This window comes from Pteronotus mesoamericanus, unplaced genomic scaffold (genome assembly GCF_021234165.1).
Source record: "Pteronotus mesoamericanus isolate MK-2021 breed Mesoamerican mustached bat unplaced genomic scaffold, CSHL_Meso_final contig_116, whole genome shotgun sequence".
NCBI lineage: Eukaryota > Metazoa > Chordata > Mammalia > Chiroptera > Mormoopidae > Pteronotus > Pteronotus mesoamericanus.
The window spans coordinates 5,694,252-5,836,831 of record NW_026555027.1 but is presented as its reverse complement, the minus strand read 5'-3'; the positions used below and the strand labels follow the sequence as shown (position 1 = coordinate 5,836,831).

At 50.5% G+C, this 142,580-nt stretch overlaps 1 protein-coding gene across 2 annotated transcripts; it reads left to right on the top strand.

The window, feature by feature from the left end:
* The first annotated feature begins 22,974 nt into the window (after positions 1-22,974).
* ERG (ETS transcription factor ERG) lies at positions 22,975-119,283 on the top strand. 2 transcript variants are annotated; one of them, XM_054578354.1, is made up of 10 exons: positions 22,975-23,163; positions 68,074-68,291; positions 80,866-81,017; positions 99,560-99,763; positions 100,598-100,678; positions 102,618-102,689; positions 108,590-108,658; positions 109,865-109,921; positions 110,623-110,670; positions 117,339-119,283. In XM_054578354.1, the coding sequence occupies exons 1-10, from the start codon at positions 23,146-23,148 to the stop codon at positions 117,857-117,859; spliced, it is 1,440 nt and encodes a 479-aa protein (XP_054434329.1). In that variant the 5' UTR covers positions 22,975-23,145; the 3' UTR covers positions 117,860-119,283. The 2 variants fall into 2 exon arrangements, with proteins under 2 accessions (XP_054434329.1, XP_054434338.1); XM_054578363.1 differs by lacking the exon at positions 102,618-102,689.
* The last annotated feature ends 23,297 nt before the right edge of the window (positions 119,284-142,580 follow it).

Sequence of the window (142,580 nt, the reverse complement as noted above, 5' to 3'; positions counted from 1 at the left end):
GTAGGTTGGGGTGTTGTCCTGTAACCGAAAGGTCGCAAGTTCGACTCACCATCAGGGCTCATGCCTAGATTTTGAGTTCAGTCCCCAGTCTGAGCACTTACGGGAGGCAACCAATGGATGCTTCTCTTTCACATCGATGTTTCTCTGTCTTCCTGTCTCTGTAAAAATAATGGGGAAATAAAAGTCCTGGGGTGAAGAGAAAAAGAAAATGCAAAAGTTTTAAAAGATGCTGTCATTTCATTCTGTGCGGGTCAGACTACAACTGAAAGTAAACGCGGTATTTCAGACAGGCTTGAGGCAAGCGATGGAGGGGAGGGTTTCTCACGCCGTCGGGGGAGCTGATCTCTGAGGCCCAGTGTCCGACAAGAGCCCAGAGCTCCCTGTCCTGACTTTACTCTTTTTTTCCCCCCTATGAGAAGAGCTTTCCCAGAGAATCTCTCTCTCGTCTATGTGTGGTTATCTAAATAACAATTTGCTCACTTAAGAAGTGTCAGTGATTCACAAAAATACAAGAAATAAAGTAGCCCCAAAACCAGTCTGGGACCCTACTCTCCAGACATAAGACTGAGAGAATATGCCACTCAGAATCAAAACAGCATGTATAATATGGGATCCATAGCTGTAAAATTGTATGTATGTTTATTTTTATGTTTAGAGAGTGTTATAAAAGGATGGGTACCAAAATGCTGACGATGATCTGACTTTATAAAGAGAATGCGATACGTCTATATTCTGTGACTCTGAATGTCTGTGTCTAGTATCAAGACTGTCACAGAGGACCCCGCCAGCACCGAATCTGGAGATGTGTGTCTTGGCAGGGGGAATAAAGATACACACCAGTACATTAGATACTGATTCCAACTTGACGTTCTGTTCAGATTCATACGGCTAACCCTCCTTCTCTGGTATTACCCGTCTTAGTAATGGGATAACCGTTCACCCAGGTGTTTAGGCCCCACGCCTTGGTAACGTTGTTTACCCCTCTTCAAGCCACCAGGTCGTTCTCTTGAGTGATGAAATGAGCACCCTCCACTCAGGGCCCCTTGAGACCCCTCTCCACACAGAAGGCAGAGTGTTTTCCTCAAAGTGCAGGTCAGTTGATGTCACCGCCCTGCTAAACATCATCACATACATCTTGACAATTTGAGTGAAATCCACACTCTTCCTCAGATTCCTGTGGTCCTACCCGATCAGGCCTGCCTCCCAGTGCCGCCAGCTCTCTCTGCCGCAGGCACACGGGTTCTTGCTGGTTCTAGAATATTCCGAGCTCATCTGCACCTCGGGGCCTGTGGCCACTGCTCCCCCAGCCCAGAACACTTCCCCTAAGTTGCGATGGCTTTCCCCTTCAGAGTCGTCACTCTCTGCCCAGGAGTCCCCCCAGAGAGCCTGGCCCTGACCACACTCCCCAAAAGGAGCTGTTTCTCACCTCTGGACGTTTTTACTTCTTTCAGAATACCTCCATCTGACCTGAGTAGCCTGTTGATCTTAACTCGGTTGCGTCTTCGTCTGTGACATTACTATGATATGTGGTGATCATTTCTCCCCTAAGTCCCCTCGGGGGGCAACATTATGGACTTGGTGTCTGAGTTTGTCCCCAGTGCAGCTGGTGAGTGACAAGCGGAAGGGGCAGGAGCCACTCAGGCACCATAAGCAACTTTCCGTGGTTGGAGAACTTTCCTTTTTGTCCTTGTCTCCTGATGTGCACGCCTTGCCCTCCGGTGGTAGTCACAGTGGAGACACGCCGTGTTCTGGTCCCGGGAGTGAAGAGAGTGGCAGGTGCCTTCCTGGTTTGGTCCATCCTGTCAGGAATGCGAGAACGCCTGGCAAGACCAGCGATCCCACTAATGGAGCTCTGAGGAACTGTGTCATCTAAGTCATGCTGGGGTGACAGATTAACTCCAAATCCCAGTGGCTTAACAGGGGTTGGTTTCATGCACTGGCCGACCACACGGCCACTCAGGCTGACAGACGAGCCCCTGTCTTAGGACCTTGTTGGAGCAACACACGGCTTCTGGGGCCAACTCAGTGAGGGAAGGAGGAGCACGTGGAGCTCCCCTGTTGTATGTCCTACCGGGGACTTGAGGACGTCTTTCACCTCCCCCCCCCCCCGCCACAGGCGTGTCACGTGATTTCCCATAATTGCAAGGGCTGGGAATCTTCAGTGTCCAGGAGGTTACTGAGAAATTCATGAAGCTTAAAAACTTTTTTAAAAGGTAGTAGGAACAGCCCTGGCCAGGTGGCTCATTTGGTTGGAGCATCGTCTGGCACAGCAAAGTGTCGTGGGTAAGATCCGAGGTCAGGGCACACGCCTGGGTTGCGGGTTCAGCCCCAGGTTCGGTGCGTGCAGGAGGCAACCGAGGGATGTCTCCCTCTCACATCAGTGTTTCTCTCTGTCTCTGTCTCCCTGTCTCTCTCTTCCCCACCTTCTGTCTCTCTAAAATCAATAAACATATTCTCAGTGAGGATTTAAAAAAAGTAGTAGCAATAAACAGTTAAAAAGTTTACTAAGAAACTCATTGAGCTTAAAATGCTTTTAAACTAACAAATAAATAGATAAAAGTTTACTTGGAAATTCATTAAAAATTTTAAGCATAGTGAATTTCTCAGTAACTTCTTACAAGTGGCTTCTTTCCTCAGTAGACATGTGTTTGCACCGACTGTACTTTCTTTCTCTCTTTTTGGTCCACGTGCACACGGGAGAGAATGAAGATTTTACTGTGACTCCCCTCACCGAGATCGATGAAGGCCAGGTTCCCCACACGGGTCTGCTTACAGCAGCCGATGAACAAAGTGCCCCTAACCACAGGATTCTAACTGTGACCCAGTCACACCTCCGTATGACGCGCCATTAATTGTATTGAGCCAGGAAAGAGCCCTGGAAACTTTTTTTTCAATTCAGAATTTTTAAGCCATATTTTAATTGGTTGCACCTAAATCTTGTGAGAGTGTTTAACTCCTTGGCAACCACCCCCCCATTCCTGTGACCTTAACGTCCCACCAGAGGAGGGGGTCTTCTGAACCTTATAAGGTTGTCTCTACACATTTTCTTGGATGATCTGAAATAAATTTCCTTTTCAGCTTTTAAAATTAATTTTCTGATCTCTTTCTATAGTTCCAAGTGCTATTAATTCCACATCAACCCCCTCTCCTTCCACGGTGGTGACTGTCAGGAGCAGCATGCCTGCTTTCCGTGGTGGGCTCCGAACCTGTGAGGGAGGGGCTCCTGCGTGGAACAAGTGTGGGTGCTTGTGTTTACACAGACTGTACTTTCTTTCTCTCTTTTTGATCCAATGCAGGTTTAAAAAAAAATTTTTTTTTTGACTTTGTACTTTCTTGAGGAAGAATTTCATACAGAGGAGGCTGGAGAAGTCTCTTGCAGGAGCATTCCAAAATTTATTTTCAGAAGTGCTCAGGTTGAACTGGGACATCGCTGCTTACAAACTTTTTTTTTTTTTTAAATGTTTCCAAAATAAAGGACACTTCATTCTTTGCTTTTTGGGACTTCCACAGTCAGGCGGTTTCTACCTTCTCCCCCTCCCTGAAGACGACCTAACCTGTTACCGCCTCTCCCGTCTGTTGGAGTTTCTGTTGATTATCAAGGATCTTCTTGCCTGGTATGTTTTAAACACGGCATCATGTTTCTAAAAGTACGCTGAAATGGAGCGGGAAGGTCAGCGCCAGCTTCATTCAGGCTCTGCGGTGTGAGCGGGGCCAAGGCCAGGGACTTTGGGGCTGGGAGGGCATTAGCTCGGGGCCGGTGCTGTAGACTAACCATCTGAAATGATCCACAGAGCCTTGCACAGGAAGACACCGACTCTCGTCCCAGCGAGGAGAAGTGGCACAACTCCTAGCCCAGCGGTCAACGCGTTGCCGCCACTTTGTGACATATTTGAATTTATTCTGTGTTTATAGAAATTCAAGCCAGAAAGACTCATAGTTTTGGCCGTTGATTAAAGCCATTTAAGTTAGCTGTTTGACACTGTAATTAAATGTGAGCACATTCCATATTCCTTCCAGGGGAGAGGGCTCAGGCCTGGTAGGGTGTCACGGTCTAGCTTGGGTTAGGTCCCCAGGATTCCAAAGAAAGCTTTGATTTGTAAATGGTTGGGTTGAACGGTGCCTTCCAAAATATATCTTTTAGAGGTATGAGCTAACAAAATAAATGAAAGAAAATTGGATTAATTTTAATAATTCTGCTGCTTTGATTCCAAATCCTTGAACACCTACACAAACAAAGTGCCTCTTAAAAGCGCGGCCCTGCCTTTGGACACTGGGTCTCTCTGTGTCTGTTTGTGAGCGGGAGCAGCCAGACGTGTATTTTTAGATGGAAGGAGGCACCCGGAGGAGCGTGGAGGTGGCTGAGAAGCCCTTCCAGGGGGCTGGTCGGAGATCGCTGAGCTGCTTGCTGCTTTCAGAGTGAATTCCTTTCAAATTATGTTTTTCGAAACCAGATCCAGGCCCTTTCTGTTATTGATTGTTTTCATATGAAATAACACCGAAACCCAGTAGCAAATCGGGCTAGACGTAGATGACTATTCCACATGGGTAGCTGGGATTTGAGTGAGAATCACAACAATGAATGGAGTGAGAGTCAGTCACAGAGCATCCGCTGGGGCGGAAGCTCAGAGACGACGTTCTGGACAGCCACCTGCCTCATGGTCAGGGAGAGCTTTGTGGCCACGCAGGCCTTGCCTCTTTCTTTCTCATCTTGAGTAAAGGACTCAAAGCCTGTCTGAGCCTCAGTCTGTTTACCCAGCAAATGGGAAGAATTGCATGCATTTCATAGAGTTGTGGAAAGCATGAGCTCAGATGATTCATGGACATAAAGCATCTTCTGTGAGTCGTGGAGTGTGATGAACGAGCAGGGGATATTGTCACGGCCCTAACCAACACCACTCTCTAGATGAAGTGGAAAAGAGAAGGGGTTTCCTTGGGAATGTTTTTCTGAGTATTTTCAGAGGCGGTATCAGGGACAGCAGTCCTCTAGAATGCTTACTGTAAATACAGACTTGCTGTACTATAAGCTGTAGCACCTATGACACTACTCCCTGCATCCTATGAAAAGGCACTAATACTAACAATGGGCTCATAATGGCTTGTTGGTCTGCAACAGACAATCGGCTGTCTGATAGCACATTAAAAAAATGCCGACTGCTCGAGTCGGAGCTACCACAGACAGGATACGAACACTCAGCCACGATATTTTTAGCGTGCCCTCTCCGCCACCTCTGACAGTTTACTGAGACCTGCAGGCCATATTTCAGGGAGGGGACCTGGAAGCGTGCGCTGCAGTGGAATTCAGCGAAATGATTTGAGTGGAAAACTGGTCTCACCCAGACACAAAGCCTCCTTTGAGAAACCATGTTGCAGAGCCAGAGTTGCTCCCACATAAGAAATAACTACCGCAGCTCATATGGAACAACTCAGTTCTTCCCCAAACATGGACTTAATGTCCAAGGAGAAATAGTTTAATAGAGCTTATACTTTTTTTTTGTTTTGTTTTATTGCCATCGCATCATATCTAAACAGATTGTCAGAGCAAGATTGCTCAGATTTCTACTGAAAATTCACATGAGAATAACAGCTTTGTCTTTGGGATTGGCTTGGAAAATACTGAAATAAACAAGAACTTGCTTATTCCTTTTGTCTAGTCTAAAACTGATTTATGAGACAGGACCTGTATTGAACTTTGATAAATACCTTGGAAATAATTTGATCGAACTTTCACATTGTAATATGAAGCCACATATAGATAATTGCTTGATTAAAATTAAATATTTTGACCTGCTGGATCTGTGCTATAAACTGATAATTAAAAATAGGTGGGAGTGTCTTCACAGGGCTAGTCGAGCCGTTGTGGCCAAGTCCATTTTATAACTTTCAAACAGCTTTTATTGATTGTGACTTTACACAATCATTTGTCATAGTGCAAATAAGAGAATACAGTTTATATATGGATTTTTAATTTATAATATCCCTTTCTTGCAATACCAATATAATCCATCATTTCAAATGCTAGTAAATCAAGACAGAATATTTTATTAGTAAATTTACGGATGCAATAAGAAAAAGGAAACCAAAAACGCATATTCTGTAAAGACCATTCCTTCACAAGTAAATCTTACCTTACATTGGAAAAAAAAGTACAAATCTTATTTTATATATTTTAATTTAATTGTATTTTGCCAATATTTACATATGGAACAGCCGTGCTTATACTACTTCTTAAAAAGCAAACCTTGTTTTTTCTCTCAGTTTATACATAGAGAGGGAGGGGACCACATATCATGACTCACTGTAACTGCTACTCTAGGTTTAGATTTAAGCAATTCTGTAATAGAAAACTTTCCATTTTCATCTGGTACTATTGGTACTATCACATGAATTACCACCCTGCGCACTGAGAACTTTGGCTGACAACAGGGCTAATGATCACGTTTACCCACAGATAGCTCAGTTTCTTTCACATCATATTTTTAATAGTCAAACCACAAACTGCAGATAGGTCAAGAATTTTACACACAAGGGCCTCTGGATCTGCATGTGTACCCTGGGGCCTCTTTAAGGCCCATCTGATCAAACTTCCCTGATCCTAACGGCCAAGTGAAGTCTGTGCACTTGGGACTTGCAAGATTCTGACTCTTCCCTGTCCAGAGGAGTTTTGTCATTGTTTTGTCTAATTTTGACTGCAAATTCCTAAAACATTCCTTAAGTTGTTTACAATTTTATTTTAGTTTCCAAATTTCAAAACTTCAATTACAGTTTCTTGCAAACACTCCATGATCTTTTTTTTGTTTGTTTGTTTAAGATTTTATTTATTTATTCTTAGAGGGAAGAGAGGGAAAAAGAGAAGGAGAGAAACATCGATGCACGAGAGAAACATCAATCGGTTGCCTCTCACACGCCCCCTACTGGGGACTTGGCCTGCAACTGAGGCAAGTGCCGGGACTGGGGATCGAACCAGTGACTTTTTGGTTCACAAGCCAGCAGTCAGCCCATTGAGCCACACCAGTCAGGGCTCTATGATCTTTATTTCTATCCTTCTTGTCTCATTTTATTCATCACTCTGGAGTGAACCATATCATATTTATATGGAGGATACCTATCCCCACAACCCTGTCATTGTTTTTCATTTAAGTTCCATTGTCTATTTTTGTAAGTTCCCTTTTTATGAGCTTCTAGGTTCCCAGGGTTCCTTTGTTTTCCCACTTTGGAGGTAGCATCACAGTAGCTTTTAAGGATGTGAAATACGGAGGTAGAAATGCTTTGCTTCTAAGTCAGTAATTCCCATTCTTACCTCCCTGGTTATGCTGTCTCCTGATTGGTATCACAGCTTGCTGTGACTGTGGGCAAGTTACTTCGCTTCTCTGTGCCTCTGTCCTTCAGCTATAAAGTTTGGCTAATAATAAACATACCTAGTAAGTATTTGTAATGATTGGCCCAGGGCTTCAATCCATATATAGTAGCTGCACTTTGAGGTGCTGAATGTTGCCTGAAAAAACATGCCAGACCCGGCTGGCCTGTCTCCCTCTAAGTTTGTGACCACAAATCTCCGATGGGCACTCAACACTGCACTACCTGAGTCATAGGCTGGCTCTTCCTTCTCTTCTCAGCTTCTAAGTGATGGACAGTGTTAAGGCTCAGTTTTAATTGCCTTTTCTTTGTTATCTACACTCACCCCGCTCCCCCGCCCACCAAATAGCATGGCCTAAAATCCATGCAAATTTCAATGGTTCTCAATCTTACCTCCCTGTTTATAACCAACTCTGAATTGATATCTGGAAGCCCCTTCGACTTTAAGTACAAACCCGGACCTAGTCCCTCAAACTTGTATTCTCCAAGTCTCCCCCGTCTCTGTGAAGTAGAAACGCTATCTCCCCTGTTGCTAAGGCCAGACAACAAAGCCAAACAACAGCCAGAAACCACAAAACCACAAACCACCCCCGAGTCTCTTCTCTTTACTTGCCAGTGCATCAGCCAGGCTTGTCAGCTCTTCCTCCGGGAGCTCCTGGTCCATCATCCCTCACCTGGAGCGACGCAGTAGCACCTAAGCTGGGTTCTCCCAGCCTCCCTTCTCCCAGCAGCTGGAGCGCCCTGAGAGCGCGTCCGTAGGACCCTGCGCACTCTATCTGATCTCAAGCCCAGTGGCTTCCCGCCGCCTTGGGAGTAACAGTCCACACGCCCCAGATGGTGCAGGCCTTGCCCGCCGTGCAGACGCTGGGTGAAATTACACAGCCCCGGCACTCGGAGCGCCGGTGTTGTCTGGTTCCCTGGTGCGCCTGGCTGGCGCCTGGCTCGGGAATGTTGAACTAGCCGGTCCCTCACCTGAAGGGCTGCTTGTCACTGAGGATCACTCCCTCCGGTTCCCGCCCCTCACCAGAGAGGTGACCCTCACTGAGGAGTATTGAGGGTCATGATGAGTATTTGTGATGCTTCCTATTATTGCTCTCTACTTCCTCCCACCTGGAAAAAGTGGACTTGATATATATTCCATGAAGCAGAATTACCCCTCCTGCATCACTGCGTTTCCACTGGGCTGTGTGTGTCTTCTTATTGATTTATGAGGGTCCTTTACCTATTCTGGATATGAATAGTAGGTTAGATGTGTTAAAAATACCATCTTCCATTCCATGGCTTATATTTTTATCCTCTTAATAGTGTCTTTGGATGCAAGGAAGTTCTTAAATTTTTTCCTAAGTTATAATGTGGTTCCATTTATCAGGCTTTCTGTTTATGGTTCATGTTTTGTCTTATTTTCAAATTCGTCTTCATCCCCAAGTTTTGAAGATACTCTTCTGTATTACGTTCCAGAAATGTTATTGTTGGGCCTCTCACATTTTTATCTGTAGTTTCCGGGACCTGATTTTTGCTCTGGATTGAGTTCGTCGTCAAGTTTGTATTTTCCATGTAGACGCCCCATTTCCCCAGCGCCGTTTTTCTAAGGTGTCTTCTCTTCGTTGCTTTTTCTGTGCGACCTTGGCCAAAAGTCATGTGTGCCCACATATGGGCGGGGTCTTTTGTCCGTCCCATTGTTTGGTTTGTTTTCCTGTGCGTGAATCCACTCTGACCTACCCACGGCGCATTTGTGACAGTGTTTGGCAAAGCAGGTCCCCTCCCTCACTCTCCTGTAAGAGCATCCTGACTCTATCTATTTTGACCCTGTGCACTTCTGTATGAACTTTAGAATCAATTTGTTAAGTTGTACAAAAATCTTGTTGTAATTTTGATAGGATCTACATTGAATCTGTTGATCAGTTCAAAGAGGATCGATATCCCTACAATATTAAGTCTTTCAATTCGTGAATATGGTAGAGCCATTCATTTATTTAGGTCTTCTTTTGGTAATATTTTGTAATTTTCTATGTAAAGGTCCTGCACATTTGGTATTACATGTAGCCCCATATTTTGAGATATTTTTGATATTACTGAAAATAGTATTTTAAAATTTCATTTTCTACAGATGCCAATTGATAGAAATAAAAGTGAATTTTCTATATTGACCCATAGCTAGGAGGCTTCTTAAACCCATTGATCTAAGGATTCATTTCTAAATTTTCTTGGATTTTCTATCTACAAAACCCTGTGCCGTCTGCTAACAAGGTTTTGTCTATTTTCCCCCCAATCTTTGGCATTTTACTGCATTTTCGTGCCTTCCGTGCTGACGAGGACCTCCAGCACAGCGCGAGACAGGTGCCGGGTGGGACACCCCGCTTTCCTCTCCGGCTTTCCTCCTGGCCTGCAAGGGCTGGGCTCGGTGTCTCTCCGTCAGAGCGTGTGGCTGACCGCAGGGCTCGGTGGACGCGCTCGATGAGGTCAAGCCAGTTCTCCTCCATTTCTAATTGACTAACAGCGTTCATCGCGAATTGTCACTGAATTTGCCAAATGCTTTTCCCTCCTTTATGTGAGATTATCAACTTAATAATTTATATTGATTGAAATAACTTTGCATTCTTAGAATAAACCCAGCTTGATGACATATGGATCCTTCTGTTTTATACGCTGTTGGGTTTGGCTTTCAGGGGTTTTGCTCAGGATTTTTGCATCTGCGTTTATGGGAGAGGCCAGCCTGCAGTCCTGTTCTCTCATGAGGTATGAGTGTTAATCTGACACCAAGCTTTTCCTTTTTGTGTATTATCTGGAAAGATTCGTGTAAGGCTGACACAATCCTTCTTTAAATGTGTTAGAATTTGCTGGTGAATCACTTTGGGCCTGGATTGTTTCTTCTTCATTTTTCTGGAGTTTTCTTTTAAGAGCATTTAGAATGACTTAATCAATGTCCTTTATAGTTATAGATTATTTATGGAAGAGAGACTGCTGATAAGGCATTAATCTGTGTTCCTAATGGGCATGAATGAGAGAGCTCTTGCTCCACATTCTTGCCAATGCTGCAAAAATTAAACTTTTCATTTTTGTTCTGTGACTAGGCCCAAAATAATGGGGTTTAGCTTCCTTACTTTGATTTTCTTTAATATTTTTCATATTTATTGGGACAGTTTATAAATTGTGAAATATTGTGATAGCAACTTGCTCTCATCCAACTTCTTTATGTATTTATTTTTATTGAGACAGTGGACATGTACTGATGTTTTGGTTTAAGTGTACAACCTAATGATTTGACATACATCTATAGTATGAAATGACCACCACAATAAATTTAGTTAAAATCCACCACCACCACCAATAGTCATGTATTTTATTTCTTATGATGAGAACTTTTACAGTTTACTCTGTGAGCAACTTTCAGATATACAGCACAGTACTGTTAACTGTAGTCACCTTGCCGTACATTACATCCCCGGACTTACTTATAACCGGAAGTTTTGCCCTTTGACCCCCTGTACCCATTTTGCCCTCTACTCTCCTCCCTCTGGCAACCACCAGTCTGTTCTCCATACCTCTGAGTTTTTTAATCCTCATTGGAGGATATTTTTTCATTGCTTTTTAGAAAGAGAGGAAGGGAGAGAGAGAAACATCGATGCAAGAGAGAAACATCGATTGGTTGTCTCCTGTACGCGCTCAGACCGGGGATCACACACGCCCTGGACCCGGGATTGTACGTGCCCAGATCTGGGACCAAACCCGCAGCATAGATATAGGTATGGGCCCTGACAGGGAATCAAACCTGCAACCTTCTGGTTACAGGGCGATGCTCCAACCAGCCAATCCACACTGGCCAGAGCTATTTTTCTTTAGATTCTACATGTCAGTGAAATCATAACAATGTTCATCTTTCACTGTGTGACTTATTTCACTTATGACAATGTCCTCAAGGTCCATCCATTCTGCCACAAATGGCAGGATTTCCTTCTTTTCTGGCTAATGAATATTCCATGGTACATACCTACCACATTTTCTCTGTCTACTCATCTGTCAGTGGACACTTAGGTCATTTCCATGTCTGGGCTCTTGTGAATAATGCTGTGATGAGCACCGGAGTGCGGACACCTTTCAAGATAGCCAGGTTGTTTCCTTGGAGCAAATACCCAGAAGTGGACTAAACACATGGTGGTTCTATGATTGTTGGAGGAACCTCTGTACCCTTTTCCATGGCGGCTGCACAGATTTCCGTTCCTGCCAGTAGAACACAAGGGTTCCCCTCCTCCACACCCTCACCAACCCTTGTTACTTCTTTTTTCTGAAAGTAGCCATTCTGACAGGTGTGATATCTCATTGTGGGTTTGACTTGCATTTGCTCGCTGATGAGTGGTGTGAAACCCCTTCACATCCTGTTGGTTGGGAAGGCCAACACGTACTCTTGTATGTGCACTGGCTTTTGTTGATGCCGTGGTTTTAGGTCAGTGTGTCGTGCCCAGGGGTGCAGTCTCCAGGTGGCTCACAGCCCGTCATTTACTAACAGACTAAGTTAGACGACGACGCTGATCACATTGAACTGCTCTGCTGCTGTGTTTCTCAACTGGGCCGTTTTTCATTCTACCCTTAGGAACATTTGCCAATGTCTGAGGACAGTTTTGATTGTCATAACTGGGGGTGAGGGAGGTGCTACTTGCATGTAGAAGCCAACGGTGTTAGCAAACAACCTACAGGGCACAGGACAGACCCCCAACCCCCGCCCCCCAAAAAGAACTATCCAGCCCAAGGTGTTCATAGTGCCAGGGTTGAGAGGAACTGAAGCCTAGTCCCAGTGACATTGCAGGGCAGCCCGGGTCTGCTCTTTCCTAAGGATACCCCATTGCCTGTTTTCAAAGATTCAGTGTGCCTCATGGCTGATGAAGAAGCATGCGCTGCGGCTGCCTTTGTTTGGCAGAATTATTTTTCCTTTCCTAGTGATACACGAAATCACGGTGTGCTTCGCGCCTTGCCCTGCGCAGTCTGACCGTGAGGAGGTAGGGGGACATGGGGGTTCTCGTCCTTCCTCGCACCTGCGCACATGCATCCGTCTAATTTCTGTGCAGGACTAGGAGGTCCTACGTCACGTGACGGTGTCATTGCCGTATTTGTAAGTGCCAAGAATCAGTCATTGTCTAGCCTTGCCTCCGCAGTCATTCCACCCTGTGCCGGCCTTCAGGTAAAAAACAATATTCAATGTCTGAAACAACTTTCTATTTGATTTTATGTTAAAATAGTTCCTCTCGGATCTAGTAAATAGACATACTATTGAGAGAATGTTCAAATTTAGGGCAGAACGATGGATTTCTTCATTTGGGAGGTTATGAATCATCCCCACATCTATTGATTTTTCTCCTTTACTTATATTCATTACTTTAAACTCAGGAAAATGAAAAAGGTTTCCACGATAGGGCAATGTTTTGGGATGCTAGGTTCTTCACCCTAAACCTCTAGGTTTTCTTCCATGTACGAGCACCTTGGGGCAAGGTACCAAGAGGAATTTCTAATTTCCAGGATAATCGCTCCCATTCCCGGTCTTGCTTTGTTAAAGCCAACGATCACCTAAACAAAACATAGATGACAGCCATACAGCTCAGTGGAGAAAGCTCCCATTCCTGGGTCTCATCGGTGAAAACCTATCTGTGTTCAGAGGGAAATGGATTTTAATGTGTTCTGTCAAGTCTCTTTTGCATTTGTAAGTGAGAAAAAAATTAGATAGTTACGTGGTGGCAGTTCTGAGTTATTAGGAATGATCTGGATTAGCCACAGCTTCCACGGGTCAGTCCGAGGTAGCCGCTGATATTTCACATCTGTTTCTGGTTTGCAGCCGCTAACAAAGAGGCGCAAGGTATGTGTAGCCCCATTGTTGGCGGCCTCCCCGCCCGTTACAGACAAAGAGCTCCTGCTCCAAAGGTACTGGAATACTTTTAACTCCAATTTACAGATTAGGCAAAACCTGTTAAGTTAAGGGTCACTTCAGGCAGCTGAAAAATGTCTTTGTGAACTTCCCCGTTTTCTGGCTGTTAAAGAAAATAATAAAATAAAAAAGAGCCCCTCCCGGTGCCAGAATTCCATAAAACAGAGAGTGGCGCGTGAGACGCACGGAGGGCCTCCACGCCTGAGCCCGAAGCTGCTTCAGAGAACACGGGCTCATACGGCACAGACCCCGCTGGGCCCGGGAGGCGAGCCGGGCGCCCAGGCCCTCTGGGGCTGGAGCAGCAGGGCCGCTTCGGCTGGGATTCAGCACGTGAGCCACAAAGCCCGATACCTCACCACCTTCTCAGGAGCCTTGTGGACGTTTGGAGAGAATGCCCCCCGGGGACGGCTGCTCAGTGTCTGTCTTGTGGGGGGTGGGCGGTGCATAGGACAGTGGTCCTTGGAAACAGAGACCCCCGTGGGTCCCCACGCCCGTGGGACTGCGCTGGTCCAGCGGCCGGCCAGGCCCACCGCTGCAGCCTTCCAGATGGCTCTCGTTACCGGCACAGTGCGCTGATGGAAGCCCCCGCCCGCCCTGGCATCCTGGAACCCTTGGAGACCACGCTGGGGACGGAGCCCTTGAATTCTGGGAGCTAGTGTTTCAGGGGAAATAATAATGCCGCTTTCTAAACACTAGGGCTTTCTTTTTAGTAACTCGGGGTAAAGGAGCCTCTTCGCCTGCTTCGCATCCACCAGCCCTGATTCAGTGGGAGTCCCAAGGGGGAAAGGGACGTGTTCCCATGTCTGCTTGGGAAAGTAATCTGGGGTGGATGGGCAGAGGTGTGTCTGGAAAATGGGCATGGGGAGCCAGCAATATGAATGCCAGGGTGGGGCGCGCTGAGGAAGTGTGTCCAGAGCAGGGGCAGGGGGGCGGGGGGGGGCGTTTCCCCTGGGACTCTGTCAAGGGACCCTGAGGCACATGCGCATTCGGTGAGGGAGAGGGGAGAGCTGTGGATGGGCGTGACTTTTGCCCGTTCTCCTGGGTAGAATGCTGTGGGGATTTGGGCCTGTTTTTGTTTCTCCAGCTAATACATGAGGTTGCTGTTGGTTTGGCTGAAGGCTGCTACCTCCTTTCCTGCATCCCCCGTACCTGACACAGCTGTGCATACATTTGGTGCCGGTGAAGGTCCGATGGGGGATGGATCGTCACACAGGGAGACTAGTGTCTACTGGAACCACGTCGCAAAAATCGCCTTTTGAACGAGGCGCCCTCTGATGGTGTTCTGGTCGCCTTTCACTGCAGGACCCAGCACTCGATTGAAAATCACAGTGACAGTGTTTTTCTCCTTATTCCTTCTGGTTCCAGGGGCCGACTGGGCTGCCCTAGGCATTTTTCACTCAGGGTCTCAGGCAGTTGTGATCGAGTGGCGGCTGCGGCTGGACAGACTAACGGCGGGAATTCTGGGACGGCTTGGGCCCCTCCAGGACGGCAGGTGGGGTGGGCGTGTGCCATCTGTAGGAGCACAGGGTGGGAGCTGCGTCACCTTCCTGGGCAGCCTTGGACGTCCTGTGGCTGAACTCCTGCGGGAGCCACAGGCCCCCTGGCTCCGAGGAGTGGGGACCTGGGCCCCGCCCTCTGGGGGAGGCAGTGCGCGCGCCCCCTCGTGAGGAGGGAATGTGTGATGGGAAGTCCGATGGGGCCTCACTGGCAACTGCGTGCCCCACGGGTGGTGTGGCCGGTGTCTAGAAACACAGTGAGCTGCCACCCACAGGGAGCCTGATAAGTACCTGTGAAATCAACCCATTTGCTGAAATAGTGTTGCTGGAAATAATTTTAGACGGTGTTAACTTTGGAACATTGTAAGTAAGGGCTATTTGTATAAGGTAATACACAAATGAGAGCTATTGTATTTTGAGATTCTGGTAAGTTTGCTACAAATGCATCATGATGCGGGCAAAATAGAGGGCACATATTCATTCATTCATTCATTCATCCATGCATGTGTTCATCCATTCAGCTTCCTGACCCCCACGTGTCTGGGTCTTTCACTTGCTGACATAGGAGTTAGCTCTGTACCTCCATCCTCAGCGTCCACCTAAGCCAGCCAGTGGCTGTGGGTGCCGGGTGCGTTGAGCCTGGCGTAGCCTTTCTCTTGTGCCGACATCCTCAGTCGGGAGCTGCTGCGTGCTAGGGAGGCCAGCGGAACCCACAGCGCCTGGTCCCGTCTACTCTGTGCCATTTGCGTGCGAAAGTAAAGTTGGTTTCCCTTTAAAAATCGCAGACCAACAGATGGAACAGAGCCTTCATTATCCTTCTGCGGGGCTCGCTGAAAGTAGAACCTCTGCTCCGCTGGCAGCCCCAGAGGAAAACACGGCTGGGGCCTCTTTGCAGGGTAGTGGGAGCCTTGCCCCCACCCCCGCCAGCCAGGAACACAAACAAACAACTGTCACCCGTTGACCCCGCTCTTCCTTGGTGCATGAGCCAGAGTGCAGGGCGAGCAAAGGGAATACTACAGATATTTTGAAGCACAAGTGAGGACACATAGAGAAAAGTTGCAAAATCAGTTACCTTTTTTTGTTTTGCAAATATTTCCAAGGCACTGTATTTTGCTTTAAGTGTTTAATGCGTTGATGATGGAAAGTCAGTGTAACTGCAGAATTATTGCCAGAGAGCCCTCCTTTTTAGTCCCCAAGCTTATTTTACTTCCTGTGTATGTATATAATTTGTGAGGCACTATAAGCCTATCCTGAAATACCACACTTTTTTTTTTAAAGAAGGGAGGGCACTGCGAAGGCCCTGTCACATGCCGTGGGTCGTGTCCTCTGCGATGTCCCACGGGCCCATTGGGAGAAAGGATCCACGAATGGCCTGAGTCCCAGGCAAGAAGGGACCCTGAAACCCCCTGAAACCCCCGTCACCTGCAGAGAAAACAAACACACTCAGAACACACCCGTCTGCTTGGGGGAGCTTGCGCTGGGGCCCTCGCACACCACGAAGGATTGTTGTGAAGTGGGACGTCTGGCGGGCTTTGGGGTCGCCCGCGGTGGTGGAGACCCACAGTTTCTGCGGCCCCACCTCGCCCAGAGTGGCGGCGCCTTCAGCCCCGTGTGCCGACCGCTGGGTCGACAGTGCCTTTGTGCACACACATATTCCCTTCTGCTCGTCGGGATGGTGGGCAGTTGGCATTTTCCAAAAACAACGGCTGTGTTAAGAATGTTGCGCTTTCATGTCAGTGGATGAAAATGAGACAGCTTCGCAGAATGATGATAAATTCCAGAAATGCAAAATCAGGCACGGGGTGCACCAGCAGTCCCTCTCAGGGCCTTTTAGAGGGACGTCGAGCACCCTCTAGTGACAGCAGTTCTCGCAGTTCAAAGGCGAGTGCCCGCCCGCTGGCTTGGGGCGTCTCGCTGGCTGGCGGAGACCCCAGCAGTGCTCTTCCGTGGCCCAGAGGTGGCTGTTTCCTGAAACGCAAGGGCCAGGCTGATCTCCGTCGAGAAATAAAGGATAAAATTGTACACACTAGGCAGACTGCAGCTTGTCCCCTGGCCTCTTGCCCCGGGGGGCTGCAGGGTTCCCACAGCGAGTGCTGAGAGTTGTACTGGGATTAGAAGAAAACTATGAATTAATCTGCATCAGAGTTTCAGTTCCATTCAGTGCATTTGCAAGAAATTAAATACATTTTTGAAAGGGTGAACAGGAAGACGACGAGTCAGCCTGTATTTGAACTGTACTTCACACCCCAAGAGGGAAGGGACCTTGCCTCACCGTGCAGTCGGAAAGGATCCATTAGAGAGAGGGGGCGGTGCAGGGAGAGGGCAGTGCAGGGAGGGAGAGGGGCAGTGCAGGAAGGGGGCAGGGGAGGGGGAGGGGACAGTGCAGGAAGGGGGCAGTGCAGGGAGGGGGCAGGGGACAGTGCAGGGAGAGGGCAGTACAGGGAGGGGGCAGAGGGCAGTGCAGGGAGGGGGCAGGGGGCAGTGCAGGGAGGGGGCAGGGGCGGGGGGGCAGTCAGGGCGGTGCAGAGCTGCGACCGTGCGTGGGGGCCCACCCCAGCAGCGCCCCCAGCGAGGCAGTCTCCAGCACGGACCAGGGACCAGGTCAGTCGGTCAGTGCCTGGCAACACTCGTGCAAATGTAAGTGCGTTTATGACCAACATTTTGTTCCTGGTCCTCCTTTCTGGTTTTATTTGTGATATAAACAAGTTGGCAAACAGATGAACAAATGCGGTGATGTCTGAGGAGAGGCACATCCGTCTCAGACTGCGAGCAGCCTTTATAAAGCTGGGAGCAACTCTTCAGGCCAGGCTGCTCTGCAGAGTTCTAGCAATTGCTGACGACGCAGTGCAATTTTATTATCTTTCTCTAAGAAGTTGTATGTACATATTTAAAAACAAATTTACAAGATATTTACAGACCAAGACAAATAAATGCTCATATCTAATATCTTATAAATGAGATCAGTACACTTAACAAAAACATAAAAAGCCTGCCTAGTTGATCAAACTGTAAGTTAATTTTAACAACCTCTGGTGACTTCTCAGGGTGGCAGGGATGATGGCTGGGCACAGTGCCTGGACATAATATTGCCGATCCGAGTAGGGGACCGAGTTGCAGGACACCCTGCAGGCAGGATGGCCGCGTGCCCTGGTGCCCCCTCAAATGATGTGGCGCGGGTGCCGAGCAGCCTGGTGGAGACACACCCGTGGCAGTCCAATGGCAGCTTCTGCCCGACCGTGTGCCCAGGTACCCAGGAAAAGCCCTGCCCAGGCATTTAACGGCTCACATGTTGTATGGGATGGGCGAGCCAGTTGTTTGTATGGAAAATCATAGAATAATTAGTAAACAATGCAAGAATAAACTGTGTTGCACACTCCCAACTGTAACTCTGCTTCTGCCCACCCCATTAAGTATCATAGAAACAGGATACTTGAAACAGGAAATTTATAAGTTCCTTTAAACTAATTTATTGTGTCAAAGTAATTACTCTGTTCTTAGGGTTATTTTTTTTTAAAGCCTTGAGTAACAAATTGACATATTTAGAATCCCTGGTACTGGTTTTAATACGCCTGCATGTTTGCAGGCATATGGAATTGGGTAAGAGCAGAGTTGGCAAAATTCGAGCGTATGTGCGAGGCTTATGAAACTATGTTCATTGAAATCATTGCTCCACGGGAGCCTCTGGAGCTGAACCGACACGTGCTTCACAATTAAGGAAATTGCATCTGGGTGTTGAGAAGTTGAGAATTTACTATGTGATAATTTCCTTGGTTTAGATGAGTTCAAATCAGCCAAGACGCTGAAGGATATTAACCACCTAAAGAAAGTGTTGAAACAATAGTTCTTTAAATTGTAATGGGATTATGTCTTAATGTGGTGCTGGAGGCTATGCCACACGCGCCTGCACACAGAGGCACTCACACACATGCATGTATACACACATATGCTCACACACTCATGCACACGCGCACATGCACATGCATGGCCTTGCCCAATGGCGGGAAACTGCCCTTGAAGTCTGCTTGGAACAGAGAGACCATCCATAACCAGTGTGAAGTGGGGGCCTTGGGGGATGAGTATGGCCTCAGGCAAATCCTCCAGTGACAGGAATGGAAAAGTTCCAGGGAACGGGTGGAGTTTTCCATTGTGGGAGCAGGTCCCGATGCTTGATCCTTATCTGCAGCCTCAGGCGTGTCCCTGGCAAAAATCCTGGGGACATCCTCCTTGCAGGAATCTCATGAATAATCCACACAGTATACATTTTAAGATTCATGTGTCATTTTAAGAACAATGTACAGCATTTCTGTCCTATTGTTTTGCCCTTGAAAAGCCCGGGTTTCGCGGGTTGGTCCCCGGCGGTATAGTTGTACACGCATGGAATTTAAGTTGAATAACAGACTTCCTGAATGCCAAGACACCCAGCGGCTGGACCACACCCTGTCACCCTGGTTTCCTAGCGGCCGGCCACAGCGCTTGGCATGGAAAAAGGCCCTTCATCACTATTGACTGGGTGGGTTGGTGTTGGATAGATGACCGCCACGGGATATGTGTGTCTCCTTACACAATTAATAAAAATGAGCTACTCTGTTCTTGTCGTGGACAGTTACAAAGGAATGTGCATTTTGATGTGCAAATGTACTGAGGTTGACAACTACAGGGGTCATATGCTATGTGTAACGCAGATATTTACAAAAAACATAGAATATTGTATATTACTTATTTAACGTTTACATTAAGCTGTAATGTGCATTGATTGTAAATGTTTTCCGGGGTGTCCAACCTTTTGGTGTCTCTGGGCCACACTGGAAGAAGAAGAATTGTCTTGGGCCACACGATAAATACCTTGTGACATATAATCACAAAAAAAAGGTCATAATGTTTTAAGTAAATCCATGATTTTGTGTTGGGCCGCATGCGGCCTGTGGGCTACAGGCTGGACGCGCCTGATACAGGTGAACCAAAGGAGGCAGAATGGGGGGCGAAGAAAATGCAGGTTTTTCTCCCATCCGTGTTGGAGGACATAGCCTGCAACATTTTTTCAGAAATTACTTTTAACATGTGGGTCTGTGATACAATTCTCCCTTATAACCTGACTTTTTACTTCGTAGGCATCGTATATACCAGCTCTCCATATCCCTAAGTCTTCCTCTACTACCTCCTTTTGCTGCAGTAGTTTCGACGGTGGGAGCGGTTCATTGTGCGGAAGTCCCACGCAGAGACCAGGCTGCGGTGTCCCAAGGACGCTGCTGGCCGCCGACCTCCCGGCTGTGCTCACACGTCATCGCCAGAACTCGCCACCCCTGCCCAGTGTGCTCGTCTCTGATCTTCTGCCGTAGATCCTGAGCGGGGAAGGTAGACAGAGAACCAGGGGGACCGTGTGTGACGTCTTTAGAAATGGGGGAGACGGGCTTTTAGACAGGTCAGTGACAGTGCCCCTCTTACACTTAAAGTGAGAGTGTGGGCTCTCTCGCGTGATTCCCTTCTTTTTATCTGGAGTAAGACATGACCAGGCTTACGAAGGGCTTTGGTGAATCCACAGTAATGAGCCCACAATGGGCAAGTCCCGCGTGGAAATGGGCAGTCCATTCTCGCCGATGCTGGGAGGGCCGCCTGGCCCAGCGTGGTGTTTGCTGTGTCCCGAGGAGGCTGGAGGAGAGCCCCGTCCCGGCAGATCACTGAGGTCAGGATGCACCAGGTCTGCCTGGTGACCTGGAGGGCGGCCTCCAAGGACGGGAGGTGTCGGCTTGGCAGGGAAGCCGGATCCTCTTGCGCTGAGTGGCCTGGCATGGAGGCCGTCTGGTAGCAGGGGCCTGGGATCGGGGTGGGTGAGGACGACGGGGTGTCGGTGTCTTCAGGTGGTTTTCTCCTAATCGTGTACAGGACTGTATCTGAATTAACAAATACACTTTCTGTCAATAGCCAATGAAGGTTTGTTGTTTTTAAAAAAACAAAAAAACTTGGCATTGAATGTTCAGAGGACACAGGTCGGTGCCCTTGGCCGCTCCAGGCATGGGGCATTGTTCTCTTTGGAGGCGGCAGCCTCAGTCAAACGTTTTGTCATTAGAACTGAAAATGTGCTGGGTGTTTTTTTTTGTTTGTTTTTTTTACAATTCATTATCTCAAAATTAGTTTTTTATTCACTTTTTCCATTTAGATACATTTTTAAAATCGGACATAATGAAATTTATGGGTGGACGCTTCAGGAAATATATCAAATAGCAGTATCTGGTTTTATGTTTTCTCTTTATTCTTATTAAAGAATAAAACACATACGTATAGGCACATATACATGCATTTTCCAGAATGAGAGCGAGGAAAAGCAGAGCAAGCAGATGTAAATCTCCAGCAGTTAGAGTAACGGGGTGAAGGATGTTAGTTCTTCGTGTTACGGTGTCGCTCTTCTGTAAGTTTGAAATTGTGTCCCAATAGAGAGTCACATGTCAGCGTTCACTGACTCAAATCCAGCAGGAAGCGACGCGTGAAGGGCAGGCCCTGAACGGAGAATTAGTTCTCCCCAAGAACTGGGCAGTGGGTCAGGTGGACTTTGCAGAATTTTCCTCCATGGCAACTTGGTTAGCATAGGGCTCACTAGAGGCCATCCCACTTAAGGAAGGCTGCTTTTTGGGGAGCTCCACAATGGGGCCCTGCTTTTTGGGGTGCCACAGTTACCATTTTAAATGGATGCTTGTTAGGAGGGCAAAAAACAAGGACTCTTTAGGGAGCAGACAGCAGTTTTCTCAGCGCTCCTGAAGCCTAGTGGAAGCTGCCCAGATAAAACAGCTCAGTGCTTTGAAATTTTAGGGGAAACAAAATTTTAATCAGCCCTCTGCCATCTCCTTCATTGTTCGGAGATGAAAAGAGTGGAAATCAACATCCCTGCAAACTGTGGGTGCTGAGAATTGGTCAGGTTCTGCTTTTCACACAGTGAGATTTTTTTTATTTTCTCTCTTTCTCTTTTGCCTCTTTCTGTCCTTCGGCCCTCCCCCCTTCTCTTTCCTTCCTTCTTCCTTTCTCCCTCCCTCTCTCTCTCCTTTTCCCTCTTTCCTCCTCTCCCTCTTCTCCCTCCTCTTCATCGGTCTCTTCCTCTCCTCCTCCCATCCATAACTCGAGTGGGGAAATCATGGGACAGTAAAGGACGTGCAGACTCGGGCCACTTTCTGGCCCTGTGACTCGCGCAGCCCGAAGCCTGAGGGCGACCATCCCCCCGGGCATGCAGCCCTGGGACCGCAGTGGCCCGGTGACTCAGGACTCGGTCCATTGTGTTCGGCGGGGCCCCTGTTGAGACCACACCTCTTTTCTGGTCCAACTTTCATGTGGCTGGATTCAAAGCAGAATGTTGTTTCTTCCAGAGAACAAGTAATTTCCTGAAAATGAGTAATTAAAGGCTGAAACCCTCTAAGGAATGTTCAGGCCTACGAGCTGTACTTCCTTCGGGTGAAAAACAGACATGTGGCCATGAACTTACAGTTCAGATTCAAAGCGCTTGATGAGGCATTCGTTCCGTGGCATGTCCCTGTGCCCAGGAGTCCTGTCAGGTCTGCTGTCTGATGTTTGTCACAGTGAGACCAGCTCGCTGACATTTTAAAGCATGCGTTGTAATTTTAGTTACTTAGATTTTAAACACGTATTTGAGAGCAAGGATTTGACACGTTTACTTTCCTCTTTATTTTTCTGGCTTACTTTAATTCTTGAGACATTGTGTTTGACACGGGTTTATCGCGAGCAAATAAAAATGACGTGTTTGGAGGGAAAACAATGAAACCCCCCTGGGACACCCCCTGGAGATATTGAATCAACGGAGGTGGTTCAAAACCAGCAAGCCAGTGGCTGTTAGGAAACATCGTCTTGAAATAAGTTCTACCTGTGAAGCCCCCTTTCGGGAGCAAGGGGCAGAGGGTGGGCCCCGGGGCGGCAGGTCCAGTGACGGGGGCCGGCACCCTGGCCACAGGCGCGCTCGGCGCGTGGGTCCCGCGGCGCAGGCGGCCCGTGCGAAGCCGTCGGGGCCCCGCCACATCTGCATCCTGCCTCAGCGCCGCGTGTCCCGCGGCGCACACCGGGTCACACCTGCTGTGGCAGTCCCGGGCGCAGGCAGTGCATGCCTTTTTTTTTTTTTTTAATTAAAAAAAAAAATCTCCTGGCTGCATATCATCAAGAAAAACAACATTGTTTTCGGGGTCTCTTATCTCTCCACTCCCAAATATCCTGTTTCTTCGGGCTGGGCGGCCAGGACCAATAGAAACCTCTTCCTGCCATTGGCTGACTTCATTTCCCAGACTTAGCACAATCTCATCCGCTCTAAACAACCTCATCAAAACTACTTTCTGGTCAGAGAGAAGCAATAATTATTATTAACATTTATTAACGATCAATAAACTTGATTGCATTATGGCCAGCACTATTAAGGTAAGGAGAGGGTTTTTGTTCGTTTGACAAAATCTTGTGCTTGTTACTCTTTCCTTCGGTTTCCTTTATCAAGACAGATAAGTTCGGATTGGGCAACACCCCCACTACCACAATAGAGGACAACAAGATTTCCTTTGCGCTGCCTAGTAAATTTCCTTTTTCCTACTCCAACCATCCGCAAGGCTTAAAAACTTCAAACTCAGGAAAAAATTGGGGTTTCTAAATTCACTGTTGAGCGCCGTGGACGCCTTTTGCAAAGGCTTTTCGGAGCGAGGGTGCCTTTTCGTTTTCTTTAACGGTCCCCGCCGGTCTGGGGGCGGCCCCGCTGGCCGGCAGGGCCCTTGGAGAGGCCGGCAGGGCAGGGCCGCGGCCAAGGACGGGCTTGTAACTGCCGCTCCCTCGGGTGCTCTGGGGTGACCCTTGGCGTCAGGGACGCCCGCCAGTCCCAGTGGAAGTGGCAGCGGTGCCTGGCGAGTGGCTGTTGGTTGTGGGACATGCAAGTGTTGGCTTGATTTTTGGATCCTTCGTGCTGAGAACGGAGCGTTCTCGTAACCCAGACGGTGGTAATTCGGCGTGTCGGGTCATGTGTTTGTCTAATAAAATGGCTACTTTTCTGTGCGCCGTGAGTAAGCCTTCTTCCCCGTGACGCGTGGGCGGTGGGCCTCGGGCAGCAGCGGCCCCTCGGTTCTCTGTGCTCGGCGGGCGTGAGGTCTGGTGTATTTTTCTTGCCAGTGTGTCTCGTGTATTGTATGCAGAGAGGTGAACGTGGATGTAAATCTGTAAAGGTGGAGACCTACATGCGGCCTCATTTCTGGAAGTGAAACCGATGGAACTGTCTGTGTGAGCCAGCGGCGTGGAGTCTGTGAAGTGCTGGTCTGGTAAAATATTTTCAGGGCCACCGTGCCTTGGTGACATTTGTAGAGATGGAAAAAGTCAGCAGCAAATATGAAAAGGAGGAAAAAGATAGTTTTACTAGCTGCGTGCCTTTTGTCTGCCAGCAGAGAGGTGAGGAGCATTTGGTTGTGTTTTCATCAACAGTTTTAGTTAATTTGAAATCTCGGGAAAAATGGAAGTTTGCCCAGAATTGGGCCCCAGGCATTTTCAAAAATCCTCCCTGGTTTGGTCTTTTTGTTAATCTGAAATATTTGCGTTGGAGGATTTGATTAACACCCACCATGTAAACTGTTTCAGAAGTGCTATTCAGGTTTTCTTCTCAAGGTGTGTTTTACTTTTCAAGGCATGTTTGATAGTACATTAAAAATTCATACATCAAAGACTTCCACCTTACAGGGATTTTTCCTTCTTTGGCTTCAAGGATCGGAGTCTGCTGAAATGTCAATTCTTATAGAAAGGAATTGTGAAATTGGGGGTTTGATGTGCTCCATTCCAGCTATGTGAGCAGAAATTATTTGATTTTATAACCCCAAATTCTACCCTTTTCATTCTTATTTTCACACCTAATTACGTTCGTATTTCATAGCAGTTAAATCAGATATTCTTTGTAAATCTTGAATAGCCTGAGTACAGTCTTATGTGTCTTTCAAAAAAGCAGTATATTAAAGGACATTAAAATAAAAGTCCATCCTTCAGAATGTGGGGTATGTTTTGCAAAACGTACAGGTTTTACATTTCTGAAGATCTGAAGATATTCTTTCTTCAAGCTTGAACGTTTTGTGACTTTCAGAATAAATTCTGGGAACTAGTTTATGCTTGTCTAGGATACTATGCTTGCTTCCACATTTTATTGCATGCGTTATCTGTAGGTTGTCTGTTTCTCAAGTGAACCGTTAAAATGACATCAAGTAAATTATTTTTAATCCTCTGTTAAAACAAAATAGTCCCTCTTTATAGGTAACTTCCTTTAATACATGTCTCTGTTAGCCTTCCTGGGTAAAGTCATGAGATGATTTTATAGACTTGTTTATAGAAACAACTGTCGACTACAGATTTAATTATGTGAGTGCAAAGCTCAAATTAGCAGAGGGGAAAGCTAAGGCTTTTCATTGGAATTAGGAAACAGTCAGTCTTTCCTACAGGCGATTTCCAGTCTCAAACACACTCTGTTTTTTTCTTTCAGTAAATAAACCAATTAGTAGATTAAGTATCAGATGCACTGAATTGTTAAGTTGATGTTCCACAGCTGAGTGGGAATTTTTTTTTTTTGCATTAATACAAGACCCTCTGAGGAACTAGGAAAAGCTAAATGTTTTTATCCTCTTGTGTGTGTGTGTGTGTGTGTGTGTGTGAGAGATCCTCACCGTTATTTTACCTTGGTTTTTGGAATTGAGAACCAAACATCAGCACTGGAAGAGGTAAAGGGATTTTAAGAACTTATGTGAGAGTGCCCATGTATCTGTAAGTGCCCCTGGATTTGAAGATCAAATTATGAGTTTTAATAGAACACATACGCATCCCCGGATGCGATTCACAGATCAGTTTGGGTTCTGTGCCCAGGCACAGCACTGAGCGGTGCCTAACACCCCTCCCCCGCTCCCCCGGAAAACAGCACCTTGTTTTCCCACAGGGACTCCCGGGAGCCCTGGAACTTGATTGTGCTTCTGTTAGGATTTTAAATCCAAACCCCCAAGACTTCCTTGATCCTTTTGTTAAGCAACGGGACACTTGGGAAGCCTAAGGAAGCCTAGGATCCCATCTCAGAATAATGCTTTTCAGTGCCAAATGCCAACAATGCATTGTGATGCCTAGAGGGACAAGAGAAGCTAATTAGAGTGAAAGTCAGTGTCCCCCCCACCCCGGGACTCTGTGGGTGGTCCGAGAGCCCCAGCAGCCCCTGAGCCTACAGCGTAATGGTCTTACTCTTTAAAAAAAGAAAAGGGCATGCGGGCATCTTCCTTCATCCCAGAGAGGTCTGATGCTGGAGGAGGTGCAGAGAGCAAGCCAGGCACAGAGCCTTGCAGGACTCACAGGGTATGGAAAGTTACTACCAAGTAGCTCCATGAGGAAGCAGCTATTACTGTTTCCATTAGTTGTTTAAACAAGTTACTTTCTCTGATTTAACAGAGGGTACAGGGTTCCATGGTAGTTGAAATTTGAGGTGTTCCCTTAAAAACATATAGCCCGTTTTATATAGCTCTTGCCTTGCACCTAGCAGACACTCACTGGATATTTGCCATTATGTGTGAACACAGAAACTTATGAAAACACCAAAGGTTATATAAAGAAAGTTCATCTTGTTGTACTTTGATGGACGTGATGAATGAATTTAGCATGTGATTTTCATCAGCCCCATCGGCTTACGTGGAATAAGAATTGTTTATGCCCTGTCACTTGGGGGCGGGGGTGGGGCTCAGTGACAATGGAAGGGATGTAAAATGTAAAATGTTGCGATCTGCAAATATCACATCCCCAGAGCAAGCCCTGGTCTTCTGTCCTTGCCTGAAAGTGGGATTTCAGGCCACGGGTTGAAAACGGCCAGCTGCTCGCACTCCTGGGGGCTCTGGGGCACGGTCCGGTTTCTGGGGGAGCTGTGCCCCCGCCGCAGCTCTCTGGGCCAGTGTGCGCCTTGCCCCTGGGCAGCCCGGCTCAGTGACCCCGGCGAGCCACGCTGGGAACCGCTGAACGTGTGGGCCTTCTTTCCCATTAAAGGCCCATTAAATACTTAACGTAGGACTGCCAAGCTCTCAGAGAATGTTCGGAAAGTCTGAACCCTCTGTTAATTACATTTTCTTTAAGGTGATGAATCTATTTGTTTGTTTGTTTGTTTGTTTATTTTGCAGAACAGACTTTTATTCTAACCCCCCCCCCCACACGCACACACTCATGCATATATCTCTTGAAAAAACACACGTCAAAATAAATTAAGGGAGCAGCCATTCCTGACGCCTCCAGGGAGACGTTGCTCCGGGGTTTAGAACTTCAGAATAAGCGTCCCTCGGTGGGTGTGCAGGCCCACAGCAGAAGGCGCCCCCGTAGCCCCCAGGGACCTGGCAGATGTGCTGACTGGACGGCGGGCGCCCAGGGGACACGGGTCCTAGAGCCATGGGAAAGCTGGGACTAGAGCCCCCCTGTGCGGTGTGAGATCTGAGAGAGGGGTGGCGGTGACAGCTTCCAGGCTTGTCCAGGGCTGGTGGCCCCCTCTCCTGGGGCAGGATCTTGGCTCTAGGCCTAGGGGACACCTCAGATGCTCCAGGGGACCCATCCCCTCCTGTCGTTAGGACAGGCTGGAGGAAGGTTGTTCCAGACCCCTGAGATTTCTGATCTTCCGTGGCCACGTACACACTTGCATTTGAATTCCTACAAGCACCTGGCGCTGGACCAGGGGCCTCACCTGTCTGACCTCCATTGCCTCACCTGTGAAACGGGATTATAATGGCTCTCCTGTCTTGTGTTGATGGAGGTTGGCAGAGCCTCTGGCAGGGGCTCAGCAACTGGCAGCTGCCCTCAGAAACGGCACTGTCCCTGGCCCCGCCATGAGCTCTGTCTTCGGTCACCCGGCTTCAGCTGTGAAGCCCAGAGCCGCACGGATTTTGTTCTAATGCTTCTGAAGAGGCAGAATAACAGGGTCGCTTGTCCATGTCAGGACTGCTGACCCCCCCCCGCCCCGCCCACCGCCGCCAGGGCAGGCTCGGCGGCCCGGGAGGCCGCGGCAGGGCAGGTCCGGAGCGGGGAGCCCGCAGGGGCCTTGAATAGGGGGGTATGAAGTCAGGCGGCGGGCACAGGGGCCGGCGGCGGGCTCTGTGCAGCCGCGGGGCGGGGGCCTGTGAGCCCCTGGGCTCTCTGTGGGCCGGGGACACCTCCACCTTTCCAGTGTATGTTCTCATTGACTTTAAAGATGCGTTTTGTTGTCTCGTACAAATTGTACTAATAAAACATTCCCATTGTAGAGAAAATGAAAACAACGTTACAAAGTCAATACAAATTGCTGCTAATCCCAACCAGCCAGAGAAAATTAACTAACACTTGGGTGGCCTCCCTCTGTGTGTTTCTGTCTGTCTTGCTATCTCCCTGGCGATCTGGCTTTTCTCGGTTAACATTGTTTTACAAACACTTCCACATGTCACTCAAAATATTTGATAAGCAGAATTTTTATGCGTAATTATATCCCATCTAGAATAATGTTACAATTGATATAACCAAATTGTGTTGTAGGAAATAATACTGCTTTCAGTTTTTCATTTTTTGAAAAATACTTTATCTATTTTTAGGGAGGGGGAAGGGAGGGAGAAGGGGGGGAGAAGCATTGATGTGTGAGAGACACATCGATTGGTTGGCACCCGCACACGCCCTGACCGTGGACCGAACCCGAAACCCAGGCGAGCGCCCGACCGGGAACCCGACCGGCGACCTGTCACTTCGCAGGACACCGCCCAAGCGCCGGAGCCACACTGGTCAGGGTGCTTTCAGTTTTTCACTAACTGCGTTGCAATACGCCCCCTGTCTAATTTTTTAAAATTCTCTTTATTAGCACCGGTGTTTAGGAAAGGAATTACTGGACCCAAGGGTATATATATTTCTAAAGTCCGTGCCAAATTTAAATATTTGCCAATTAAAAAAAAATTGGCCCATTTACTCCCCAGAAGGGCTGTGTCCATTCCCACTTCTCTTCGCCTTGGGGGAGGCTAGTTTCTCTGCACATGTAACAACTCTGGACATTTTACTCTTTGAATTCTTGCCATTCTGACAGGAAAAGATGGAATCTCATTTTTATTTGTATTTCCTTAATGACAGCATTTCATTACATTTTTCGTCTGGGAACCTGTTTCAGCCAGTGGCCACTGCGGCCTCGGATCTTTTTCTTGTTCACCCTCGCATTCCTTGTTTGATCGAACGCACTTGCTGCGTATTTCCCCTGTTCGCCTTGGCTGGGGCCTGCTTCCCAACGTTTAGGGTCGTTCTCAGTCTGTCCACCCGCTCCCACCTCGTTTTCTTTGCTGACAGCACCTTCTCCTGGCTTTGCTTGCGTTTGTGGGCGCTCTACAAAGACATTATGTTGACCTGCCTACGGCATAGAACCTGTTTTTAGCGGTAGTCCCTCCATCTCTTTTGTGTTCTCAGCAGTGCTGGCAAACTGAGGGGCGCAATAAAAATCTGTTGAAAAATGAAATTTTAATTAAACTCCTTTGAAGCCCTGAAGAGAAAAATGAAGAGACTCCCACAAAGAGGGGAACTAATTTTGAAGTTCTAAATGCAGAGTAATATAATCATGCTTGTAGATTTTTAAGTAGAAGTTGTATTTCTTTAGAGATAGTCCTCCCACTTAAGGGAAAATGAATTAAATAGAATTACGTTGATGTTTCAAAGAACACAGAAAAAATACTTTTCAAAGGTAGCAGCTGTCATATCTTGAATTCACGATCCCAGTTACCATCGTCCTCAGAACTGCTGGCCACCGGGCAGGCCCCGCGGGCCCTCACCTCATCGCAGGTGTCGCTCACGAGCCTGGACGCTGCTGCAGTTCAGACCAATAAAGACAGAGATTAGAGAGGCTGAGGATGGGGCTCAAGTCGCGCTAATCTCTTCGTTTCCCTTCAGTTTATCAGCACAGGAGCTTTTTACCTGCTGTTTGCCCGAGTGTCAAATCTTACGTTACTGTGCAGAAAAAATGGTGTATTTAGTGATACAGTGATACATTTAATAGGATAATGAGAATCATTATAACTGGCTTATTTATGCTACTGCTTTTTTGTGTGAAAAACCCCACAGGCAACAATTATTATACTCTAGGTGGCTAATCAAGAAGAAGTGCAAAAGGGGCGACCATGGAGGAATCTGTAATAGTGTCAACAATAAAATTAAAAAAAAAAAAAATAAACGTTTAAGGAAAATGAAAGAAAGAAAAAGTGCCAGGAATTCAAGAGCGAAAGTTCTAGCACCCGTTGCTACCTCTGCCTGGGGACCAGAATTCTTTCCATATTTGGCAATTTCCAAGGGGCAGTGGTTCTAGATTCCAGGTCAGCTGCTGATTTAGGTTTCCTCATTCCAAGTGTCAACTTCCTTGCTCTCATCTTGGCATCAGACATGAAAATGCAGTTCAGAGTTTTCCATTGGTGGCTCACCAAGCCTTTTAGGGGTGTTCATGGAATTTAGTCTGGGGAGAATGGTGATCTGCTGTCATGCATAGATAAATGCTGAGACCTTCGGCGGGGGGAGGGGGGGGCGGGAAGGCCAAAGGCCAAGGCAAATTGTATTTATTTTTAAAGCCACATCATAGTCCAATCATAACATTAACCTCAGGGCTGCTGCTTCAAAGGCGTTTGTTCAGGACGATGCATGTCAAGCTCTGGAAAATATAATAAAGAACATTTAGGACATACGCACAGAACCTGTGCTCCTGAATTGAACACAGTCATCTTTCTCTCATTCTACCTTGATGATTTAACATCCCCTCCCCACCTCCATTTATTCTCCCCCAAGGCCATTCAGATCATCAGCCAATAGCATGGGTATCGCCCATTCCCTTTGGGTCTCATTGGGTCTGGCTTGAGTTTTATTTTTTAAAGCTAACGGTATGCATGTGATGCTCACCTTGGAGGAAGAGGAAACTGTTGAAACCACACTGCAGAATTTGTCAACACAATTAGTTTGTGTCTCAATTTGAGGCAGATTTCCCAAGATGTTGCTCCAAGCTTTAAAAAAAAAAAAAATCTCTGTGGTTTTATATTGCGAAGTCCTTTTGGGATTGAAGTCTGTGTGTGTTACCTGATGGGGCTGAGCCTCAGAAGGGTGAAGGTTAAGCACAGCCGAATTTATCTCTGGGGAGGCACTTGATACTCTGTTTCTTCAAGGCATCCTTAAAATAGCCTCTGCGGGGAAGGGCTTGGTCTTATCTTGCCCACAAGGAAAGGGAGGCCTGGGTGCAGAGTGGGGCGGGGGTGAGGCAGGGGGCGGGGGAGGGGGCGTTGGCAGTAGGAAGAGGCCTCAGGCCTGGGAGCGTCAGCTGGACACAGTGGGACCTGCGCGGGTGAATTTGCCTGCTCTGGCCTCGCCTCAGTTCCTTCTCGGGGGCCAAAAGGGAAAGGGTCGCCGTTGACAAGTCACTTAGCTCACAGGATCTGGGCCCTTCCATCTGTAACAACAGCTTCTACCTCACAGGGTGAATGTTGAGATTAATCGGGGTGGCTCCCAAGGGAAGTCCTGAGTCCATGTTCGCTGATGTTGTTATTCATGCCAGACAAATACATGTTCCTTCTGGGACTAAGATCAGGAGATCCATAAAGGCTTTATTTTTCTCTTTCTTTCTTTCCTTTCATTTCTACAACAGTTTGTGGATTGAAAAAAATTTTCTTTCCAGGTAGCTAATGTTCCTCTGACTAACACGTTCTTTTCCCTTTATTACAAAATAGAAACTCTTACAGAACACTGAGCGCTCGTCATTTAGAGCACTTTTTATGCATTGGAAATGACTTAACACAGGGCGAGGAAACGCTTGCTGCTGAGTTCGCCGGGCCGCGCCTCACGTCTGTGTCGCCCTCTGCTTCTCTCTGTAGTTGTCACACCCCTTCCCTCCTCTTTCTCCTGCTTTGTAGGGGTTATCAAGCCAGCAGGAGATGTTTGCAACATCAAGGCCAAGGTGATGCTGAGCAGGGCCTTCTAGAACAGCTTGAATGCTCAGGGGTTCCCTCCCGGACCTGCTTTCACCCACCTTACGCTGCCTCTCACAGGCACTGGGTCACCTCTCTTGCCTCAGGAGATCTAGGAGTAGTTAGGGGCAAGCCTTTGATCTGGAGCGAAGAAACAAAGAGATTGACCAGAAGGCGTGTGAGGTCCGCGTCATCGGCGGCGGCGGCTACACCTCTACGTTTGTGTTCCGTCTCTTCACTTCCTCTTGCCTGAAGTCCTAGAATTAGACAGCGTATTTCTGTTCACGTAGAAAATAAGGATATTGTCCAAGCTCAGCTACAAGCAACATGGCAGACCCTCTGACTTCTGAATTATCCGTTCCACTGATAGGCGCTAACATGGATAGTCTCGTTGACTTTATTAAGTCAAAGACTGGGAAGTTGGTGACATCTGTGTTAAACACAGAAGAGAAATACCCTTTTCTTTGCGAGGGTAACATCCTGATAAAGAAGCCGCCCTTGGTTTCTTGGGCATCCGAGAGAGGACCTTCTGTCCTACCCCGAAAGCTGGCTGCACTGACTCACTCACTGTTGGAAGCACAATCAGCTTGCAAACAGCTCTGATAAGAGGCTGGTTATGAACTAAGTGCATGTGCATTTTTTTAAGCCCTGTTCTCTGCAGATGGAAAACATCTTTTTTTAGATCACATGTTTACTGCTTTGGTAAACAGTAAAATGCTGCTGTAGCAATTACCTTGAGGATAAAGGGCTTGTAGACAGATACTTCCTGTGTTCACTTCCTACACAGATAGCCAACCCAACCAGAGACACGGGGATGCGGGAAGGGCCCCCCAGTGGAAACTTCCTCTGCCAGAGCAGGCTTGGTTCCTCACTGACTCCCCTCCAGGGGGATGGCCTATTGCTAGAGATGTCCAGGCAGAACTCTCTGCCTTGCAGTAGGTAAAAATCTGAGGTTTCTGGTGAGTGTAGCCAACTAGGTGTACCTGTGAATCGGGTGTCCCGTCGTCCCCTCGGCCTCCTTTTTGTGCTAGAGAACAGTGTCTGAGTCTGCTTTTGTACTTGTTGGGAAATAAGCCACTTTGAGATTCAGGTGAAGGTTTGTTTTTTTCTTTCCATGTTTATTTAGTGTAGTGGTCATTTTCGATTTTGTTCTCTTTAGTCATCAGAGATCACCAGGTCTGGGCACAGAAATCTCAGTGCACAGATTGTTCTCTGTGCTGATGTTACACGAGCTATGAAATTCCAACGGGCGCATTGTTTAGGTCCTTTGAACCACAGCAAATAAAACCACAACACACACAAACGCTGAACAATAGGGAGTCATCAATTATCCATCCACAGGATGTGTCCTTACTGACTGGCCCCTTTGTAGGGGGAAAAAAAATACATCAAGTCAACAAACAGCAACACTGAACAATAAACTAAATAAAATAAATAGCACCTGAAAGCCCCGCAGCTGACGTACTGGCAAACGCCCAAGAGTGCTGTTTATCTCCTCGGAGCAAGAAAACCTGGGGCTCCACCCAGATGGCCCAAGGGTCCCTGAAATCATCAGAAAACTGAGCAGCCGTTGGCTCGGGTCTTGGTAAAACACCTCCTTGAGGAGGGGAGAGTGCCTGTGAGCTTTGCATTGCAAGGGACAGAAGGACTGTCCAGTGGAGATTCTCCGCTGGGCACGCCGTCCGTAGGTGTCGATGACCGACAGGAGGGGAGGCACAAGAGAGATGGTGCTCGACCCTGAGAAGCTGCCCGACGTGGTGTGATGCAGTCCTGTCGTAGGGAGGTGCCGGGTCATGAATGCTCCCCAATAATTGATTTTATCTACACGTTCAAGGTGCATATTTTGGTTGAATGGACATGAAATTACCCAGAGAGATACTTCCTTTGTGGGACTCGTTTGTTTCTATGCCTTGGCTCGCTGTCAGACCTCAGGGTCCCCCTGCTTGAAGGAAGACTGACATCTTTCTCTGCTTTTGTTGCCCCCTCTCTACCTCGACTGTGCAGCTTCCTTAGCGGTCAGTGAGGGTCTGGGCGGCGCCCCCCGAGCCTGCCGGTGTGCTTCCGGGGGCCGCCTCGCTCCTGCCGTGCCGAGCCCCTGGAATCACGGCCGTGCGAAGCAGGGCCGTCTAGCCGAGACTCGCCTTCGATGCCAGAGGGAGTGGCCCCCCGTGGGCCTTCTCCCTGAAAAGTCACCACCGTCCGCCTGAGGATTGCGGTTATTTTGTTTGGTTGGTTTTCTTGAGCCTGAAGTGAATATAGATCCAGTATATCATCCATTGAATAACATACTGTTCAAACGACAACAATCAAACTGTGTTCTTTTCCCCCATTTCAAAAGTAGTTTTTGGAGGCGATGAGAACATAAAAATTTCGTAATGGAAATTAAAATAATTGATATTGCCCCATCAAGAGTCTTTTAAGACTTTATTTCTTTCGACGGGGTGGGGGCGGGGGGTAGGACTTTGTTTTCCCACACACACAGACCTATTCTTTAAAATGAATAATAAAAGGTGAGAAATTACTCATTTTGAATAGTCCTTTTCTACTCACTGCCTTTTTTTCTAGGATAGTGAAGGAAAGAGGAGTTAAGGGCTGAATTGGACGTGGCCTCCTTTAGCGACGAAGGCCTGTACCTCTTCCTACGGACCCAGGTTCTTGTCATGGAGCAGAACCGGCCTGCCTGGGGGTGGGCCTGTGTCCCACGGCCGTGCCGGGGTGACTGCCCCCTTCTGGGCCTCAGTTTCCTCATCTGTAGAATAGGCTCCGCGCTGAGAGTTACACTGCTTGCTGCGGGTTGTGCCAGGATAAATCAGCTTAGCACATGCGTGTGCTCTGAACAGCAATGAGCTTTCTTAGTGAGCAAGAGGTGCTCACTGTTACATGGTTTTGGTTACTGATCCTAGTTTCATCCCTATTACTTACCTTACTCTCTTACTTGCTTTTCCTGGAGTGGCCCATTCGTGACTGTGTGTGTTCCCCACGCCTGTCTTTTGAAAGGGCTCCTCCAGTGCACTTTGGATATTTACAGCTTCTTCTAGAGAGATGGAAGCACTTCCCTATACTTACTTGTCTCTGTCTCACGTTATTCTTTCGAGGCTGGCAGAGAAAACACAGTAAGTAGAGTCAGCATCAGGAGTCCGTTTACTGCTTCAAGCAGCATGACAGCCAGACATCCAGTGGCTGAGCTCAGCTGCATTTGCATGAGGTCAAGAAACCAGGAGTTTGGGGGCTCCAACGAAAAGCCAGGACGCAGGGCTGTGAGGTGTCCATTGTCTCTGCCTGGGCATTTTCTCTGTCCTGGGCCTGCAAGCGGCATACCCTGTAGAGTCGGGGAGCAGGCAGGTACTGAACTATCACATTGCCGGCTCCCATCCGTCTTTGAGAATCTCTGGAGCCTTACAGGACACTGGGAGCTCCCGGACACTGGGTGTCAAACTCCCGTACTCGGTACCTTAACTTAGACACTGCTGTTGTGTGATGTTGCGTCTTATCCTGCCTGGAGAGAATGTCTGTTCGCTACATGTTCTAGAAGTGAATGACTCTCTGACTGGATGATAAATGCATGCGTGAGTGCATTAATTAGGGAGGTGGCACCTGATAACCTGTCCTAGAGAATGAATTCATTTAATCCAGTGAGCAATTATTGACTTCTTCTATGCAAAGCATTGCGTCAGGGGCCCAGAGAAGTTAGGAGACAAGCGGTGCTTCTTGACCAGGGGAGCAGCTGTGCCTCGGGACCAGTGTGCAGTGCGCGCAATGGGAGCCGTACGTGGGTGTGTGACCGACAGCGCCGGCCTGTGTTTGGGAAGGTGGGACGAGGGGGCCGCTGCCCAGAACCGAACTGGATTTCAGACACGTGTGCAGCGTGACTGCGGAGGTCACGCTCTCTGTGCCCGGCCTTCGTTGGAGGTGCTTCCCACTAGACACCTAGCAGCAGGGAAGCCGTTCTCGGAGCCTGTGTTTTGCTGCATGACAGCCGTCTGGACGAGGCAAGCAAGCAAGCAGGCAGGCTTTCTGCTCTTCCTGACTGGCAGCGCTTGCCCAGCATGTACATGTCCGGGGTTTGCAGCTGTTCCAAACCCCTTCAGGAACGAAAAGCTGTGTTCCCTGGACTCTGATGGGCGCTGTTTGTTCTTCTTCCGCTTCGCCCCTTCGCAATTTCAGTGAGGCCGTAACTTAATCCCCACACGTGTGCCGGTAGCCAGTGTGGTCCACAGAGGGGCTTCCACGTTCACGGGTGAATCCAGCAGCTCCTACAGCACTGTCATTATTGTATCAGTGGCATCGGCAGTGGATACGATGTGCCCAAGGTGGAGACCGTTTTCGTAAACAGCTACCTTGTCTGTTGTATTTCACTGCAAGGTAACCTGCTTTATAATAATGGTCAACTTTAATAGCTGTGAACCGTCCAGTTAGCTAAGCCAAGTCAAATGGGATTCCCTCCGGAAACTTTTAAGTTTAGCAAACATTTAACTCAACGAGCCTTACTCGTCAAAGTATACTGTATATATAAGCCAAAGAAGATGTGATGTTTCATAAAACCATAAAACCTCTTATCTTGGTGAGACTTTTTTTCAGTGAACGGTTTTTCAGTCTAGTAACTTGAGAACGCCACCGTTTCTCCAATGGCCAGCGCAGTACGTGGCGTAAGAGGTGCTTCTCCATAGATATTTGCTGAATGAATGAGCACGTGAACAATGACCAAACGGGTAGCAAAATCTTTCCCTGAGCGAAGTGTGTCTTAGGCGGGACATGGGATTAAAAGAAATCTGACTTTGTCCCTCTCCTGGCAAAACTGTAATCTAGTTGGTAAGGAGCTGAAGAAAAGGAAGCAGTGTTTATCTGGGAGTCAAAAAGTTGGAAGAAACCCCATTGGCCATCTAGGAGTCCAGCGTTTTCCAACCCAATTATCCTTTGGATCACCACACTCTTAAATTGTTTTTAGGATAAATAAAAGGAATGAAGAGAACTAAGATTTTGTTGGGGAGTACACATGAAGCAATCTAAATCTGCCTAATTTGCCCACAAATGTTGGTTGGAAAAACATGCTAAAGAAATTATGTTTTAATTTCCATTTTTTAAAACTTCTAACGTTATTTTCAAACAAAACTTTTGAGAGATTTAAAGATACTTGTCAAGCCACATCCCCACATAACTTTCATTCGAATGCGAACGAGACATTTTCCACCCAGTGGAACAGCCACGCCTTCTGAAGCAGAGAAATCAGGGCCTGGTCAGACAGAGGCGTTTACATGAAAAGGTTTTACAAAACTAGTATTATTCTGAAAAATTAAGGCTATCTGGTCGCTGTAACCAGGAAGTTACCTAATTCTTGGCATAGTCTGGAGCCCTTTGGAAAGCAGGACTAATTCTATAAATCAAATAGTGGGCCCTAAAATGCCCTAAAATGGCAAGATTTTTGTTAAAAACTCTATCTCCAGTAGTATATTAGTTTCCTAGAGCCGCCATAATTCGTTGCCACAGCTGGGTGGCTTAAAACCGCAGGATTTATTCTCCTGCTGCTTCGGAGGTCGGCAGTCCAAATCCAGGCGCCAGCAGGCCCGCACCTTCCGGAGGACCTCTGAGGGGGACGGTCCGGGCTGTCTCCCAGCTTCTGGTGGCTCCCTGGCCCTTGCACTCCTTGGACTGTAGGTGTGCCACTCGGTCTGCCCTCTCATTGCCGCCTTCTCTGAGTCTTTGTCCTTTTGGGTCCCTTATAAGGGTGCTCTTGTTGGCTTTAGGGACCACCGTCATCTAGTGTGATCTCATCTCAATTCGTAACCTTAATTACATCTGCGAAGACCTCATGTTCAAATGATGTCACATTCTGAGGGTCCAGGTAGACGTGGTGGAGGGGACACTATTTAACCTGCTCTGGGTGGGTTTCAGGGGTGGCAAAAAGTTGGAAGAAACCCCATTGGCCATCTAGGAGTCCAGCGTTTTCCAACCCAGCCTCTCTCCTGGACAGCGCTTTCCAGCCAGAAGAACAGGACCCTCCTCGCCGGTGGTGCCTAACAACTGAAGTGCCGATGCTGGGGTTCCCCCCTCCCTGCTTGTGCAGAAACCACTTACGTGTAGCTGCCATTCGGGAATGTGAACGTGCAGTGTGTTTCATTGAAAAAATACACAACTTCATAGCACGAGCGTCAACCATTTCATCGTCAAATCCAAGTACGGTGATCAAAATAAAAATCACTGTCCGACGACTTGTTTACTCTGCAACTGTTTCAGTTTCACAAGATACCGAGTTGGATGCTGCGGTTTCCCTTATCTCATCGTTTTACTTGGTCAAAGTCAAGACGTGCAACAAGGTTAGGACGGCCCACAGCAGCGCATCAGATCACGTGGGCAGGTTGCCTCTCAGGCAGCCAGTTGCCCTCCTGCTGCCTGCCCAGTCCAGACTAATGGGTGAACGTGCTGTTTACACCTTAAAAAGATCATTCGTGTGCCTTTCTTCACTAATGTCTTCAAGCTGAACGCATGCTTCTAAGACTAAATGCATAAAATGTCATTGTGCGCTGTGTTCCTGTCCAGGCGCTCTGATTTCGTGTTTGTCCTCTGTCTCTGACAGTGGCTGATGTTAGGGACACAGGGGCTTGAACACGAACCGCCCCCAAACATCCTGGCGTGAGGCGCTGTGAAATGCATCTGACTCCAAGCCAGTGAAGGGTCTGCACGTTTCCCTTGGGAAAGACATGCACATCCAAATGTAAGAGCCAGATCGGGGGCTCTGCTTGACTCCGGGAACGTCTGATGGTCCCTTGGGGACGCGGGTTGGCCAGCTCAGGTGCCTGGAGAGCATCCCCAGTTCACCTCTGGTGAAGGCACTGGGAAGCTCCCGGTGTGACTGGCACAGCGGGGCCTTGGCACCCTCTGCTCGCCTGTCTCTGGCTGCCCACGTGGAGGCTTATAAACCCTTGTGAGGCAGGGTCCGGTCCCGCCTGCTCTCTTTTCACTCCTCCTGTTGTGGAGGCTGGGGGCTGCCTTGCCTGCTAATGGCAGGAAGAGGCACAGGGACGCGTGCATACGAAGCCAGCCAAGGTCCTGTGGCCCGGGCTTCTTGTCCCAGGTTGCAGGGAAACCCCTGTCTTGTCACTCTGGGACTCTTAGCCGAGGCCAGTCTGGGGACCAGCAGGAGGGAAAGAGCTAGGCCGTGGAAACTCAGCCTTTTGTGTGCCAACGCCCCGAGGCCTTGACCATCGCGACCGGCTGCTGCGAAAGCAGAACGGGGCTGCAGGGAGGCAGAGGAGCTAATGCTCGGACTGGCTCTTTTGAGAAGTGTCCTGGGCCATGCTGATGACTGGATTAAAGCCTTGGGGGAGAGAAATTGGTTTAGAGTACGCTAAGGAATGTTTCCACTTTTTTTCATTTATCATTTTATTGGTTTTTAAAAAATCTGGGTGGTCATCCAACAGACAGGCCGGTGGCACAGAGGGTCTGCCCCCCATGTTACTTTGTGTCTGTCCTTAAACGTTCCTGTGGTTTCCAGGCTCCGTGTGGTTTGTACCCACCTCTAAGACCCAGAAGGCAGTGCAGTGGCTCAGGATAAACTAGCGCTAAAGCCAGCGGTTGCCCAAGTACTAAGTGAAATGACCTCAGAGATTTCTCTCTAGTGTTGGAAAAGCTGTTTGTAACCGTGGGGCTCCTGGTGGACTCCCCCGCCACTCCGTAGTTCCCATGGGCCAACTCCGTCAGCTCTGTCGGGCGCAGCCTCCACAGATAAGGTGAGATCACAGGTTTGCTCCCTGTGAAGGCGAGTACTTCTTAGAGATTAAAAAAAAAAAAATCTCCTTTCTGTGACCACACGCTGCATCATGCCTGCCGTGCCCGCTGCACTTGGAAGAGGAGTCAAGCGAGGAGCCGGCTCAGCGCAAATGTTCCTACTGTTGGGCAAACAGAAAAAGAAATGGGAAAAACACGCCACCTCCGGTGTGTTCCCATTGGCAGACACGGGCTCCCCCGCGAAACCAACTCCGTGCTGCACCCCTAAAGCCGGTGACTTTACTTCAGCACACCCTGAGCCATGTTTTCCTGCCATCACCTCAGCTTGCGCCAGCGGGGCCCCCGCCCCCTGCGTTCCACCTTTCCCCTGGACTTTGTCATCTGTGCACATCTGCAGCGAGAGGCCGTTGACGTGGAATTCAAATCTGGTTGTTTAGTCTGCAAGGAGTGGGGAAGGATTCTGTCTCTTTAATGTTTATAACGGTTGGACAGAGCTTGTCGGGTGAAGGTTAATTGCTCTCCAGTTTAAGCAGTTGTGCGCCCAGATGGGTTATCAGGGCTGAACACTCGTTACAAGATTAATCTCATTTCCGACAAGACTTCCCTTTCCTTCAACTGATTTTCGCCCAGCTCTTGGAGCTGTCATCGGCCGTTAAAAGAAGGGTGGATCGCTCCGGGATGTGAGTGCTGGTGTGCGGCGAAACAATGCCAGGCCGGCTCCTATCTCAGGGAACATCTTCAGGAGAGCGCAGCTCAGGGGTGTCGTGAAGGCTGGGGCTCCTGAGCCGCGGGGACCATGGGGCCGCCCAGGCCAGCGCTCCCCGAAACCGTGCGAGGCAAATGCAGCCGCCTGCTCCCTGCGGGACCCGCTCACACAGAGTGACACGCGGGCCCGCACTCGCTTCTGGAGATTTCAAAACAGCTGTGCTCTGGTCAGCTCTTCCCTCCTGAGCTGCCCCCGCCCCCCACCCCCATGGTGAGGAGCTTTGATCAGCGGCCATGCTGAGTTCTGTGGCAGAAGGCTCCTCTCCCGACACCCGTCCGTTGAATTCCTGTGCCCAGGCCAGGCCTCTGCTTCACGCCAGGGGTTTCTGGGATGCCTCCATCACCTATGGGCCCAGAAACAGTGGCCACGTTTCTTTCTTTGGTAGCTGGTAGCTTCATGTCTCTGCTTTGTCTCAAGACATTCTTCCACGGTCATGGCCAAGGGGCTTTTCATCCCTTTGGGCTTTGGCGTGCATGAACCAGCCCATTTATGTATTCACTCTTGATCTTTTGGGCACCCACTGTGGCCGTGGGCCTGGGGCCCCCGGGGCACTTTCAGCTCTGTGGGGACAGGGAGGGTGTGACAAACAGCACACAGTGGAGCAGTGACGGTAGACTATGGCCGGAGGTGGGCAGCGAGCATGACCGCGTGGTGGCAGGGAGCGGGGCCCCTGTGCAGACCAGGTGATGGGGGAAGGAGACCCCTAAGGAGACGTGAGAACAGGCTTGGATATCCCGGGAACAGGGCTGAGGGCTGGGGGCCGGGGCGCCTGAGAACAGCAGCGGTACTTGGGCAGCAGGAGGGTGGGGGTGCTCTGTCCAGGTGGTGGGCACCACGGCGGCTCGGAGCCTGACTTCTCAGAGGAGGCCCTGAGAAGGGCCGTCCCCCTCTCACACGGGGTCCTCTGCTGTAGTCTCGGGCGGACCTGGGCCAGCTGCGATGGGACGGGACGGCAGCCTGGCCTTGGGGAGCTGCTCGGGTGAGGCGCGCTTTTCAGGGGCCCTGAGTAAAAGACATGGAGGGACACTTAAATGATCTCGGTTACCTTCCCTCCTCCTTCCCTCCTGCCCCCTCACGTTTCCGTCTTTCAGGGACCGGGCTGGCTCTCCATAGTCTCCAGTTTCCTCTGTGTCAAAGTGCCTGGCTGTCATTTGGGCCGTGGGTCATTCGGAGCAGGCGTCCTGTGGAATGAGGCGTCTGGGTTAGGATTCGGATGCTTGCTGGCATTATGCTCCAGGCAGCTTATATTTAACTTGCCGAGCCTCAGTTTCCACATCTTGAAAATGGGCATAGTGGCGGCTCCTGCTTTAAATGGCTAACTGGATGAACCCGCACCGGCAGCACAGAGCCCGCCACGCTGTCATTGTGTCATCGAGGTTAGCTGTTACTGTCACGAAGATCCTGTATTGTCTGTGTTTCCCTTACTTCCAGCCATTGATTTCCCCGAGAAAAGGAAGGATAAGTTATCATTAAGCCCAGAGACATTTTAGTTGGTTAGAGACTTATCAAAGTGTTTTCTCAAAAACAGGAAAAAGAAGATGGAGCTAAGCCTTTCGTTTTGTCCTGTGTCTGTGTTCTCAAGAACCTCCTTCCAGCCAGGCAGGACTCTTGTGTTTCTCTGGGGCTTCATAGGGCCCAGTGTTTGATCTGGCCCACCAGCCGTCACGTGGCTTAAAGAGATTCTTAAACTCACAGGAAGAGCGTGGTTCTCAGGGCAAAAAGCCGAGGAAGAAAAGGGAGGCAGAGTGGAGTTTGGTGCCGGGACAGGGTCTCTTCTGGGCCCCTGACAGATGGTGCCACTGAGGGCAGGGGACAGGCCCCCCGGGGTCCAATCCGTACCCTGCCACCTGAGGTCACCTGCGCTGAAGAAGATGCTCGACCGCCACACAGTCTCTGCGTTGTCTCTAAACACCGTAGAGACTGCACGGGGTGGGAGCCCATCTGCACGTGCCCTCCCACTTCCCCGTGTTCCTCCGGAGGAACCGCCACCTGCTTCCCACGTCCCTTAGGTCCCCTAAGGACCGTACCGCCGGACAGCAGGGGACGCTGAGGTGGCGGCAGGGTGGGGCGGAGGGTGGAGAGAAGGGACAGGAAATCCTCAGGCATGGCCATGTTTGTCAGTGGGCGCTGGGCCTAGGGGTGGGCCTTACCTCTTACAGTCGCTCGGGGATGACTCAGGCGAGGCCAAGGACCGCCCCTCCCAGCCCCACTGCTGCTGGGGGAGGAAACACTCCCGAAGAGACAGGCCCACTCGCCAGTAGGCCCTTAGCCATTCTTCGTTGGCTTGTGCCATCTGAGGGGGGAAAAACATCTTTAGCTTGTTTTTTCAGCTTCCTCTTTTGATATTATAGATATGTGTCTATTACTTACTATGTAGTTATTTACGTATTTATTATATAGTCTTACATGCTATTTATTATACATAAAATATTTTTTAAAGTGTATTTATACCTGTTGAGATCCAAATTCATCCATTTTACATAGGTGGAACTAAAGTGAGCTTTAAGGTAGTATCTGCTCCGTACATTTAAACGCAACTTCACTTTACAAAATAACAGTATCGCCAGACTGCCTTCCTTCCTTCCCCCCATCTCGACTATTTTTTTCTTGGCCACAAAGTGAAGGATATTTTCTTCTAGGCATTGGTAAATGCTGCTTAATTTTTCACACTCCCAGAGTTGAGTCAATTTCCCATATGTCAGAGTAGGATTAAGTTTGAATCATTGCTATATTTCATCACTTTCTGGAAGCTAAAGTGATTGTTGTCTTCCTTAAAAAGGATTTGTCACACACACACACAAAAGAGAACAGTTTCATAGATGGAATTAAATGTAGGATCATGTGAATATTTAAAAAATGGGCTCAGTGTCCCACAGAAAAGCCAAAAGGGGAGCAAGATAGAGGGCGGGGCCCCCTGAGGCCCCAAGACTTCGTCGGACGCCCGCCCAGCGGAGTGTGTGTGACCTCACAGTGGGGCTGAAATGATGGGAAATCTAATCCGGGAAATGGCTTGATGTGGCTTGGTCAGTACAGGGTGTACTTGGCTATACCTCTGACTTACGAAATGAGTCATAAATTTACATTTTAGAGGTAATTAGCGCCTCCTTAACTCAACCTGAGCAGCGGAGGGTGCACCCCAAGGAAAGAATGTCGCTTCGGGAGGAGTGAGACCTGGGGCTCAGAGCCTCACTGAAATGGCTGCAGCCTAAGCGCTGGGGTCAAGACCTTGGTCTCCCCACTAGGAAGGTTCAGGACCTGCACTGTCCTCGCTGGCTGCGCAGGCAAGAGCGGCATCTTCCTGGCCTGGCTTCTGGCGTCTCGGGCTGGGGCTCTGGACCCCAGCGGCCCAGCCAGCTCTCCTTCTGGGCTTTCAGGCACGTTAACCTCTCTCCAGGGGCCCACCCCGACTTTTGGTGTCCTCGTTGCAAAACACGAACCTGGCCATGCCGCTCCCTTGTGGAAAACCCTTTGCCAGCTCCCACGGGGTAGACCCAGCTGCTCAGCACAGCAGGCACGTCCACTCAAGCCTCAGGCCAAAGACCCTCCGCACCCCACCGCCTGCAGCCCCGGGGCCACAGTTAGGGTCCCCCAGCATGGTGGGGACCTTTGGGCTGTGTTTGGATGCTGGCAAAGCCCTGCTCACACACCAAGGCCCAGCCACAGTGTCCCTCCTGCCTGCGGCTGCTTGCTTCATACACTGCACTCCCGCCTAGGACCACGCTTGGGGACAGGGCTCCATAATGGTGGATGGTTTCAATACCATCGTTACCAAAGGACGAGAGCCCCGAAGCGTGGATGCTAGTTCCGGTCACCCTAGGCCTTCTCTGTGGGAAAGCAGTTCTCGACTTTATCAGGCAGGGTTGCAGAAGGTGGAGAGCGCTTCTGGTGTGGCTATTCTGGGTTTTGGCAAATGGCGCCGTGAGGTGGGCTTCACCAGGATCTGCCCAGCCATTTTTATGAGCAGAGGTGCTGTGGGGCTACTGCTGTTCCAAGTCACCCCTTCTGGGAATCCATTCTGAGGGCTTAAACCCCCTCATTTTCAGGAAGTGTGCCCAGCTATAGCTTTCAGCACTCGCGGATGTAGTGTGCCTGCTACCTCTTACTTCTCTGCAGAAAAGACACAGAAAACAAGGGCACGGGATTGGCCACGCTTGCAGGATGTGTTCCAATATGTAGAGTCACCAGCGGGAAGAGGGTGCAGCGTGGCAGTGACCAAGACCATCCAGAAATGGCCCATGATCCCCAAATGGTTTCTGCTTCACCTAAGCAACTTTTTTTTCCGATTTACAGAAGAGTTGTAAAGGTAGCACAGAGAGTTCCCTGCCCCCTGTTTGCGCGTCCTCTTGAGTTACCATCTTGCAGAACCAGGTACAGTGATCAAAACGACGAGATTAACATTGGTCCAATATTACCGTCCGCGAGTCAGGAATCCCCGCTCCCAGGCCAAAGCCAGCCCGCTGCCTGTTTTTGTATATAAGATTTCATTGGAATACAGCACCACCCCCCCCGCCGCCCCCTGCCAATTCATTGACATGTTTGTCTTTGTTTTCGAGCTACAATGACAGGCTTAAGTCATCTCAACAGGGACCACATGGCTTACAAAGCCAAAAATTTTTCTATGAAATACTGGCTTTTGATGGAAAAAAGATCGCCGCCTCCTTTGAAGGAAACCACGCTATTCAGGTTCTCCCGGTTTCCCCGCCATGTCTTTTCGCTGGCCCAGGACACCGCCTTGCACTAGCCTCCAGCTGGGCTGGCCTCGCGTTCTTCCCTGTCTTTCATGCCATGGCACCTTTGAGGAGCACCGCTCAAGTATCTGGTGGGGCGCCCCTCATGTGGGGTTTGTCTCGTCTAAGCAGAGGCCACAGGTGCTTAGAAGAGGGCCCCCGGACGTGATGTGTCCATCAGTCTGTCTTCTTGCTGGCGGTGCTGACCTGGACGGCATGGCCAGGGTGGTGTCTGCCCGTTTGCTCCACCCCACAGTGACTGCTTCTCCCTTTCCATACCGTACGCCTTAGAGGCAAGGCACTAAGGGCAGCCCCTGCTCAGGCGGAGCGGCCTTCGGCGCCATCGCCTGGAGGGGCAATTATCTGCGATTCTGTGGGTGTATGTTAGCCTCGCAACGGTAATGGATCGATCTTTTAAGGGAGATACTTTGAAGGTGTTCCGATATCCTGTTTTTCCTTAAAGTGTCGCCCACTGATCTGAGCATCCTTCCGACGGCAGTTAGGACCCTGGAGTTCTGGTGGGGATTTCATTACTACATCAGCCTCATTCCTTCTATGTTTATTATTTGGGACCTTCGGTAAGGAAGAGTCCCCCCTCCCCCATTTATTGGTTTAATTTCATCATTTTATCTCTATCAGTGTGGGCATCTGGATGTTTATCTTACTCTCTGGGTTAGAACCCAGTGCTCTCATGATTTACTTTGTCGCTCATGTGGTCCCAATTTTGGTCATCGGGAGCGCCCTCTCTTTTAGGTTGGTTCCTGTGTCCTTTTGGCACGTCTCTGCCTCTTTTTCTCTTTTGAGCACTTCTTCCATTTCCCTTGGAAGCACTTTTTGCAGACTGCGCTGTGTTCTGAAAACAGGCTAGGCTTCGAAATCCCAGCTCAAGGGGAAGTAGGCAGGTCTCTGGGTCAGTGGCAGCCCCGCCCTGCCGTGGCCTGCCCCCTGCTGGGTCTGCAGGCGGAGCTGAGGTCAGCTGCAGGAACCAAGTTCAAGGGTGGCGATGGGGCTACAGAGCTCATTTTCTTGGGCCCTATGGGGGCTCCTTGAAGTGGAGAACAGGGAACACCGAGACGTGGCAGACAGACTTCGACAGTGCTGTCATTTCCTTGTACCAAGGCAGCGGTTTTCAGCCATTTATCCTCTCATGGCACACATAAACTAATTACTAAACTTCCGTGACCCACCAAAACATTTATATTTTTTGCCAATTAGACAGAAAATCGGCGTAATTTTGATTGATTCACACTGGATGGCTATTGTTGTGTTGGCTGCTGCCATTTTTTTAAATTTGACAGTCTAAGGGGAAAGAGGTCAGTGCCCCGGACCAAACAGTCAGGTATTGCATATTTTAAAAATTCTTGTAGCACCCTGGTCGAAAAATCACTGTTCTAAGGTCATGAAAAAGAAATAACTTAGTAGCTGTGACTTCTTTCTTCCCCCTGACACTGTGATTTAGGGATACCTTTTTTCAAGATGTTCATTTCTTCCCTTTCCCTCCTGACTCGCCGAGCTCCATCTCCCGCATCCCAGGACGAAGGCCCGCCGGGGAGCCCCGCACGGTCCGCTGAGTCGTGGGGTGGAGGGGCAGATGTGGGGCTTGCTGGAGGGGGCTCACCACCTGCGCCACGCATGCCACGTGTGTGTGTGGGAGTCAGAGCACAAGAAGCCACGGAAGGCAGACTCGCAAGCAAACTTTTCAAACACAGTCCATGTCTTCGTCTGTAAACTGGGGATCATGAAACTTACCCTGGGTCTATGTGGAGTGGTTGGAAGGATCACATGAGATAAGGGTGAAAGGTGTTTCTTCAACTGTAAAATGCTCAACATATAACCTAGTAAATGACTTTGCACCATGGCCAGTCTAACATCCATTTCTTAAAGCTCTAGGATAGAATATATGAGCACTTCAGGTAGCACGTCAATAGGGTGTCATTTCATTCATCGTTTTACAAATAACCCCTTTCCTAGCGCGCCAGGGGTTGTGCAGGTCCTGGGGAGCAGTCTCTGCCCTCACGGGGTTTACGGCCTGGTCTTTCTAGTGCTCCAGATAATGACCAAGTAAGCACACATGCATACCCATTAGCCACACATGCTATCACTAACATGTATGTACAGTCATGAGACTAGACTGTGGGCCAGAGAAGGTCAAGGTCACTCCGTGCTGCGGGCAGCCTGCAGACACTGTTGCTGGGTTTGCCTGCGTTCCAGGTACTCTCTGCTATGTCAGCTCTCCGGTGTGTATGTTCATGATAACTTCTATATTTATCATAGTGGATGCCAGCGAATGATAGATGAACATTAGATTTTTAAACAGAAATGTTAAGTTGTATGAAGACGAAAATTAGATTATGGAGGTCAGCGATGAGTGGGTAAATAGTTCTGTTGCTTGATTTAACTATTAAAGTAAGGAAAGACAAGGAACGCTCTAAGCGGCAAGGACTGCATCTGGGTTCTCAGTGGGGTGCACGTGCCTTGTGCCCCCACGCAGGAGGGTGTTTGGGAATGTGTAGGCCTTTTGGGTTGGCAGGATCATCGGGGAGCACGCTGGCCATCAGTGGGCACAGCCAAGGACACCTTCAAAATGTGGTCTAGTGCCACGTAACTAAGGAAGATGATCTGCCCAAAATTCCAACAGTGCCTCCTATTGGGAAGGGCGATGCCTACAAGGAGTGTCAAATTGCCAGAACAATTAAGAGACCAGAGTCTGATTCTTTCTACACATAATCCAACTTCATTAAACATTTATGCTTTATCCCATCTCTACATCTCCAGGTATATCTGCCACACAGTCATAATGAGTATCAAACCTAATTAAAGATCCTAATCAAATGATAAAATTGCTCAAAGATCAAACTATAATTAGCTTTCTAAAAGTGAAAAAAAAAGTTTAGATCATTTCATTTTGTTTAATTTCCCTCTTCCCTTAACTTGAACATTAAGATTACAAGTCTGAGAATTCAGACTTGTAAAGAAAGTGAATGTGATTCAAAACCTCGTCTAATCGGTTAATAATGAAAACAATTCTAATTGCACTTGGGAATATTAGTACTCAATAAACATGTTGCGAACACGAGGGATTGGGTGAGGAAGGTGAACTCCTTTCGGACTTCTCATTGCGGAAAAGGACCTCAACTGAATGGGCTCCTCCTCGCCCATCACTTACTCCTCCCTCCAAACCCAGCCGCGTCCCTTGTCTTCCATGTTGGCCTTTCTTTGTATTTAAATTTTTTGATTTAATTTTTATTTTTTAAAATTTTTAAAAAAATTTAAATTTACTTTTAATTACAGCTGACCTACAACACAATATTAGTTTCAGGTGTATAACCTAGTGATTAGACATTTATATCATTGATAAAGCGATCCCCTTGATGAATCTAGTACCTATCTGACACCATACACGGCTATTACAATGTTAGTAACTCAATTCCCTATGGTGCACTTTACATCCCTGTGACTATTCTATAGCTGCCAATTTGTACTTCGTAATCCCTTCCCCCTTTTGACGCATCCCCTCCAAACCCAACCCCCTTCCTCTCTGGCAGCCAACAGTCTGTTCTCTGTATCTATGAATCTGTTTCCGTTTTGTTTGTCCATTCATTTTGTTTCTTAGACTCCGCATATAAGCAGAATTGTATTTGTCTTCCTCTGGCGTTTCTTGTTAGTGCTTGCTGTGGACTCAACAAGCACATTACTTTAAATCTTCTCTTACCGTACGACAATTTAAATAGGCTCTTGGAAAAGGAAGTAAAGAGACTGTGATGCTGATGCTGATGATTGTACATGCAGTTTCCCTCCTTATGTCTGAGAGCTGGTCAGCTTCACCCAGCTCCCAGGACTGGGTTTTGCTTATGAAGCAGCCTGACCGTTGGAATCATGACGTGGGGAAGAGAAGAGACCCCACCACCCAGTGCGGGCGGGTTCTCTGTTCCTGCGCCCCCCCCCCCCGCCCCCCCAGTGCATACATGTCCCATATGCTTCTGATAAGGTAAATGGAATTAGGACAGGAAAAGCAGCACACCTAATTCTTACAAATCAGTGATTTTTTTTTTGTTATTTATTATTTCCATTATGTTGATGGAAATGATTTTGACAAAACGGTCCTACAATTTTGGTCAATTAGACAAGCCTATGGGCCAGGATATAGAATCCTTGGTAGCCCTTTCTCTCTGCCAGTTTTTTGTCCCATTCACTTGTCTATGTGAGCTCACTTTCAGAACCTTTAAGTGAATCACGTAACACAACAGCAGTATCAATAATAACAGAGCACGCGTTTGGGGTGCGTGCTACATGCCAGATACTGTGTTGTGTGGTCCAGGTCAGAGCAGGTAAGACAGACATGCAGCGATTACCCCATTTCACAGGTAAGGACACACAGCTGCATGGAAGCGAAGCCGTGGGGTAGGGCTGCAAACGTCCCCCAGTTGCGTGGTCGGCGCGGAGACACGGGCAGGAATCCCTGCCTCCCTGCCTTCAGGCGCTTACAGTGTAGTGGTCCGAGACAGACAGACAAACCGTGAGGGCGCAGGAACGCCTGCTCAGGTTGTAAACATCTACGTGCAATGCAAATGATTAAAAAAGCCAAATTACAGGGGAACTCATGTAACCAAATGGCAAGTGTTAATACCAGTAATACATAAAAATTATATTGGATCCAAATGAGATTGTTAAGTCTATGGGAGGGAATGTGAGGGGTTATAATTCCTACTCCGACATCATGTCGTCAGCAGATACTAAGCCTGTACTGTACCTTCCTTTACCAAGTATTAGCAAGACTTGCTTACAAGCTGCCTTGAAGTTCTGTTTTTGACTCCTCAGTTAATTTGCACATAAAAATGGAAAGTAATTTATTCTGTCATAAAATGTGTTTCTTACAAATCAGTTTTGCCTAACAGGAAATGTTTCATAATATTTCCTGAAAGAAAAGACAGAGAGTAACCCAAAGCAATAAATAAAATGATTCCAGGGAAAAACATAATGCAGCTAATTATACCCATAGGTCCTCAGTAATTTCTCTAAGAAAGGAGGATCTTCCGAAGCGTTGGAGTCCAGCTCGTGTAGATGGTGCTTATGAGCATTTGTGGCTGAATTACTCTGAAATTCCCATCCAGAGAGATGAGAATTCTTCTTGAGATGATGGCATACAAATGGCAGGTGACTAGGACCCCAGGTCGTCGTCTTATGAGAAGTGTTGAAATTGTGTTGCAGTACACAGCACAGAGTAGTGAGTCAATAAATATTTGATACATCAATTAATGTGTTCAGAATTCATAGCTATACTATTAAAAACAAGAATATCCACAATCTGAAGAAGAGATTTGAACTTCAGCCCAAGTGGCCTGGATTCTCTGACCAGAACCGGTTTCTTAGACACATTGCTGCACTGGACGCTGACTCCATAACCCCAAAGGCATTTTCCGTTCCCCCAGGGCTCGGGAGCTGGACGGGGGCTTGGCAGCTGGTCTTCCAGTCACTCGTCTTCATGGCGAGTGTGTACTGGGGTGGATCAGTGGGGTGTGGGGTGCCCTGAAGACCCTCCAGGTATCCCTTTGGATAGCAGGTGCCAAAGGGGAATTTCAAATGTCCCATTCTTGCTTCTGCTGTGACGTGTTTCAGTATCACTGACTGTGCTCACCGGGACAGCCAGACCCTCCAAGTCATGCTGTTGTTCTTCTCAAAGGGAAGAATCTTTAGGAACCTGAGGCCAGTGCTTTGGGCATTTTGAAAATCTTTGAGTCTCTCAAGTTTAATCTGTGCCTTTAGGAAACAGTCGAGTTCACAATATCCAGTCCATGCTAACCCCAAAGGCCCCCGAGCCTGTCCCCAGGGGCAGAGAGGCACGCGCTCTTTCCACTGCACAGTTTCAAGCCAGCGGGAGAGATTCAGCAGCCAGGCAGGCATATGCCAGTTAGGTCGGGAGATCAGCCCCGCCGATGGACGGACGAGCAGGCTTGCTGGGGGAAGGGATGGTGCCCAGCGCCATCAACTACCCGCTGGGGGCTTCCCTGGCTCTCCGCCAGGGGCCTTTCCCCTGACGCGCTGATGAGTCACCGTGCACACTCAGAGGAGTGCCCCCTTCCTCCCTTTCTGTACCAGTTCTCAGTCCCTGGCTGATGGCCTGTGAAATGTTTTAAGGAGGCAGGAAGCTGAAGGAGAAAGACAAAGGCTCAAGGAACTCCCGGAGGGGGAAACAGGCCGCGGCATCAATGGTCATGGCCTGGGCGCACATGGAACCTTGTAGGTGGGTGATGTACCTGTACACTCACTGCGTATGTGCTTGCGTGTTTCACGAATTAGGCCGATATCCACGCCACATGCCCTAAGTGGATCCTTCGTTTCTTCGGGTATGCGGACTTGACTTAGAATTAACCGATCGATTGCGTCACTTGAATACGTGTTGTTCTTCTGCCGCTCAGGCCCTGCAGCATAACCGCTGACTCATTCTTGGGAGCTCCAAAGTCAAGGTGCAGATCACTCCATTTCTATCTGGCCTCAGATCCAGATCCTTTGAAACTGGCGATTGGAGGAGAGCACTTTTACAGTTACAGAACCTTCTTGGTGCGTCTGTTGAGGTTATTTCTCAGTTTCCTGTTTCAGACCCTGACACATCCCCCTGAGCTCCTCTCTCTCCTTCCCTCCAGCGCCCCAGGCACAGCTGCCCCCGCCACCCCTAACTTGGTAGGGTGCTGCATTTTACTGGGTTTTTGAAAAGGTGTGTTTCCGATTTCACACTTTGGTGTCTGACTGTGTCTTGGGCCCTGTGTGGCGTACAGAAGACGTGGGGCCAGCTAGGAGGAGAGAGGTTTGTTTGGGGCAGCTGCACCCTTTGGAATTGGCATGTTTCCTTGGATGCCCTTGCAGCACAAGAGTTTTACACTGACGTGCCTTTTGCTTTTGGTCTCTGTGGCATGTGGTTTCTGCTTTCATTTGGTGGCTCTTTCTCCGGAAGACAAGGTAGGACGTCATCCAGGTAAAGAACAAGCTCCTTAACTCAGCGACCAGATTCCCGACATTGGACCCTGATTCTTAGCCGCACATCCAGATGTTTCTTGAATTAGTCAAACAGGAGGGCCTTCCAGCAGTGCCCACGTCACGCAGGCCATTGTCAAGCGCACCTGCCTCTCCTGGTTGGCCGGAGGCTGTCTTCATTGTCTGGGTCCTGAACAAGTCACTGCAAGAGTAGATAACAAGAATCACAAGCTCCAGACCCCTCTTGGCAGAACCCGAGTGTCTCTGGGGGACAGAACACGTAGGGAAGTTGCATTTTATTTGGGGGCAGAAGGGTGACACGGTGGGGCTACATTCCTATAGAAAAGCCCCGCTTTTTGGGTTACATGTGACCTCACATGACCTCACAGTTTGTTGTAATTTGTCCCACATCCGGAAGATGCCATAGTCCCGACCCCCTGGGATCAGCTGTCTGTGAGGTTGGTTAGTACAGATCACGGCCCATATCCGTGGGACTTGGTTCCCCCGCAGACGCTGTGCCTGTTGGGGTGGTCCGCACCATTTTATCAGCTGGCCTTGGCCATTGCAGACAGAATTCCTCAAATCTGACTTCTTGCAAACTGCTGGCTTTTATTTTTGCTTCCAAAATACAGCCTCTTCCACTGGCCGGTGGGTCTTCCAGGAGGAGCGTGAGCTCCTGAGAGACCAAAACCACCTTAGGCACACAGAATGGGAAATGAAACCGCTCCTGCTAATGGAAAACAAATTTATTGTTAAGCTAATGTAAGTCATATTCAGGTGTGTGCCTTCATACCTAATTAGGAGCGATACCATCCTAAACCAGATGAGATACGACTGTCACAGAGAGGGTGAGACAATGGAGACCAGGAATGAGAAGAAATAGAAAAACGGAAATCACAAGCCCATATTTTGTGCGGCATGAAAGACAAACCCTGGATAGGCCTCAGAAACCAGGACCAGGCCAAGCCTCCAGCCTGAGCCTCCACAGCCTGCCCGCCCTGCTCTGGGCCTTTCCCAACTCACTCAGGACGGTCCGCCTCTGGGGCTTTCCCTCTCGGGTTCCTTGTCTGAAAATGCTTATCACCACATCGACTTGCCCAGTTTGTCTTGTTCTTCAAGGGTCGTGTACAGCAAGGTCTTTTTCCTCCCTCCCACCTTTCCTCTACTATCTCATCAGTTGACAAACTGCACGCCACAGTAAGCACCTATATAGCACCAGTTCATGCAGCAGGTGTTTCCCGTGTGTGCCCCGTGTGTGGCAGCTTCTCTAGGCTCTGGTAAAACCTCACCGAACTAACCCTCCCTGCCCTCACGCAGCCTGCATCCCCCCGCCCTGACGCATCTCCTTTATTCCCCATGTATTTTGTCCCCCTAGTGAAATAACGACAGCCTTTCTAGAATAATAGATCTTGAGAACAACCTTGCTTTATATCCCCACTGCCGGTGCCCACCGCTGCTGCTTTGCACAGGGCGGGTGCCCAAGTCCTTTTTATTTGAATCAAAAACCTTTGAGACTTGCCTTAAAATGAGGCACCTTTTTTGTGATACTTAGCTACTGAAAATACGTCCTTTATAAAACCTCTTACCGCTCTAAGGCTATGGGTTACATCAGAGAAGACAGACCGCCTTAGCCACTTCACCACGGCAGTGGTCCTTGAACGTTGATCTCAGGACCCTTTACACTCTGAGAAATTAGCGAGGATGCTGAAGAGCCTTTGCTCAGATGGGTCATATCGATTGAGATTCACTGAATTAGAAATAAAAACTGAGATGTTATTGAAACGTTTATTTATGAATTAATTTAAGCATACCAAGAATAAACCCATTGTGTGTTAACTTTAAGTAATATATATGTTATGGAAAATAACTACATTTTCCAAAAAGACATTGAGTGAAAAAAGTCCCAGTCTTTCACATTTTGCTGATTTGGCTGAACACGGTTCTGCTGGACTCTCAGACCTGCCGCTGTGTCGCCGGCTGTGCTGCCGAGTGTCATGTGGCCTCTGGAGCCCCTCCCCCTCACCTGTGACAGGGTGACAGCAGAAAAGGCAGGTGGCAGTTTATCACGGAAACAGGGCTGAGCAGCAGGCTCCCAGGAAGGGCCCTGGGAGCCCAGGGGGTTCCCGGGACGCACTTTGAGAACTGCTGACCCCCAGTGCTTGGTCTGGTGGCCGACACTGTGCTGGGCACGGGGGTCCCGCAGTGAACACCGCGGGCTCACCCTCTGGCTCCTGGAGCTTACAGACTGTGGTGGGGTGAATGGTGTCCCCGCTACGTTCTTGTGTTGGAGTCCTAACCCCAAAGCCTCAGAATGGGACCTTCCTTGGAGATCGGGTTTGTACAGAGGTGGTTGCGACGAGGTCATTGGGGTGGGCCCTAATCCAACGTGACTGGCGTCCTTCCGTAAGGGGGAAGGGAGACACAGATGCGCACGGGGGAAATCGTGTGAGACAGCGGGAGAAGGCGGCCGTCTACAAGCCAGGGAGAGCGGCCTGCAGCCCGGCCTCCCTCATGGCCCTGCGGGGGACCGGCCCTGGCCACACCTTGACCTCCGGCCTCCAGAGCTCTGAGACAGTGCACTTCTGTGGCTCGAGTGCGCCAGCGGTGGTTCTTCGTTTCGAAGCCCTAGAAAACGCCTGCGCAGACCATGGACTGACCGTGGACCCTGGATTCAAAGCAACTGCGAGGCCTAGGTTGACTCAAGGAAAATTCAGTAGAAAAGGGGAACTGCCTTTTCGTAATGGGGAGGCGTGTTCTACCAGGTGGAGCTCTGAGAATTGGGGGTGTCCATAGGCAAGCAGGGCAGTAAACCGTTCTTCTAAACAAAAACAGGCTCCTAGAAATAGAGACCCAGCTGATGGGTGCCAGAGGGGCGGGGGTGGGGGATGGGTGAAAACTGAAGGGGAAGAGAGGGGATAAAACTGAGCAGGCCGCCCGGCCACAGACGGTTTGTTACTGCTGCGTGCGGTGATCATGTCGTGAGGTGGATCGGTAACCAGTCACTGCCGCGTACACCCGAAACTAATATGATATTGTATGCCAGCTAGGCTTAAATTGAAAACATAAAACCAGTGCTGCCTTCCTGAAGCAAGTTTATCCTTTTGTTTAGAGAGGAAATGGCTGGTTGTTGGCCTTACAGCTCAAGCTGCGAGACTTGCACTCCCGTGAGGAGAGCAGAAAGAAAGACATGCCACTGGCTGCCATTTGTCCCCAAGCTCCTTAAAATGCACCGGCCTCAGGCCCAGGGCCGCTGCCCCGGTCAAGGCAGGGACTGAGGGCAGAGGGACACTCCGGTGCTACGGCTCCTCTTGCGGCCGGTTTCCCGGAGGGCCACCCTGTGCGAGGCTGGGGGAAGCCTCCCCAAGGTATTTCCTCTCTGTGCAAAACCCTTTGAAACCGGTCACGGACATTAACGGCCTCTCTGAATGCAAAGCCCACATTCCCCAAGTTTCTGTGTGTGATGAATGGCTGGAAGTTCCCCTGTATGGGGGGTGGGGAGCCGAGGATGGCGCTGACATGCCCGTAGGCGTGGCCTTCGGCGTAAGCCTGGCACGCAGCACACAGGCATTCTGATCCCTTGTAGCTTTGCAAATAGGACAGTTTAAAAGAATTTTTTTTTTGCAGAGCCCTCACAAGGTGGAGGATATCAGTGCATCTCAGGAAAGATGGCAGTCCCTGGGCTTTTCCCCTGCAATACCTAGCAAGGTGCCCATGTCACTCCCAGTGCAGCCCCGCCCCCGCCAGGGGCGTGCCAGCTCTGCGCACCCCCGTCCACCGCAGCCTCGCCTGGCTCCCTCCTCATCCACGCCGCACGCCTGCTCTCCCTCCTGTCTAGTGGCCGCACTCCCTCCCTGGCAGTCCCCGAACCCAGTGTCCCACGCCCAAACCCCGGTGTCCGCTTCTGGCCTTGTTCCGGCGGCTGCTGTTGCCCGGAAGGCCCACTCCCCAGGAACCCTCTGGGCTCATTCCCTGGGAGCCTGTGCAGGCAGCCCTCCTCCGCGAGGGCCTCCCTGACCGCCCTCCAGGGAAAGCATCCGTCTGCCCCTCTCCCCCGGCCCTCCTCGTTCAGCTCCGCCTCTTCTGCCTCTTCAGAGCGCTCACCACCTTCCAGCCCAGTTCTTACACCTTAACACGCACGTAGTTCACCTTGTTCATCTGTCGCACCTGGGTTCCGACTCGGGTGGGGCCTGGGATTCTACGCATCCGACGGGGTCCCTGGTGCTGCTGGTGCTACAGGTCCAAACACCAGACGCTGAAAAGCCAGGTTCTAATTCACTCTAGAAATTACGTACTTATTTTGAATTTTAAAATTTTCCTGTTGCCTGCACCCGGGTGGACAACGAAGGGCACGCCTGGGCTGGGAGTGTAGGTTTGGTGGTATTACAGAGGGCGCCCCGCCGACCTTGGCAGGGCAGCATCGGACCGCACTGCAAGGCTCCCGGTGCGGGCACGATCAGCCCCGGGCCTCGCCAGCCGCCACCCCCGCCCGCTGACCGCGAGGTGACCACACACGCTCTGTTGCTTGAAAGCAAAGTATGGAGGTTGGAGACATGGCTCTGAGTGAAAAGGAAGCGACCGTTAGCCATCTGCGTGGGTGGGTACACGTGCGGAAGCCCCCGGGAGTGCAGGAAGACTGGACCAGCGTTCAGTGTAGTAAGGAAACTCCGCCCTCGCTGTCGGGGCCCCTGGAACCCCTCGGACCCCCACTGACCAGGACTTTAGTTGGAGGGCTCCCGCCTGCTTGTTGTCAGGTGAGGAGCTCACAGCTGAAGATTCGGTGGTGGCAGCTGCGGCTTCCGGACCTGCAGTTGCTCCGTCCGCTACACTTGTGGTAACTGTTAACTTAAAGTGCACCTCGCTTGCAATGGTGGTCAGTGCCGGTGCCCTAGGCAGGACGACAGGGAAAACAGATCATCTTTTGTTCTAAATGAGTTGCCCTGTTAAGGACACACGGCCTCATGGGCCATCCTCATAAAGGCCGCCCTTTAAATGAGATGGGAGGGTGACTCAGAAAGCCCCGCCCTCTGAATGGAGGGAGCTCGGCCCAGGCCACAGGCCTGGCGGGCAGGTGCCCGCCCCTTACCTGTCCTGTGAGTGTCTTTGTGCAGCCCAGGGCTGTTCAGTGGTGCTCATAGCCCATCATCCCGGAAACTGCCCCTTTCTCAGGGAAAAGAGGGGTAGATACGGACACCCCTGGCCCTGCCCCCTCTGGAGAATTTGGTGTAACAAGTACAGACGTCCCGAATAAGGGGGCAACCCAGGAACCAAGCAGTGGCTCACGGTTAGCACCCTGAGGCCACCGAGCCGATCTGCAGGTTAGGGTAGATTGGTTGTGGTATGAATGGCTCTGCAGATGCTCAGGGGGATGGTGATGTCCCAGGTAGACCAATGTGCAGAGGGGCTCCAGCCTCATGCCCGGGCAGTGCCGCTGGGCTGGCTCTACATATGTGTCGTCTGAAATTGCTGGACCCCTTCACAATGCGTGATTCAGATCAACACCCCCACCATCATAAAAGCAATCAAGTCTCGCCAGCTCGTTGGAGCAGGAGAGGGTTCTGATGACGGGGAGTTCCCGAGCCCCACGCCGCATCGTGGGAGAGAGATGAGCTCAGCGCAGCGCGTGGACAGAGGGCCTGATACCCTGGCTCCTTGGTCCCCTTCCCGTGATGCAACCGGGGCAGATTGATGTGCTGGAAAGTCTGCACTGCGCAGCCTTAGCCTCGCCACCCCGGGGAGGGAGGCGTCCTCACTCACAGAGCCGAGACCAGAGCTTGGCAGGAACGCGACCCTCACAGTGGGTGAGCACTTGGCTCCTTCCACAGTGGGAGTTGCCGTCCAAGGAAAAGAAAACGTCCTTGTTCCTGTCTGCTTTATACAGTGTGTGCCCTGTGCCAACAAATATTTGGGGGCCACGAGCATGGAAAGGAAAAGAAGGGGTCCCTGGAGCTCCTTGAGAATAGCAGGGGCTCCATGCGAGGCTCCTGTCCTGGCCTGAGAGCCCCGGTTTCTGTAAGACCTTCGGCTACTCGCACTGTGTTTTGCTAGAACCGTGGGTGTTGTGCGCAGAACAGCCCCAGGGTCCGCATGCAGATGAGCCCCAGCCACACCTGAAGACGTGGATGCGCTCTCAGGGACCCGACCTCCTTCCACCAGGGCTGGGGAGGGTACCCAGAGGACATGGGGAGTTAACCTTCCTGGCCACTCCTCAGGCGATCGCCTGCCACCTCGGCCACACACCTGCTCTGAGACAGGGAAGGTAGAGTTTGCAGTGTGGCACGGCAGGAAGAGATTGTCCCTAGCTAAGTAAATTGTATTTCGTTTTGGTACAAGAAGGGACCTTAGAAAGCGCTGGTAGACCAGACCCCCACTTCACAGGTGGGAGGTCAAGGCCTCTGGGCATGCGTGGCGCTGAGTGGCGGGGCGGAGCGGAGTGAACAGCTAGATATCGAACAGCTGTGTTCCTGCCGTCCTGGGACATTCACGTGTGCCCAGCCCGACGCTCGTGTGTCAGATCTGGCGAGACACGCCCATTTGGTTTGGTGGAAACTGCATCCAGTTTTTCTAAATGAAGGCCGTAATAATGGCCCCTTTGAGGGGAAATTCTGGACTGGAAGTAGGAAGGCACGGCATACACACCTGACGAAACTGAGCGGAACCTGCCGCAGGGTTTGGGCGAGGCCGGGACATGTGCCCCTGCTCACCAGGGGACGCCATGGGGCCAGAGTTTCCTCATGAATAAAATTCTTGGAATTTTATTGAGAACAGTGGGTCCATGTGTCAGGGATTCACAGAGGAGACACATTCCAGATGTGCAGCGCCCTGTTTTCAGCAGATGGGTGTGTGGCTGAAAAGGCCGCGCAGGGAGCTGAAGAGGACAGTGGCGATATGCCCCCCGCCCCGGCCTTCCCAGAAAGGCTGTGCCATTACAGGGAGAATGCCGGTGACCTTGTCACCCTGTGGGCCAGGGGGCCCCGTTCGGGGGATCCTGCGTGCCGCTTGAAGCCAAAGTCACCCGCACCTCAACCTGGGCAAGTACGCTTCAAAAATCGGGAAGGCAGTGTAGTCCCATGTACTGCTTAGCAAGGCTGCCGTACAAAGACATCCCCGTACGAGTTTACTAAAAACCCCGTTATGTTTTAGGGGAAATTTAAAATAAAAAGCATCATGGATCCCACATCCTGGAAAAGACTTTTTGGGGGGAGTTTGAGGAGTAGCTGTTGCGAGCCATGCACTATGCTAGGGGTAGAAACGGGGATTCTATGATGAAAACCCCTTCCTCCCTTCATTCCCTCCTTCCCCCGCCTCCCTCCGCCCTCCGTTCATTCCCTTGTTACGAGAACACCAACAGCATTGGGGAATGGAGCTGCTGTTAAGGCCACACTTTTGAGCTGAGGATCCAGAGTCCTTCCCCCAGAAACCTCATATTTAATTTGCATCAAATAAACTAGTACAGAATTACAACCAAAAGCCCCTGATAGAACTGGACCAGGGACCAAAACAGCTGTATCACATGAGGCTCAGGTGTCAAACGCACCCATAACAATAGAAGATGCTTGTTCACCCCTCTCCCCCCGTTAGATAAAGATACGTGAATTTTAAACCTAGTGCTTACAAACAGCAAGTGACTCATAGCATGTGAGAGACTGTACTTTTTCCTGGCACCTAGTTCGTTAGAATAATATGACTCGAAATGGATGGTCCAAACCACTACCTTGACCCACGTGGAGAACTGGGGGCGGTCACGTTGCCTTTCCATAATGTGATCCTAATTAAAATGCAAGCGCAAGGTTGCTAAAAGCCTTTTATGCTTTTATGCTTTTAAAGGGTGCTTTAAAAGCCATGCACCAGCTCATTCGGTCCATGTAACAAGCCTTGCTGGTGTCTGGGCACCTGTAACCAGCGCCTCCTTTATCACTGGGGAAACGGAGACTCAAACCAGAACGAGGCGGCTCTACTTCAGCTGGAATATGCAGGTGTGTGCTAGCCTGTTCCCTTCCCCGGGGATGTTGGTATAAGGCGGATTTAGAGGTAACAGGAGGTCCCCAGGAGATACAGAGAGCAAGGGCAGACTCGAGCGTCACACTCAGGTCTTCTGATCCCAAATTTAGGGCCACTGTGTTCAACCGCGCTGTCACCTGCATTTGGGTGAATCTCCATGTTTATCCTAAATTTAGTTATAAAAAGGGAAATGAAAATGATCTTTGCCTATCAAATGATTTACAGTTATAACTTGGTACTCGTTAGCTTCAAAATACGTCCAACCCTGTCCTTGGTGCGTTTTGATGAGAACAGAACTTTTCAGCACTTGGAGCTTGCGCGGGACTCACCACACTTGCTCGAACTCGAATGAGTCACGGCACCACCCAACTCAAGAGAAAATGCTTCATCCTTTAGTACTTGTCAGTGTGCAGCTCTCATTGTGCGTTCTGGAATGAATTAATGACGTGTACCGAGGTGCCCCTGTATTTAAAACTAGGTATAAATAAGATGAAGGTTCTGATGAATATGCTCTGAGGGGTATGGGCTGAATATGATTAGGAAAACAAGAGCAAGCCTGGATGGCCAGCCCCACGCAGGCCTGGGGGGCACAGAGGGACCCACAGGCGCAGCGGCTCACCCTCGGCGCGCACTCAGCTTCCAACCTGCAAGCAGAGTGTGTCCACACGTGTCCACGTGTTCTGTTCATCACTAGAGGAGGAAAGAAGCCCGTGGGAAAGAAAAAAGCGTGTTCCTTTGCAGAGGAACAAAGAAGCTATTAACATCACTTACACAATGTTTCTTTTGTTGTTTTTAAGCCACTGTACGTATTGAATGTATACAATTCAAGGAGTTTGGGGATTAAGTCTTCACCCACGAAACCGTCACCACAATCGATGCCACAAACACATCCTCTGAAAGTTTACTTCCTCTTTCTTTATTTACTTTATTTACTTTATTTTTGTGATAAGAGCACATAAGGACCGATTTACCCTCTTGGCAGATTTGTGGGTGTACAATACAGCATTGTTCACTGCACACTCTGCTGAGCTGCAGGCTCCAGGACGTTTTCCTCTGGCGCATCTGGAACCGTGAACCCTTGAAGGCCAGGCTGAATAGTCCCTTCTCATTCTTTCGAATGTCCCCAAGGGCATCCTGCAAAGTCCTGAGAAAGTAAACAAGGGTTGTTTGAAAATCAGGTTGTTGGGCTTCTGATACCTCAAGGCTCACTTAAACCTCGTTTGCATTGTGTGGGACGTAAACCTTATTTTTTTTCTGTGTGTTCCCTGGCTGTGCAGAGTCCTGAGCCCCAGCCCCGGCAGATGGCAGGTCCCTCCTGCAGGACCCTGCTCCACAACACTGTCACTGCAGACACAATGCCGGCGGGCCAGAGCCTCCGGTCCCGGTCACTGGCTGCACACCCCACGCATCTCCCAGGCGCGTGGCCCCCTTGACTTAGTTCGTGCCTGATGTGAGGATCAACACCCATGGGGTGTTAATAATCTGGACGCTAGGAACACATTCACAAGGGATCCTGCCCTGAAAATTGCTTCTATTTGAATAAAGGCGCAGGTGTGGGGGAAGCACGTGTGGAGGAGGATTCCGCAGGGGCCACGCCGCCCGGAGCCAAGCAGAGACCCAGGGAGTTCGGAGCAGGGCTCCTCGGCCCGGGGTCGCCAGGGGACCGTCTCCAGCTCATTCTCTTCTGAAGGGATGTGCTGAGGGGAGGGAAGGCACCTTCTTGGACAGGAAAGGAGCAAGTAAGGGCAAAAGGGGAGGAATTCAGGTTCTGTCCATCAGTTAGGCAGCTTCTGCCCCGGGGCTATGTTAAAAGGCAGGCCTGTGGGAAGGCCCTCTAGGTGCTGGATTAATAGATGATAAGGGTAGATAGGTGTGGGTGTGTGCACATATGTGCATGGACGTGTGTATATGCACACATATGTATGTCTGCAAGTGTGTGCATGTATGTACTGTCGCCCCAGTCCTGGGTCCCATTCTCCTAGCGCCCGGCTGCTATTGTGAGTTGTAAGCTTGTTTGATGCTGAAGTGATACCACATTGGAGAAACACGCTCCTTAGACAGACTTCATTTGCCTATGTACATTTTTCCTTTGAGGTTAATCCAAGATTTTTTATATTTTTGAAGGACTAAAATAGCAGCGTGTTAAATGAGAAAAACGTGAGCACAAAGCTAGATGCTGCATTTAATATATGGTTTTAATGTCTCTTCCACCGAAGAAAAGAAAATAATGTCAATAAGAGGCGAAATGATTCACATCCAGCTCGACAAGGCATCTGTAACATATCGTGTTCGGCTTTTTGGTGTTACAATTAAAAGACACACCGGTCAGATGAAGTCTCTCGTCACGTGAGATGTCGGCTCTGACTGTTTAGAATAAAAACGCCTGAGGGATTGATAGGCGTGTGGGTGTTGGGTGAATGGTGACAGAGGGGACGGCTTCCCCGGGTGTGTTGTCTGCTGTGTTCGTGTTGCTTCTTTCTCCTCCAAACGTGATTAGGGGTAGACCTTCCAGAAGCATCTCCCGCATGCGCTCTGCCTGGACGAGCAGCTGTACACACTTGGGCCTGACACAGCCTCGTAAACAGCTTTCCAGTGCCGTTCGGTCTGCAGACGCCCACTCGGGGCCTCCCAGCCGCCGCGGCCGTTCACAAACTGTGATCCTGCCCGCCCGATTTTTCCTGCGTGTTATTTGCTAAGGGAAGTCAGGCATCCACCCACAATGAATGCACCCCAATTGCTGGTTTGGGTCTGAATCATCTGATTAACCGAAGAAAAGAACGGGTTTGTTGACTTCAACCCTTAAGTGGGAAATCACGAGACCTATCTGGGACCCAGTGCCGTAATGCTTTTAGGCTCAGAGGGGAGCAGCTTGTATTTAGAAGGTGACGTGCTGGTTTCCAAAGGACTTCCCACTTACTTGCCTGCCCCTTCAATCCCATCTGACACCCTGGGAGTCTGGGCGTTTATCCCCTTACATTCTCCCACCTCTTCCCGCTGCCAGCCTTTCTACCTTTCTAGCTGGTTCCTTTTCTGCTACCAACCTTTCTACCTTTCTAGGTGGTTCCGTTTCTCACCTGCGATACCAGCTTTGCTCTTTCTACAGCCATTGCGAGACAGGGCAGAGACTCACTCTGCCCACGACCTCCAGTGGCCCTGCCTTTTCTTTCATGAACACCCAGGCAAGGGGTGTGCAGAGCTCAGGGAGTGATCCACTCAGCGACACAGAGTCTGCTTCTGCCTCGTCCTCCCTCGCTGCTGATTTACCCCCCTGCCCCAGTCCTGCATCCTCATCCACGGGCAGGGTGACAACTGACCTCACAGGACTGTTGTCAGGACTGAACGACCGCGGTTGTCCACCAAATGTGAGGTGCTGTTGGTTATGAAATGAACCATCCTTTTATCTGCCATGAATGCACCCACATTCCAGAGCTGGGAAAACGTGAGAAATGGGGGTTAGCCTCAAGTCAGTGAAGTAGACGTTAAAAAGGTATTGCACGCCCCGCGCTTACTGAGGTAGCCTGGTTTATTATGTGCTGGGTCAAGCACTGTTTACGAGTCAAGAGAAAGTGGCTAAACTACTTCACGTTGCAGTGAAGGAGCTGCGTGACGTTCCAGCTTCTTCCTGGTTCTGTGTGAGAGGAAGTTCAGGAAGAGTTTTTGCGTCGGGTTTCCCTGAGGCGAGGACTCTAAGGAGAGGTGGGCTGTGGGTTTCAGATGACATCGGCGTCCCAAAGCGGACACCGCACTGTGACAGCAAGGGCTCTGACTGGGATTGTTTTCTGAGGCACAACCGCAGACTGGACGCGCTCTTTGCACTTCGCTTTCCTGTTTGTTCTTGGTGACCGTGTGAGGCACGTAGGCGTGAGGGAACCGGAGCACGATTTGGGAAGCCAGTACCCTGCGCGGCCGGGCCGGGCCGGGCCGGGCCGTCTTCTGAGTTTTCGAAAACACGTCGGGATCGCTTCCCTCCGTGCACTTCAGACGCTCCCGCTGTGGAAGAGGGTTCATCATTCTTTCAGATGTTCTCACTTTCAACACTCGACCACACCCAGCTTGTCATGAAAATGTAAGCATGCTGGATTCTGTGGATTAGCATCATAGTGTTTTTATGAGCCGTGGGGGCGCATGCTAAAGGCAAATGCGAGCCCAGACCCTTATTTTCAAATTCTTTTACTTGAAATAAAGGAGCCTCTCAAAATACCCATCTGTTATGGAAAGGCATCAGGGCCTTGGGCTGGAAATGGTAGTTTGCATATAAAGCGCATTCGACTTTCTGTTTATTTATTTCTTTTTTAGTTTTTAATCTAAGCATTTTGGATCTTCTGTTGTACTCAAATCTAGTTACTTAAAAATAAAAGCCTAGTTTAGTCCTACAGTATTACATGCAATCTAGTTGAATCCTCTCCACTTTCTGGAACTATCGGTCAACTGTTATCCCGTGACGGAAATCCAGAGGCATAGTTTTCACATGGTATTGGTGGATTCAGTATTCAAATCAAATTGTAAACACTGTGCACTAACACAGCGGGCCCTTTTGTTTGGGGGCAATTTGCTTAGAATTTATGTGTTTCTCCTAAGTTCATAAAAAATGGCATTGGTCGTCTGCCACTTGCCACATCAGAATATCCCAACTTTCCTGGAGCTGCCGAGAAAACACCCCCACACGCTCACACACCAATCTAAAGTTCAGGTCTTTTTATAGTAACACAGGCAGGCATATTAAGTTATTATGCCACGTTTCTGCCAGGTTTCGGCTTTTCTGAATCCTCTGTGATAAAGCAAGCAGAGCAGTCCCCTTGTCCCGCGGCTGGCCGAGCGTCCTGGGAGAATGAACGCCCTGTTAACCAAGGCGACGCCTTGGGCGGGTGGGCAGGCAGGTAGGTGAGGTGGCGCTGGAGAGGAGGGCAGCCAGGCGGCAGGCAGGGAGATGGGGCAGCGTGGCAGTCGAGGCCCGGGAACGTCCCTCCCAGAGCTGGAGGTGGGGGACTCATGTGTTCCTGGTTACGAGCCTGGGTTCAGAGCGCTGTTCGTTCTGCTTTTAATCCCACGGGGCGAGAGCCTCTCTCAGCTTTGAAGTCCCAGGGCTGCCGAGCAGGAGAATCCTCTGCATCAGCTTTTGTCATTCAGACCTGACCCGAAGGGATGGCGAAGCCCGCGTGTAGCCGAGCGAAGTCTAGTGCGTGAACAAAGAGATGCTGTTGGCGTGCACGTGTGTTGTCTGTAGGGGTCCCGCTGGTTGGAGTGGGTCCCTGGCACTCCCCTGCAGCCTCTCATTGCTCCCTGCTGCTAAAACGTGCTACGCGGGCATGGGTACACGTGCGTGTGTGCGTGTGATTTTGTTTGTTTCATTTCCTGACCTGTACTTAAATTCAAGTCTTTGGCATTCTTGGTTTCCTTAGAATCACTTTGGGGCAGCTCTTTGATTGCTCGTCTTTCCAGGGTGTGGACTGGGTTTCACTCCTTTTGAAATGTTTATCCTGAAGCGACATTTCTTGAGACTGTTTCTCCTCCAGTGAACACAATCAGCTTTTGCTCTTCTGCACCTTATCGCTGTTCTCATTCTTAGGCAATATTGAGTTTGAGGAGAGCTTTAAGATACAAAGAAAAAATGTGTGTCTCCCTTATCTTTAGCTTTCGTAAATATTTTTTTCTAAATCGATCTCAATTAACTTTGATTCCTTTCTTTCAAAAACCATGTGCTGAAATAATGCTTTGCCAGATGTGAGAGTAGACTCCTCCCCCTCTGAGCACAGACTGTAGCCTTGTCTTCTGATATTTCAGTCCATTTTCAAAATCTCACGCTACATTTATTTGGTCATTAGGTGTATTTGTGAGAACTTCCTAATTTCTCTCGGGGGGGGGGGCTACTGATACTGTAACATTGTTACTCTTTTGGTTGTGGAAGCCACTTTTTTGTTTGTAATTTTGAAATGAATCTGTTTCTTATATCTAACCCACGTCTGCTAATTTCTGATACAAATCACACATCTGTTCGTGTTTCCCTTCACGGGTGAGCCAAGGCCAACATTACCTGGTACATCTCTCCGCCCTGAGCCCCAGTGGAGCCTGCAGCCCCGGCCTCGATCCTGTTCTGACTATGTAAAACTATTTTGCAAAAATTACTTAAGAAGCTATCATTTTTGTCTTGACTACTCAGCACAACTCCCCAAGTCCGTGGTGCCCATCTGACTTTGAAACCCTCATCTGTGAGTTTAGATTCCTTAGACTCATTCACTCAATTTGTGGATAGACGAGAGAACCTTGCAGCTCAGCTGCCCCGATGCCAACCTGCCCGTTTCTGCGCCCGCAGCCGGGCTGCTGCCTCCTGCTGTTGCTGCCTGTCAGTTGGTGTCCTCGGTGCTGCTCTGTGTCCGACGTGCCTGCCTTATCCCCTCCCCCCGCACCCCTGCCCCGACCCTGGTTCTGGCTCTCTGTCTGGCACAACCTATCCTTCTGTAGATTTGGTGTTACTGTTTAAACCCTTGGCTTACCCTTCCCTACAGTATCACAGGGCTATGATTTCTAGGGGTTTTAAAGGAGTCGGAGGCGGTGGGTGGTACCTATACACGGGCCCCTGGCCCTCAGTCTGAGAGCCAAAGCCTTGAGCTTGTTTTTTGTCATTTTCCCCACTCACTGATCCACAGCATGAAGTTCAGGCGCGTGGGAAGCTATGAAAGAGGTTGGTCCTTGGGTAGGTGGGGGATTGCATGGCGGAGTGCACGCTGGGTTGGATTTGTGAAGTTGCCGTGTTCTGTAAAGATTCCAGTACTTCTGAGTAGAGAGGGGGAGGTCTCTATCTTACAAGCTACTTCATGGGGCTCTATTACTAACGGGGAGCATCCTTATCTGTTTAAATACCACCTCGAAGAATAAGAAGGGAACGCGATGTAATAAACACATACCCCAAACCAGGAAATGTACGAAGGGCACCTTGGGTTGTGGGGCAGGAGACATAGATGATCAAACACAAGGCGACGTCCTCACTGATGCCCCGTTCACCTTGGGCAGCTCCCATCAAGGTCTGGGTCTTTCTAGATCTCAGATTTCCTCATTTGGAGATGAGAAGTTCAGACAAGGCAGTCTCTACAGTCCCCTTCCTACCGCCCCCACCCCCACCCCTGGCTCCAAAGTTTCCACTTTTAAAAAAGGTGAGACCCAACCAGCATTCATATCTCACTAGTTGAGAGCAACGCTGAGTTTGCCAACGGACTGAAATAAAAATGAGCTATCACATGAATTTCTGTGTGTGTGATGGAAGCCAACATTGGATCATCCCACAGTTATTTTGCGTGATTGCTGTGTGGTGTATCATTGATGTAGCTGAAGTTTCTAAGTCAAATTTCTTTGCTGAATTGGTGGTAGACTATTAGCCCAGCCACAGGCTGGCCACTTGTTTGACTTAAAACCACGAACAAATGATCCACCACCACCAAATTTCTCTCTCTTCTCACCAAATCATGCACAAGAGCAAAGATGTCAATAGGGAGGAAGGAATTAAAAAAAGAGTTCGTTGGTGATCCAGATATTTTAAACATCCTGGTATTTGAAGGCATCTGGATAATTCACAGCTTTTTTTTTTTTTTTTTTTTTTTTGGTTCATTTATCATCCAGATGTTCGCCATCATGGAAGCACCACTTGCAAGCCTATTGCAGCTAATAACTTCGAAGTGGAAAAATTCATATCTTTGTGTGCTTGTCCTTTGGTGCTCTGTTTCCCCCTCACTCTCCTGCTAAGTACCTCTTCCTTAAACTCTCCTGGGAATGTGGCAATTTCGCCAGATGCTTAGGTGTGAGCCGTCACTTTTCTTTTTTTAATCTTCACGGCCATCCTGTATCCTGTCTGCTTGAATTATAGATTGCATTTGTCAAATAATGACACATGCAATTGGATGTCTTCTAAGATCTTTGAAATTCAACTTCCTTGAGTTGAGATTAAAGTGGGTCCTCTCTGCGCCGCTGCACTCAATCCCGGGCTGTTCGGAGACCTGCATACGAGTTTTCCCAGGCCGGACGGTTCCAGCTCCTAGGGTCTGGGAGGAAGAAAACCAGCTACTTTTTCCTTCTGAAAGGTAGACCATAAAGCTGGCTCAAATGTGGTCCCAGTTAGAAGTGCCTCTGAAGGCAGCAGCTCTGTGAGCCACGCCTCTCCTTCCGTGCGTCCTGACTGTGTGTCTCTTTGGGCATACAGGAAGCACTATCAGTCGTGAGCGAGGACCAGTCGTTGTTTGAGTGTGCGTACGGAACGCCACACCTGGCAAAGACGGACATGACCGCGTCCTCCTCCGGCGACTATGGACAGACATCCAAGATGAGCCCGCGCGTCCCCCAGCAGGACTGGCTGTCGCAACCCCCAGCCAGGGTCACCATCAAGATGGAATGTAACCCTAACCAGGTGAACGGCTCAAGGTAAGGAGACCCCTGATTCTTGTGCTCCCTGTTTCCCTGCCCCTTGTCAAGGCCCAGTGGAAATCAGCCATGAGCCTGCATAGAGTGAGGCCACTGAGCAGTAACATTGGCCGATGTTGAGAAAATGTTCTCCCATGGTTTTGCGTTGAGGACGGAGATTATAAAGCTGGTAGTGTATGTACCAAGAACTCGCTTTGAAGATGTGGTGTTCAATTTTCCAGGCGTGAGGGCGCGGGGGCGGGGGGGTGGGAGGGGGGCGTGAACACATGTGGCAGAATTCATCTCGGAGGTTTTTATTATCTGGGAAGTAATGCTGTGTTATGTTTTTATGGAGGGAGAGTGTCAGCTAGTGGCCAGGCAGCGTAGCATGTGTCCAAGCCGTACGCCGTGGCTCATGGCTCCTCTTAGTCACGTGTCCTTCACCCCCACCCTCCCGCCCCTCGTCCCTCCTCTGTCCCCCGCTCTGCGCACGCTGCTTCTGCTCACCTTTGTTACATGTAACGCTGAGCCTCCCCTACCGCCCAACCCCTGTGCTGTCAGGTAGAATGTATTGTCAAATGCAGAACGGTCCTTGGCCTTCAAAAGCATTTCATCGGGTGTAGTTTTATAAAGTAAAGTTGGTTTCAATTATGGTATCGTACCCCCTATATATTCAGGAAGAAGAATGTAAGAATCTCAGGGCAAAGGAAGGATTATTTTTAAAAACGTCGCATGATCCGACTTAGAGTTGTAAGAACAGCTCGTACTTCCTAGGGCTTCCCTGTGCGCACAGCTCTTTTATCTCCAGTAGCCCCGTTCCTCCGCCAAGCAGCCCGGCCAGGGGCGCTTGACCCCATTTGGTGGATGAAGAGACCGAGGCTCAGGCTTTGTCTGGCTAACTCAAGACCGCCACTTACAGGGACCGCAGGACTTGGATTCAAACCCAGGGCCCTTTCCCTTCGGGTACAGCTATAATAGGCCCTTTTTGATATGTATTTTAATGCTAAATACATTTTTATAAGTGCTGAAAACCATTTTGTCAGCTTCTAATGTGTCTTCGATGAAGGTACCAAGTCACAGTGCCTTAGAGGGACCGTCCACAGTGACACTGAACACGGCAAAGAGGGAGACAGATGCCATGACTCCCCTGGGCTCTGAGGAGTTGGCTCGTGCTGTGCCGCTGGTTTCTTCTTGAAACTGGGGACGTCACTCTGACGCTGAGCGTTCCCATGGTGTGGGTACTCCATGTGGAGCTCGGGCCCACCTTGGACCCCATCAAGAGATTAATTCCCAGGCTTCAGAAAGGTCCCTGGTAGAAAATGCCATCCCAGGGTCTAGGATACCAGCGTCCTGCGTAATTATTTGTTATGTGCAAATGTCTTACAGGTCAGTCCTGTCCATTCGATAGAGTATTTCCGCCAGCCATTCACTAGATGTAGTGTGGGCAAAAGGAGGTAAAGCTGTCAGTACGGGAAACAGAGTTTGTCTTGTATTATTTATTAGTTGTGTTAATTTTCCATATGGACAACTGTAAACCCGCTTTTGCCCCGCCCTGTGTGTCTGAGACTCAGGAGAACGGGGCGGGACTGCGTTGTGAAGAAGCCGCCCAGTGTGTGGAGAAGAGGTGCCCTGGGGTGAGGCCCGCGGTCGTGAACGGGATGTTTTTGATGGCGCCTCTGATTCCGTGCTCACCGGGAGAGTCATGGTGGGAACAGGACAGCAAGATGCATTTCCAAAGCTTTCTCCTTGGAATGCGAGTTTCTCCCTGCAGAAAACATACGGGTGTGTGCTGTGCGGGGGGCGGGGGGCAGGGAGCACACCTCGGGCCCAGGGCGCCGCAGCTCTCTGCTGGCGAGCACAGCGAGTGCGCGCTGCTCTCGCTTCCAGAGTCTGGGCCAGGGCCAGCTCCAGCACGCCGGCCTGGGCTAAGCAAGCCTCAGAGAGGAGAGGCAGAGAGGAGGGGAGCGCAACGCTGCAACACCAAACTTTCTCTTGTTCTCACTGTGCTGTTTCCGAGTTAATGGGGGGTGGGGGTGTAGAAGCCCGCTGCGAGCCAAGTGCAAATACTGTTGCCTTTGATGTGGGCCTGTGCCTGCCTTCAGTAGCCCATGCCCGCTGCCCACCTGCCCTATGGGACCTCCCTCCCAGCCTGAGGGGTCTGCACAGGGATCAGGACAGGGGTTATGGGCAACCCTGTGCCAGCCCAAGGGGCTTCCGCCCCCGAGACCTGTAGGGCCGAGTGGCAGGCTGGAAACCCCAGCAGGAGTCCATGCTGAAGCCTTGGGCAGAATTCCGTCTTCTTCAGGGGAGTCTCAGGTTGGCTCCTTAGGCCTTCCCCTGATGAGACGCGGCTCACCCATGTTGAGGCCAGTCCCCTTTACTGAACATCAGTGGGTCCTGGGTGTGGCTCACAGCAATACCTCGATTAGCATCGGATTCGGTCTCTGGGTGCAGTGGCCTAGCCAAGTGGACACAGGAAGGAACCTGATCATGCCTGGTGCGCTTGGCCTCTGTGCTGGTCAGCAGTGGGTGGGACCATTCCAGCAGACCTCTAAGCAGTGCCTCCTGGGGTGGCTGGGTTCCTGTAACAGAAGGGGCTCAGAACAGGAGAGGGGTCGCACCTCAGATGAGTGGTTCAGTGGATCGTTCAGTCTTTGGCCTTGCAGAGTACTGAAAGCTGGGTGCTGAGGCAAGTCTGCTCTTCACACCCTGCAGTCAGCCTGAGGAGCCAGGAGGCAGGGAGCACTCAGAACCATTGATGGCAGATTGTGGGGCCACTGAGGGGGTATGGCCTTCAGCTGAGTGAGCTGGGAGAACCCTGGGGGAATTGATGTTGCTCAGATCTAAGCAGGGTCTCTGTGGCCCCTGCACTGAAGCCAGGGCCTCTAGGGACCCCTCAGAAATTCGAGTAAGGGATGGTGCAGACTTAGGGAAGATGGTGGTGATAGAGGAGTTGCGGGGAGGGGGGTGGGGAGGAGAAAGAGATAGACATTGATTTGCTGCTCCACTTAATGATGCTCTCATTGGTTGATTCTTTATGTGCCCTGACAGGGGATGGAACCTGCAACCTTGGCGCATGGGGATGACGCTCTAACCAACTGAGCTACCCGGCCAGGGCCATTGTGGATATATTTTCAAGGTAGAACTGTGTGGTTCGCCAATGGGTTGGATCGCTGGAATGAGGAAGGAGGAGGTGAGGATGAGACCAAGGTTTGGGGCGTATGCTGCAAATGAGGCATGGACACCCACAGCTGGGAATCTTCCTGAGACTGGAGCCCAGGCCCCTCTGAGCATGGCCTCGGCTCAGAGCCCGGGAACGTGCACTCTGCTCTAGTCAACGCCAAGCGCATGGGAGTGGCTCTTGCCTCCTTGCCTGAGTTCAGAGGATCTTAGTTCATGAACTCGGTGGTTGTCAGCCACAGTGACGAGTGACTGCAGACATTTGGCGATGTCTGCAGATGTTTGTATTGTCATAGCTTGGCGGCGGGGGGGCGGGGAGGGCGGTGTTCCTGGCACCTTGTGGGTGGATGCCAGGGATGATGCTCAACATCCTAAACACAGGACGGCATCTCCCCTCCCAAGAAACGACCCGTCTCCAGATATCAGTAGTGTCCAAGTTGAGAAGACCCATGTCAAACCCGCACGCGTTTGGATTCCCTCTGCATTGTATGCTGGGTTAGCGGCTGTGAGATTGGGTTAAGAGAGGCTTGTGGTCCAGCAAAGGTGAAAAAGATTCTGTGAGGTCACATGACAAGCACAAGGACGGAGGGCCCAGCCATAGCAGGGAGGAAGGTGTGGCTCCCACCACCTGGGCACGCAAGAAAGAGTCTGGGAGACGTAATCCTGAACATTGTTTCTACAGCACCTCATGATTTATTATGTGCAATGTATCATCCCGTTTCTTCATGAAGTCTACGAGACGGCATTGTGACTATCCCCATTTTCCAGATGAAGACCATTGAGTTTTCCAAAGCTTTGGTACCTTGCTCAAGCACAGCTGCCGGAGGCCATTTGACTGCAGGCCTGTGCCCCTCCTTGCCCCCTGGGGGCTCTCCTGTAAGGCTGGGCATCTTCTCTGTGCCGCCCGGGACAACAGCGGTTTCTCCAGGTGACCGGTGAGCGCTGTGCTCTACCACTTACCTTCCAAGAGGCGTGAAATCCAAACACTAAATTTCTCGTGTGTATTACATGTAGGAAAATTTCGTTCTGAAAGGAAATGTTATTTTACGGCAGCAGGCCGCTTTGCCTGCTCTCACCGTGCGTTGTCTTCGGGCGGCCGCCCCAAACAAAACCACCTCTTGAAAATAGTTCAGTGTGAGGAACAGACCTGCAGTCTGAGCACATGAGTGGCTCATTCAGTATGTGTTGGGCTGAAATTAAAAATGAAAATTCTCAGCTTCGGGACGGTGGCTTTTCACGCACCCTCTCCGTCGTGTTGGGAGAGGCTCTGCGCATCCACCACCAGCAGAATGGGATCTTGGCTGAAGGCCTTTTCCTATCAGTTTCCCTCGTCTTATCTGCAACACGGGGACCAGTCTCCCTCCGCGCCTTTCTGCTCTGACTCACTGAGATGTGTCTTCATGTGTATTTTTCTTAGGTTTTTCTCTAAGACTCTCTATATTACTTTAGGACAGTGAAATGCACAGCTCTGATCGTATTTGCGCCTTCCTACCTCTGAGCTCTGAATCGGATTGGCACGAACAGTTTCCCAGTTAAGCTCGGCCGCCATCCAAGCTGTGGGTGGCGCAGTGCTGGAGACTTGCACGCCAGTGGTCTTTCCAAACTGCGATCGTGAGGTCAGTGAGTTAGCATGTCCCACTTGTAAGGGGCCTTGTGTCTTTATAGATGTCAGCTCATTGGGCTGCGGAGCTGAGACGTGGGCGGAGAAAGCCTCACTTGGGGAAAAGTGAGGAAGGCAGACAGAAGCGCCCTGTCCGCCCGCCCGCCCACCCGTCCGTCCATCCGTCTGTCCTTGCTGTCTCTTCAGACGTGAAACGGTGGGCCTCATTTTGTAGGAGAAGAGCGCCCAGGGGCCGAGGGCCGCGCCGGCACGCCGGTGGATCCCACAGGGCCATGCAGGCCTTGAGGCAGGCGGTGGGGGACTGCTCTGGTTTTTTTTGTCTTGAAAGGGAAACCGTTTTGGTTCACCAGAAGTTACGTAGCCTGTTAGGAAAATAAAAGCCCAAAGCACCGTAATGGCTATTGGGCTTAAGTCTTCCCTCTGTGAGAAATGAGAGCATTTTGAACAAAACAAACAAACAAAAAAAAACAAACAAAACACAAAGAATAAGAAACCTCACAAGGTAGAAAAGATGTCATGTAAGTATTTGCAGAGAACTTCTATAGAACATTTTATTTCCAAATGCTGAAGCCCAACACGATGCATTCAAGGTCTGCACGTCAGATGGTCTTGCTAATACCCATTTTCAGTTGCGAAGAGAACTTTATAAATATAGACTTAAATAATGAGACTTTCCCAGGGAAACTTCCAATCCCTTTTAGGGACAAAGAGCTTACTGTCGGTGCATTGATGGTGACTTCTTAATTAATTTAGTCTTCAGCTGCTTTGGAGGAGGGGGCGGGGACAGGGTTGGCGGGAAGAGGCTGAAAGTCCAGGTGTAAGAGAGAATATTTAGTAAGGGCAAAAGTCGCACTCGCTGCGCAGACAGACGGCTACAGTTCGGTCTGCGCCCGGAGTTCTCCATGAATCACTGCCGAGCTCCACCCACTGCTCGGGCCACGGGGCCTGAAGCAGCTTTTCCATCACCTCTGATTCAGAAATAAAACAGACCCACCAATTACCCTGGAGCCCTGCAGACAATCCCCTCCTTGTCTCGGGCCCTAAAAATACCCTTTGTGGCGACTTACCTCAATTCACGCTATAAAACTTGATTAGGAGTTTGCTCAGTCGATTAGGACTAAGCACACGCTTTCAGGATTCCCGGAAACAAACCACGTGCGAAGGGAGCGTTGGGTGTTGGGGTCTGCCGGCTGGCCTCCTGGGGCGCCCGCCCGCTCGTGGAACTGACCCCCTGGGGCTCTCCGGGCGGAGGGGCCAAAGGAAGCCTTTGTATTGCTCCCCTGTAGCTTCATCCCATGAAATCACCTAATAAACTATTGAACATGCGCGAGGATGGTGACATTCTAGTAAACAGTGAGGAGCTGGAGACCTCAGGAGAGTCAGCAGGACCTCACCTGCCCACGAGAGCGTCAGGGGTGGGGCGGGGAGATACGGATGGGGCGTTGGGGGGAGGCAGAGTATGGGGAGTCGGGGCGAGGGGCTTTAGCCGCACAACCGCAGGCGCTAGGACAATAGGGACACTCCTGTATCCCCAGCACCCGGGACAGTGCCTGGCATAGAGACTTGATCTGTAAATATGTGTTAAAGGAGAAATGAATTGAGAAGGTCCAGGGCCAGATGGCCAAGCCGCACCCTAGGGAGCGAGGATTTGCCCAAAGGCGCTACAGTCCGGGGGAGGGGGCTGCACATGGCTGGCGGGGGCTTGTGTTTTGGGGAGGGTCGCTGTGGACATAAAGCTTGGGAATCCCCCGCCTGCGTGTGATGGAGGCCAAGGCGGCAGAGGCTGGTCTCCAAGTGCGAGAGGACTTCAGAAATAGGAAGGAGGGTGGGCCTTGAAGGACGGGTACATTTTCCAGAGGATTCGTGGGTGTGCCTCTGCCCACCAGGAGTTACAGCGATTTCCTAAATTCAGTGTTGACTTGCCAGGGACTTTCTGGAGGGCCGAAGACCTGCGCCACCTGTCCCCAGAGGGGGGCGTATCTCCGAGGTAACGTGGCTAGGGAGCTTGGGCCGGCGCTTCGGGCTGCCCTCCATGACATCGTTGATCAATGGGGTCCATTCACGCTCGGCCCAGACGACAGCGCAGGGCCAAGGCTCCGTGGCTGCGTCTGTGCCTTGTCCCCATAGGTCCTTTCCGTGGCGGAATCTGCCCTGCCCTGAGTGGGCTCTGATGTGGGAAAAGCCAGCGTTAAATGCCAAGTTTATTTTGCTTTTCAGAAATCAAAGCCCTAATTTTTAATTTCTCAGTACATTTTTACAGGCACATGACTCTTTAAAAAAAAAAGAAAGAAAGAAAGAAAAGGTATTATGTATGGAAACAACAACGCAGGGGGCTTCTGTCTTGGGCTGTGGCCCACTTAATCTTACAGAATTAGGTTGCCTGCTTTCCCCAGCAGGCCAGCTTCTGTCCTGGTCCTCGATCCTCTCTCTTCTCAGGCCTGCGACCTGAGTCAGATCTGTTCCTGCTCTGCCCTCTTAGCACAGGAAATCCTCCTATTTCCTCTGACGCTCCCGAATGTTGGCCCATCGGGTGTGCAGAGCCTGCGCCACGCTGAGCCCCTGGAGGAAGTTTGGAGGAAGAGGAGCATCCGACATCCAACAGTACGTTGGGGTGACCAGACTTACCAAAATTCCTGTCCATCCAGACAACTGTCGCATCTCCCAGGAGGCCGTGCCTTTGTTTGCACGCTATTGCCCGATTGAGTTCACATCTGTGCCTTCTCTGTGACTGTCCTCAGGGCCACTCCCAGGTCGTTCATTGAAAATACCCCATTGTGACAACTGCACCCAGCCGCTGAGGGTCAGTTTCGTGTCAGCTTTACGTTTTAGGTCTGTGAAAGAGACCACTCGCACGGAGTCACCAGGTAGGACCCTAGAGTGAGGTGGTCAAGTAGTTGGACTCAGGGCCCCAGTGACTTTGGGCCGGCCTGTATCAACCTCTTTGTGCTTCCCCCGTAGAGTCCCTGCTGCCGGTGTTGGCCTTGTGGCATTGAGTTGATGAGAAGGTAGTAACGGCTAGCCCGTAGCATGTATCACGTGCGGGCAGCACTTCAAATGCTTTACCCACACGTTTATTACTGTGTCGGTCCCTGAAAGGAGTTTGGAGGCCCTCCTGGTGTGAGTCCAATCCCAGGCAGAAGAGCAACCCAGTAAGCCTGTGGCTGTGTGTTTCCCCCCAGTACATCGGTGCTCTCGGACACAAATTTGACTTTAAAACATAGAAATCAGAAGGTGGTGGACACTGGACTGTATAGCGTGCCACCTCTCAAGAGCTTTCCATTTTTTAAATCATTCATTTATTTTTTTGTTCCTGCACTCATCTCTCTGGTTAGCCAGTTCTTTTCCAAAGCAAGAAATGAAGGGCTGGCTGAGGACACGCTGTCTCTTGAGGTCTGTAGCTGATGCAGTGAGAGCTGTATGCTGGGAACACCTTGCTTTGTCCCCAGCCTCCCCCATTTGTCTCTCCCCATCCCCCCTTAATGACAACTTCACAGTTTGGTTCTCTGAATTTGACTATTTTAGATGGCTCATATAAGTGGAATCACATAATCCTTGTCTTTCCGTGACTGGCTTATTTCACTGAGCACAATGTCCTCAAGGTTCACCTGTGTTGTCATGTGTTGTCGAGCTTCCTTCTTTGGAGGTAGGACAGTGTTCTCTGTATGTAGACACCCCATTTTCTGGGTCCATTCCCCCGTCAGTGGACCTGTAGGCTGCTGCCACGGTGTGACCGTCGTGAGTAGTTCTGTGATGAACGAGGCAGTGCCGACAGCTCTTAGGGATCCCGAGCTCAGTTCTTTTGAATAAATATGCATGAGCGGGACTGCTGGGTCACGTGGCTATTCATTTTTAAGCCTGTTCGTGGGCCCTTCATACTGTTTCTGCTGTGGCTGGACCCTTGTGCACTCCCACCAACAGTACTGTGAGGACCGCGGTTGCTGCGCCTCCCCAACAATGCCTAGTACCCTTTGTTTTGTTAGGATAGCCGCCCTGACAGGTGTGAGGTGACAGCGTATGGTGGTTCGATTTGTGCAGAACCTTTTGTATGCTCTTAAAAGAGTCTGAGAGAAATATCTGGAACCATGCTTCTAGGCAATAAAGAAATGTATGCCCCAAACAGTAAGACAGAGACATTTCCTATTTGCCGAGACAGTTACCCATTTAGCAAGCATCTGATGAATTACTTTAGGATTTTCACAGAAACTGCTAGAAAACACCTATATGAATACGAAGAAGACAGTACTTAAAGGAATGCTCTTGGCTGTGTGTGTGCCTTTCAGAAGCAACGTGTCAAATGTCCAAACCCTTACGATGGTAGAGTAGAGAACGTGTGATCCTCTCCTGCTAGGCAAGGCTCGGTGCAGGTGGAACCCCAAACCGCCTGTGGGAAGTTTCCCGTTGACTTGGTGTGCCTAGAGTGCTTGGTGACAGGGTAGCCTGGCGATGGTGTAGCACGGTGACGGTGTAGCACAGCGCCCTTGGCAAGGAGGCAGACTCTGCAGCGTGTGCCCTTTCTCACCACTCCTGGGCAAAGAGCGTACTTACGGTGAGACTTTTAAATACGTACTTGGCAGATCTCCCAATCATGTTAAGGTTTCATTTTCTTAAAGCAGGGCCTAATAGATGGCCCTGAAAAAACTTCTTCCCTGGGAATTGCCTTGGCTTCTTGGGTCTTTCTATGCGCATCCTGGCTGTGTCTCCCACCTGCCGCGCCAGGCTCTCGGGGCACTGTGATGGATAAGCCCTGGGAACAGGGCCCGCACCACGATGCCCCACTTTCGCTGTCGAGATTCCCAAGAGTGAAAACAAGGGGAAATGACTGTAAAGTGAGAATATAACTCTTCAGGCCCCTTTGGCCGATTTTGTTAACTACCTACTTGGAGTCCAGCATGTGGACCAATGGGCGACCCTCTCCCTGCTCCAGGTTGGCGTGCCTGTGGGTTTATTACAAACGCTGTTGGAAATGATCAGCAGCATAGTTCCATCCTGTCTTCCTCAGAAGCTGAAACAAAACACAGTGGGGAAAAAAGATGATTTTTTTTTTCTTTGTCCTGAAGGTGCAGCTTTGGAAATTCAGGTCTGATGGTCTGATTTTACAGTGAAAGCTGGGCTGGGAAAGCTTAATGAGATGAATTAGGTCTCGTAGTTATGACATGAAAACAAAGGAACTTCACTAAAATTGCTCTGACTCTAAATACTTACTTAGACACAGTTTTGGACAGCTCTCGGCAATGCAGTTTAGCGGCCCATCCTGTCTCTGGATTTGATGGGGGTTCAGTTTTGTACCACAGGAAAACTGTCGTAACCCATGCCTACAGCACGTGTCTTCAGATGCAGAAATTAAGCCTTTAAAAATGAAGGAAGTGCAAGAATTGGTCTGAAGGGTCCATAGTTCCCCCATTCCCCTACTTCTATAATTCTCTATATCTCTTTGACCTTTAAGTTTTTCAGTAGTTAACTGTCTTGCGGGAAAAGAAAGAACTTAGGGTGCCCAGTATACAGCTGGCACTCGATTAAAATGGCCTAAATGGACGAGGGAGTGAACGAATCTGAGCAGGGTTCATCCTAGACTTGAGAGCCATTGCTCCAGTTACGCTCATCACGAGTCGCATCTCCTCTTTTTCCTAAAGAACCAAATCCCTTTAACTCTCTGCCCTGGTAACTTCTCTTCTTGAGACAAATAGACCAAAACATATACTCCACTCAACTGATGGAATTTTCCAAAGGGCTAGGAAACTAAGGCTCAAGCGAAGACACTCGGTGTTTTGATACTAGGATGGGTCTTTTAGAGATAAATGTTTGAAGCCAGGAAAAATTGCATCAAGAGGAAATACTGTGTGTGTAGGCAGCGCTGGAAATGGAGAGGACCTGCACCCTGGGAACTCCGACGGTTATTATTTTTAAATATCCGTCATGTTAGTACAGCTGTGAGGGCGCCGTGGAGCAGGGCGGTGCGTTTCCAGGCCCATGGTCGAGCTTCGTCCTGGGAGGCCCCGGCGGGGATCGCCATCCACAGACGTTGACCGCTCCTCACCCGCGGTCAGCCAGCAGAACCAGACACGTGAGCAAGTGACGCCGAGGGCACATCTGTATTTTTACAGTTCCCAGGCGCTGAATGAATTCTCTCCAGAGCTGCGCAGCCCCGGTGTGCCCTTCCCCTGCTGTGGCCGTCGGGTCTGGGGTGACCTTCATTCCTCAGCTCTGTGGCACCCACAGGGTAGCCTCCTGCCTCGGATGGCTGCGACCTTCTCAGATTTGAAAGCAAAGTCTACGCCAGGACTATAGTTCCATGATTCCATGAGGGGGCCGCAGAGTTCCCACTAACAAAGCATGGAGGAGACGCCCCACCCTCAGGCCTTCCACTTCGGGGTGGAAATCTAAAATCCGCTGGAGACTCGTGGTTCCCAGAAAATGAAAAGTCACGTGTAGGGTCGAGCTGGAGAGGGAATATCTAGAAACCCACCTTTGAAGGCGTAACCCGGGCCGAGGCCCCTCTACTACAGTAACCCTGGATTTGCCATCTGTGGGGTAACCGTCTAAGAAGGTTTTGACGTATTTTTCTGTTTCCTGGGGAAGCTGGATTTTTCTATTTCTTGGGAGTTTCCTTATTAGGTAGGATTTTACTATGTCCTATAACTTTCCAATCTCAAAAAAATCTTTCCAAAAAAATAAATTCCCTTTTCTCTTTTTCCAGAAGGCAAGTTTGTCTTTCTCCTCATGGCCGTGGCTGCCTTACTAACAGCAGCCCTGTGAACTGGGGCCTGGCGGCCCCCCGGCCGAGCCCTTCCTGCACCCACGCTGTGCGCCACATGCCCCCAGCCCAGGGCGCTGGCGTGTGCTCTCGGCTGCCTCCAGGGCGCCAGCCTGCCCCTTCCCTGCCTGCCTGCTGGCCCCGGAGCTTGGGACCTCGTGAGCCTCCAAGTTCCCTGACGAAAAGCTGGCTTGAACTTGGAATGTGAAATTCCACACAAGGGTTTCACTCTGAGGTTTTGAAAAAGAGGAACGTCATTGTAGGAAGAGCCTTGTTGAGCGCGCCCGGGGTCGCCTCCCAGCATCTGTGTGCGTGGCCTGTTGACTGTCACGCAGCGAGAACAAACGGCAGTTCACTGTTTTCTGCACGTGTTTCCAATCAGTTGTCACAGATGGTTTTGACATGACAGTTTCAGGAGGAGCTGGCTGAAGAAATAGAAGCCAGGTGGCAGCTTTGCTCCCCACGTGCCTGCTCTGTGCTGGGACCGAGCCTGGCCACTGTCACAGTCAGCTCAGGCGGCCAGTGACAAAATACCATAGACCAAGGGGCTCACACAACAGGCACTTTTTTCTCACAGTTCTGGAGCCTGGGAGTCCACGGTCAAGGTGCTGGTGGGTGTGGTGTCTGGCGAGAGCCCTCTGCTTGGGTTGTGGAGGCCGATTCTCCCTGTGTCCTCACAGGGCAGCTACAGAGAGCTCTCTGGTCTCTTCCCCTTCTTATAAGGGCGCACGAACCCAGTATGTTGGCCTCGCCCTCACAACTTCATCGAAACTTATCTCTGAGAGCCCCATCTTCAAATGTTACCACACCAGGGATTAGGACTTCCACATACAGACTTTGGGGGGACACACGTTCAGTCCCTGACCGTCCCTGGCAGGCCCTGCATTTGCCTCCTCTCGCTTGCCTCTCCTGCTCTCTCTCTCCATCTCCTCTACCTCGCCTTCCTTTCTCCTCCCTTGTCTCCCTCTGAATCACAGCAAGACCAGCGAGGCATGTTTTCCAGTTGCCACAGTAATAAGGGAATGTATCTTTCTCTTTGCCAGAAACTCCCCTGACGAATGCAGCGTGGCCAAAGGCGGGAAGATGGTGGGCAGCCCAGACACAGTCGGGATGAACTACGGCAGCTACATGGAGGAGAAGCACATGCCACCCCCAAACATGACCACGAACGAGCGCAGAGTCATCGTCCCAGCAGGTCAGATGCCTGTCCAAGGTGTCACAGAGCTGTGTCTTCCTGCCTGTGGCTTCTGTCACCCTCTGTGGTCTAGAGCAGTGATTGCACATGGGAGCCAGCAGGCGTGGGTCTCTGTGTGCTGAAGCGGTCACTGGTGTATGCGTGTGCGTGTGCGTGCGTGAGAGAGGATGTCCATGAAAAGAGACCTAGAGGCAAGAATTACCCTTTCTCTGAGATTATTTGGTGTTAAATACCTTTTCTTTTATGAAATGCTGTTCATAATAGATGATACCTTGTTGGTTCTTTCTAAGTTTTTTTTTTCCTTATCTGGGAAAATAACAAGTTGGGAACAGTCCACTGCTTGTTCCTAGAATCCAGCGTTCCCGTCCTCCCTGGCCTGTAACACAGATCCCGGGAACAAGAGTCACTGTTCACCATAGAATTAACTCTGAACTCAGCTCAGGGCAGTGACGCGGAGGAAAATAGCAGGCACATAGTTATTTAGCAAAGCTCGAGGTAATCGGAAGAAAGACTTGAGGCTCCTGAGAGGAAACGCATGGCATAAAACTAGAGTTACCATGAGGCCAACCTCAACAGCCACCACATGGTGGGCCTGGCTCGGCATTGGATATTTCAGGAAGCCCTTCGGGGCCATCATCTCCCACGGTCCTGAGACATAGGTGTTCTCATCACAGTGTTCCCACGAGGGAAAGGGAGACCAACTGTGTCGCCAGCTAACTTTTCGGGGGGCAGACAGCTCATGAGAGGCCACGTTAGAATTAGATCTGCCAGAATCCTTCATTCTCTCTTTGGATTTCAGATCAAATCTCAGTCCCTGACGGCAGTCACCCTGGGCCCTTCCCATTACTCGGTCCAGCCATCTGGTCACCCTGCCATTCTATGCAGGGGCTTGCACTTGCTGTCAGCTCAGCCTTAAAACCTCGATTCCAGGTAGCCCTGCCCTTCACTGGGCTCTGTGCAGACACCTCTTCAGAGAGGCCCTTCCTGCCCACCCCCTCCAGAGCCCCTCCCTACTGCTCCCAGTGACTCTCAGGCCCCCGCCTGCCCCGGTTTTCTTTAGGATATTCATTCCCATCTGTCGGTACAGTGTACATTTATGTGAGTGTTTGCTTCTTATCTTCCTCCCTCCATAGAGTGTGAGCCCCACAATGGCCCTGCCTAAGTGGTGAAGTGCAGTGCCTGGCAGGTAGTAGGTGAATACTAACTGAGGGAGGAGGGAGGGAATGAAGCCTAGCCACTGGGCTGCATGCACAAGTCATTCCTCGTGGCCATGCTCCTAAAAGGTCCACATGGGTGAAGCGTGTGTGAGCTTGCCTGTCCCTTCACCCGGAGAGAGTGATGACAGGCAGGTCCAAATCCTCTGCATGGTACAACTCCCACCCCTTATTCTGCATCAGCTCATGTCCAGTGGAATTCTGTCACCTTCCACACAGGAAAGGGAAGAAGGCAGAGTACTTGGCAAAGCACCTGGCTTAGATTCTTGGGCTGGGTTTCTCTGCAAGGTTGTCACTGTGTGGCTTTCAGCAAACTGTATGAGGTTGATTTGATACCGTTAGGTATGAAAAGGGTCAGCTTTTGTGGCCGACCCTGATCTTGAAGCACCTTGCAGGGCTTTTGTAGGGCCCTGCAGAGATAAAGACTCATGTGTGCCTTATGAGAGGAACAGAACTGGTTTTAATGTTCATTGAAACACAGCTGACACTTAAACTATACAGAAGCCATGTATTTGGCTTGATTGTGACAACTGAGATACTACCCAAGATGTATCACTTGTCACTGCGCTTAGAGCAGGAGGCATTTCCTTTTGAATGGGGGAAAAATGTAGAAATGAAACGTCCAAGTTGCCCATCCTGGATGTGTGGCATCTCAGAAAGGCTTGAGATCAGGGGGGTGCCTGGGGACATGGAGGGGCACTGGCTGGACAGAAACAGGGTGAGGTAGAAACCTAAGAAACTGCCACGCAAGCCCACCTCACCCTTTGCTGTGCCCCTTAGGAATTATGTAATTTCTTCAATTTAGGCAAAGTTAGTTTTCTAAGATGAGAGAATCAGTCTGCCAAAAGGCCTGCATTGAAAATTCTTGTCTTGGTTCCTCATGGAATCACAGACCCACTAGGTAATGCCTGGTGCCACTTACCGTCCTTTAACCAATGAGGTCATGATTCTGTCACGCCATCAGTATGCTTTGATGTCATCAGTGTCCTTCCCAATAGGGCCAGCTCTTGAGGCTTTCTATGTTAAGTAAAATGTTTAGAAAACAGGAGAGAGATTCCCATGGGGAAGTGGCAAAGGGCCAATTCAACCAAGTCTGAGCCTCCACCATTTCTGATCTGTGGTAGGTGCTTGTTCAGTGCCTGTCGGGTGGGTGGGGGGCTGGCCATGCAGATTGGCTCATAGTCAGTGTTTGTGTAAAGGCTGGTTTCAGCTCCTGAAGAAAGTCCTCTTTCAGCTGCTCCCGCCTGGGGTTGCTTCACACAAACGCAGGCAGTTATTCGGTTACTAGTGTTTGTAAGAGTTAATTGTGGCTGATTTTGCAAGTTGTGTCTTTCAGTTATTGGTCAAGCTTCATGTATGTGTGCTCATACACAGACATACAGATGAACACGTGTGCATGCACACACACAGCCGCATTGCACAATCCAGCCTGTTCCCCAGCATGGCTGTGAGGTTGCAGGACGTGGGGCAGCTCTGTCAGCTGCTGCACCCACACCTGCACCCTCGCTCAGGACCAGGCCTCCTTCAGGCACATTTTGGGCAGAGAGTGCTCTGCATACAGAGATAGGATTCTCCAGACCTGGTTCTGAAGGTTCATACAGTTTTTAATAGTTAGATGCCTTGATTAACACTTAGGAGTGGACATCATAAAAATAGCTGAAAAAGTTATTATTTCTAAGTATTTGTACCAGCAATCAACTACCTCCCGACGTTCATGTCCTAGACCTAAAAATGGTTCCCACATACACTGGCCAGAGAATTGGTGGTTAGAATGAGAGGTGAGAAGGCAGGACCTGGGGCGTTGTCAGTGCTCAGATGGGGACCTTGAACTTACGTTCCTCACTTCTCAAAGTCCCTGGTGTTGATACTGTCTTTAACTCCAGAGCTATAAGGAAACTGATAAAATATCCCTCATGAGTAAATATGTATTCCCTTATTTAATATATTTACTCTGCCTCCTTATGGCAAAACGGATTTAAGAAAGTTCACACAAATAACACACAAAAGAGCAAGGTAGAGTCAACTTAAAACATAAATGGATGGAGAGCATGGGCCAAAATAGAAACAGAGACAGTGACACCAGGAGAGAGATTGTATACATATATGTATAAGTGCAAACTTTTCAATCTTGCTCAGTTGCAAAAAGTGGGTGTTACTTGGCTCCAAGGTGTCAGCAGGGAGTGCAAAGGGAACCATGACTCAGTGTCCCATAGGATAAAAGAAGACTAATGTGGGGAAGATGCCCAGCTGTTGATTCTGAGTCAAGTGAAATGTGTGTTCCTTGATTTGTTATTGTAAGATTACAGGGAGGTCCTGAGAAAAGCACTTATTGGTAGGGCCACGAGGCATTCTGGGAAGCCCTGGATTATGCCTGTTGTCTTGGCAAAATTGTTGGATTGTGCTTCTCCCTCTCAAGGTCTACTAGTTAGACAATAAATCATGTCTGTACTTTTAATCTGTCTGTGTATCTGTCTGTCTATTCCATCTGTCATCTGTCTGTCTGTCTATCCATCCATCCATTCCATCTGGCTATCATCTATCTGGTGTGCATATCCATATGTCGAGGTCTGCATCTCATGGGGTTGGCTGTCTCTCATGCAGTTGTACATCAGTGTCATTCAGTGACATCAATCTTAATCAGAGGGACCAGAGACATATGACCTAGTTAAACAGCCCTTCGTTGGCTCAGGTTAATGTGGAGCCTGACTAGGAGATGTTTTTCCAGTATGATCAGAATTGTTGCCGTCAGGAATACCTGGGAGACTTGTGATCTAAACGTGCAAATTCCCAGAATGTCTGCACCCAGGTGTGAGGGGAAGGACTCTGCGTTGCTGACACACTCCTTGGTGGTTTTTCATGTGTAATAAGGTGTGAGAAGCTCTAGTCTAGTGAGAAGACACTAAATAAGTTATACTTAATACACGTTAATTATTCTGAATAAAGGTAGGATACGTCACTTTTAGAAGAGGGAATGGCAAAAGGAAGAATAGAAAATGACACTTCCCATTGGTATTCAAAGAAGAAGAAGAAGAAGGAGAAGAATCAGCCATTTGGTAGGAAGGAAATTTGTCTTCCTAAAGCTTCTACCTGAAGATGTGTTTTGGGGGCTTGTCCTTGGTCGGCACGCTGAATTTGGCGAAGGCCTTATGTCGAGGCATTCACAGGGACACCCGGAACCATCAGAGACACCGAATGCAGCATGAGAGCCGAGGAAGCGCCTCTGCAACGTTCGTTGGTGTCGGCACTGAGCTCCATTTGGACACATTGGATCGCGCACAAGGCCAGGCCCGAAAGCATTTTACTGTGCTCTTATCAGCGGCCAAGATGACTTAGTACAAGGCTGGAATCTGACTTCCAGTGTTTCCAGCTCTGCCTCACCAAGGCTGTGAACATAGATCGGTGTTGAGAAACAGTGGGTCCCCATATTACACAAGAGAACCAGTATGTTCTAAGGATGTAAGTCTCATGACTCATGAAGCATCTTCCATCAGGGATGCTGCCCCTCCGAGGGCCAGGTGTGCCTCTGGAAGCTGCCAGTACTTTGCAGGTATTGACAGCGTACTTGGTGATGTGCTAACCAAGAGGGCTCACAAAGAGGAAGACACGGTCTTCTCCAGAGTTGCAAAATGCTGACCAAAATGCAACAGGGCCTTTGGTTTTAGCAGCTGACATTATTTTGAAAGATTTTTCTTTTTCCCTGTCTTTATTCCCTAAAATAGGCGGTAAAGCATTGAGCTTTTCAAAGATTCTATGTGTTTTCTAAATGTCCACCTTGAGCACAAGCCCTTGTGGTAAATCCAAAGTCTCGGAGATAGACTTGCCGCGTTCATCTCCTCACTGGTCTGCTCCATTCACTCATTCACCAAGCACTTACTGTGTTCCAGTCACCATGAATAAAAACTTCTGTGCAACTGTAAAGCCCGTCTTCTTGGCCCCAAACGCACCTGGTTGAAACTACTCATATTGTGTCCTCCTCAGACTCTCCACACTGGGGAACTTCTACTCAATTCAAGAAGTGTTCACTGAGTACTCGTCACTCATATTCGTCACAGAGGAAATGACCCAAAGCTGTCAGAAGTAGATAAGACCCGTCCATGTGAAGCAGTTCATGACAGGGGAGTGCGAGATTAAAAGTTCGAATGAGTGATTCAGACCAATGACTCAAGACATCTGGGGAACGAGATGAATATAAACATGACAGATCAAGGGGAGCTTTCTTTGTAGCCCTCAGGGTCTATTCCCAAATCCCTATGTGACCTCGCCCGCTTTCCTGTGCCACGCCCTGCCCTCCCGTCACATCGCTCCGTTCCTGGCAGGTTGTCACAACCCAGGGTCTTCCTCCCACTGTTCCCTCTGATTGAATGCCCCTCCTCCTTTCTATGCCCACAGATCCTTCTCCTTTGTTAAGGCATCTCTGAAATCTACTCCGTCTAGGAAGCCATCCTTGATCTCTCAGCAACTGAATCGCTTCTCTTACATCTTACCAGTTCTTTTATCACGGGACTCTATTTTGTTTCCAATTATATTCTATAATGCATCTACCTCCTTACTTAGATACGGGTATCCTATCTAATTCCATGCAGGAGTGGAGATGCCTTGTGAGCTAGAGTGCTGGTAAACATGGGAACCAGACTACTGTTCAAGTAGAAATTACAGATCAGCACTGAGGCAGTGAAGGGCTTGTGGAAAGCCAAGGTCCCGTGAAGGGAGAATGCAGTCGCTCTGACCACAGCATGGCCACGGTGCTCTAGCCAAGCTTCCCGCGTGGCTTTCAGTTTCCCGGCAGTCACGCTAAAAAGAGTCGCCGGGGGAACTAATTCCTGTTTTCCAATGGAAGTGTCATAGGGAAGGCCATGGTTTTCTCAGAGAAGAATCCCTGGACTTGACATGCGGAGCCCATTGAGGCTGGAGGCGTGACCGTCTTCCCGCCGCAGTTGCCACACTGCATTTCACCAGCCTGCTGCCTGTCACGTACTCCACGAACTCAGTGGGTGACAGCCGAGAGCAGCTCAGTGCAGACAGACAGCTGGCGCCCAGTGTGAGTCTTTGCTGTCTGCTGATGATAGTGCAGTGAGGATCTTGAGCTCTCGCCCTGGCAGAGGGCCCACGTCACTTTCCCAGGACCCTGCCTGAATGTGGCATCTCCAGGCTGGGCTTCACGCGCAGACCACTGACAAGTAATGGGAGAATATCCTCCCTGACCACGCCCAGATGGCCAACACATCCCGTTTGAATCCTATTAGAGTTAGTGATTTATAAGCCTGTCTGTTCTCTTAGATCACTGTAAGCCTCGTGGGTTGGTGATTGTATCCTTTGCATTCTTAGTCACCAAAGTAGCAAAGAAACGTCAGTCAATGGGCATTTACTGAGCTAATGGTAGTCCAGATTTAGTTAGTGAGAGTCCCAGAATCACTGGAGTTGGAGTTGCAAGATTCTTGATGATCTTTGCTCAGCTTTGTGTATTAATCAGGGTTCTTCACAGAAACAGAGCCTGCCTCTCTCTCTCCACCTCTCTGTCTGTCTGTCTCTATATAGGCACACACATGTACGAGCCTTAAGGCAGGAAAGCCAGAAAACAGAAGGCAGAAGACGGATCTCAGTGGTCAAGGAGACAGCTCCAGTCCTCTGTTCCTCCACCTTTCTGTTCTCTTCAGACCCCCAGGGAACCCCAGGATGCCCACCCACAGCAGGGAGGGCCCTCTGCTTTCTTGAGCTACCAATTTAAATGCTAATCTCTCCCAGAAACACCCTCACAGAAACACCCAGACATAATGTTTAACTACATATCTGGCTTCCTGACCCATTCAAGTTGACAGGCATTATCATGAGCCTCTGCCTTTGAACTTGAGAAAATCGAGCCCTCAAGAGGTGACACGGCTTTCCCAGGACATACACATAGGCAGTAAGAGCCGAGCCACTGCCGACCTTGCACTTTACACTTAGAGAACCTGATGATCAAAAACGACACAATTCCTTATTTTCCTTTGTCATGCCACTAAACACTCCGAAGAGTCCCTCCCACTGTGTCTACACTATAGTATGTGTTTCTAAAAGCTTCTGTTTAAATTCCTTCTACAACAACCTAAGCAACTGAACAAGCACATCAGCTAAAACTTAAATCCTAATGTGAATGTTAATTATATATTTAAACTCTGAGCTGAATAGCATTTGAGGAGACTGTCGTTGGGAGATGCATGTGACTGAACTCACACAAACCGCAGTGGCGGCAGCTCGTCTCCCGAGTGCGCACCGTGGGCAGGCACCTGGCCGTACGCACCTGTGGAAAAGGCACTACCTCCTTTAAACCCCACAACCGCCCTGTCTTCTCGGTATTACTTGTTCACTCTACAGATAGAGAAACTAAAACTAGGGACACTAAGCCCAAGATGTCCCAGTGATTGGAGAGCCAGGATTCTGACCAGTTCTGTCTGTCCCCAGAGTCGAGTTCTGATCCCTTTTCTACACTATCAGAGGCACCTAGGGAAGAGCACAGGGAAGTGGGATGATGGAATAAGATTGTGCCCTTGTTGCACAGATGCTGAAGTGGCCTTTTCAAAGGAGACCGAAGTAAAGGGGGGGGGGTAGACGAGACGTTCAAAGTAGTCTCCCGTGATGCCCAGCCCTTCACCTTTACGCCTCTGTGGTGGTTGCGCTTGATCTGTTTTGCTTAAAAACCAAAGAGAAGAATGGAAGTGAAAATAGCTTAGGTTGAGCATGATGATGGCATAGAAAAAAATGTTAAGATGGATCATTTTGGTCTGGTTCATTCAGTGTTTAAGATGCCTGTGGGGCCACCAGGCCGGCCAGTGGGCTCACCTAGAGCTTAGAGTTAGAGTCCTTTATCAGGAATCACACACTTGAGCTCTAAACTCTTGCTGTTTTTTAGATCTGGGATTGAGGGAGTCAAGCTCACTGTTTCTGTATTTTCTTGCCACCAAAATAAGGATGGCAGGGGTGCCTGTTGTATGTGGTGCTGAATGGATTCAGTAAGACAATGCCTGTGAAGTTCATTAACGGTGCCTGGAATATGAGAATACCTCAAACAATCGCTGCATTTCCTTCCTTTTTGCTGAGGCGTTGAGGAGAGCTCTCTGGACTCCAGAGCAGGATTGGCAGACATAAGCATGCGTCATGCATTGAATTGTACCCCCACAAAAAGATATGTGAAGACCTAACCCCCAGTGCCTCAGAACACGACCTTATTTGGAAACAGAATATATTCAGAATCAATCGAGTCAAGATGAGGTCATTAGGGTGGGTTTCATAAAATGATGGGAGTCCTTGTAAAAGGGGACTTTGGACACAGACACACACAGGCAAGATGATGTGAACACACAGGACAACAGAGGCAGAGATCGGAGTGACACAGCTGTGAGACAAGGGGCACCAAGGACAGGCAGCACCACCAGAAGCTAGAAGAGGCAGGAGGAATGCTACCCAGAGTCTGGGAGGAAGGGCAGCCTAGCCAGTACCTTGATCCCAGACATCTAGCCCCCAGAACTGGGAGACGATAAATGTCTGTTCTAAGCCACTACGTTGTGGCACTCAGTTATGGCAGCTCCCGAAAACTATTAATAGAGCATGCATGTAGGGAGTTGCTAGGACATCCAGGGATACCTCTGGAGTGAGGAGACGGGGGGACCGAGGACAGAATTCCGGGGACACCACTATGTAGAGAGGCAGGGAAAGAAGACTCAGCAGGGAGAAGCTCTGAAATGGAACAGGTCACTCGGCATCAAAAACAGGATGAGAGCAAGCAGGGCTGTTAAATGAACAACTACAGGGAGGCAGCAGGGAAAAAACAAACGAGGAAAAACAACTCCAAAACCTGGGTAATCACTCAGCAAGCGTGGAGAACGGCTCCCTCCAGGAAAATATTTTGGCGCGTCAGCATGTCCCAGATCTGTGTGCGGCCCTGCAAATGTAACTCAGTCGTGCCCTTTTGGAACAGAGCACATAATGGAATGGTGGGTTCTCAAGCCCGTTGAGGACAGGCACACTTCCTCAGGGTTGTTGACTCTTTCGTAGGGTCTTGCACAAGTCACATGTGCAGTTCGTTACTGACAGTTGATTAATCAATAAAGGAACAAAATAGAATTGACTTCTTTGAAAATGGGAAAGTTTTAAAGTAATAGGCAAAAAAAAAAATGTGCAGAGAAGGCTCTTGGTTCTAGTGAAATGTTGAACTTAGAAGGAACCAGAGACGTTCTTGCAGAGCACCTGGAAGTGCTGTGTAAAATCAAACATCCTGTTCGTGCAAAGCTGAACTGAGAAGAAATGAATTCCTTAGAGACTGAAAACAGGGAGGATGCTGAAAACAGAGAGGCCAGTTCTCACACTGGCACCTGGGCGTCTTTGGTGGCATGGATGGGGGTGGCGTACCAGTGTCTATCATACTGAGACTGGGGTTTCAAAGGCCAGTGAAGGGCAGCAGATGAGGTCTTGGGCTTGCTCACAGCAGGGGGTTGGGCCTGAGTCCCTCTCCAGGCCTTGTACACACACATACACACAGCTGTGAGTGCCGGCAACCCTCAGGCTGAGAAATGAACGAGAGCAGAGTGGTCGTGGCTCATGATAACACTGGATACCTGACAGAAGGAAATACAAAATCTTCCTGGAGAGATGTGTTTTCTATCCAAGCCTTACACATTTCTTGCAGATGAAGACCTGCAGAAGATACCTCTCTAACCCCAAATTACAAAAATGGAAAGAAACCATCTATCTAAACCAAGATTGAGCAAAAACAACACTGGACATGATTAAACTCTCAAGAATGTTGGATAACTGAAGTATAGGATAGAGAATATTAAGTAAATAGATTTTAAAATGATGAAATACATACGACAAGGAACCAAAAAAGAAGAGAAACAAGACAACATGGAAACAAATAATTTTGAAGAAGAAACAGGATTCCTAGAAACACAAAACGATTCAGAAATTATCTGAAACTCAGCAGATGAGTTAAACAGTTGATTTGAAAAAGCTGAGGAGTGAATTAGAGACCTGATGCTGTTCTCAGAGTGCAGTGCAGTGGCAAAAGAGATGGAAAATACAAGAAAATGTCAGGAGCCAGGAAGAACTCCCACTAACATCCTTTGTAGATCTAATAGAAGTTCCAGGAAGGAGGAAATTGATAATGAGAGAGATGAAATATCTGACGAGATGAAAGCTTGACTTTTCCAAAATTGATAAACAAGACCATTTTCTTAATAGGAGAAGCACCAGTCAGGGAAGGAAAAAGAAGAGTAAATTCACAGCAGTCACACTCTGGTAAGACTGCAGAGTAGCAAAGACCAAGTGCGTTAAAGCCAGCTAAAGAAAAAAGACTTTCTGAAAGCAATGACAGCTCTTAGGGCAGCAAACTTTTCAACAACAAAACAGAACACAGAGGGCAGTAGAAGAAGATCCCCAGTGACCTGGGGGAAATGGGTATAATTCTGGCCGTCTTCTGGGCTCTTAACCTTTTTATCGCCTACCAGAGACCCATTTAGTAGCTGCATGAAGCCAATGGGTTCTTTAGAATAATGCCTTTCGAGGAATAAAATAAACTTCAGCAGAATACAAAGGAAGCAAGTTTATTAAGAGTGTAGTCTAATCTACAGTGTAAATTGAGGGTGAAAGAAAGATTCTTTCAAAGAGTGAGAGCTTTGCTAACTTACTCCCAGTTCAGGAAATAACAAGATTTAATAAACAAGGAAAGAAAAATGGATCCTAGAGGAAAAGAGTGAGATAGAAGAAGGAAATGAGAACAATGAAATTGGTTAATAAAAGGGCAGATTAAAGTGAAATAGCTATAAAATGACTGCCCTGGCTCCCTAGCTGGGGAGCTCAATAATAAGGTGAAATAAAAACAGTGGACACCATTACCATGTACGATTAGGGATGGATGACAGGAGTTCAAGATTTCTACATTCCTTGCCTTTTTTAGGAGAAGGGTGTATTAGATGATTAAATTTATTTGGTTTAAAGATGAACAAGAAATAGAGTTAGAATGTTAAACAGCCAAGCCAGTAGAGGAAGAAAAAAAAAGGAATGAAGAAAAAGTGGATCACTATAATTAGACATTTGGAAAGGAGAAATAAAGGACAGACAAGGTAAACAGAGAGCACAAAATAAAGTACTAGAAACCAGATAAATCAGTAACAATAAATGTAAGTAGACCAAACTTTCTATGAAAGACAGAGTGAGTGATTTCTTAACAACACCCTAAAGTCTTTTATGTACTATTTACAAGAGCATGTAACACGAAGAATGAGTAACAGCAAACAAGTGAAATAAGACATACTAGTCAAATTCTAATCAAAATAAAGCTGACAAAAGTGGAAATAGAAAGCAGAAAGCATTACTGGAAATAATTAAGGATTATTACCTGATGAAAAAAGATTACATTCACAAAAATATATAACGATGACAACCTCATATGTGCCTAATCACATAGCCTCAAAATACAGAAAGAACCAGAAGGAGAAATAGACAAATCCTTAGTGAGAGATTTTAATTTGCCTTTCTCAGTAATTGATAAATCAATGAAATTAAAATTGTGTATATCTTACCAATTTTGATTCAATGGTTATTTATAGAAACCTGCACCCAACAGTTAGAGATACTGCAATTTTTTTAAACTCATGATGCACTTACAGAAATTGACCACACAGTAGGACACCCCCCAAAAAAAGAAAAGAATAGCTTAATAAAAAATAACTGGTGCCTGTGATCTCATTCATCAACAGAAGTGAAATAAAATTAGAAATTGACAGTGATCAGAATGATAACACTGCCACCCACAAGTGTGGAAATCAAGACTTTTCAGAAACAACCTTGAGTATAGGCTGTGAAGAGATCAAATTTCAATTTCTGGTGGACTAAAGCTCAAATTCTAGCCAGTTCTCTCTGCTGGGCCAGATAAACGTGCAGCCTGTCCCCAGGTGGAGACGAAATGTTAAATTTTTACAGACTTCTGAGTGTCTTGGATGGCAGATTGGTAGACCTGTGCAGTGCTTGGTTGTATAAACAAGGACCTCACAGGCTTGGGCTATGTCTTAGAGGTACATTTTACTTGATGGCATTTTTTTTTTCATTATTAAGGGCGATTTTCCTGCCTGGAAGCCAATACTTTGACATGATATTGTCCAAGAAAAATGACACCCAGGGCTTGTACTGTCGCCAGCCTGGCTGGTGTTTAAGCTTACTATTGCCTGTCCGCTCGCAGGGGTCTCAGGGACCGGCTGTTTGCCTGCGTGAGGGCTTTCGTTTTGTGAAGGAGTAGAGCATGTCCTTCAGCTGATGTAAATATCCATGTAATACCTTCCCAGCAACAGCAGAACTCCACTAGGGCAGATCCATTTGCAGGGAAGCTCCCCCGACCCCTTGCAGCCACCTAGTATGTTAAATAGTGCAACTCCAGAAACACTGTGCTGTGCTTTTATTTATTTTTTAAATTCCCATTTACTGAAATGGCATTCGTAAAACTCTTGGCTATGAACGGGGTACTCTAAGATACAAATCAGAAGCTTCGGAGAGAGATGGCTTCTTTCCCCCTCCCCGTTCCCCGAGGGTTTCCCACGCGGATGTCCGTGAAGTGTGGAATGATGACGCGGAGGTTTTCGAAACAATTGGACGGTGGGGCTGAAAACAGAACAACTGATCTGCAGGGGCTCATGATTCATCTGACAGAAGCACCTCCAAAGGCTTCTTAAAATAAAGTGATAAATCAGACTTTTGTGTTTAAAAGGAAGAGGCTGCCCTGCGATAATAGATTGTGTATTTCATTTTAGCCGAGTTTGCATTGCAGAGCCTAGTGTGTGGATGCGCTATTTCTCTGCAATACGTTATGTTGGCAAAGTGCTTTCACATACAGTATCTCATTTACGTTTCTGTTTCCCTAACGGCTCCCCACTTAATTACCCACCGACAAAGAAAACGAATTCCGGAGAGGTTAACATTGACATCTAGTAAATGGTTCCGTCAGACCCAGATTCGAGAATTATGCCTCCCAGTAAAGCCTTTTATTTTATCGCCAAGTTTGCGGTGCTTGGTGTCATTTAGAACGTTCTTCGATTCCTCAGATATTTGCAATGACTCTGAAATTCCTAGATCATAAAGTCCAGTGTTCTTAGCAAGAACTCAAGGCTCCCCTTGATCTGACCTCAGCCTCCATCCCCACACGTCTGCGGCTGGGATCCCTCACGAACCCCCCACCCCAGCCAGGCCCCCTTCTCACGTCTCCCGCAAGCGCGTCAGATACTCTGCGCATCTGTGGGCATGAAGCTGGGCTCGAGCTTTTCCCCCAAAACTGAAGGGCCTCTCTCCTGCTTGTGCCAACCATCGTTTCCGTTGATGTAGGCTCAAGCCACGCAGACCTGGGAAACCTCCTTTTCCCTGGTTGGGGTCCGTGGCGCCCTCTCCGCACACTCACGCCCTGCGTGGAGACCCAGATTTGACTGCTCTGTGGGTGGTGCTTGCAGCTGCCTCCCGCGGCAGGTCCCCAGCGTCTCTTCCCCCAGCCCCTCTGAATGCCTGTAGTACTTGCGTGCATAGGAGGCTCTCAGTAACTCTCACCTGAGTTAAACTCACCTCAGCGCTTTTCCCATCAGAGCCTTGAGTTCTCCACGTGGAGGGGAACCTGGCTCAGCTGTCAGCTGTGAGGTTAAGTGACACGCTCTTGTTGCACCACTACCTGGAGGGGGACGGTGTGGTTGCCACATCTGAGCCCAGGCGAGGGCGATGCTTCACAGCCCCCCTTTCTCGCTCACCAGCAGAGTGTGGGTCAGGGAAGGAGGCGAGGCCTGTGGAGCCCTGGGGGGCCTCGGGAGCCCCCGCTGGGAGGGCAGGGGGTCAGAAGCAAGCCTGGCTGAGGTACCATGGGTCTTGGAGGAGACCCAGAGACGCTGCTGGGCTCCCCACGGAGCTGAAGGGGGGCTGGGTCCCAGAAACCCTCTTGTCTGCAGCTGCCGTGCCCATGCCCGGCCCAGGGAGCAGGGGTGGAGCCGGGCCTGGGCGTCTGGTGGCGGTACCGCTTCCTGCATGGAGACTCGTTGTATGTACGGACAGCTTAAGAGCAAAGGGGGATGGACCTCAAAGGAGGGGCGAGTCTAGGGGAAGGTAGAAGCAGGGGGTGCCATGGGGGCACAGCAGCCAGTGCCGTGTGGCTGGGAAGATGGCAGGGCCCAAGGAACTCGGGGCCGTGGGCTGCAGCTGGGGAGTCGGGCCTACCCCTCGCAAACTCTGCAGGTGTCTGGGTCAGCACCTGTAGAGTGGTTCCAGGACAGGTCGGGAACGAGCATCCTCATGCGCCCTAGCAAGCGGCCCTATTTCCTTTCTAATGTTCATTGCTTGTGAACTTGCAGGGCAGAGGTGTGGAGGTCAGATCCCAGCAGGACCCAAAAACAGCCCAGCTGTGCGTAATTTTATTTTTCTCAAACAACGCAGTTCCCATGAACAAACTGTGTAAGAAAATGAGGTTAAAATTTTATACCCGTGGAAGAAATTTTATAAAAACACTGTAACAAATAAGCATACATATGAATGTATGTTTAATCCTTTGTAAGACCTTGTTTTGATTTAGAAACAAAGAGAAGAATACATTTTTTATAAATAAATTTTAACCTAAGTATTATCCACTCTTTTTTGGGGGGGAGGTGGGGGAGAACATACAGTTTAGGGATAAAGGAGAAAAATCCTAAAACTCTCCATCACCTTTTCCCCAGAAACAACAGTTGCCATTTTGTTGCATATCCCTCCAGAAGTCTTTCCATGGTTGTATTTATGTTTCCTTTCAAAATACAGTGATACTGCCATAGTGTTTTCAGACTTTTTAAATTTAATCTACTTTGAACATTTTTTCATTTCAATAAACATATGCAGCGGTATAGGTTTTGATTTCTAAATATCACGGGAATATTCCTAAATGTCCCACAACTTAACTAGGTCTTTGTCTGTTGGATTTTTAGGGTGTTTCCAATGTTGTCCTGTTAAAAACAACACCACGAAGGACATCCTTGAAAATAAGTCATTTCCCACATCCTTTATTGTTTCCTTAGGAGAAATTTCTAGAAGTGGGATTTTTAGCTCAGACATCACACACATATTTTTTTTTAAGAAGCCATCTGAGTCGTATTGCCGGACGGCACGCAGCCGGCAGCGCGGGCAAACGCTGCTCCAGCGGTCCCGAGAGAGAGTTCGAGAGATGCGAACAAAATGGTTCAAGGAATTGGTCTCTGGGGTCCTGCACGTGATTTTCGTAAAGGGAAATCGAATTTCGCCAAGGGAAATCGCTTGGCGACCTGGCCGGGGAGGGAAACTCGTGAACGGGCACATCGAGGGACAACAGGGAGACTGGGCTTTTTGTTGGCTGTCTTCCTAAGATGTCCTTTCTCCATTTTAACATGAACCCCGTGACCTTCAGGAAGATGTTCGTGTATCATTCTTAGAATATCTGGCTCTGCCATGAGGAGAAGAAAGCGTGTTCCCAGGATGAACTGATTTTTAGGCAGCCGTCGCACCGGAACATGGTCCTCCCATGGTGTTCAAGGCAAAACAAAACAAAACAGAAAGGAGCAAAGTCGGGCTCCTGCCTCGGGGCGGAGCCTGGAGGGGACGCCTCGGGGACGGCCAGCAGGAGGCTCCGTCCGAGGGGTCATAGCTGTCCTCTCCGCCCAGAGCCGAGGGCAGGGGTGGCCTGAAGTGGGGGCGTCTGAGGCCATGACGCCATCGGTTTCTGTATGAGGAACCATAACTTGACATGGGGAAAAAAAGTAGAAAAAAGACCCGTGGGGAAAAAAAACAGCCTAGAGTTTTGAACATTTTATCCCTGAACGCAGAACCCTGACCCAGTGACCAAGCCCCATCTGAACTCTGTTGAGTGGGAGAGAGTTAACCTGCTACCCCCACGCTCAGTTTCCAGACTAACAGAATGTTCCCACGTGTGGGAATCACAGAGGGGCAGGCACACCTTCCTGTCCACACCGCCGTTGGGGTTTCTGTCGACGTTCTTGTCTTTGCAGGAGAGCCAGGCTCCTCCTCAGTTCTGGGGGCCCGTGTGCTGAGTGCCAGTCAGAGAGGGAGCGTCAGAACACGGGTCGAAATCCAGTGTCACTGGTAAACTTGATGGCGCACGTGCCCTGGGACCCGGCACCTGCACCCCAGGCCCACGCCCCGGCCCGAACTCCCTGAGCGTGGTGTGCACGTGGGTCGCCTGAGGAGCGTGTGAAAATGCCGGGCTGGATCCAGCAGGTCTGGGGCGGCGCCCGACACTCTGCATTGCCAACCAGCTCCCCGGTCATGGCGATGCTGCGGGGCCCGGACCCCACTCCGAGTTGCGAGGCCCTGGGGGGCGGGGCTGCACCGGGGCTGTGCATCAGAGTTCGTGGGGGGCTCCTCACAGCCCACGCGTCTGGGCAGCTCACCTGGGGAGAGCCCGGGCGACAGCTGGCTCCCACCTCCCGGGGACTCCAGCGAGGACCCAGGCTGTGGACCCGTGTAGATTCCTCCACGTGGGCCCCGGCGCGGGCCATGGGGACGTTCACCGATCAGGAGACTGGACGTGTTCCTAGGGGAGGGGGTGCCCATGAGCTGCTTAAACGGCTGGCCATGCCTACGCGCACGGGCTTGGACAGCTCTTGAAAAGACAGTGCTGAGTCCCAAAGCAAACCAGACACCACTGACGTTAGCTTCGTGAACACAAGACGGTATATACAGCGGACGCGGTAAAAACATGGAAATCTGTGCGGGCGTGGCGCCAGCCTCCCCTGCAGTGGCCGCGGGGCACTGGGCAGGAGGGCGTGCGCCCCGGGCGGGTTGTCCTGGATTTGAAATGGTTTCTTTCTACTAACAAATATTAGAAACAGGAACCGTACGATTCCACATGTGTGGGATATAAAGCAGAAAGCAACAAACCAAGCAAGCGAATGGACTCATGGACAGAGACTACTGTATGGGGGTCGATGGAGGGGGAGGAGGAGGAAGGTCGAGGGGGTCAAATGTAGGGCGACAGGAGACAGGCTTCGGGTGGTGGGCGCGCAGTGGGGTATTCAGGAGATGTGCCGTGCAGTTGTACGCCTGACACTTAAATAATGTTATTAACTGACGTCACTGCAAAAGAAGATAGGAAAGCGAAGGGAACGAACGGGAGGCGGGAGGGAAGGAAGAGAACTCGGGTGCGGTGACTGGCCGCTTCTCACCGCTGCTGCTCTTCGTGTCTGTGAACTTAAAATCTGTTTCCACAGCACACGACATGTCCCGCGCGTGAGTGGCCCGACACGTTAGTAACACCCAGCAGGTTCCATGAGCTCAAAAGTGATTCAGAGGAGGGCTGATCCCCGCGCCAGGACTTTGCACTCCCTGTGGTCGGAACTTCCGGCCCGCCTGACCCTGTGGGCCTGCCCACGGACCGGGGGCAGGGCTCTCAGTGGACGTGTGAAACAGGCAGGAAGGAGGAGCAGCCTCCGGAGGGGCGGCCAGCCGGCAGGCAGCGTGGGGCTCCCAGCACAGGGCTCCTGCTCCCGCCCAGGTGTCCCAGGAGCCTGAGCAGGGTCCCATCTGCCGGGGAGCGCCCTGCGCACCCAGCCCCCATGCCGTTGGCGTTTCTGTTGGGCACGGCCGTCTCCCTCTCCCCAGGGCCCTGCCCTCCCGGCCCTCCCAGCGCCCCCTGCCTCCCACGGCAGTGGAGCGTGATGGCATCGCCTGCATCCTGTGGGCGCCTGGGTGCCCCAGCTGTGGAACGGGAGCCCCGGCCGGCCCTGTCCCTGCAGGTGTGAGGGAGCTGCAAAACCAAGCTCCCTGCAGGAAAGGCGCGTAACTGACAGCGCCCTCCCAGCGACGCGGCTCACAGCCGGGCTGGGGTTTTGGTTTACCTGCACTTTCTTTCCAGTTCTGTGGTCAGCATTTTTCAGTATTTTGTCGAAATACCGGTTTGGGCTTTTTGGAGTCTGGAATGAGCATCTTCCTGATAGGTGTTGCTAACGCACGATTTCGTGTAAAGATACCAGTAGTCGTCTAAGGAAATTTTCCATTTGCACGTATTCATTTTAGGTGAATAACTTAAAATGAAAATAAATGGGGGGGGGGAGGAGAATGCCCCAGCCCCATCTCTACAGGAAACTTGAGAGTTATTTGAGCAACAGAGGGACAGGCGGGGTGAAGAAGCCTGAACTTCCACACAGTTCACTTCAAGGACAGACATTCTCTTGGAGTCGGCCCCGAGCCAGGCTCGAGGACGTGCGCGCGGTGCGCAGGAGGGGCTGTGGCTGGCGGGAAACTCCCCTGCGACCTGCCTCGGCCCTGGACATGGGTTTTCCGGAGTTGATCCAGTCTGTCCCCATCCCCTTTCAGATCCCACGCTATGGAGCACAGACCACGTGCGGCAGTGGCTGGAGTGGGCGGTGAAAGAATACAGCCTTCTGGACGTCGACGTCTTACTCTTCCAGAACATCGACGGCAAGGAGCTGTGCAAGATGACCAAAGACGACTTCCAGAGGCTCACCCCCAGCTACAACGCCGACATCCTTCTCTCCCACCTCCACTACCTCAGAGAGAGTAAGGTGGTCCCCACTCAGGACCGAGGTCACTGCTGCCGCGGTTCTCGTTGACCTGAGTGGCCCCGGGTCCGTGTGACAGCACCGTTCTGCCCTGACCCGACCCCCCACTCTGGGTCTGAGAGAGATGGTTGCTTAGGGGCCGATGACTTAGTGAGCACACGCTGCAAAGTAGCCAGCACTGTCACTAGAAGCCAGAAAGTCATCTTAGCCTTCAGCTGCCTCCCTGGGTCCCCTCGACCAGCTGGTCAAAGGGAAAGGAACCTGTACCTGGTCACATGTTATTTTGTCCCCATCGTGCCCCAAAGGCACTAGAGACGTGTGGGAAGGCTCCCACGGGATGGGGAGTTGGGGGTTCATCTTCCCTAAAGCTAAGCCGAGGCCCCACGTGAACACGTAATGAGGGGCATCTTCTGGTCTCACGAGATGTGGCCGAGCCCCGCAGAACGGGAACGGCACAGTGGCGATGAGAGGCGTGAACCCACAAAGTCTGCTGCATGCTCTCGTTTTTCAGACGTCAAGCATGGTCCGAGGGAGGCGGCCGCCGTGCGACCGTGGGGTGGTGGAAGCTCTGGTGTCAATGCTTTGCCTGGCGTCCCCACCACGCACTCCCTGAGTCACACGTGGGCCCCCTCTAGGTTTTAACACGCTAACAAGTGGCAGGGCCACGGAGAGACTTCTAAGTAGCCTGCGGTGTTAGAGGGGGACGACTGGGAGGGTGTTTTCCTTTCTTCTTTCCTTCTTTTTTTTTTTTTTTTTTTAAGGAAGGTAATTCTCTTTCTCTCTCTCTCTTTTTTTTTTTTTTTCATTTTGATGTTGCTGTTTTGTTTTGTAGCTCCTCTTCCACATTTGACTTCAGATGATGTTGATAAAGCCTTACAAAACTCTCCACGGCTAATGCATGCTAGAAACACAGGTAATGCTGGCCCTGCCCCTCCCCTCAGGACCAGCTTAGGGTCCCACCCGCAGGTTGCATGCTGTAAAGGTGGCGCGTGGGACGGTCAGTGCAGCAGGAAGGCAGAAGGCACAGGTGGACGCTTGAGGGGTTTTGACAGGTGGGGTACCACAGCCGAGAGGCAGGGGGCGCCCTTTGGTTTCTGCGCACTCTTCGCTTTCCTTGACAATCAAGCACTTGTTCTAACTGGGAGATGTGCAGGATTAGCCTCTGCCACAGCCTTAGCTCACATTTGCTGCATTCCATCCTGCCGCCACTGGTTCCCAGATACACACTGTGCTGACCGTAGATGTGAAAAGCATGTTTGACAGAAAGGGGCCCCTTAGCCTTCTTTTCCTTTCTTCTCCTTCTTCATTTTTATTCTCCTAGGAGTGTTGACTAGGACAAACAGGACTTTGATTTTTTTCCTCTTGGGTAGAGTTTTGGGCCACTCATCTTGACTCTAATCTCCTGGCGCAGACTTTGCACATTTGCCAAAGGCAGGCAGAGAGAATGTCGGTACTTTCTGCGGGCGTTTGTTGAACGGGAAGCAGTGTTATCGTTTTGGAGGATGGGAGATGACTTACTAACTGGATACCTGCTCTTCTCTCTCTAACCATGGATTCTGCATTTCATTTGTTTGTTTACTTTTTGTCTGAGCCTAGTAGAGTGTAACATAGTGCTTCATCCAGGCTAACCTCCCTCCCTCCCCTCCTAGCTGGGGCTCAGCTCAACGTGCCCGTGGTTGGCCGTGGTTGGCCTCCGTTTCCTCCCTCCTGCGGCAGACAGCTGCACAAGCGTGGCCACAGGCTGCTCCCCCACTTCTCAGCCCTCAGGGACCCTCTGCCCCCACCCAGGCTAGGGATGCAGCCATCAAGGGCCAGCAAGGCTTAGGTTACCCACTGTGAGCATGCAAGCCAACTCACGGTCAGCCCTCACGTCGTAGAAACACAGCCATGCGCCAAATACTTGCCATTTCATTTTAAAATGTATCATGTGAGCCCAGGTTTGAGTATTGCCATGAAATTGCTACTTGATCTTGTTCTTCAGAATTCAGAACATTGTGCTTTTAATCTAAAGTAAAGAAAAAATAAAAAGCCTGCTCTGAGTGGCTAGGATACTTTTTCAATGTAGTTTATACTCATTAGCCTAGTAATGGCCTTGTGGCCAGAAATAACAAATAACTTAGACAAAGTAATTTCCCCCTCTTAGGAAACACCTTTGAGCTATACATATTTTCTGATAATTTCACGGTCATTTAAAAAAATTTGAACAGTGAGTGAAAGTTTCGAGAAAGCCCTGATTGCATTATTTTTGTTATTGTTAAACATAGAAGCAAAGACCAAGTGAGCCACCCCCAAATGGACTGAGCTAAGAAAAGGGAACACTTCCTGCTAACGTATGCGTGTTGATTGAGGGACAGAAAAGGAAAACATTCATTTGAATGGAGCTGTGGATTGATTTTTAATAAGATCCATATATTCTCTGGCAAAATATCTATCCTTCTTTGGTACTACTTCCCAAAGGCTCTGTAAGATGTTTTACAGGGTTTATTTTTGGCGGGGGGGGGGGTAATTTAAAAATGAAAACATGCACCATAGAATTTTTTTAGTAAACAGAGATTGCAGGGCATGGTGGGGGGAGGGGCGCCAGAATGGGCCTCAGCAAGAAGCTGTAAAATCCAAACCCAGGACCCCTGCTAAGCTGGGGGGCTCCGTAGAGGTTCGCGGCTGCTTCCATCTTCAGAATCTGCTTCTGACGTGGTGTGGTCCTCTCCTCCCAGAGCCGCCCCCCCCAGGTTCCAGCAGGTCCCTCCCTCCCGCCTTGTCCCAGGGCAGAGTAGGCGGGGCCCTGTTGCTGAGACCCGGAGGGGACCACAGCCGAAGACCCTCACTTGTTTTGTCTTTCCTTTTGTCTGCAGGGGGTGCAGCTTTTATTTTCCCCAATACTTCAGTATATCCTGAAGCTACGCAAAGAATTACAACTAGGCCAGGTACGAAAACACCCCTGTGCGCTCTGTCCCTTGAGACACATCCCAGGATGGCCCCTGAGATCCATGACCTAAGTCACATGATACCGAGAGGGCCTGTCCTGGACCGGGAGCAAGTTCCCAGCAGTCCCATTCTGCCTCTGTGGTTGGGGCCCAGCCCGCGAGGCCATTTCCTTCAAAGAGCACAATCACGGTCCCTTTTAATCCCTGGGGCGTTAACAGCGTACCAAGCCCTTAACTAGCGGCGGGGAAGTCGGGTGGGCAGAGATGGCATCCAGGGCGCCTGGTGAGCAGGAGCCCACCTGCTTTGAGTCAATTGAAGGACAGAAGTGTGAATATGGCTCCTCAGGGGAACAGTGCAAAGCAGGAGGAACTCCCATAAAACCAGCGACATTTAACCAGTAGTGCTGATTAACGCAGAGCTGTTGGAATGGGAGGGGAAGGAGTTCTTCCCTCCGTCAGAGGAAGAAGGGGGCTCTCCAGATGAGGGAGGGAAGGCCTGAGACATCCGTCCCCTCCCCAGGCTCACAACAGCCCCGCAAGTGAGCAGCTGTCAGGCCAGCCTCACGGCTGAGCAAATCGTGATTTGGGGCGGCAGGATGGTTTCTCCACTTTCATCCACGGATCTAGAGTGCATGTCTTCTCAGGTCCAGGCTGTTTCCCTTGGACTTGGTCTCGTGTCCGGCTCTGCAAGTCTCCGTTGGAATTGGTGGGAGGCACCAAGTTTGGAGCTACTCTTTCTCTTCAGTGAGCAAGACTGGGGGCCGGTGAGCTAAGGAGAATGAGTTAGGAAGCTTCTCGGTGTTTAGTTCTCGCTGGCCCTGGCCTGGGGCCACCCCAGTGAGTTCAGGCTGGCGATTTTCTCCTTAGCATCAGAGAAGATGTTTGCTCCCCTGTTCCCAAGAAGTCTGGCGGGAGGGCTCGGCCAAAGTGCTCCATCAGCTCCGTCATGGGAGGGGTTGTGCCGGCCGCTTAATCTTGGGCGAGACCCGGGGTCCAGAGCGAAGTGGACTGGTCCCCCCGGAAACTCCCAGGTGGACTGCCCATGCAGAACACAGAGGCACGTGTTCCTCCAGCTCTAGAGAGTTCTGAGTGTGTGCATCTCAGAACTCTGGTGAACGCAGCCTTGGGAACACTTAGGGAGAGTAGGAAGATCTCAACGATTCGGTGAGCATTTAAAAATATTTCCATCCTTCCTTTAAAAAAGTAAGTAAGTAAACGCTCTCTGTGAAACAGTGGGCCTGGGTTGGTTGGCTCGTCTGAAGCTACCTCACGGAGGCCACGAACAGAGTTACAAAAGCCAGAGACCGTGAGCTGGTGTTGGGTTGTATCCAAAGGCTGCAGCGTTGGCCCAACGGTCAGAGCGGCCTGGTAGCTGCTTGCTGCTGCACAGGGGGAACAGGGAATCCTGGAACCGCTTTTTTTCGCATTTGACGGGCTGGTGGACATGGAAGATACAGCCCTTCCAGGGCTAAGGGGTGGCTGGGGGGGTGGCGGCCAGGTTGCCCTCTCTGCGCTTCAGCTGAAGGAAGGGCCAGTGCGGCAATTCCAACGCGACCGCCCGCGGCTCCGCGGACGCTCTTCCTTGTGTCCCTCACGAGAGCGCACTTCCTTATTTCTGGTACCAGCCAAGTACGTTTCTGAGACTCTCAGTTTGTGTCAGAAAACACCTATTTCGATGCCGGCTCCTGCGATTATGACAGGAGAGACACACCATGGCGTCGGAGCTGGGAAGAATGGCAGGCCGCACAAGCAGGGAAGGCTCGGCTGTGCGCCAGGCTCGGGGATTGGGCCCTGGGGGAGAGACTCGTTTGCACGCTTTGGGTTGTGGCAAGGGTCTCGTGAGGGGGGCCGCTGGTAGCAGTGCCCATGGGGGACGTTGCGGTGGCTCAGGGGGCGGAGTGCTGCCAGGCTGACGCCCAAGCCTGCATAGGTCACCGGGGGAGGGGGAGTCCCCGGCAGTCTGCCTGCTGCCCTGTGGCCAGTGGGCATCTTTCTGCTTTCCAAAGAGCTGGCTTTGGGAGAGGTCCTGGGAACCGAGCTTCGGTTCCCCTCCATCCTCGGTTGGCTCCGTCATGATCTGCAGTCCACCCCAGCCCCCGCCCCCCACGCCCACGCCCACGCCCACGGAGCACTCCTTTGCCCACCTGGTCATCCTGCCGAGTCCTGCTTCCCAGCCCCCCTCCCTAGCCTCCTCCCTCCTTTCGGTCCCTCCGCGAGCAGCCCCTCCCTGGGCTGCTGCCTGCCATCGCCCCCGCTGTGGCTGGACTTCCCAGGCGGATCCCTGATGCCAGAGCCCCCGGCCTGCTTACCCCGCCAAGGCGCTGTGTCCTGTCCCTCTCACCCGTAATGGGCCAGGTCTGCTGTCGAGGCCTCACGGATAGCCACACGGGGGCGTATGACCCCTTGGTTCACGCTCACCCCGTCCCTTCCCACGCTCGTCCTGTGAACTTCTCCCGAATGGTTCTGACTCAGAATGCACCCTGACCCCTTGTCGCACATTAGCATTCAGAGCAGCCTCTCCTCTCCTCTCCTCTTACGAAGTGTTAGCACACAGGCATATCGCTTTACATTCTGTTTCTGGGATCACTATTTTAAGGTGTTCCGTGTGTTTCTCAAGTCGTCAGTTACGACTGTCAGAACCCGTCCCCGTCTCCCTAGTAAGCACCCTCCTCCTCTGCCGAACACATGCCTGAGGAGCCATGGCCCCTCGAAGGTCTTACGTGGCATAAGTAGGGACAGTCCTGACTTGTAGACACTTGCAGGCTGGCGTCTGATCTCGGGACGTGCCGCTCCGCCTGGCCTCTGAGGAGCCGTGTCTGTGGGGACCCTGGTGTGCGCCCAGGAGGCAGGCTCCGAGCTCTGCAGCGGGGGCTGGGAGGGCGCTGTCTTGGTTACTTGACGCCCAGGCGGAGGCAGGTGGTGGGAGGAGACCCGTCAGAACCGGGACCTGGCGCTGCCGGCGCCCAGTGATTGCACAGACGTGCGGGTGCGCAGGAACCAGCACCCGTCAGGCGCCCCGTTTGCACCTTCATGCTCTTGGGTCCAGAGCATGACATGTGCTCCCTTCCGTGTAACCCTAAGCTGCCTGTGAAATGGCTCTTATAAAGTTCAGTGCTTGCACACTGTCTTTTACAGAAAAAAAAAACACACACACAAACAGCTGGATCAATGCCAGAAATCCACCTTCCCTAACGCAGAACCTTCTGCCCAGCGTTTGAATGAGTCACCTTGGAGATCAAGGTTGAAGAGAAATGGAAAGTGTATTGAAATGGCCGCTAAGAATTAAGTGTAAAACATATCCTTATTCGACGTCCTCTGATCTGCCCCCAGTGAGGGACAAGTGGCAGGTGTCGCTGGGGTAGTGCTGTTTCAGGCAGAGCCCTGCTGTCTCCGCTTTGAGGGGGGAAGCGGGTGACGAGGCCGCCGCTGGTCACGTCTCTGCCCCGCAAGGCTGAGCTCAGCACCTTGCATGCCACGTCCCCCAGGAGGGGGCTCGGTGCCCATAGCACGTGATGAGCCGCTGATAAGGAAGCATTGGACCAGGCTCGCATGACGGGAAACAAAAGCTCGCTTATCTCCCATGGCAGTGTGTTTATGAACATGTCAGTCATTGTTCATAGAAACATCTCACATTCTTGGCCGAAAATCGGACTTGGTGTTGTTCAGGTCCTGACTTATTTTCAAGGGAGGATGGGCATGGTTGCACACCTTGTGAAGGATTTTGTAGGCGGGGGCGGGGGGGGGGAAGTTTCAAAATGTTTTCCTATTAGCAGTTTGGAGTTTAATTTTTTTCCAGTCACATTTCATGAGCAATAGTTTTTTGTTTGTTTGTTTTTATGTTTAAAATAGAAGCAAACTAACCTACTGACACTTGGTATTAATTCCATTAGTGTCCTTCTGTCTCAGGTAAAATCATTCAATCCAGAACTCTTCCCCACACATTTACTTATTGGTAGCGACACACCCAGGTAGAGTTTCTGGAATCATTATCTGTAGGAACACGCACTCTAAAAAGGGGCGATGGAGACATCGAGAACAGGCTTCCTCGAATGTCATTGGGCGCCCAAGTCACCTGGAAGCGTGTTCAAGTGCGAGGCGCTGCATTTCCGACAAGGATGGTGCCAGGGTTGCTGGCCTGCGGGCCACGCTGGGAAACGAGGGGCTGGGGCGTGTTTCTGTGCGATCTGGCTTTCTCGCTTGGTAAGCAGAAGGCCCTGGTGAATGTGCGCGTCTGCAACGGCATCGGGATGCTGTTGTGATCACCTTGCTGGTAGATGTTTCTGTTCTGAGGCAGTCGTCACACTGAAACTCTGGCTTTAGACAAAATGCAACTGGGTCGGTGAGACTCTGCCTGCAGAGTGCTCCCGGAGACTTGAGTTGAAATTGCATCGTAAATAGACAGCGGCTGCCGATGTGACCCCCATGTGCAACCCCCACACCGAAAAAGTGGGACTCAGAGGAGCCGGGTGGGAAGGGCTGGCGGTCCAAAAACGCGAAAATGCCAGCCGACCGGGAGTGGTGAGCCACAGCAGAGTTTAAAAAGAAAAAACAGCCAGCTCAACCAAGCTCTGGAGGGTAGGATTTCACCCGCCACACACACCAGTGGAGACACTTGTAGCCAAGCAGACCAAATACATTACAGCGATGCTGTGTTGAATTTCACCACCCTTCTCTTTGGGGTGTGAAAATAGGAAGCGACACATCTTCTGCAACGCAGTCCAGCTTTTTGAAGGTTGACCCACCAAATTTGCAATTTTAAATAAGGTTTAAAGGATCTGTTTAAAGACAGGCTCAAAACAAATTACACCGAGCTGGCCTCCAAGTGAGATTTTGTAGCCACCTTCAGGTGTCTGGCAGCAGAATCTGCGCTGAAGTACCTGGCTGTGGCTTTTTCAGTTGGTCCAGAATGACACGTGGCATTGAACTGAGACCCATCAGTCCAAAAAGATGTAGTTTTGAAATCATTAGCAAGGTAGAAACAGCTTTATGCATACACAGTTCAAGCATGTATAATTTCCTGGAGTACATTTTTGAAAGAAACCTAAAATGACTTAGAGTCTTCGTAACCATTTACAGAACTTGCACTGAGGATGCAGAGGTAGTTATTAAATTTGCATATGCAAAATGCAATAAAGAGTTACAGGACATGTGATAACGCATGATAAATAGAAAGAAATTAGTGGCCTCTACTTAAGCTCTCATACTAACTGCTAACATTGGGGACATGCTCCTATTTCAGTCTTGCAGTTTATTCCATGCAATGTATTTTAGAGAAATTCTAAATTCTTTTAGAGAAAGCGTAGACATTTGCACAGAAAAATAAGAAGACAGTTAAGATGGATTTAACACAAGTGGATGAGATTATAAAGAGAAAGTGAGGGGTGGCCGAGAGAGGTGGCTGGAAAATGCAGATGAGAAGGCAGTGCCTATTCACAAGGAAGAAAAGGGAACGTGAACATCTTTTGGTGGATTGAGGTGCAGCCCTCAAGCCAGGATTGGCTGATTCGTCAGAGGGGTGGGCTCTGCTTTGGATGGGTCATGAAGGTCAAAAAGGAGTAGAGATAGGTCAGTCCCATTTGGGTGCAGGACAGATGAGATCAGAAGGAACTTTTGGTATAGCCATGCTTGCGGTTGCTGGAGGTTCCCTTAGAAGAGTCAGCGAGCTCTGGGGGAATCCATTGTCAGCGGGGGTTTTTGGATTACCCGGTGAAAATGTTTGATCAATAAAATACACAGAATCATAGTTTGTAAACTAAACCCAGATCTAGTGGAATCCAGGTGGAAAATATCCGTGGGTTACTGGATTTTCTTGCACAATATTTATTCATATAAACCCAAAACAAAAAAAATATTGTAAAATTACATTATTGATCTTTTAGTCAATGTATTTGTCTTTACAGATTTACCTTACGAACCACCCAGGAGGTCAGCCTGGACAGGTCATGGCCACCCAGCTCCCCAGTCAAAAGGTACAGTGTTGGCTCCTAAGGCCTTGAACCTGCATGTCGCAAGAGAGTGGTAACTCTTGATGGAGTAAATAATAACGTCTGTAGCTAGTCTGCACTCTTTCAGCATGGCGAGTGATTGTCCGCTTGGCAACAGAAGCACAACTAGTCTTTCAGCGCAATGATTCTTTCTCTACTGGGCATATACCTACTTCCATAACAAAAAGAAATTACTAATGTCACGTATTGGGCTGGCCAAAAAGTCTGTTTAGTTTTTTCTGTAAAATAAAAGACACACTTTTCATTTTCACCAATAATTTTATGGACTGGGATATTTTGAGTATGTCAGCTGTCTCCTGCATGGTTGAACATTGATCGTTCTCAAGTAATGTTTCGATGTGATTGCTAGCAACTTCAACTGGTCTACCCAGCTGTGGAGCATTGTCCAGCAAGAAATCTCCAGCACGTAACTTCACAAACCACTTTTGACACGTTCAATCAGTCACAGCACCTTCTCCATGTATTGCACAAATTGTTTTTTGCATTTCAGTTGCATTTTTACCTTTCTTGAAATCAAGGAAAATATGCCAAAAATGTTGCGTATTTTCTTGCATCTTCAATATTAGAATGGCTACACAAAAATTCACCAATTTTGATGTTTTTCTTAAATGCATGCTGATATGACAGCTGTCACAATACAATCTAACAAAATTGTTTTGAATGAAGTTAAAGACAACTAAGGGCTAGTAAACCTATCTTATGGGAAAAAACCAAACAAACTTTTTGGCCAAGATTTCAACATGCACACATGCATGTGTCATGTGACATATGAGCACAGACTCAGTGCTGAGTGATTTCCTAATCTTGGCCATGTTTAAAGTATCTCTTGCTTTATTTCATTTTCCTGGTAGTTTCCCTTTTATTTATTTTAGACTGTGATCCATTTTAATCTGTTTTGTAAGCCATCTCAAATTGTATTCTTTTTAGTGGGATACAAATAAATTTTAAAAATAATTTAAAAGTGCTTCTATTATTATGATTTTTTTGGCTACAGGGTTATGTTCAGTTTCATGAGAAAGGGCACCTTTTCCTTGCCATAAGATGCTCCTCATTATGAAAGGAAGGCTACATTATGTTACTAAGATAGTCGCTGGAATGATGATACGACATCAAAGACTAGTGGCCACATACGACTCACAGCTAATTGTGCCTTTGTTTGTGCGCTTTCAGCTGCTCAGCTGTCTCCTTCCACAGTGCCCAAAACTGAAGACCAGCGGCCTCAGTTGGGTATGTTTCGGGGAACACCTCAGTGGCCTTTGGAGAAGAAACAGGTTTCCTAGCATATTTCTAAAATGTGTCATTTTCTAAATGAAACTCATGTTACTCTGGCTTCTTTATGACTACTTTATATATAAAACGGGGACCTAGTTATCAGTCTACTCAGTTAGGATGACCAGAGACTTTGTTAAAGCATTTCCAAAACCTGCACAGTAAAGGTGGGAGGATGAATTCCGCTTGCACACAGGCTGTTGCTGCTCTGTGACCCACGAATTCCTTTAACTTTGCGTTACGGGCCAGGCGCAGCAGCACCAATGTGAGTGCCCAGGCCCATGCGGGGAGGCGCAGCAGGAGGCCGGAACTGTGGGGGACGCCGCCGCACGGCCTGCGGGGTGCGGGGCCGACCGGGGACTGGCCACACGCTTGCCCTGCCTACGTCCCAGGGCGCAGAGTGCTTGGGGCTGGGTGTTGGGAACCACAGGCCAAACCTGAACTCAGCCAGACGAGGAGGCCCTTAGTAAGAAGCGCCTCACAGATCCCATGGGACACCTTACCTGATGCAGGAAGTCGAGCTGGGTGACATTGGTGTGGCGGACATTTCCAGCTCTGAAATCTGGAAACACAAGGCGGGGCGGCACAGTACCTGCAGTTACCTCTTACCAAGTCATGACTATGTCTTTGGGATTTGACGTCTTCCCTTTTTGCTGTAGATCCTTATCAGATCCTGGGACCGACGAGTAGCCGCCTTGCAAATCCAGGTGAGGTGTTGCTGATGGCTTTGATCCGGCAGAGGTACCTTTGCGGCAGTGAACAGATTTGAGGGTTAGGTCTCACTGGATCACTTGCCCAAGTGGGAAAAAAATGGGCCAAGTTATAAATTCAGATGTGGGCTTCAGCAAAGAGCATCCTTACCATATCCAAGTGGCATGGGTTTCCTAGAGTCGCTAGACCGAAGTACCACAGGTGAGGGTAGGGGGCTAGGGCAGCAGAAACTTCTCATCTCACAGTTCTGGAGGATGAAGTCCAAAATCAAGGTGTCGGCAGGGGTGGTTCCTCCCAAGGGCTGTCCAAGGGCCGGGGAGGAAGGATCCGTTCCGGACCTCCGTTCGTGGCTAGCGGACGGCCACCTTCTACCCTTCTGCTATGTCTCTTTCCTTGTCTTTCCTCCATGTGTGTCTCTGTTGTCTGAAGTCACCTTTCCTAACAACACCATTCCTATTGGAGTAGGGTCCCTGATGGCCTCGCTTTAACTCGATCACCTCCCTAAAGACCTCGTGGCCAAGTAAGGTCACAGTCTGAGGCGCTGGGGCCGTGAGGGCTCCAACATGTGATTTTGGGGGGACACAATTCAACCTATTACACAAGCAGTGACATTGTATTTCAAAAAAGGAGCATGCTAATTACAACCATACACTTTCCAGCTTAGGATTCTCTTCCACGCATGGTCTGTTTCTCAGCTTAGATGCTAGAAGAAAGTACAGATTCCTAATCAGCCCATTGGTAACCAGTACCTTGCCAAAGACTGTCACCTGTCATCACGTTTCAGTGCCAGCCCATTGTTTTGTTTGTTTACGTTCGGATCAGAGCCAGCTGTGCTGTGGGGAAGTCGCAGCATGGGCTGCGCAGCCTCCACAGCCAGTTCAGGTGCCAAGATGTCACAGGCATCTTGCGCGGACAAGCTGGGACGTATGGTTCCTAAACACGGAGGCCAAAAGGGGAGAGGAGATGGAAAAATTCAGCTGCGGTCAGCATACACGCCCACAAGGGAGCGTGTCCTTTGAGAACGTGAAATATCACTACAGAGTCTGCCCTCTTTGACCTTACACTTTAGTTCAGGTTAACTCATTCAGCAAAGATTCTTCAAGCATCTGACCAGTTACAAGGGACAGTTCTAGTTACTACTCTCCCCCATTCAGGGCCTAGACAAGGTGCCCAGTCATTCCTTGTTGGATAAATAAATGCAAGAACAATAAGGAATCATCCTGACCTCAAGGAGCATACATGCCAATGGGGAAGTGGTCACAGGTAATTACAACACTGGCCAAGCCGGGCGGCCACGGGCTCCTTCCTCGTGTGGGCATCCACGTGGGGGCCACGTCTCCTGGGTCTCTGGTCCCTCCCCACATGTGACAGTGCCCACAGCCCTTCAGGTAGAAAGGGTGGCCGTGTTTTGAGATGATTATGATCAGCCATGCTCTGGGAGGACTGATCTGGAGCGGCGTTTGGGAGAGATGAGAGGGAAAGACGGAGGTTGAACCTCTCTGGGAATGTCCCTGTGATAATATCAGAGAACATTCTCATAGCCCCACCCCCGTGTGCCTGGCTAGCGCTTGCGCCTGTGGTCCTGTACCTCGCAGCCCTGGGAGGTCACTGTCTTCACCCTACAGAAGAGGATTCCGAGGGCCAGAGAAGTTAGGTAACCTTTCCTGGGTCACACGGCCAACGAGAAGGGAGGCCAGACTTGAACCCGGACTCTCTGCGGCAAAGTCTGCTTTCCTGTTCTTCCCCTAAACCGCCATGCGTGAGCCCAGGAGGAGAAGAGAGAGAGAAAGGTTGACGACCAGAGAAGACAGAGGAAGGGTCACCACGCAGTTTGACAGCTGTTGAGGTGCACAGGCTGGGCCCGTGGTCAGCGATGAAGGGGAGGAGTGTGTCGGGGGTGCCAAACAAGACCACGCTGGCCTCTCCGTTCACTCAAGCTGGCTAAATGAAATTTATGTCCACGCGCATATTGTCACAGCTCCATGGTGTGGCTGGGGGGACAGCGGGGCCACAGAGGGTGGCTGGCCCCTAAGTGGGGCGTCGGCTCTCACTGGCACGCTGCCCGGCCGCTGGAGTGCCCACTGCAGGTGGGGGCACCCCGGGCAGAGCCAGGAAGAGGCGGCAAACTGTCGCAGGCCTGGGCACCTAAGGGGTCAGTGGCCTCTCGTGCCCTGAGCGAGGGGCCTGCCTTCTACCCCAGAGACCTTTCTCGGTGGGCCTGGGACAGGGGCGCCACCCAGCTTCTGATCTGAATAGAAAGGCTTATTTTACTTAGTTTGTGGTGAATCTGCCTGTCTCTCCATCTGTCCTCACGGCCTCTCGGTTGTCTTCATGTGGCCCTTCCCCCGATTCCACAATGTCTTTTATCTTTCTATTAATGTTTCTTCCTGTGTGAGTCTGTTATTCCGTTCTTTGTAAATAAATCCTTCCTCACTTCCACGGCCACCTTGGCTCTTTCCACGGTGCAAATTCTTTCATCATTTTCAGTGGAAAGATGACATCACCCGGCAGGAATGCGCAGGTGATAGCAACCCCTCAGCCTCTCCATCCCAGATACTCTCTTGGCGTGCACTTTGGCTCTCTCTCTCCTGCTGAGAGAAGCGTGTCCCTGTGTAGCTGTGTCGTGGATCAGACCACGCCTGTGGTCCCTCCCGGCCGGCTGAGTGTGTCAGGTGGCTCCTTGAATGGCCTGAGATCACCTTTCCACAGAGAGCTTTGTCGTGTGACATGTGCTTAGTGGCCTTGGTGACAACTGGATAGTTTTTCACAGCAGGCAGAGCACTGCATCGAGCTTTGTGCAAAATTGGAGGCCCAGTGCACGGGGGATGTTCCTGCCTGTTAAGAGGTGGGGTGTCCAGTCTCCCCCGGGAACTTACTGAGCCCCAGGCCCAGGGAGGGGACAGCCAGGGAAGGATTTGAGGGGACTGGAGGTTGGGCAGAAACCAGGCCCAAGAGCCAGTTTGTGCCGTGATTCAGGGTCAGTGGCCTGGGGCCGGTGTCCAGCGCTTGCTGGCTGTAGGTGACCTCCATCCCTCAGCGCCCTGGGCTCTCGTTTCCTCGTCTCTGCCTTGGGCGAGCATGTGGTTCTTGGGGGGGTTGTTACATAAACTCACGCAGAGTGTTCAGAACAGCGCCTGGCACAGGGTAAGCTTCATGGGGGCATCCCCAGGCAACAGGCAAGGGCCACACCGGTCTTTAAATTGGGGTTTTCTGCCCAAAGCCATCGTGGCGAGCGTGTTCGCCTACCGAGTGCGTCCTCGCAGTCACCCCGGGAGGTAGTCCTGCTCCCGTCATGCCCGTCTTGCAGATGGTGATGGCGCGGCACAGAGCTGGGCGAGCTGCCCGAGGGCCCCACGTGGCAGAGCCTGGATCCAGCCGGCCAGTGCCTCTCCGGCCAGCACACAGCCTGCCCCTCCAAGGGGTCCTTTCTGAGCCCTGGCCACGCCTCCCTGGGACGTGCCGCTGCCTTGGTTTTCATGTGACTCTTACGCAGCGCCCCAGCTACGGTAGAGAGTGGCCCCACATGACTGCCACCCTGGCGCCTCTGTCAGATGTCCCCGCGGTGTCCTGCTCAGGGACAGTCCTTCTGCTTGCCCATAACTGCCGACTCGCTCCCTGCTCTGCTCCCCTCTGTGATCTCTAAACTGCTCTGGTGTTTTGCCCTTCTGTGCCCTGCCTGCGCCCCTTGGCTAGCGTGTTTCTCTTCTTTCACCACGGTAGGAGGCTGCTTGTCTCCGAAAAACGCAAGGAGCGCCTTTCGCCCTCGCCGCAGCCCAGTGCCACTCGTCCCGCTGGGCTCTCCTGCGGGGGGCCGCCCGCATCGCTGTTCTCCCCACTGCCCGGTCCTGCCCTGGACAAAAATAAGGCGCCAGCGCCTACGCCTCCCTGGCGTGCAGGATGTTATCAAGGGAACGGGGAGAACAGGCGGGACGGGTGTTGGAATCACGAGGTGCCGGTGGGGGTGCGGTCGGGGTGGAGGGCCGTGTCTTCCAGGGGCTTCTCCTCACACCTCTGGGTTTGGCCAGTCAGACCCGTCGCTCTTCGGCTTCCCGAACGCGAGGTGCTCCTGTCTCGGACACCCTGTCCGGCACCCTAAAACGCACTCTCATCGCACAGGAAGCGTGCATTTGCTTTGACAGTGAAAAACTGGGATAGGCCGCTTTTGAAATTGCGGGCCACGAGTAATTCTGTAACTCGCCGTTGACTTCGACTTCTCGCAGCCACGGCGCAGCCTTGAGGATCCTGCGCAGGGGTAAAACCTGCCGTATACTTCGAATGCCATGGGTTTCGCGATGGGTGGCAGATTTAACGACTCATGAACTGGACGTAATGTTCCGTTTTATAAATGTTCATTGATTGGGCGTTAACAATTTCATCCCAGGTGTGGAGGCTGGTGGGTTTTGTTTACAGGTCTTGGAAATGCTCAGAGGCCAGAGCCCCATTTCTTAAAGGCCAGTTTAGGGCAAAACAGGGACAAGTGCTTCCCCGCGCCCCTGAGCTTTATTTCCAGCCAGGGAGTTAGGTCCCCGACTTCCTGGTGCTTCTGAAGCAGCAGGGGCGGGAAGCCATCTCTGTCCACTGATCTCTGTTCCTCACGTTGATGAAGGACGTGGCGAGGGACAAATTCCTAAGGGGCAATGCCAAGGCTTGACTAGATGCCATGTATTATTCTGGCTGCTCAGGAAGGTCTGTGTATTTATACAAAATCTGTGGAATTGCTCTCTTCATGGGAGGAGGCTCACAGTGAATATTTTCAGACAATCCTGTGTTTATATGGAAACATATGTTAGACCCATAAATCAAAAATCCATGTTTTCCCTTATTCCCAGGTCATATATGGAATTTTTTTCAAGTATTAATCCTTTGGTTACAATATATATACTAAAACCATATGGCTTTCTCATACCATTCTTTGTATTTTTTTAATGCATATTAATGAAACGTTGGGGGCAAGAACACTTGATTGAGAACAGTTTGAACATGTTGTCCCGAAAAAGCAAAGGCCCCCATTGTGATGAACTACAAGCTGCTAATACCTTGCAAATGTGTTACTAGACTGAAAATGATAACCTTCCAGAGCGTAGTCAGAAAAGGCTGACCTTTCCCACAACGCAGTCGCATGGATGGATTCACACGCACGCCCATTTCCAGGCGGCCGTGTGGAAGCGGGGATCTGGGAGGTGGACAGTGGACACAGGGAGCCAGGAGAGGCGGGCTGAGTGAAAGATGGATTTATCATCGATTTTTATATCCCGTCCCTTCCTGGAATGGCTGCCAGCTAAAGTGGCTTTAATCACTTGACCACGTCTATTGATTCTCGCTGATAGTGCAATGAAAGGTCATCGTTTCAGTCACAAGCCCGAGGCAGTGTCGGGCGCTGCAGCTGGAGTTGAGGAGGGAGGAACGGCTCCGGATCTGTTTCCGAAGCATCCCTGCCTCTCCTGGGGCGCGGCGTGGCTGTCAGTGCCCGGGGCTCCCCTCTGTGGGGGCCGCACGCGGTGCCGAAGTTCTGGAGCGCAGTGGCCAGAGTGAGGTGTCTACACCTGCCCCTGGACGTGACTCAGCCTGAAAGCCGCATCTCAGTGTCTCCGGCGGGTCGGGGACATTGTGACGGTGCCCACGCAGTCACACCAGGCCTCCTGGGCTTGCGGTCCCTCGTCGGTGCGCTTTTTCTTTCGGAAACGCTCCTGGGCGCAGTTGGCATTGCCGAGCGGGGCCCGAGCACATGGGTTTCCGTGAGGGCTCGTTTGCCCAGATACTGGACATGGGTGATCTGGTTTGACAAAGAGCCAACCTTTTTTCTAAACTTCCTCATTGTCAGGGGGTTAATTCTGTTCTAGGAAAAGCTTTGACAGAATGGCTTGCTGAGTGCCAGCAAAATGTTATGTTAGAAGTAACGGTGTTTACTTCCATTCTCTAGTTTTTTCCATAAACTTGTTAGAAGTTCATTTCCTAAATCTGACTTTTATTATTTCACTTGACCTAGCCAGTATAAATGGCGTGAAGTCATTATTGCCATCAACATAACGGCACATTCTGCCTCACAGGAGAGGAACAATGAGCCCTCCCCCCACCCCTTGAAACACGTTGACCTGGCCCTTCTCCTGAGGCCTTCAGAAGTGGGTGGGACCCCCCAGGCTTGGCCCCCTAGGAAGTCTCTGCTTTTGATAAAGGGCTTGGGTCTGTCAGCCAGCCTGGTGGTCACCGAGGGTCGTCGTCCCAGGTCGGGTTTCCCGGATGCAGAGTTTGGGATAAGGATCCTTGTATGTGTGAGCAGTGAAGGGTGTGTTCTGGGGGAGGAGGGAGGGAAGGAGGAGGCCGGACAGGGCAGGGAAAAGCTGAGGACACCGGTGCCTTCGCCGGACCCCGGCTTTAGTCTGATCACAGGGACCTTCTGGAGCATGAACAGCATCACACACGTGGCCCCTCCTTGAGGCAAGGGGGCCCGGCCCCGCTACCCTTTGCCTGCCCCTCTGGCCGTGGCCTGCTGGGGTGGGGGAGGCTGCAGAGCCAGGGTGGGCCCTGCGTCCGAGGGGTGGGGACACAGGCCTGGCAAAGGAGCCTGGGCGCACAAGCAGCACCCGCTTCTGTGACTGAAGGACGAAGGCCTTTCTGTGGCACCTGTCCTCACTGGCTTTGTGTTTCCTGTCCCCCACCCCTTTAGGGAGCGGCCAGATCCAGCTGTGGCAGTTTCTCCTGGAGCTCCTGTCCGACAGCTCGAACTCCAACTGCATCACCTGGGAGGGCACCAACGGGGAGTTCAAGATGACAGACCCCGACGAGGTGGCCCGGCGCTGGGGGGAGCGAAAGAGCAAACCCAACATGAACTACGATAAGCTCAGCCGCGCCCTCCGCTACTACTATGACAAAAACATCATGACCAAAGTCCACGGGAAGCGCTACGCCTACAAGTTCGACTTCCATGGAATCGCCCAGGCCCTCCAGCCCCACCCTCCAGAGTCATCTCTCTACAAGTACCCCTCGGACCTGCCTTACATGGGCTCCTACCACGCCCACCCACAGAAGATGAACTTCGTGGCTCCCCACCCTCCGGCCCTCCCTGTGACGTCGTCCAGTTTTTTCGCTGCCCCAAACCCATACTGGAATTCACCTACTGGGGGTCTGTACCCTAACACTAGGCTTCCAGCCAGCCACATGCCTTCTCACCTGGGCACTTACTACTAAAGACCTGAGAGAGGCCCTTCCCAACAACACACGCTCACCAGGAAATTGCCACAAACTCTATTGGAGAAGAGGAATCAAAAAAGTGCCTCAAGAGGAGTGAGAAAGCTTGACAGGGGCCTGGGGAGGGAAGCCAGGGGCAAGATCCAAAGACTCTTAGTGGGAGGGAATTACCCAAGTATTACTACAGAAGCAAAGAGGATGCTAAAAATGTAACGTATACAGACATATACTCTGTGGACCAACTTTGTAAAAGCCATTGTAAGTAGAAGCATGACGTCCTAGGACAAAGTGCCAAAGAAAGTGGTCTTAGGAGGCGTATACACTTTAGAGTAGAGTTCGGGATCCTGCTAATAATGCGAACCGGGATTGAACTAAAGCAACGCAGATAACAGTCTTGACCTAACATACCGTTCGTAACGTCATTTTAAGGAAAACTACCTGTATTTAAAAATAGAAACATATCAAAAAAGACAAGAAAAGAAAAAAAAAGAGAGACTGTGCAACAGACGTTGATCCGGAACTCATCGGCGTTTGCTGTTTCTGGTGAAATCAGATCCATTCCATTTGATGGAGGGCTGTCGGCGCCCTCAAACTGTGAAGACGACCCAGAGTTTCCAGCTCCTTTCCAGTATTCCAGGGACCGGGAGCCGAGCGGTGGATTGCGAACGTGCGTGGAGAGGATGTGGCTGTAGACAGAGGGCTGGAGGATGTGCAAGAGGAGGAGGCAGCGCCGGAGGAAGCCGAGCAGGAGGGGGCAGGGCAGGGACAGAAGCTTCTCAAGCAGTGACGGCTGGACTTGGGGCAGTGCTGGGACCGTGGGGAAGGTGTCGCGGAGGCTGGAGGTCGAATGCAGTCAGTGTTATACCGAACCCAGTGTTAAGAGGGAGGACGCAGCAGAACGGAGGAAGGGGAAGTGGTAGAATTCAGACACAAAAAACGTGCATCTCTTTTTTTGTTTGTTTGTTTGTCAAAAGAAAATTGTAACTGGAATTGACTGATATTTAAAACGATCATTCAGGACAGCGTGCCTTTGTGGGGGCTCTGCTCTCCACGGGGTCAGGTGAGAGACGCCGTCTCGGCTGCCGCACGCCGACCCCGCCGGGCACCTGGGCGAGGCGGGCTCCAGTGTTCCTTTCGAGTCGCGAACGCTGTGCGTTTGTCAGAATGAAGTATACAAGTCAATGTGTTCTTTTTTTTCCCTTTTTATATAATAATTATATAACTTATGCATTTATACACTACGAGTTGATCTCGGCCAGCCAAAGATACATGACAAAAGAGACAATCGATGATATAATGTGGCCTTGAAATTTAACTCTGTATGCTTAATGTTTACAATATGAAGTTATTAGTTCTTAGAATGCAGAATGTATGTAATAAAATAAGCTTGGCCTAGCACGGCAAATCAGATTTACACAGGCGTCTGCCTTTGCACTTTTTTCAGCGACTAAAGTTGCGTAAGAGAAACCTGTGCTGAGTGTTGTGGGTTTTGTGTTATAATTTCATTATGTCCCGGAGCTTGTGGAAGCGAGAGGCAAGCAGAGAGGGTGGCTGGCACCCAGGCAGCGTCGTCAGCCTTTCCAGGTCTTTCCGGCCCTCTCTCTTTTATCCCTAGCCCTTTCTGGAGCAGAAGGACCAAAGGTCCCCCCTGGGCCTCCTTTCTTATGCCCGGAATGGAAAGAGGCCTCTGATGCTGAGGTTGCCATGGAGACATTCCAGATCAGCACCGGGACCCAGGGCAGCCTTACTTCATTCTGTGATCACAAAACATTTGTGGAATGAACACCCTGTGGCTCTTAATGCAAACTGTATGATCGTTGATAAATAAAGCGTCATGCATAGCTGTGATTCCTCACTGTAAAGAAACCAGAGGCAGCTTCTAAGGTTTCCACTTGGCCTTCCCTCTCCGAGGCTCTAGCTCGTGGCCTTGATCTTCCCACCCAGGATCATCTGGGTGCCGTGGTGTGTGGTTCGCCAGCCGTGGGCCTGACCTGTCACCAGACACTATTGGCCTGGTCTCAAGTCAGTTTCTCTTGACGTCTTTTCTCTCGTACGTGTCACAAATCTCGCCAGCCTCGGCCAACGTGACAGCAGTTTGAGAGGCGGAGCACTGCACTGGGAGAGGGAGCAAAGCTGACCAGCCCGCGTCGGGGTCTGAGTGGGCCCCTTTCACAGCTGGGGTGGGGCTGGTTTTGCGCTTGGTCATCCTCTTGCTGTGACTCAGTGAAGCTGCCAAACCTTGGTCCTCTGGCCCTTTTGGCAATGGTCTTTCACGTCGGTGGGACCCAGGGCCCAAAGCTTCAGACGCTGCGTCACGTGGGTTAAGAGGAGTCGTCCCGTCAGCCATTTCCCGGCAGCTGGGGGAGGGCCCCCGAAGTGCTTCTATCTCTTAGGGAGAAAATAAATAAAGCATCAAAGCTGGCAGCTGGGGTCACCCACACTGCCCTAATGGAAAAGATCAGTCGTTTTTATTTGGGGATGCAAAGTCAAGGCGCGCCTCCACGCTGCCCAGAAACACAAATGTGCTCGGGTCGTCACTCAGTTCCGCTCTCTCAAGGCTGCGTCAGGAGTGAAGTAACAGAAACAAGACGTGACGATCGTACTCAGCTTTCCCATATGTTTCCAGTTAGGTCCCCCAGCACTCCCACCCCCTCCAGATGAGCAAGCTTTCTGACACGTGGTAATCTTGGAGGAGATGATGCGGAGTCCTCCCACATAAATCTTAAGTTATGTCGTGAAAGAACGGTGACCCTCTGCCCCTGTCATGATCTAATGTCAAAGCACTCCCCAGTTCATACTCCTCATTCCACGAAGAGCGTTCTCTCTCTGCTCCCTCCACACCTCTGCTGGCCCACTGCGCGCTCAGGACCCCCGCAATCTCTTCTGCCTGCAGGACACACGTCCCCTCTTTTCATCTTAAATAGTCTTCGGGGTACTCCATGGAACCCCACAGATTCCCGAGGCTCAGCCAAAAGTTCACTCTGGCTCCCAGGGTTCAAGGTGAGGTCGTGGGTCAGGACTGGTGCAGGCAGACAGCTCGTTTCCCTGAAGCACCTTTCCGCACTGCCACCTGGGGCGGGGGCCTGGAGGGACGTGCCTTGGGTGACAGGCAGCTGACGCTCTGGAGCTGGGAAGGTGATGGCAAAGGGAAACACGGACGCCCCACGGGCCCCCAAATGGACCTTTAATGGGACAGAACAACACAGTTGTTTAAAAACCCAGCTTAACTACTAGTCTCTCATGACTTCATCCAAATAGATGTTTTCCAAAGATTAATTAGACTACTCAAAGGCCTATCAGGTTCTGTTCCTTCTCTTTATCTTTTTTTAAAAAAAATGTTAAAAATGTTTTCATGTCAAATGAGGAGAAGGTCAGATACAGAAATCAAATGTTGAAGGACACTTGGACGTCTTTATCACAGAGCAGTGGTTCTCGAGGTGGGGTCCCCGGACCAGCAGCATCAGCTTCACCTGGGGACTTTCTAGACCCGCTATTCCCGGACCCCGCCCCAAGCCTGAGGCGGGAGCTCAGCCACCTGTCCTAATCCAGCCATCGGTTCCAACAGCCTTCAGGTGATTCTGGTGCCTGATTAGCCTTGACACCTACTGCCGTGGAGGGAAAGATGGTCTGTGTCCTGGTGTGGAATGTTCAGTGTGAAATCTCAACCCCGTACGTTTTTTTCTGTGACTGCATGGACACTGCCCATGAGGTTGAGCCAACTGACTCTGGACGTGCCATCCTGGGTTGCACTTCCTCTGGGCAGCTCTCCTGAGAGGTGACTGGTCCCGTGTGAATTAGTTATCTACTGCTGAGTGACAAATGACCATGAACAGCACACATCTGCTATCTCACAGAGTCTGTGGGTCAAGAGTCTGGGCACCGCGCCACTGGATCCTCTGCACAGGGTCTCACCAGGCTGAAATCGGATCAGCCAGAACTGCGGTCTCATCTGAAGCCGGGATCCTCTCTATGGGAAGCTCATGGATTGTTGGCAGAAGTCAGTTCCTTGCGACTGCAGAACTGAGGTCTCACTTTTGTCCTCAGCAAGGCAGTGGCTCCTTCAAGGCTGGCGGGAGAGTCTCTTTCACTTTGGATCTGACCTCTTAGAAAGGTTCTCTGGATTAAACCAGGCCCATCCAGACTAATTTTCTTTCTTTTTTTAATTAACGCAAAGTCAACTTATTAGGGCCTTAATTACATCTGAAAAATTACTTTTACCATAGACAATAACCTAACTGTGGGAGTCCGGATCGCTCAAGTTCACAGGCTCTGCTCACACTGCAGTGGGGATTTTGTAGGGCGTGTCCACCAGTTCGTAGAAACCTTGAGGCCATATTGGAATGCTGCTCCCACACCATGGATAAGTGTATCTTCTAGCATTTTCTAAGCTCTGCACACCCGAAGCCCTGTGTTCCATGGCTCCCTCTCTTACTAGCAGTGTTTGACTTTGAACAAGTCTGATGGCCTTTCTCTGACCAACCTGCAAGGCTTTGTGTTGAAAAATGTAAATCCAATGCCAGCTTTTCCGTAGTATTTAAATTTCTTTTGACTTTACTTAAAAGCCAGCCCAAGTTAGTTCTATATGGAAAGAAATATGCAGACTCTTCTAACGTATACTTCTTATTTTTAATTTTATAAAGCAAGAAAGCTTCATTTTCTCATAAACATTTTTTCACAAAACATTATTTTGGCGAGGCAAAACATATTACTTGGTTATGATTTGTTCCAGAACAAGTTGAATTACAGACTTAGGCAGGAAGCATGTTAAATGTAAGAACTTGATTAAAAATAAGAGTTAATTTTTCATGTTCCACGTTCCCTAAAGAAAATAATACAGAATGGTAGTCAGAATTTCATTTTGAGAGGACTTCATAAAATGGTTTTGAGGTTCTACAAGGTCATGACTGGGTGAGTGGACATGGCCAAGAGTACTAATTAAAGATCAACACCCATCCGGAAGGAAGGTCCCGGGGACAGATTCCAGGTGGCTGCCCTTGACCTTACTTACTCATACCTTCCTAGGGGGAGGGCGTGGGTGGCACCCTGAGGACAACTCCAGATGCTGTGGGCTGAGAGGACAATGGGTTACATGACAAGTTCAGGATCCCAAAGAGCAGGTGAAGGGACGGGCCAAGTGTCACAGACTCACTGGAGCTTAATGATGGTAGGATCTGCGTCGTGTTCAAAACAGCTGGGAGCTGGGCTGAGCAGAAGAGCCTGTGCAAAGCAGGTCAGGGGTGGGACATGAATGCGGTAGTATGTGGAATAGCCAGCGGTTGGCGAGTGCAGGGGTTGACGCTGTTGAACATTTCAAATGCAGTCTCATGCCTTGCGATTGTCCTCATGATACAAACTAAAAATTTAAAAAATCCTGACCCTCAGATTAAGCAAGGGGCTTGTCCCAGTACTGACTCTCAAATTTCTTTTTTTAAAAACAATTTTCTTTCTTTTCCTTTCTTTTCTTCTTTCCTTCCTTTTCTTTCTTTCTTGTCTTTCTCTTTCTGGCAGAGGGGAAGGGAAGGAGAAAAGGAGAAAGAGATGGAGAGAAACATCAGTGTGTGGTTGCCTCCCACATACCCCTCACTGGGGACCTGGCCCGCAACCCAGGCATGTACCCTGACTGGGAATTGAACCAGCGACCCTTTGGTTTGCAGGCCAGCGCTCAATCCACTAAGCCAAACCAGCCAGGGCTCAAATTTCTATTAAACTATTTTGCCTCATACTGACAGGACATGGGGTAGGGGGACCCGACCACTCAAACTCAGGTTGCATTTTGTAAAACAGATCGTGAAAGAGTATTTATTCTGTGTCAAGTTGTTTCCAACATCAATTCCACACACACATGTGCAGAGGGACACAGGCCAGCTGGAGGCGAGGGAAATGAGGGAACCCGAGACTAGGCCATGGAGGGACAGCTGAAGGAGTGCCCCGTGTCCCCACTGGAAACAAGATTCTGTTTATGGTCCACCAGCCTAGGACCAGCGTGGCGCATGGCAACAGTAAGCTATCAGTAAATGTCTCCACCTGTGTGGCTGAATGACCATCCGGAAAGGTAACTGTCTGGACTTAGAAGGGATGCCCTTGGGCCAACGCAAGGAAGAACTTTAATCAGAGAAGCACCATATGGAATGGCCAACCCCGCCAAGGATTTCCTGCAGGCGGCTGTGCTCATGCGGACCATGGGACCACTCACCAGCTATTTAGCAGCACCTGGTAGGCGGACCTCTTGGCTATTTAGGTCGTTTTCAGTTTTGCGCCACTTGGGTTCTGCAGAATGATGGAATGTCATATACACATGCAGGGAAGGTCAGAGAAAGGGGTCTCTGAAATGATGACAGCTTGGATCCCTCCCAGTGTCACTATGTGCTCCGGACAGGAGTGCGTGTGGGAGTTTAACATCATACAGGCCCCAGAACCCCTGACATTCGCTGGTCCCGTGGCCGTGTGTCTCCGGAATGCTTGAGCCTACTCTGCTTTGGAGGTTAAAACGCATCATGTCTGCTCGACCCTGCAGGGCCCCGGTGACGGGTGAGCAGCACAGGCTGATGGGGACGCTGAGCCTCTGCCTCACATTTTCTCACTTAGGAGAAAGACCCCCCCCACCGCCGCCCCCCGCACCCCGCCCACATGCTGCAGCACTGCTCCATAAAAGCACACGCCTTGGGGTGGGTGGTCACAGTCTGCTCGGCATTAGCCATGGCTCGGCTGGAAGTGTCAGGCGGCCCCAGGGAGCCTCGATCCAGCTCCAGACTCACTGCTTCCACACCCCCCCCAGATGGCGACGCGGGCAAGAGCCAAGGCTGGCTTTCCACTTAGGTAGCTAAGGAGTAGCTGCGGGTGGTGGTTAAATATGTAAGAAAGAACTTGGGCTCGCTGGTGAAAAGCGGTTTGGTAAAGTCTCTTGATTAGAAGGCCAGGGTATTCCAAGAAGCCGGCAGAAGGGGTGCAGCATAGGGGCCGACTGCCTTCAGACAGGCGGACCATGAAGCAGATGGGCAGTCGGTGTGCGACAGGGTAAGCCCCGCCTCTTCCTGCGGAGAGGAGCGGAAGGGGTGGGGATTATGAGAGTCCCTGCCTAAAGGCCCTCCCTGTGGAAACAGACCATAGTGGGGAATAATCGTTCTGTCCTCCCCATGGGACCTGTGTCAGGTTGGTCAGTTAGTTCTCCCTGAAGAAATCTCTGCTCTCATCGTGTTTTCTAAACCTGGGATTCTACGGCTACCTGTGCCTCCCCGCATTTGCCTTCATGTGGCACAGAGTGTTTCAAAGTGGCGTTATGCCATGGTCACTGGATTTTAAACCCGCACTGTCTGGTCGATGCCCACAGTAAAGCCACCTTAGTGCATCGAAAAAGAAAACAAGAATGGAGGTTCTGTATCATTCACTTAAAAAAGACTGAGCCCTTGTTAAAATCATTTTATCCAAGTCCATGTGGCTGTTAAGCAGTAGGAACAGGATTTGAACCAGAGTGTCTGATTCCAAAGCTTCTGTGATTAGTGACTGTAGAGGAGGCTGCACTAACAGTTAAGTCTGATAGGATGGGCAACCATCCCAGGATGGGCAACCACGCGATTGTTCGTATGATGGCCGGAAGCTGGGTAAGGCACCTTTTTTTTGTGGATGAGGAAGCTGGGGCTCAGAGAGGTTAAGTGGCCTGCCCAGGGTCACAGAGCTCGGGGCGAGAGTCACGCCCAGGCCTGAAAGCTGAGGTTTCCTGCTGGATGGGCGCCCCGTGCCTTTCCGCAGTTGCCAGTACTTCCAGACGGCTGGCACCTCAGGTTTGTGGTTTGTACCGGTGTCCCTTCATCCTCTCGGAATCCTCTCCTCCTGGTCTCTTGTCACATCACATGAGTTCCCTACAGGGCCGCCCTCATGTGTCATGAAGGGCAGAGGAAACCTCTTCCTTGCTTTCTTGTGCCCTCTCTGGGAAGAGACGCAGAGCCTCCAAGTCGCCGTCAGGCCCGTGCGTCGCTAGCCCTCACCAGGAACGTCTCCGTCTTCGCAGCCTGGTGGGCCAGCATCCCCCGCGGAGGGCGGGGCGGGGCGGGATGGAGTGAGAGTGGTCGACCCAGGACCTTCCGCCCTCGCCCTGATAAAGGCAGAGAATGTGATTGTAAGCTGTCAATCCCGCCGCCTCCCACCGGAAGATCCTGGCTTGTCCCATTGTTCCCTCTCCTGGGACGACCAGAGCTGCATCCTTATCTGAGGTTGCAGAAAAAGAGAGGTGTTTTTTTTGAAGCCACCAGAGGCAGGACCTTGATAAGGCAGCTTCGGACATCAGGAATCATCATTTTTGAATGCTTCTCCCCAACTTTGGAAGGTGGCGGGATTTGGAGAAGCCGGTGTGCGGGGGGCAGGCTGCCCCCACAGCCTGGGCCGGGCTGGAGAGAGGGCTGGCCATAGAAGCTGGGCGCACGCTTGCCTTTTTTAAAGTCCTGGTTTGTGCGTTCCTGCACGTGTATGTCTGTGTTTGGGGTGCACGTTTGTATGTATATGTCCTTGTGTGGGGTCCCTGCATGTGTATGTCTATGTGGGTGAGTGTTTGTTGTCTGTGTGTGTGTGTCTGTTTTCTGTGTGTGTCTGTGTTTTATGGCCGCAATCTCAGAGCTCTGATTCCTTTGAAATATATTTTCAACTCATATAAACTGAGTTTCCCCCCACCCCGCCTTCCTGGAGGAGGCCCCCCAAAGCAGGGGCAATGTTAGAAGTGTTTCTAGAACACACTCTGTGGGGCTGGCTGGGAAGAATTCTGGTCCAGGCAGGAGGTGAGGGACTCTCAGGTACTGGCACAACCCCATCTTTCCACCAGGTGGCGCCAGAGCCACACGCACTGACACAGACCCAGCTGCTACCTCTTCCCTTCTCAGCTTGGAAAAATTTGTCTGAAGGCATCACTCATCTCTCTAGAATGAATTAGAGGCCGTCTGCTGGGTGCGTCGAGCCTGGGACTGAACCTGTGGGCACAGACGTGTGAGTGTGAGTGTGTGTGTGTATGTGTGTGTGTGTGTGTGTGTGCATGTGTGTGTGTATCTAGGTCCTGTGAGCTTCAATCTCAGAGCTCTAAGGTTGTTAAAATGCCCCTTCAGTTCACACTGATGGGGAAGTTTGGAGGCAGTCCCCCAGAGAAAAGCCAGCGCCGGAAGCTTTAGGGCAGCTGATCTACTTGTGGTCCTTGGGGTGGGGAGGGGGACATCACAGTCAATGAAACCTGAGCCCCCTGCAGACTCTGCCCGTGGCCCGTCCCTCTTGGGCGCGTTGAAATGTCTTCATGCAATGGGCTGTGTGTTCTGCTGCGTCACAGGACGGAGGAATTGGGTGCCACAGGAAGAGCCAGTTGTCCAGGGTCATTCGCCAGGGGCTGCGGTCACATTTCTAAATGAAAACAGAGAAGTGTTTTCCCTTGCGGATCCATGGAAAGAGCTCACAGACGTGACCCCATTGTAACGAGGGTGCGAGTCCTTTGCAAAAGGAAGTGCGTTTGTGACTCAGCAGCATTACACATGGTGAAGGGTGGTTGGCTTCCCCCTTCTCTCAGTCAGCTGACCCCAAGCTTAGAGAACAAGTTTCCATGTTTCATAGTTGATACCTCAGGAGAGTCACTCCTTTGTAACAAAATCTCATCAAATGCAGAGCCAGAATCCCTATCACTCTCACCTGTAACCTGTTTCCATATATGAGGGGGAATCCCCCCCGCCCTGGAAAAAGAGAATTATCTTCTGGAGGGTGGGCCCCTTGTAGCACAGGCTTCCCCTGCTAGGTGAGTGTTCTAGGAACCCACTCGTATCAGTGCGCCAGCTGGCGTTGCTGTGAGAGGCTGCGTTCGGCTTCAGTGAGTGTTTTGAGGACTCTTTCAATGTGTTTGCCCATTGCATGATGGGTGATTTATGAGCGCACCTGCCCACACTGCGCTGAGTGCTCAGCAGTTTTTGACCAAAACACGGCCTGACCCCGGGCCCCACCCTCCCTGTTCACCTGACCTTGTCCCTGGTGACTTTTGTTTCCCTGGATGAAAAAAGTCCTCAGGGAAACGTTTTGCCGATGGGGAAGAGGCGAAACAAAAACCGGCAGAAGCACTAAAAGGCATCAAAATCGACAAGTTCAAAAACTGTTTTGAGCAGTGGGGAAAAAAGTCTTGATAGGTGTATTAAATAAATTCCAGTTCTTTTGGGTGCACCTTCGTATTTGTGTTGTGAGATCGATGTTTAATTTCATCTCCTTTTCAGGTCGAGTTTATAAAAACGGTAAATGGACACACTTACATTCTTAAGGGATGATGTGAAGGAGGAGGCAAGAAGCCTCAGATGGTCAACTGCCTTGAAATTGTCCTGTTATTTTAACATAATATCCAGTCAGCCTGTCATTTGTTCCGTCGAAAACCATGTATTGAAAGAGTAGGAGAAGAAAACCATGAGCTTAGGGCCCTTCTGAGGGGCCAGGCGCTCACTCGACACAGGTCGGGGTGCGGGAAGTCACCGCCCCTGGTCGAGTCAGTGGACCTAAAAATGGGGCCCACGGAGCACCGGCGTCCCAGTCACCGTGCCTGCGTGTGGATGGCGTGCGCTTCCCCGTGTGGCCCAGAGCCCCCCTGCTTCCACCGCACACACTGCAGAGACATTGGCCTGGGGGGGCAGGGGGACCGCGTAAGTCAAGTGCAGTCACATGCCACTGTGGTAAGTGTCGTGGGAGAGAAGAGCCACTGAAAGCCAACGGCGGCAAACACGTGCCTCTTAATAGGCCACGGACCTGTTCCTGGTGCTCTGGGTGTGAACTCATTGAATGGGACAACAGCCCTTCTAGGTGGTCTCTGCATCAGCCTGGTTTTACGGCTGAGGAAACCGAGGCACAGGGAGGTTAAGTAAAGGGCCCGAGGTCACCTGCCTGGAGGGCTGGGTGGAGGGGGAACCCTGCTTCCAACCGTCTGGCAGCAGAGTCCCGGATCTTAAGGGCTGCGCTCCCTGCCCCAGCTCAGAGGGCAGAAGGAAGGCGCTTGGGATCAGTGACCATTGTAATCCTCTTATGGAACTAGCTCTTTGAAAGTTTGGACCAAGTTATGTTTTTAGAAAGGAGGACAGAAACTTGGAGATACCTGTCACAGATCCAGTGAAAGTAGAGGGACAGAAAGGTTTGGATGGACGAGAAGGGAACAAAGGTATGCAAGACCTTTATAGAGAAGTAATTAGGAGCGTTTTTCTGGGGGAGAAGCCTGGGGTTCTAATGGGAAACGCCTGTTGAAAGAAGGGAGAATAGGGCCAAACCTACCAGGGACCCGAGTCAATACCACTCTCGTCCAAGAGATGGCGCTGGCGTTTCCTAGAAGAACCTGCTAACTCGGAGGCTTCTCTTACTCCAGGTGTCCCTCAAGGCTTCAGGCTCTTTTTTTGCTTGGATTGTTGCTTCAAAACACGAAAAGCCTTTCCTGGGATCCCCCACGGTGGGGAAAACAGCCCACTTTGCTGGTGTTGGGGAGCCTGGTCGCTGGCCGGCCTCAAAGCTCTGCCAGCCCCAGGCCTCTTTTGCCTGGAAAAGCACAGCTGTAGGCAGGGATTCTGGAAGGAAACGCACTTCTGTTGTGCCGCTGCCAGGGGAGCAGTCCCACCAACTCCTAATCCCCCCCACGGCTGAGCAGGTGTCATGAGTCCTAATCCCCCTTGCACAGGCTGGGAGATCAAGCGTCCCAGCCGAGAGCAGCTCGCCCGGGCGGGAGCTGGGGACGGAAACCCCGGGGCTGCGCCCACGCCGCCGGGCACGCCAGCGGCCTGGGGGCGGCCAAGGCGTCTGCGCCAGGCCCCGAGCCACCAGCGCGCCGATGGTACAGAAAGAGAAGAGGAGCCAGGAGCTCATTTGTTGTCTTAGCGTTTGCTTCGCTCTGTAAGGTGGAAGCCAACCCGATGACCTGGGGGTTTCAGCTGGTTGCACGCAGGCCAGCTCCGGGATTAGTGTGCTTCCTGCTCCGCGTGGCTGTGACGTGTCCCCGCAATCCACACGGCTTAACGTCGTTTACAGGAACAGGGAATGAGCCTCCCTCCCCAGGAAGTGAAAGGTAAACAGAAGAGGGCTTTCATTTCAAGGTTCTTAAGTCCCCCACCCTCCGGTCCTACTTTACAGCATCAAAGCTTTCTTGTGAAAACAGGAAAACAAGAAGAGGTGTGTCATGTGGCCGCACTGAGATTAGCAGGCCAGCTCTAGTGTTCCCCCTCCTCTTCCTTCTTTTTTTCCTTTCTTCTTCCTTTTTAAAAAATCCTCACCTGAGAATACGATCGTTGATTCAAGAGAGAGGAAGGGAAAGAGAGAGCGAAACAACCATGTGAGAGAAACGTTGATTGGCTGCCTCCTGTCTGCACCCCTACCGGGGATCGAACTTGCAACATTTCGGTGCATGGGATGACACTCCAACCAACTTAGCCACCCCGCCAGGGATCCCTTCTTTCTTTACCCTGGGTGTCAGGACTATGTATAGGTGGCTGAGGAGGCAGGGACAAGAGCACCTCAAATTTTAATGTGCACACAAATAAAGTACTTTGGGATCTTGTTACCATACAGACTGTGAGTGTGAGTCTAGGGTGAGCCCGAGATTCTGCATGTCCAACAAGCTCCCCGATGCCAATGTTGGGGGATGTTGTGGACAGCAAGGCCTGAGCGGGTGTCAAAGGCTGAAGGATGTGGGCTGGCCGAGGCCCCCTTGCTCTCCAGAGGACCCGTCGGGGGCTGCTGATCGCCGTGCGTCCTGGCCAACACAGCCGCTGGTGGCACCGGGGTGGCCGGCCCCTCCACCACGTCGGACCAGCTTCTCTGAAATCTGCAGCTTCACATCTTGGCTCTTGGGGATCCTTTGAGCTCAGCAGGTTCTCATCAAGTCCTGGAGCTGGACCAAAGCACGTGGGAAGGAGAGACATTGAGGGGGCAGCCACCTTGCTGGGAGTCCTCACACTAGGTGGTAGGGATGGTGGGAGGTGCCCCTTTCAGGCTGGGCTTCAAATCCCTCCAGCCTGAGAGGGTCGGACGACACTCCGGACACGAGGTCAGGGTTCCCAAAGTCTGCAGCACCGAAGGCAGCCCCAGACGGCGTCCGAATTTCCGGGGGTGGGCCCTGGGCTGCTGACCGGCCGCTTGACAAACTGCCCAGGTCACTCTGCAGTACACTAACGTTTGGAACCACCATCCCCAGGGTCCCTTCCGGCTCTGAGTTTCTCTTTTCCAGGCTAGTCCAGCTGTCTTCCCTCCGATGTCGGTAGGATGGCAGTGGGTTTTGCTGTCCGGGACGTTTGCTACCCCCGGCCTCTCCCCCTCGCTCTGGAGGAACGGGCAGCCAGAGGGATCGAAGCTTGGCCACACCGCTGCCACGCACAGGACCAGGACTAAGCCCAGCAGCGTGGACTCCTGGTCTAACACGCCTTTCTCGGAGCCCCCCCGCTTTCCTTCCCCCAACGACTCCCCGTTCTCATGCCCACTCCCTCGCCCTCAGACTTCTGTGCGGTCTGCTTCTCCTGCCTGTTAGCCCTGCCTCTGCCTTTCTTAGCCACCTCCTTAATACAATCTCCATGCTGACACCAGACTAAACTTTCTCTCAGATTCCTTGTTTTTTTTCCTGCCCCAACCACACATTTTCTCTTCCCAGCTGCCATATATACATATCTCCTGAAGATTCTCAGTGTTCTGCCATTTGACACTAATCACCCCACCACTCCATGTGGCATCTTCCAGACAGCGGCCCTCTCAGCCACTCTGTTTTCTGGATTTCTGGCGTCCTCAGTTTGCTCGCACTGGGCCAATCATCGACCTCGAGCTTCTTAGCCCTGTATTTCCTCCTGCCAAAGTCTTCCCCATCCTTCCAGGCCTGACGTTGATTCTCTCCCTCTCTGGGGACGTCTGTTCGTGAGAACTGTCCACCCCCTCCCCTGGCTTCCCATGCCGTCATAGATGTCACTGCGGAGCCAGGGAGCTCTTTGTTTGCAGGGCTGGGGTCTGGCTCGTCCTGCTGCGCCCGAAGCCCAGCCCAGCACCAGGCAGCCCGCGGCTCGGAGCAGATGTCGACGGGCTAGGGAATGCGTGACTTGCTGAGTGAATGGCTGTGTGTGGATGGCCCATCCTCACTGTGTCAGCCTCGCAATCGCCACTGATCAGTGGAGGTAATTAGGCAGACTTCTGCAGTCTCTAACCCAAAATATACAAGCAAACGTAACATGATCCCCCCACATGATCGAGCATGACAGACCCATGATGCCACAGGGGGGTAAGGCAAAGATACATGAGGAAAAAACGAACTCTGGTGGTCAAACAGCGACGATGATCTGCGTTTTAGAATCCTTGCTATTATTTATTCGGTTGATTCAGAGCTACGGAAACCGTTTATGCTTTTATACCATGGACTTTAATGGCCTAAAACCATCCTCAAGGTTAAGCTGAACAGTTTCGGCTTTGGTGGACATGGCCTTAAAAAAGAGCATGAAAATAAGCCCTTTGAGGTTCTCTCCGGGAGACGTCAGCGATGCGCACAGCGTTCTTCCCCCGGGGAGTGCGGATGACAAATCAGATAAAGTAGGTTCTCCTCTTTCATTTCCAAGTCCAGCCAGGCTCCAGGATTCAGAGCCTCCCCACCTTCCCCTTAAGTACCTAGAGGCACACTCCGGCGATGGAATTACCCTGGTAACTGACATGGAGTGATGTTTTCTTGGCTCCAGCCTGCCCTCCGGTCTGTCCACCCTGCCCGCGGTCCCCAGGTAATTTGCAAACACTGCTCCACGTTGCTTCCTGTAACTACAGCCAGAGACATGCGGGACAGTGAAAAGAGTCATTATTTCCATAACTGTCCACGAGCAATTTTCTTCCTTAAACCACATCTCTCTGACCCTCCTCTCAGAAAACAACCCAAACTGAGACTATGTTTTCTTAACAAACCTCAGTCAAATATCTTGGCTGGTTTGCCATTTTCTTTTAGCGGATTCCAGGAAGCGGGGACGTCGGGGTGCCTGACGAAGCTCCAGCCCGGGAGGTTCCAGACATGTGAGATTCCTCCCATCTGGAAAAAAAGGGTAGCGAGGGGTCAGGTGCATGTTTTGTATTTTTTTTTCTCTTCCCTTCTCCCAGTACACAAGAAGTGTATGTTTAGGTTTTTGTTTCCTTTTCTTTTTTAAAATAGTAGTATTATTTTTTTTAAACTGTGCTCGTGAATTTTTCCTCCTACTAATGTTCAGATAGTGACAACCCTGGAAAACTTAGCTACTTGTTTCCTTTTTTTCCTTTTCTTTTTTCTTTCCTTCTTTTTTTCTCTTTGAGATATGAGCCCAGTTTTTATTTATTTATTTTTTTTTAGAGATTTAATATGCAACATTAAAGCACCTTTCATATGGCTACCCTGTTAGAGCAAGTATTCAGCGCCAGCATTTTTATCCCAAGGGGGCATTTTGAAGATGTAAAAAGGACTCCACTTCTGCGTCACGGTGAACGCTGCAGGCAGGAGGGAAGAGGCGTAGGTTTGTGGGCTGCTGGGAGATCTAGACCAGTTCACTACATGCAATTCACGCACTGCTGCCTTTTCAGCGTGAGGCTCGTGTGAAGGAAGACTGGAAGGGAGATAAGCTCGGGGTCAAGGGGTGCGTGCTGCGGCTAGAATTGCCTGGGCTTTCACACAGCAATCCCCTGCAGGAGTGTGCGGCTTGGGTCAAATTAGCACGCACAGGAACCCGTGCTTCCCGCACGCTTCTTGCAGGCACAACCCGCAGCTGTGGCTGGTTGTTTTGAATGCAAACAATGGTAGAATTTTGTGGCATCGCAGTAAAGACGCCGTGCCCCGCCTTGAGGGTTGCCGTGGCTGGGATGGCAGGGACGGGGGAGCCCTGTGTGCAGGGGCCTTGCCCCCCCCACAACGCCTTGTCCCCCAATCAGGTGCAGTGGTGGCCCCCAGGTTTCATCAGCAGAGACTTTTCCCTCCCAGGACCTGGGGTCTCTGGAGTCCCTCTCTCCTTCAAGCCGTCAGACAAGAACGACTGGGTCTCAGCTGCCCCATTTCCTGTCCTGCTCTCAAGTCTCTAGCACGGTGGGCAGCAGTAAAACGTGTGACCCAGCCACCTGTCTCATCACCGCCATGGGACCCACCACCTCTGAGGCTGGAGGCAAAACTCCACGGGGGCTCCTTCTCCAGGAAAACTCAGGGGTCACAGATGGGCTGACCCTTCCCCCGGGAGCCAGCAGGGAGGAAAGAGCGGGTGTCTCTGCTGAGGGAATCACTTCGTCCATTAGTCCCATCAAAAATGACCTTTCAGTGTCTGAGGTGCCCTTCAGATAAACTCCTTTTCCTCTGCTCTAATCTCCCGCTCTCACCAAACCAACCCCGTAGGTGGGGCTTCCTTTAAAGGAAGCAAATGACAAACACTGTTGTGGTGGAACAGGGACAAAACATCTGTGGGACGCTGAGCGTTCCTCTCTGGGACGGTGTCTCAGAACTGTCCTCAGGCGCATGGCCGCTATCCTCGCAAGAGAGGCCACAAGATTAAGAGAGTAAGGGCAGGAGGCGATGGGGGGCGGGGGGGTCCTATGGTCCCAAGGATCTGAGTGTGAAGAGAGATTATGGGCTCTGATGGCCCCTACAGAGAGTAATTTCTGTCACCACTGGCTACTGCCTGTCCGGCTTTGGGCGTGTCTATATATCTCTTGGATATTATCTCCTTGCACCCTCTCCGTAACCACATTTTGCAGAGAGAAAAACTGAGATTTAGAAAGATTGATGAATCGTGCAAGGATGTAATCTCACAACTCATAACAGAGAGGGCTTGGAGTCTGTTGGGCAGTGAAATGTGTCACCCGCCTGCCTTCCACATTCATGCGTTGACGTCCTGAGCGGAGTCCGTGTGGGGGCACATGGAGAAGGCAGCCGCCGGCAAGCCGGAAGGGGAGTCCTTCCCGGAAGCAGACCGCAAGGCATCTCGATCAGAACTTCCAGCCTCCATAACCGTGTAAAGATAAATTTCTGTTGTTCGAGCCACCCGATCATTACTCTGTTGTTACAGCAGCCTGAGAAAACTAATACAGACTCTGCCTCAGCTCTTACCCGCATCGCACACTCCTATCCTCTCCTGGCACAGTAGACACTCTCATGCTTGGTGGATGATTTGGTGCCGACTTCCAGCCGGGGAGGGGTGGGAGGCTCGCTTGCCTCCAGGAGGGGTCTTTAAGGGAGGTAACAGCCCCTTCCCCTGGGTGCACACCAGCTAGGTTATGTTAAATAAATGACTATGGCAGATGGGTCAGAACCAAGCAGTGAGAGCTGCTAACTTGTGGGAGGTGAGAACCCTGTCTCTTTACGAGAGTCCAGTACTACCAAATATGTCACTAAGGCACCTCGGTGCTCTGCGGGCCCGAGTGGGCCCATGCTGTCCCCTGCCTCCTGTCTCAGCCCCAAAACACCGCAACCCTGGCTCTCCTCTGGCGCCCCACATCTCAGTGGGTGGCGCCCCTGACTTCCTCCCCAGCACTGTCCCTGAGACCATCTCCCCCACAGCCCTACAACCAATCTATACCTGAATTCTGTCTTGTCTTCACACCTCTTACATATCTCCAAAACACATCCACTTCTCAGCTCCATTGCTAACACCCAGGTAAAATGACTGAAATCACCATCCATCTGGTCTACCCATTGTCTCAATTTGTGTAGTTAAATATGGAGCTTTACAGCCAGGTAACCTGGTTGGAATCCTAGTTACTTATTCTCTCTGTAATTTCTTCATGATTAAAATGAGCATCCTAATGGTACCTGTTTCGTTATCTGCCTGCTTCATTTAAATATTGATAAGTGTGCCAGGCACAGAGTAAATCAATTAGCGCTGTCACTAATACTACCCACTCTGGCCTCCCTCCCACCTACCCTTCCCTGTGCAGCCAGGATAATCATCTGAATGCTCTACAGAAAGCTAGTCTGTGGCTTCCCACTGCACTTAGGATAAAGATAACAGTCTTTAACTCACCTGCCGGCAATTGCCCAATCTGTTCCTCACCCACCTCTAGAGCCAGCTCCCACAACCCACTCCCAGCTTCTCTGGCTTCCTCTTCCAGGTTCTGTGCTCTCTGCTCCCCTCCACACGGGGAGGGGAGGTCTCTTCTGCACTTGCATTTCTAACCTTTAGGGATCACCCTCCCTCCCTTCTTTGTCGACATAACCCCTACCCATCATTTATCTCTCGGTTCAAGGGTCACTTCCTCAGAGATGCTCTCTGTGACCCTCACACGGCTCATCTCCCCGTGGGAAGTTTTATCTGTTTGTAGGTTTCTGTAGCTCATGTCCATGACCCCACTGAGCACCATGAGGGACTGGCCTGGTCCCTGGCCTATCGCTGGTGCTCAACATGACCTAAGGCATCAGAGTTTAATGAGTCCACATGTTCCCCTCTCCTGTCCATCCCAGCCCCTAACGTTCCCTGCCCTCACCCTACCTTCCTGGAGAGGGAAGGGAGGAGTGAAAACTCTTCCCTTCAGGCTATGGTTTTCAAACTACTACTGGTTTTCCAAGCTCTGGGTGGAGGGGAGAGAAATGGCCACTAGCAGATGGCATTTTTATGGTTTCCCCTGCATATTCACGTCCATTGTCTTAATAAACCCTCACAATGACTCAGCTCTCAGAGAAGATCGTTCCTCTCCCCATTTACTAGGGGGTAAACAGAGGCTCTGAGAGGTTGATCAGTCCAAGGTCACACCTCAGTGAGGGACAGCGGGGATGGAAACCAGGCTGTCGCAATCCAGCTCCTCTCCACTGAGCCCCAGGTTCTGGCTGTAGCAGAAACCCAGGCAAGGAACTGCGATGACAGTCCAAGAGAAGGCAGGTCTGTCCCATGCCTGTCTCATTCTCCTCGTCTCGGAGAGTTCCACCTGTTCTATTACCTCGTTGTCACAGGTTCACAGCCGACTTGGAGGTGCAGTTTAGAGTATAGGATGTTTATGGAGTGACTGAAGCCAGTGGGAGGAGGAGAAGGAAAGCGTGAGTGGGAAGAGAAGTTTGATGTGATGCAGCCTCAGCCCACACGATGTGGAACCTGGGAGCAAAAATGGCCAAATGCTGGGCTTTTATACTCCCTCCCATCTGCCATTGCCTGTGGGCCGCTCCGGTCAGGCACCTTCCGCAACAGAGGCCACCCGAGAAGGGGCTGACAGCTCCGCCTGCCAGGGGGCTGTGCGTCCTTCATCGAGTGGGGTCTGGGCGGGGCTTCATCGTGGCTCCTACCGTGCAAGTTCCAGTGTCCTGCCCCCTCGGCCTGGCTTGTGGTCCCACCCCTTCTCTTACTGCCGCCCTGTTGAGTTGATCACTGGCCAGTCTGGAAAGAATTTTTCCGAATGAGTCTCTAGTGACATGTGTCCTGACGATGCAGGGATGGCTGTGTGTCCTGGTGTACACGGTTCTCAATTTGTGAAACCAAACACTAGGGTGATGGAGGGGGGCTCAGTAATGAAAAACAAAGGAAAAGGAGAAGCAACTTTCCTTTTCCACTTGACCACCCCCCCCCGCCCCGCCCAGTTCCTATTCTCCTAAGGATCCATGTCTACAACTCTGAATGATGACATATGAGTTTTCTTGCAAAAGACACAGCAGCCGCATCCCACAGAGCTTGCTTCCGGGGGGCACTTTGTCCTTCGAAGAGGGTGTGAGTGTGGCCTTCCTGTCTCCTGCCAAGGCGGGCACAGCAGACAGCAGCCCCTTCCTGGACCCGAGAGGACACGGGCAGGTTGGTGCCGCCCTCGCGGCCACGGTGCCCACTCACAGCACGGTTAGGAGGAAAGTGAGGGTTTTCCTCAACACTCAGAGCTTCTCATTCCTTTAGCTTCAAGGAGAAGGTCCATCAAAGAAAGAACTTTTGTGCAAATATCTGTTTTCCTATTGTTGTCCTAGTGGATTATGCAGGCTGTAAACCTGAGACAATTTGCTTTCTTTTTGGGGTCAGAGGGGCATGAGTCTAGCATTTGCTACATGGCTTCAGCAAACCTTGAAGGGCCAGGAAGGGTTGATACCTGCCCAAGTGAGCAAGCAACTTAGTGGAGGTTTATTTAACGTGCTATCATTGTAATAACTGTAATTGTGATAGTAGTTACTATCACGATTACTATTATTATTATTTTGCCGCTCTGGAAAGATGGGCTCCGGTCTCAATAGAGTGAAACCTTCAGGTGGCTTTTGCTTTACCCCTTCACTGTCTGCTCTCCTGCCTGCGTGATCTAAAAAAAGTGTCTACACATCCTTGCTGCGGTCCATGGTTTTCAGACAGTCTGAAGATTATTTCCACTGGTCTAGAGGCTGATTTTAATTTTCCACAAGCAGACAAAGGCTCCTATCAGCTCAGCAACCTGGCAACATCTGTGACTTGAGGCTGCTCTTGTTAAATTATTTTCTTTTTTTCCCTTCCTTTTCTTTCCTGTCGGCGGCTCCTCATCCGTCTTGGCATCAGGATTCTGGTGGTGGGACCTGCACCAACTGGATGCCACTCAACCCGTGTGACCCTGAGCCGGGCTCTGCATAAACACAGGCCCCGAGAGCCAGGCTTCTGGGATGAGGGAGCAAACGCCAGGCGGAAAACCTGGAACCGGCTATTGTTTAAGCGCCGTCACCTGCTCCTTGCTCCTCGCTGTCGCTGGGCCCAGAACCACACCAAGGCCAACATTTTATCAACACTCAGCTGCCAAGTAAACACTCGATTCACTGGCTTTTTGCTGGCTTCACTCTGTTTGATAACAGAGGAAGCGTTCTGGGCAGAGGGTGCTGGCAGCGTCAGCAGGAGTGACGGCCTGGTCTCCGTGGCGGCAACGCTCCCGCTCGCTGGAGTTTATATTCTCTGTGGGCGATTGTCATGGAGGGAACAAGGTATTTCTCACCCAAGTCATTGGTGGCCCTTTTCACTGTGTGAGGCTGTTGCATTGACTTCACTGAGGCTGTCACATTGACTTCACTGAGGTCAGGGATGGGGTCGTTGACCGTTAGGAAGTGGGAAGGATTGACCGGGACTGTTTCACAGTCAGATGAAAGGGCTGGCCCTTTAATGTTCGCATGGTCCCTGCCACGCTGGAAGACTGGACTCGAGTCTGTAACCTCTTGGGGATATTTATGAAGTCAGCATCTCTCCAGCTGGAGCCAGGCCAAGAAGCTGTCGTTGTCAATAGGATGATACACGTGGCGATGACAATGTACTGTCGTACGCAGGTTGGGTGCATCATGGAGACCTTTTAATCCTAAACTGTGCTGCTATTTTATGATCGTTTTGGACAAGCGAGGAGTTCGAGGTGGGGAAAACAAAAAGGAACTTGAGACGGTGGCTGTGGCAGGGATGTTCACTCCCTGCCAGCTCGGATATTCCTGGTCCTATTTGGAGATCCACCCCATCATGTAAGATGATAGAAGAGATCCGACCGCTGCCATTGAGGTGGGGAAGACTGAGGTGGTCAGTGACCGCCATCTCGGCCATAAGGAGCCGAAGGATTCTCCGGGGCTAAAGGCCTGAAGCATCTGCTCTTGGAGGTGTTCCGAGGCTGGCCTATCAGAAGGTGAGGACTGAGTCAGGGAGGGAAACCAAGAATGAATACGACTTTATCCTTCCATGATCCTAGGAGACATGGCTTCACCCAGTGGAGTGGAATTTTTTCAGTCCTCCTTGTCGACCTGACAACGCTAAAAGCGTATCTTCAGTTAGAAACATCGGAGAACAGGAGCGCATGGGGTCAGAGGTAGTTTATGAGGGCCATCTTCGTGCCTTGTTGGGGTGGTGCTGAAGCCCTGCAAAGAGACCTTTGCAAACTCTGACAAGTTGGAGTGGAACGGGCAACAAGGCATGGTTTCCTGTGCTTGCTGGAGTGAGGCGCTCTCTAAGCGTCCTTTCAAATCAGGGGGACTATTCATTCTATCGACACTTGTTGGGTACTTATTAGGGGTCAGCTCTAAGCATCACAGATACGATAATGAGTGAGCGAGGCATGCCCCCGCCCCCACAGAGCCGGAGCGCTCTTGCAGGGCCAGCCCATCAAAGACGTGGCTGCCACACACAGTGGCGCGTCTTCCTGGAACCCCGCCAGGCTTCAAACCTTGCGGTGGGAAACGCATGAGATCGGAGTATAAGGCTTTGTGAGCTCAGTGGCCTGTATAACCTCAAGGGCCAAGATACCAGGGTGAAGGTTCAACTCTGGAAACGTCCGCCTAAGCCTCCTGACCGCTCCAAGGCTCAGACTCCTGACTTGGCTCTAACAAGGGAAGGGGAACCTTGGTCACTGAGGGCCACCTCTGGCTCTCCCAAGGGTGTGTCTGGAGCAGCAGTGGCTGTTGACGTCTTCACATCTTGGCCCTCACACGGGGCTTGTTGCCTTTGGCCCTCGGACCAGAGGACACGTGTCCTCTGGCTTAAGTTCTGATAACCACATGAGGCCCTTTTCCTCAAAGGCAAAATAAAAACCAAACCCCAACAAGGTTGTTAGGCTGGCTAGCGAGGGGGCTGTTGGCCCACAGCAAGGAGGCTGGCTGTGACTCAGAGTCACCAGGAGTGGGCAAAGGAAACCCTCCTTTAGGAGAACAGATAAGCGTCCTTGAGGAGAAAGAGCAGTAACTCATGGCGGGGAATCTGCAACTCTGGGCAAAAATAGACCTGGAAGGAAAGCAAACGCACAGCTACCAGGAACCAGGTCTGCTGGGAACTGCTGGGGAAGGGCCAGCCGGGGCCACCTGCTCAGGAAGTCGGGACCCTGCCGCCTCGGTCCTTGGAGGAGCTGGCAAGAGGGTGCGTGCGAAGGTTCGGACACTCAGTGTGCCAGGTCCCTCCCCAAGAGGGGACAAGTTGTCTGAGAGCTTCACACGCCCTTCTGAGGATAACAGACCGGCCTGTTGGAAGTTAGGATCTACTCAGAAAATCTAGAATGCGTGGCTGTGGTATGGGACTGAGGTGAGGCTTCTGCCCATCCCACATGGAGGGATGTTACGTCCTTGGGCCTCCTGTTTGCCTTACTCTTTTTTCCTATTTACTGATTTCTTGAAAACTTGGGCAGGTATAAGTGGTATTGCTTTTGCCTCATTGATATTTATACTTCATATGGTTCACGTACACCTTAAAAGAATGATGAAAAATCTACCTACTGCTGTGTGTATTTGTAAGTTAACGTCTAAATGTTTTCATCACGAGATGGAACAAGTCTATTTCTTGGTCGTCGGTAAGACAAAATACCGTGTTCTGTAAGATGAAATAAGACGGTGATTTATGGCAGTTAGAATAAGTGTTATGTGACTCTGTAAAACAGGTTTTAAGTACTTCATTGACTAAAACTCTAAAAGGCATCTCATAGACGTTTTATCTTCGCACTCCGCACAAGGCACCTAGAAGAATTTGACCGTCCTGAGCAGCACAGTGTTTACGTTTGTAAGAACAGTGACCTGAACTGCTGAGGCTCTTCTGTGCGCCGACGGTCACTAGGCACATCCCAATGCACCATCGCAGACGCCAGGCTTCGCCGTCCGCAGAAACGTCTCCCCGCGGGAAGTCCGGAGGCCTGGGGCCCGCTGGGCCTGCTGAATCCGAGCAGCAGCGGCGTTTTTGCCCAGCGCCGCGGAGGTGCTTCCGCGGAGGGCGTGAGACACAGCGGCGTCTGAAGGGGGTGCGGGACACCAGCTCTCAGACAGAGCGGTTGCAGGAAGGGCTCCTGTCTGGGCGTGGGCCCTTTGCAAACAGACGCACAGCGCCGCGGGGTCTGCCCCCGGCCGTGGGGCAAGGCTGCGGGGGCCGAGCAGACTCACACAGGCCCCCTCCGGTCAGCCCTTACGCCTCGTCTGCAGCCCTCCTCCCCTCCTGATCGTTTCGTTTTCCTCCGTGACCAGCAGCCACGAGGCCATTCCTCCCTGCCCAGGGCTCTGTGTGTATTGTAACTTCTGCGTGAAGGGGATGACCAGCGCCACCTCTCCCCTGCTAGAAAGACTCCCCTCCGCCCTGTTTTTCAGGGCTGCCCCTGTGTGGGGGTGCCGTGGCCCAAGGCAGCTTCTGTGATGGAGGAAGGTCGGGGGGACAGGGAAGGCCGCTGACCTTCACCTCCACGGAGCCACAGACGCCCCAGGCCCAGAGCTTTCTAATCTCCAGACAATGATGTGAACTTGCTCGATTTTAAAATGTTGGCTCAAAACATTTTAAGAAAACACACAGTCAGAGTAGGACAAAGGGTCTCCCTGGGGTCCCTGTACTCTCAGGGACTCACACATGAACACAAGTTTCTAGAACTCTCTGAAGGACACAGGGACCTGAGGAAGTGTGTGCTTCTGGGCGCTGGGGGTCTCCATATGCTACGTCAGTGTTCAGACAACCCCCAAATGTTAGGAATCACCGCCTTATAATGAGGTGTTGGGTTTTTGGGTTTTTTTCCCCCTTAGAAGGCTTCTTGGATTTACACGCAAATACCTCTTGGGAATTTTGCCCTCCAGTTGGCTTCATTTATGTGTATGTTGCTTCAGTTCAAACCTCTGACTGCCTGTGGTTTTCCTAAGTGTGAGCCAGAGAAGGTTCTGGAAAAGTTAGCGAGGTTAATGCCTTATGTCTGTACTCTCAAACTGGGGCATTTTCACCCCCCGGGCACATAGCCTGCTGCTGACGCCACATGAAGCCACAGGAGAATTGTGGGTACAACTTCCCAGGACATCCATTTTTCAAGGTTTTAGACAATTGTTAATTTAATATTTACTAGAAAATAGACATGGGCATGTTCTGGAGCAGACCGTGAAATCCTCATG

What these genes read in the sequence shown, in the direction of transcription:
- ERG (XM_054578354.1), top strand. An exon ending in AAGAATTACAACTAGGCCAG is followed by an intron (nt 102,690 to 108,589) that starts GTACGAAAACAC and finishes TTGTCTTTACAG; the next exon opens with ATTTACCTTACGAACCACCC. An exon ending in AGACCAGCGGCCTCAGTTGG is followed by an intron (nt 109,922 to 110,622) that starts GTATGTTTCGGG and finishes TTTTTGCTGTAG; the next exon opens with ATCCTTATCAGATCCTGGGA.